General features: G+C 41.6%; 1 protein-coding gene across 3 annotated transcripts; it reads right to left on the minus strand.

Annotated features, from left to right (window-relative positions):
- Positions 1 to 16,175: 16,175 nt before the first annotated feature.
- Positions 16,176 to 116,318, minus strand: UBE2H (ubiquitin conjugating enzyme E2 H). Of its 3 annotated transcripts, XM_068972326.1 has the most exons (7): positions 116,229 to 116,318; positions 60,606 to 60,682; positions 59,761 to 59,835; positions 42,331 to 42,370; positions 40,982 to 41,034; positions 24,656 to 24,784; positions 16,176 to 20,444 (listed from the first exon to the last, which is right to left on the minus strand). In XM_068972326.1, exons 1-7 carry the CDS (start codon positions 116,279 to 116,281, stop codon positions 20,320 to 20,322), a joined length of 552 nt encoding a protein of 183 aa, XP_068828427.1. In that variant the 5' UTR covers positions 116,282 to 116,318; the 3' UTR covers positions 16,176 to 20,319. The 3 variants fall into 3 exon arrangements, with proteins under 3 accessions (XP_068828427.1, XP_068828429.1, XP_068828428.1); XM_068972328.1 differs by lacking the exons at positions 60,606 to 60,682; positions 116,229 to 116,318 and adding an exon at positions 68,726 to 68,748; XM_068972327.1 differs by lacking the exons at positions 40,982 to 41,034; positions 42,331 to 42,370.
- Between the last annotated feature and the right edge of the window lie 27,861 nt (positions 116,319 to 144,179).

The raw sequence follows: 144,179 nt of genomic DNA on the forward strand, positions 1-144,179 counted from the left end.
CAAGAATACTGGAGTAGGTTGCCATGCCCTTCTCCGGGGGAGCTTCCTGACCCAGGAATCGAACCTGGGTCTCCTGCATTGCAAGCAGATTCTTTACTGCTGAGCCACTGGGTAACCATGTAAGTACCCTGTCCCTCATCAAACTTTCAGTTCGTGTGTTTATATCAGTAGAGTCACAGATTGATATTTTATTCAATGGATTATAATCTTTTACTTTACTATCATTATTTTGATGTTCATTGTCTTAGATTTGGCCAGTGGGAACCCTTTCAAGAGGTCTTCTGGGTCCTTTTGACACATCCCTATTTTCTTTGAGCACTTCCTTGTTTTTTTGGTGCAAGATGTCTCAGACTCATTTATACATTTCTTAAAAAAAATTTTTTTTTTGGCCGTACTGTGCAGCTTGTGGGATCTTAGTTTCCTGACCAGGGATCAAACCTGTGCCCCCTGAACTGGAAGCATGGAGTCTTGACTACAACCAGGGAAGTCCCATTCGTAACTTGCCCTTGGACTAAAATCAACCATTGCTCCAAGGAGTCCCAGTTCCTTTTAGTGGAAAATGTTACTTAGAATCAGTCTGGGCACTGAGGCTGGCCACTGCTCATCCTAGGAATATTGTAGGCACATTAAAGCTGCAAAATAACCTTTGCTATCACTGTTCTCACTGATCCCATGCCCTCTTAGTGGGGAGTGCTAGGAAATATGTCTACATTTATATTTACCCTTGGATCTATAGATGCAAATATATGTTTACCTAGAACCATATTTCTGCACTGAGGTACACACGACAAAACACCACAAGTCCTCCAACTCCATAGCTTCTCCTAGCTTTCCCTCTTTCCATATTTGTACCTTCTCCTCCAAAAGTGAGAAATCTGGTTCCTGTTAATCTCTTAAAATGTTGACTTATTTGATCAGTTCCTCTGTGCAACCGATCTCAAACTGCAGTCCCTTCTCCCCTACAGGTCCTCTTAGTGGAACAGAAGCTCTGTCCCTAGAGTGGGGTGTCTACTAGTTGGATACAGCACTCTCGTCCACCCTCCTATTCCCCTTGACCTCTGACACTCCACGATGGGCGGGCCTCCATGGGAATGTCTCTCTCACCCTGTTTGGGCTTACCTGACTCAGGGGCTCACCCACACCACAGCGTGCTTACCTCATTCAGCCCACTTCATGGCTTTGGGAATGAATTGTTCAGAAAGGGAAGGAAAAGAAGTAAGAGAAAGAGGAAGAGATTTACCTTAAATTTTTTAAAATTTAATTTAATATATCTGGGAGGTCACTCTATATCCGTTTATGGACGTAGAGACATTTTTCATGCCTTTTATTTTATAACCATTGCAATATGTACATATATCATGGTTTATTCCATTGCTCCTTTGTGGTGGCCAATGTTTCGCCATTACAAATAGTTGTCAGGTCTGTTTCTGAGGCACCTGGGAAGAGTCAAGTCTGGCATTATAGAGGTTCCGTACACTTGGCCCTGTTCTGTAGAACTCACCAGGCGCTCTTTCCAGAACATGTCCCAGATTTCAGAGAAGTCCCCCTCACTAGCCCATCCAGGGCCAAGGATAGAGGCTTGAGCCACCCATTGGACCACAGTCTGGACCTCAGGGAAGCCAAGAACATTTGAGGAGTTCCGGAGACACACTGGGCTTCCCTGGCGGCCCAGCTGGGGCTCTCCACTTTGAAGGTGATCAAGGATCCAATCGGAGCCTCCGTTTCAGGAAGGAATTCCTTTAGCATACACAGAGGAAGGTCACAAGTGCCCCAGCTGTACCCAAATGGCCCTGGGATTTGTTCCATCAGAGGAGCCTCAGGACCCAGGGATCAGCTGAGGAGACAATCTCCAGTCAGCCAGTCTCCCTGCCCTGAGCTCTAAAGGCAACCTTGAAGAATCTTGTGTGTGTAATTCTTGTAAGATATTAAATAAGGCTTTGCCCCCAACCCCCGCCTTCAATTATGCTACTTATTTACGCAACGCTGTTTTGCATGTAGGATGTAAAGGTGCATTTCCTCTTAATTCTTGTTTTCGCAAGTGTCAAATTATGAGTTAGAAATGCTTTATGGTAGGTGCTCCTGCAAAGTGATTGATGGAGAGTGTGTGTGTGTGTGTGTATGTGTGTGTGAATGTCTCGTATTTGCATGGGGCAGAACCAAATGAATGATTTTATGAATGAGATTCTTATCAGGATGACACAAGGCAGCTTCAGGAGATGAGATGCTCGCCTGAGAAGGAAGGAGACAGTATTTGAAGGAGAAGGAATTGGTTAAGAATTTTGAACACACAGGTCCTCCAGCTCCCAGGTGTGGATGGGGAGCTGCCAGAGGGAGATCAGAGAGGCCAGTGTTGATGTTCCAGAAAAGTGAGAAGAGGGATGTGGCTGGTGACTGTCCTGCCAGCCGGGCACGAATTATTCATGGGAAGGCATAGAGCCCAGTGGAAAGAACACTGGGCTATCTATAAGGAGGCTGGTGTGTGACACTGGATGGGTTCTGCTTAGCCTTAAGCAAGTCATTTAAACTCTGAGCTGAAGCATCAGTGGCTGCTCACGTCCCACAGAGCAGGAATCCACCCTCTGCATCTCTCAGGACCAAGTGGGTTACTAGGTACAAAGTGTCTGTGCCTAAAATCCTTTCTGCAACAAGGCAGGGTATAAATGAACAGACCAATAAAACCCAAGGCATTGGGGTGCAGGGTGGACAGTGAGGCCCAGTCCAAGGATCCCAGGAGCAGCTTTCTTTTTTTAATTGTTATTTGTTATTTATTTTGGTCACATGGATTCCATGTGTGATCTTATTTCCCGGACCAGGGATCAAACCCATGCCCCTGCAGTGGAAGTGTGGCACCTTAACTGCTAGACCACCAGGGAAGTCCCTCTGGCAACATCTTGACCCTGGCTCTAGGGGAAGAGAGCTCCCTGGAGTGTGTGGGGGTGCTCTGTGGGACAGAGTGGCCTGTGGGTGCCAGGGTGCCAGGCACCCTGGGAAGAGCTAGGACTGACCAGGGTGGAGGCCCTGGCAGGATCGCAGGTTATTTCCCTTGCAAAATGGAATTCAAATCTCAGGTTGTATCAGTCTAGGGAAAACAGCTGGGCACAGATGTGTCCGGGGAGGCTGTGGGGACAGGTGTGGACACGCTGTCACATGACCACACTGCTCAGGGACTCTACCCTCTTTTTTGCCTGTCTGAGCTCTCAGGACATGGGGGCTGGCTGTTTTCACAGACAAGTCTGGCATTTCCCCAAGGCTGTCTCTGGGGCCAGAGGCCAGGTGAACACAGACTCCTGAACCCCCACCCCGCAGGCTCCCCGGGCCCAGCTGGAGAGGCTGAGACGGCCGCTTGGCCACCAGCACATGCATTAGTAATGGCCACTGATCCTGCTGGCCTCACGCCCTGTTTCCAGAAGGGGACAGTAACTGGAGCCCAGGTGCCCCCTGCTTTCCAGACTCCTCCCTGTGGTGGGGTTATTGGACACCTCTTCTTTTCCTGGTCCTTGATCTCCGCATCAGAGTGGAAAGCAAGTTATTTTTCCTCTGACATCCTGAATGTTCCATATTCACATTGTTGCTTCTTTCAGAGGCTTCTCCAAGATGGAAGAGTTAGGAGGTGACCTGGGAGGCCTCTTAGGGGCACCTCGGCTCGGGTGCAAGTCCTCCCTGGGCTGGACCTCAGTGTCCTCACGTGGACTGTTCAGTGTTCATCTCGGTTCTGAGGCTGGGCTTCCAGGGACCCTGGGACTTGGTTCCTGCCCTAAGGAGGGTCGCAGTGGGTGGTGGAGACACAGCAGGGCCACCGTCAGACCACAGCAGGCTAAGTATGTGTGCCAAAGGGCAGCAGCAGCCCAGCTGTGGGGGCTCCTGAGAGGGCGGCCTAGACCAAGTAGGTCTGGAGGGTGGTAAGATTCAAGGAGAGTGGCGGGGTCCAGGAGGCACTGTTCACACCCCAACTGTCCTCTGGCCCAGGAGGGAGTGAGGAAGCTTTGGGGGCGCTCCTCTCACCCTGGGCCTGCAGAAAGGGCCTCCTCCATTCCCAGGGCTGAAGTTCTGCCCTGCCTTTCCCCCACACCACCCTTCACCCCTACAGCTGCTCGGGGGTGTCCCCAAGGATCCCCAGCTCTGTCCTCGGGCCCGTGGCCTGGCTCTGACAGCTGTCCTTGGGTGGGGGGAGGTTCTGGCCACTCTGAAATGCCTCTTCTAGGAGTCCCGTAGCTCCCCCGTGGGAGAACAGGCATTGCTGTTGTTATTGTTGCTGTTCAGTTGCTAGGTCATGTATGACCTTACCTGAACACATCACACTGGGGGAAAGAACACCTCCAGGAAGGAGGCCATCAGTGAGGGATGGGTAGGCCTGCGTAGGAAGGGGAAACTTTGGGGGAGGGGTGGGCAAGTCGGGGCTCGGGCAGCCCAAAGACTGAGAAAGTGCAGGCAAGCGGGAAGCGGGAGGCGGGGCCAGCCCAGGCTCTGTAGGGGACCAGCTGTGCGACCTTAATGCCACCATGACCCTCGTCAGTCCACCTCTGCTCACCCGCCCATGGCCCAGGGTGTATCTCGAGACTGCTCCAAACAGAGCTGCCTCCACGTGCGGAGGCTGATGTCTGGGTCCACTAGGGCAGAGGCTGGGGGCAGAGACAGGGGTGTCAGGGCGGGATGACCAGAGCGGTCTTTTCTGGTTGGAGCTTTTACAAGATTCCAGAGTTTCAACTGGCTACCCAACACCAGGCTCTGGGGGTCAGAGGCTGCGGCACCTGCCTGGCTTTGCCCCTGTGCCCCACCTTACCTAGAGCTTACCTAAATGCTACCACCCTGGGCCTGGGGGTCCTGGTGGCAGAACTAGAGTGATCAGCAGACGGATGGTGGGGCCTGAGGCCCTGGGCCAAGGTGCGGACACAACCCACCCTCGGAGCTCGGCTCTTGTTGGCCCACCCAGGACACCAGGTGCCTGGGCAGGAGGGATGGTGTCAGAGAGATGATGCCCCAGCCTCGCCAGGCTCAGAGGCCTGGCAGCAGGGGAGGTGGGCTCTCCCTGGAGACTCAGGGCACTCTTGTCCCCAACTTCCCAGGCAGCCCAGAGCAACCTGGATCTGCAGCACCAGCCACGGCCCTGGAAGGGGCACAGTCACGGCTGAGAGGCAGCTGCTGAATAATTCATCAATGCTGGGTATCTTGATTCCTCGTGGGAGGCCAACTGCCAGCCCCTCAGCCCTCCACCTGGGCTTCCCAGAGCTCCTCCACATCCCCGAGGTCTCATCAGCCCCCTCACCAGGTTGAAACCTGTTTCTCCAGCCCTGCTTTCCCCACAGCTGTGACCCTGCCAGAGCCGCCTCTGTTATCTCCCTTTCCTCTGTCCCTGGGGCTCAGACAGGTAAAGAATCTGTCTGCAATGCGGGAAGCCCAGGCTTGATCCCTGGGATGGGACGATCCCCTGGAGAAGTGAATGGCAACCCACTCCAGTATTCTTGCCTGGAGAATTCCATGGACAGAGGAGCCTGGCTGGCTACAGTCCATGGGGTCGCAAAGAGCTGGACACGACTGAACGATTTTCAGTCACTCCCTCCCTCTCCTCTGTCTCACATCATCAAGTCTTTCCAATTCCATCGCAGAACCGCTTTTTATGAGATCCATCTGCTTGGACTCCACTCTGGTCCAAGTCAACACCACCCTGAAAACTCTGACAGCCCCTGGCTGGGCTCCAGCCTGCAGAATGGCACTGTTTGCTCTGCACTCAATTCCTTATATCCTCCCCTGCTTCAGGCGAATTCTGCATTCCCACATTTTAGGATCAAATCCTGCTTCCTACATGTGTTTGCCCCATCCCCAGTGGTCCCACCTGTACCTCCACCCCAGGCCTTTCACCCCTCCTCCAACCCCCTCCTGCCCACCCCCACCCCGCCACACACAGCAGGATCAATAAATGCCTCTCCAGGCCTAAATAAATGCCTCTTCCTCAGCCTGGAACATCGCCCCACCCTTGGCCTCCTCAGCTGTCACTCAGCTCAAAAGATGTAGCTTAAAAAAAAAAAAAAAAGATGTAGCTCAACTCTTCCTCCTCCAAGGAGTCCTCCCTGATTACCATGGCCCAGGCCACCCTAGCTGTGTCTCTGTCACAGCCCCTTCTGCAGGGTTTATAACTGTCCAGTCCTGGGTCTGTCTTTTCCACTAGGGTATGGAGTATATGAGAGTGTTAAAAGTGAAAGTGTCAGCGGCTCAGTCGTGTCTGACTGCAAACCCACAGACTGTAGCTCACCAGGTTCCTCTGTTCATGGAATTCTCCAGGCAAGAATACTGGAGTGGGTTGCCGTGCCCTCCTCCAGGGGATCTTCCTGACCCAGGGATCAAACTTGGGTCTCCTGCATTGCAAGCAGCTTCTTTGCCATCTGAACCACCTGTATATATACTTTTCCTTGTGTGTTTATCAGGTGTCTATCTTTCCTTTCTTTCTTTTTACATATTTTATTTGTTTCTCTGGTTAAGATACATATAAAATATACCATTTAAGCAATTTTGAAGCATTCTATGCAGTAGTATTAAGTACATTCACAAAGTTGTGAAACCATCAGTTTGGTTCAGTTCAGTTGCTCAGTCTTGTCCGACACCAGGCTTGCTTGTCCTTCACCAACTCCTGGAGTTTGCACAAACTCACATCCATCAAGTCGGTGATGCCATCCAGCCGTCTCCTCCTCTGCAATCATTGCCATGATCCATTTCCAGACCTCATGCTCCTCTTGTCAGATGGGCCTCCTCTCCTTATCGAGTCAAGTCAAGGGCCAGTTCATCCCCTTCTCCTCATCCACTCAGCCCTCCCGCACACCTCGGCCTCACGCTTCTTGCCAAAGGAACACACACGGGACAGTTTGTATATCCATCTCCTATATTGGCGTGACTATGTCCAGTGTGGGTGCTCAAATGAATCACAGACTGTTGAGACTGGGGCCTAGGTCTCATATGCCTTCAGTGACTCACAATATCCTCCTAGGTCTCCTATGCCTTCAGTGACCCACCTATCCTCCCTGACCCACAATACAAATCTAGGCACACAGAAAGACCCAGCAAGCCCCAGGCAATGGAAGTGCCTAGCAGGTGTCATGCCTGGAGGGACATCAGAGCATAAGACGTTCTGGGAACTGAGCTAAGCTGTGTGTCCGCAGACCTGTTCGTTACTAATAGAGTGCCAAAGTTTTAGAACCCAAATTTTTAAAATATTAATATCAGTGCTTTTACCTAATAGCAAAACTTTAAAGAAATTTCTTTTTTTTTAATTTATTCATTTATTTGGCTGTCCAGGCCTTAGTTATGGCACACAGGATCTTCAGCTGTGGCATGTGGCATCTAAATCCCTGACCAGGGGTCAAACTCATGATCAAAGCCTTGTATTGAGAGCTCGGTGTCTTAGCTACTGGACATGCAGGGAAGTCCCAGAACTTCAAAGGGACTTCTATTATGAAACATTTATAACCTACTTAAAAGTAGAGAGGGCTTCTCTTGTAGCTCAGCTGGTAAAGAATCCACCTGCAATGTAGGAGACCCAGTTGATTCCTGGGTCAGGAAGATCCCTTGGAGAAAGGATAGGCTACACACTCCAGTATTCTTGGGTTTCCCTGGTGGCTCAGCTGGTAAAGAATCTGCCTGCAATGCGGGAGACCTGGGTTCAATCCCTGGGTTGGGAAGATCCCTTGGAGAACGGAACGACTACCTACTCCAGTATTCTGGCCTGGAGAATTCCACGGACTGTATATCTATGGGGTCACAAAGAGTTGGGCATGACTGAGTGACTTTCTAAAAGTAGAGAGGATGGTCTAATGAATTCCCATGTACCAATCACTCAGCTTAGCTTCAGAAGTTGTTAGCAAAGGGCTAATTATGTTTCATCTACTACATGCCCTCCCAGGGTTATTCTAAAACAAATTTAAAAATCATATTATTTCACCCATAAATTCAATATGTATTTTTAAAAGGTAGGTAGTCTTTGAACAAATATATACACACAATATTAAACAATACATTTCTCACCTATAAAAAATAATACTAATTTCCCAATATGACATCACCAGGTGGTCAATACTGAAATCAGATTAATTATATTCTTTGCAGCCAAAGATGGAGGAGCTCTATACAGTCAGCAAAAACACGACCAGAAGCTGACTGTGGCTCAGATCATGAACTCCTTATTGCCAAATTCAGACTTAAATTGAAGAAAGTAGGGAAAACCACTAAACCAATCAGGTATAACCTAAATCAAATCTCTTATGATTATACAGTGGAAGTGACAAACAGATTCAAAGGATTACATCTGATAGACAAAGTGCCTGAAGAACTATGGGTGGAGGTTTGTAACATTGTACAGGAGGTGGTGATCAAGACAAGCCCCAAGAAAAAAGAAATGTAAAAAGGGAAAATGGTTGTCTGAGTAGGCCTTACAAATAGCTGAGAAAAGAAGAGAAGCTAAAGGCAAAGGAAAAAAAGGAAAGATATGCCCATCTGAATGCAGAGTTCCAAAGAATAGCAAGGAGAGATAAGAAAGTCTTCCTCAGTGACCAATGCAAAGAGAGGAAAACAATAGAGTGGGAAAGACTAGAGATCTCTTCAAGAAAATTAGAGATACCAAGGAAACATTTCATGTAAAGGGCTCAGTAAAGGACAGAAATGGTAGGGACCTAAGGGAAGCAAAAGATATTAAGAAGAGGTGGCAAGAATACACAGAAGAACTATACAAAAAAGATCTTCATGACCCAGATAATCATGATGGTGTGATCACTCACCTAGAGTCAGACATCCTGGAGTGTGAAGTCAAGTGGGCCTTAGGAAGCATCACTATGAACACAAAGCTAGTGGAGGTGATGGGATTCCAGCTGAGCTATTTCAAATCCTAAAAGATGATGCTGTGAAAGTGCTGCACTCAATATGCCAGCAAATTTGGAAAACTCAGCAGTGGTCACAGGACTGGAAAAGGTCAGTTTTCATTCCAATCCCAAAGAAAGACAATGCCAAAGAATGCTCAAACTACCACACAATTGCACTCATCTCATGCTAGTAAAGTAATGCTCAAAATTCTCCAGGCAAGGCTCCAACAGTACGTGAACTGAGAACTTGCAGATGTTCAAGATGGAGTTAGAAAAGGCAGAGGAACCAGAGATCAAATTGCCAACATCCACTGGATCATAGAAAAAGCAAGACAGTTCCAGAAAAACATCTACTTCTGCTTTATTGACTATGCCAAAGCCTTTGACTGTGTGGATCCCAACAAACTGTGGAAAATTCTGAAAGAGATGGGAATACCAGACCACCTTATCTGCCTCCTGAGAAATCTGTATGCAGGTCAAGAAGCAACAGAACCAGACATGGAACAACGGACTGGTTCCAAATTGGGAAAGGAGTACGTCAAGGCTGTATATTGCCACTCTGCTTATTTAACTTATATGCAGAGTACATCATGCGAAATGCTGGTCTGGATGAAGCACAAGCTAGAATCAAGATTGCCAAGAGAAATATCAATAACCTCAGATGTGGAAACAACACCATCCTTATGGCAGAAAGTGAAAAAGAACTAAAGAGCCTCTTGAAGAAAGTGAAAGAGGAGAGTGAAAAAGCTGGCTTAAAACTCAACATTCAGAAAACGAAGATCATGGCATCTGGTCCCATCACTTCATAGACAATAGATGGGGAAACAGTGTCAGACTTTATTTTGGGGGGGCTCCAAAATCACTGCAGAGGGTGATGGCAGCCATGAAATTAAAAGACACTTGCTCCTTGGAAGAAAAGCTGTGACCAACCTAGATAGCATATTAAGAAGCAGAGACATTATTTTGCTGACAAAGGTCCGTTTAGTCAAAGCTATGGTTTTTCCAGTAGTCATGTATGGATGTGAGAGTTGAACCATAAAGAAAGCTGAGTGCCGAAGAATTGATGCTTTTGAACTGTGGTGTTGGAGAAGACTGTTGAGAGTCCCTTGGACTGCAAGGAGACCCAATCAGTCCATCCTAAAGGAAATTAGTCCTGAATATTCTTTGGAAGGACTAATGCTGAAGCTGAAATTCCAATACTTTGGCCACTCATCTGAAAGGACCCTGATGCTGGGAAAGATTGAAGGCAGGAGGAGAAGAAGATGACAGAGGATGAGATGGTTGGATGGCATCACTGATGCGATGGGCATGAGTTTGAGCAAGCTCTGGGAGTTGGTCATGGACAGGGAAGCCTGGCTTGCTGCAGTCCATGGGGTTGCGTAGTGTCAGATACAACTGAGCAGCTGAACTGAACTGAATATGATCACGCATTGTTCAAGTTTTCCCAATTGTCTAATAATTTTTTTTTCTTTAGAAGATTTACTTATATATTTTTGGCTGCAGTGGGTCTCTGTTGCTATGCACGGGCTTTCTCTAGTTGCAGCAGGCAGGGGCTTCTCTTCGTTCTCGTGCACGTGATGCTCACTGCAGTGGCTTCTCTTGCTGCAGAGTACACGTTCTAGTTGCAGCCCGTGGGCTCAGTAGTTGTGGCACTTGGGCTTAGTTGCCTTCAGGCATGCGGGATCTTCTTGGACTAAGGATCAAGCCGGTGTCCCTTGCCTTGCAAGGTGGATTCTTAACCACTGGACCACCAAGGAAGTCCCTAAGATTGTTCAAAGAGTTATCAGCTGGGAGATAAAGACCTTTTTTCCTTCTCTCCTTCCTTCTTCCTACTGCCTAGAACTTGGGATATGATTTCTGGAGCTCCAGCAGCTATCTTGGACTATGAGGTGACATATGAAAAGCGGAAGCCAAAGTGAGGATGACAGAGAAGAGAGGAGGAACCCACTTCACTGTTATTCCTAGTCTTTATTATCGTGTAATTAACATTAGGTTCAGTTGTAAAACATAGAAACAAAACAAAAAATTTTAAAGCAATGGGTTAAATATGATAAAAATTACTTTTCTCTCTTATGTAATGTAAGTCTTGAGACAAGCAGTCCAGGGCTAACACAGTGGTTCCACAAGGTCCCAGAGTATTAGGTATGGATGGCTGTGTAGCTACTTACACCCCAAACTTAGAAGTTTAAAACTACAAACACTGCTTCTGTGTTTCAGTTTCTGAGGGTCAGGAATCTGGGATTCATGAGGCCTGGGCTGCAGTCATTCCTAGCTTGACCGGGTCTGGAGGAGCCTCTGGTTTAGGGCTTCAATTCCCAGCCACATGAGTCTCTCCATAGGGCAGCTCAAAACACCTGAGCGGACTCCCTGCTCCTCCAGAGCAAGAGGCCAAGATGGAAAGATGGAGCAAGACAGGGCACTCAAGGTGGAGGCTGTGGTCTTCCACTTAGTCTCAGAAGCAACATCCTCAAGCCTGTCTTATCCTCCAGCCCCCAGCGCTCCCAGCCCCACCTGCCGCTGCAGCCTGCATCACTGTCCCTCCTTGCCCAGTCCTCTTGCTGCCGGGGAACTCTTCAGGCCCCTGTCCACTGTTCTCTGTCTCCTCTGTACTTTTGTTTTGTGCCTCTGATGGCTGACTTGGCCCCAAGCCACCATTCAGTCTCCTTTCTCCCCATACTGTAAGGCCAGCCAGAGCTCTGAGACACCTCTATCTTTCCCCATATCTATTCCCATCTCCTTAGACACCCCTGGTCACTCCTTACCTGGGCTGCCCTGGGCCTTTCTCTCTTCATACAATCCCCTCCCCATCCAGCCAGGCTGGATCAAATCCTCTCTTCCAGGAAGTCCCCTCTTGGTGGTTTGTGGTTCTTTGGAGAGCTTAATTCCTCCCTGCCCCAAAGGCCAGCTGGGGAGGCCGGGAGCAGCGGAGGGTTTGGAGAGTGGCTGGCACGGTGGTAGTGTAGGTACCTGGCCTTTGGCGCCTCTGTGCTGAATTCCCAGGCTGCTCTGGGGGCTCTTTCCCTAAAGAGACCACGTTTGAAGAGGTTTATATCCCTACCTCTGGGCCCCCACCCACAGCACAGGGTCCTGGCTTCCGCTGGGGCTTCTCTGTTTTCAGCGGGTGCTGCAGAGATGAGGGATGGTTAGATTCAGGTCGCGCGGCCGGGCTTTTGTTAGGGTGGACTTGTTCTGGCCGGGTTGCTGTTGAGGCCGGGTCTCCAAAGTCCCTCAGCTCCTTTCATATCCCAAACCTGGTCATACAGCACCTCCCCCCACCCCCCGCAGATAGAGAATTCTGGGGCCCTGCCTTGACCTTCCAACAAGCCGCTGCTTACTTAACCAGTCTCATCTGTCGCTGGCCACCAGGAGCCACGGCTAAGGCGACAGTCGGGCTGCGAGGCTCTGGCTCCTACTGAGATGGGCAGGGACGGTCCAGGCCAGGGAAGGGGAGCCAGGGAGCGGCCTCTGTGGCACCAACGGGGGACACCGGGGACACCGGAGGGTGGGGAATGCCATATCCCAAGCTCATATTTGGTGACCTCACTGCTTTTCTTCCTGGCAATCGCAGGGCACCGCGGGTCTCCCGGTCCCACCCCGGGCGGCTAGGCGGGCACGGGGTCTGAAGGGCGGGTCCGTCCGGAGCCGAGGCCGCAGCGCAAGGCTCGCGCGCCCTCTAGCGCCGGAGGCGGGGCCCGCTAAAATGGCCAGGGGTGGGCCGCGCCCCTCCGCGCCGGCCTCGGACCCACGCCCCAGGTGGCCCGCGGCAGAGTCCCCAGACTCGAGGAGGAGGGAGGAGCCACTTCCGTCCCCGCCAGGGGACACCTGCGAGCCCCCGGAGTGTAGCCTGGGTGGCGGGCTCCAGCCAGCAGCGCGTGGCCGCGGGTCGGACCTCGACCCCGGCCGCTGCTATGATTCGCCCACAATCCCGCTGCGGGGTCCGCACGATCCCAGAACACTCTCCGCGAGTCTGGGGGTGCGGGTCTGGGTTCTGCGCCCCGTGAAGTCTCTCCTGTGATTTGTTTTCTTGTCCCAAACATTCTTGCTCCACCCCGAGCCGTCCAGGGCTGCGCGGTCCAGTGGGCGGCCAGCCAGCCACTTGTGGCTCTTGAGCCCGTGCTAGATGGTGACTGAGAAACGGAATTTTTCATCTTATTTGATTGTAATTAACTATTTCAAAACCAGCAGGGTACATTCTTCTGTAACCCAGGCAGGACTCTTTTTTTTCAATGTTGCAAATGTAAGCGTCCAGATTGAGATGTGCTGTGTAAAACACCCACTGTATTTCAAAGAGTTAGCATCGCAATAAGAATGCAAAATATCTCATGCATTTTAAAATAGGCATTACACACTGAAATAATATTTTGGATATATCGAGTTAAATAAAACATTACTTTTTTTTTTTAAGAAATGTGGCTGCTAGAAAATTTTAAATTATTGATGTAGATGGTATTCTATTTTTATATTTCTGCTCTAGGTTTCAATCTAAGTTTCCTGACTCCACTGCAGGGCCCAGAGGTTGGGGACACTGCTATCAGTGGAAATGGGGATGTATGTGGGGAAAGGCCCTGATCCTCACGGATCAAACCCACAGGGTCTCTGGACAGGTCAGCTAGCCTCACCGGGTCAACCAGGAGGCATCCTAAAGGAGCCCCAGGTGGCAGGATGAGGCTTGCAGAGACCCAGTCGAGCACAGAAAGAACACTTACTTGTCTATGACCTGAAGATGTAGGTCCAGCACGGGTCATGCCACACACTGTGTGCCCAGGTCTCTTGGCACCTCACAAGGAGTTAGTGCAAAGTGGGGCCAAGGCCTGGGTTGCTTTCTGAGGAGCTTCTAGGGCCAGTGTGAGTGAGGATGGCATGCGGAAGCCCCCCGGGGTCACGGCTCATGGTGGTTCTCTCTGCAAGAGAGCGCTGTGGAAGACCTTCATGGGTCTCTGGTATGTCCTTTTGTTAGCAGCACAGAATTCTTTGGAGGAAATCTGTAGAAGTACATCTTTTAAAGGCTTAGCTTTACTTTAATGTATACTTTTACATGTGCGTTTGCAGGCACCTGACCCACTGTTTACAGAGCTGGGAAGAACTGAACTTGGCCTGAAGCTTCTCAAAGTGAGCTGCTTGCTCAGCGCTGGCTGACCTGGGTGATAGGAACCACGGGAAGGGGAGCTGAGTGAGATCGGAAGGCCAGAACCCACCAGCAGTCCAGCCACCCCTTCCCAGGTTAATCATCAATGACGGGGCGGCCAGAAGGGCTACTTTTTTCTTTGAGGGAGGTCAAGTCTGTTCCTGCCTCCCTAGTCATTTGACACTAGAAGCCAAGTTTGAGCCCCAAAGTGGTCTGAGGAGCCCAGGTTCACAGAAGTGCCCCGACCCTTTTGAAAAATAAGCACCCTTCATTCTATGGGTCTACACACACACCCCACACACAGAGTGAGAGGCGACAGGCTCTGGCTCCTTTTACCATCTAACAAATCCCTAGCATGTGTGACTGCAGTTCCACACAGTTCTGAGCGCACAAACCCTGTAACGTGAGGCACTGGGGGGCAGGCTGGGCCCCGGGTAGATTGTCCGAGGCTCACTGGGGTGTCTGAATCCCTGAGAAGCCTGTGAGCTCCCCCTAAACAAGGCTGCTTGGTCTGTCAAGTGGCTCCCGGGACAGCAGGACCTTGCAGATCCAAGGACTGTGGGAGCCAGACAAATGCCCTTTGCCGTGGCACAAGGTGGGAGCAGAAAACACCAGGGCCCAGGGTCTCAGAAATCTATTCCATGAGGCAGAACAGCCTTTGGAAATAAGAGTTTAAAGTAAGCATAAGGGGCTCTGAGCCCATAACTTTCTGTTCCAGGACAATATACTGCAGAAAACCCACATTCCCTTCTCAGGAAAGGGGCAGTGCCTCAGGCAGGCAGCAAGAGCCCCCTGCCACTCAGGAAGCATCTGGACAGAGGCTGACAGGTAAGTGATGCTGGGTGAGATTACGGTGGGCGGGGGACCTGAGCACTGGACGCACTGAGACTCCCCGTGGGGTTTTTTACAGCAGCTGCCTGTGTGGTTATCACCCTGGTTCACATGACCCTTATTCTTTCAGCTCGAAAATGGGTGCTCTAAACTCCTGAAGGTCTTTAGGTCCCAAACCTCTAACCTCTGGTCTTGAAACCTTGGTGTTTTCTCAGGTCGATACATCTTCTCTCAGGATACTAAGATAGGATATCACTTCAGAGCTCAGATGGAGTTCTGAGTCATAAAGTGTCAGTCGAAGCCTATTAGTTTAGGGACTTGATGTTACAGATGAACCTGAGATCCACGGAGCTCAAGGCCACACAGCTGGTTTCAACAGACGAGATGGGACCAGGACTCACAGCGCTGGTCCAGTTCTTCGGTCCCCTACTACCCTGGCTGAGAAGTTAGCGAGCTGTCAGAGCCTGCTGTCAACTGTTTTGTCTCTGAGCACTGTGGGCAGCCAGGGGAGCTGGAGATGCTTGCTGGCACCAGAGCAGGGTTCCTAGGTGGTCCTGCCCTCCTCTCTGGTAGATAAAAAGCTGTGCCTACAGTCGAATGCACTGGGATGCAGTGAGGAAAAAAAGGAGTGTGGGGGAGGTGAGTAAGGAGAAAACAGTGCGAGAGAGTTCAGGGGACGGGGGCATGTCACCAAAGGAAAGCTCTTCCCTTTGTCTGAAGGGTCTTCGAACTAGTGAGGAAACATCGCCACCTGCTGGCCGATATGGACAAGTGCTTTAGAAAAAGAGTTGAAATGGGCTAACCCAGTGATCAGCTTCCGACCCAACACCCACTGCTTCCTCCCTTCCTTGTTGAGGCAGATGAGCCCTGGCAGGAAGCTGTACTGCCTGTGAACCCCAGGCCAAGGGGGTGCCTTTTGCTCAGGATTAGCTAACAGGGTCTAGAGGTTTGGGTTGAAGATCAACACAGGAGCCACGCCTGCTGAATCACATGGGGTTAGGCCGGGTCCTCCAGCCTACAGGACAGATGGGTTTTTCAAGTTGTTAGTAGAGAAACCACAAAGACAGCCCTGTTTATAGCCAACAGTCACCTGCCAGTCCAGGCGTAGGGACAGGGCTCTGTAGGCATTTTCTACTGCCTACACATGACCCTCCATTCCCAAACTAACCCAGTCATCTGCCTTGTAAGAAATTCTCAGTTAAAAAAAAAAAAAAAGTCAATGTCTGCTGCTCAAAGGAGCCAGATGAACAGGGCGGGTGTTTTTTAAAAAATTGGGATCAGTAATCACAGGGGCTATTACCTTATTGATGAAGCTCCAGCCATTTGCCAAGGTATATACACATTTTATTTAAAAAAAGTTTACAGTTTTCATTATACACAACTATTAAGAGGTTATAGTCAGAAGAGGCATTTGTCCTGTTGACAGAAGTGCCCACTAGATCATCACAATGCAAGGAGAAAGGTGGAAGGGAGGACAGGGGGCAAGGAAAAAATAAGTGATAAAAAGCTTAGATTTCAATTAAGGGCTGGTAAATCCCTTTTATCTCTTCAAGTATCACACAATATGTACCAAATACAATCAGTAAATAACGGCCATTTCTTCCCAAGCCCACAGCCAAGACGATTATTTGCTGACTTAAGAGAGTCCTGGCCCTTCCTCAGCTGAGTGGAGAACCTGCATCCCTTCCCCAATGGGCCTCCACTCCATCCAGTCCCTAATGGAATCTCCAAGGTGTTCAGTGGCCAGAGAAAATGTGAACATGGATTCAGAAGTCCAAAGAAACGCAGGTCTGCGTCCAGTCAGAAATGATTTGATTTCAGTAAGGCCGTGAACCCAGGCAGGAAGTTATGAGATGAATGAAACTCCTAACTTTTGTTAATGGCTTTCACTTTTCTGATTGAGTCCCTAGAACACAGAAGGGTCACATGCCACTTAAAAATCAAACACTAGTTCCCAGAAAGTTGGTGTCTAACACCTTCCCCATGGAGGCTAGCAGAGGCTCTGTCTCTCATGATTCTCAGCCATCCCAACAGGACGCCTAATAAAAAGCAAGTGTCAGGTCAAGGCCAACTAGGGCTTCTGGGAGCCTTGTGAGGGGTAAAGAAAGATTCCCTCGGAGGGAGACACTCTTCTGGAGCTTAGATCAGCCTGTTGGCAATTAGAACCGCTTTTGGAGTGGAAGAAAAATGTTAGGTACTGGAGAGATATATGGCAACTTCTGATAATTATCTCACTAATATGAAACGCTGGTAACCTGCACAGTAACCTCAAGGAGGACGATACAATTGAAGACAAAAACGCATAAATGCCAGTGTCTAGGTTGGCTACCATAAAAAGCAACCCGTGAGGCCCCAGTGCTGGGGAGGTTGGAGGCCAGTGGGCCGTGGTGCAGCCATCTCGTTTGTTGTGTTTGGTAAGAGATGGAGCTCGGTCATTTGAACAGGGGCAAAGAATGCTTTGTGCTGATAAACCACAAGGTAGGATTTCAAAAGTGAGGGGTACTAAAGAAGGGAAGGGAGACTGCTGGAAGCAGCTCTGATCTACCACTACCACCTTTAAAAATACGCAGCCTTTCTGAGGGGCTCTGGATGCTTCTCGAGAGTGTTGCGATGGGACAACGTGGAAAATAGCTTTTGGTGTCATACCACCCTTTGCTCCAGACTCTCAACCATCTGTTATTGGGGGCCTAGAGTCCTCAGAATCACAGCGTGGCCCTCTTCCAGCTTCCTCTCCTACCTCTCTCAGGCACAGAGAAGGGACAAAAGTTAGTGTAAAAAGGGAGTCTGTTCAGCGTACTAAAAGGCAGTTTCCCCGTGGAAAGGAAAAGCTCCACACAGAGCCTAGCACATGCATGGGACCAAGGTTAGCGCCCAGAAAGCACAGGCTTGAACAGAACGTGTGTGTGTGTGGGTGTTCCACGTGATGCGGGCAGCTATTCCAGGAGCTTCTAGTGCTCACAGAGAAGCCTAAAGGCACCGTCACCACACAGACTTGGGTGGGCGCGCACACACACGTGCACACACACACTGCAGCCACACTCATATCAGCTTCTGAACCCCTGCAACCGCCCCCACCGAATCTCCAACTGGGAAATTCTGCACCACCAGAGACTCCTAGCGCTGGTGCTCACGAGTGCAGGTGAGCGGGTGTCTTTTTGTTAGATCAACATGCATTTAAGCTGGGGAGTAGAGCTGTGGCACTGCTCACGAACCTTCCCTAAACTTGCTTCTACTAGTTTTGTTTGTTTGTTTTCTGACAAGATTAAAAGCAATTTTTATCCGGACATTATTTTTTTTTTGAAAGGTAATTAGAACACTATTATTTATACAATATTGAAAAAATACAATTTTTTATTGTTTGAACTCAAATCACCACCCAGCACTTTAAGCCTACCCTAAGTCGCACCTACAGATTACAGTTTTAGCACAAGCAAACTGCTAATTCAGCAGGTAAGCAAGTTAGACAGTGCCAGCAGAGACCCTCCCTCCCCCAAGTAATGAGAAGACAACGTGCTAGATAAGAGTTAAAGTACACCATTACATGTTAAATAGTTCATACTACCCTTCCAACAAGCCACAAATGCTAGAGAGAGAATTCAGTACATGAACTAACCACAGCCCTACTTAACTGCACTTTTAATTTTTTTTTTTTAAAGAAAAACTTTTGCTTCATGCCCGTAATTAACGTAAGTAAATTATTTGCTTTTTATTTAGGAAAATAATCATGCTAAAAGCAGGTTGTACTTTATATAGATTTTCAAAGAAAAGATTGATTGTGCTTTCTGAATAAAAAAGATAGGGTATCTTCCAACCTCAATGACTCATATCTTGTGGAATATAGCACTTCTAAACTAAAAACACACATCAAAAAGAAAGATTAAATTCTCCCAGTAGGACATTCAAAAGTCATCTTTAGAAGATTTTAGGACTGGCTAATTCTGCTATTGTCCTATTGGTTGTGGCAAAAAACAAAAACAAAACTCCACAGAGCTACTGTCTGAAGTTCTCCAAATTCAGCAGGCAACACTCAGATCTGAAAGAAACTCTGCCAGCAACCTGGACACATGGTTAGCTGAGTAAACATTTGATTAGCAGGCATTGAAACTGTCTGATTTCCTTTTAACATATACAGGAGAGAAAATTCTCTTCCTTCAAAACCTGTTCTACATTGTATTTCTGAATCCTTTCCTCCTATTCAGTCTCACTCAGGAAAAAAAAATTCTGTTTTTCCCATGGAGAGTCACTTTGGGTACAAGAACCTTTATTTGTTCCAATTATTACTCATTATAAATTTAGAATGTGTGTTGGGTCTGCAATACCCATTTCCCCTTTCCACAGGCAGATGATGACCGGGCTGCTGTCAAGAGTGCCAGCAGAAGGGAACACACGATCACAACGTGAGTGAGAGGACCCAGGAGGCACAGCCGCCAGCTGGGTCTTCTTCCCGAGTCTAACGGTCCGCTGAGCGGCTGTCCAAGGGGGAGGCCATCTCTTGGAAGGTGAAGATTAAATGTGCAACCTAAGCACGATACACACACACGCACACACACCAAAATTTAAAAAAAAAAACCACCACCACCACCCCGAAACCTTGAAACAAAAACCCCCACGAGCACCCTCAAAGTTAAAGCTCTCAGTCCAGGGCAGCGGTCTCACAGTGGCCAACAGCACGATGAGGGCGGACTCGGCCGGGTGAGAGCAAACCTCTTCCCAGTCACTTTTCTCCTCCTGTCCTGTCCTCTCAAAAAATGGTCTGGAATATAAGTTCTAACCCCAAGAAAAAAGAATCAGATTCAGCAAAACCATTTCCAAAAGGTTCTCCAAAGCAAAAAACAAACAAAACAAAACACTTGTGGCTGCAGGGCCTGGTAAGCAAGAAGGGCAGAAATCTACATATAAAAATGTACTTAAAATCCAAGTCGAAAAAAATCGTTTTAAGTTTCCATACTCCAATGAGCTCCCTGTTTTATACTGTTACTCCACAGAAGTGGGGCCACCTGGGGTGCACAGGAAGGGGCAGCTCTGATCCTGATGTGGCTGGCTCTAAATGCTCCCACAGCAGGCCTTTTCCTCCCCAATTCTTTCCTTTCCGTTTTGAGAAAGCACTATTCTATCTTCACGTCCGAGAGCTGGTTGGTTTTGGTTTGTTTCTTTGGAACCATCAATAAAAGAAGCGACTTTTCCCTGTTATTTTGACTCAGGCCTATCTATCAGAGCGGCTATTCCTTTTGACAGTTCAGGAGCACACAGGCTGACTTGGCCAAATGGACTTATCAATGCATGCATTCGGACCGCATATTGCTACCAAAATGGAATGTGGGAATATGCTATGCACCTCAGGTTGAGAAATGACCAAGAAATCAAGATCTAAAGGGTGATATATAATATATATATATCAATGCTATTATTCATAAAAACCTTGTTTAGTAATAAAAAAAATTGCTTTGTTTAAATATGAATATTATAGTCTGCTTCTCATGGTTAGGAAATAATAGTCTTTCTGAAAAGCAGGTGCTTTTTCTACTACAACTCCATATCCTGGGCCTCGTCTTCCGAAAAGTCAGACATAGAACTCTCCGACGAGCTGTCTCCAGTGCCCTCTTCCTGCTCTTTCAGTGCCTCCTCCGTTGCATATTTCTGGATGTACTCTGCAGGGGGGTGGAGAAGAGAAAACACGGTAAGCGGTGGGCATGTGCTTCAGTGGCCCCCAAAGCTGCCAAGTCCAAGGGAGCCTCACGCTGTCCCTGTGCTGCAGGCGTGGGGGACAGACTGACAAAGACGGCAGTCATTACAGTCACTAGACCATAAGCACAGGGGGAAGCTGCACACGGAGATGTCTCTGGATGTTATGCGTTTTGCCCCCCTTGGTAAGAGAGGCAGAGCTGAACACTTGATTGGCAGGGGAACAGATACCGCACCACCATCCTCAAGTCTCCCGTGGGCATGTATGAGATAGCTGACCACCCCTGGCATTGGCAGCAAGGCTCAGGACAGCTGGCACATATCTGGGCCCCCGTCCTCCAGCCAAGGTGCTCTTCCTCTCTCCTTGCTGTCTACTGATATGGCTGCACTCCTCCAAACTTGATGGACCAGGGAAACGCAAGCCCCACACTTTCTTTTTACTTCCTATATTCATAAACTATTCACCGCTCTCCCCCTCCCCAGACAGAACAGGGCTAATTATGATTTCATAGTCATGTATAAGGAAATCCCCCGTCATTTTTCAGGGTTGCAGTTATGTAATTATAGTCAGCCCAAATCTATTATTTTAGAAGTAGGTTTTAGTCTAAACAGATCCTGCAGTCAGGCTTTGAAGCAGTGGGTGAAAACAGTCTCTCGATCTGCTCAGGAATGAGCTGCTATCTGGGGACACAGAGAGCCTGAGTGTGACTTCACCACCTATTCATTTATTTACCTGAAGATTTACGCTGTTGTAGCCTAGGCTGCATCTGCTGGTTCAAAAAATGTTAAGAACTGCTGAATAAACAAACTTTTCCTAAAAGCTCCAGGTGCAGACAGTTTTCAAGTAAACAGCCTACGCATAGTATGAAAGGACAGGACAGACTCCCACCCAGAAAAACGAATCCTCATGTCCATATGCTGGCTGTTTCCCCTCTGGAGTGGTGGCGATGAGAAGAGAAGGTAAATGGGCCAAGTCTGAATGATTCGGTGCAGGGCCAGGGAAAAGTATTTTTTATATTTTCAAAGGATTGTTTTTAAAAAAAAGGAAAGAAAAGAAAGAAGAGTATATGACAGAGTCCATATGTGACCAAATCTGGGCCTTAACAGAAGTTTGCAGGCTTCTGACTTATACCCCTGCAGATTCACTATCATGAAATTTCATGCTGAACACAGGAATTCAAAAGCCCCTGGCTAGGTAGGAATCTGCCTTAATTCTTAGTGTGAGAGAAACGTTTACTGAAGTCTTAGAAATTTTATTTTTACTCTCTGATGGGCTGGCTACTTTGTTTCTTTGTAGAAAGCAGTTGCTGCATAGTGACACTGCTCTCGGACGCTGTAATTCCACACTATCAGTGCATTCAAGGAGACCATCCTATATTAAGGGCTTACTGGGAGGAGGCTTTTCAGGAGACAGAGAAATGAAGAGCAAGGTCACTGATGAGCAGACGACACACAAAAAAGTAGTTAGGGGGTTAAGTGCCAGGCAAAGGGATGCGGGAGGAAGGGACTGTGGTCCTGGAGAGCCAGGAAGGCAGTATCTGCCCTGAACCTTCCAGCAGCTCCTTGAAGCAGCATAGGAGATGCCACCCCAGGGGAAAGGCGTAGACAGCCCCGCCCCAAGCACTGGGGAGGAGGAAGTGGCTGGGATGTTGAGACACATTCAGATAGAACTACGTTTTTCTTTTAAAAAATCTGAAGCAAAAAAGGCAAAAGGTACAGGTTTGCTACAGTTGGACAGTGGGTACATAGTTAAGTTATTCTGCTTTTCTGCATGGCTGAAAACTCTCCCTGACCAACTAAGGAAGCAGATACAGTTGGGTATCTGAAACTTTAGAAAGCTCCAGTGGTACCCCGTCCTACAGACAGTTCAATATCTACAAGATAAAACAGCACCAACTATGAATCACACGCACGGTAAGAAAGGGTACACTTACCTACACTGACACTGAGGTAGTAAGGGGTGAATTAGCTTCCTAATGGGTAGGTGGAGTGGGGCGGTAAAGGGAGAGACCGAACCGAAGTCTGGGACAGGAAAAGTTCTCAGAAAGGCAAGGGGTAAAAATACCACAGCTGCAGGGAGGAAAATGGGTCTTGAGAAAAACCCAAATGAAGAAGAGAGGAGGTCATGGATTCAGCAGAAGAGGGGAAAAGAAGCTAGACTCCATGAGTTTCAGGGAAGGAACAGAGAAGTTTGAAAATTAAGGGAAATAAACAGCAGGACTCTAAAGGAGTCCACAGGAGCAGATGAAGGCTTTGACACGGGGAGATCTCTGACAGTCTGGGGATGGTGGGGAACCAGGGGGAGAAGGAGGACTAACAATGTTAAGAGGAAGGGGATAAATGGAGAATAAGATCATGCTGGTGGGGGGACTGGGTCTGAGAAATAAGACAGGATCTCCTATTTCCTATAGGAGGAACCAGAAAAGATGGGGATATATATATAAAGGTATATTCATATACCTATAAATATATATATATAGCTTTAAATATATATATATGTATAAAGGTACAGGAGGAAGCTGGGGTGCACTCAGGTCTGGTAGTCATGATCTTCTCAGGTCACTAAGGAACACAAAGTGAAACTAATGTTTTGGATCTAGAGCCCCCTAAGCTGGAGCTCGCTGCTTGAAGATAGAAATGGAGGTTAGGTTCCTGTAGCAGATATGTACTGAAACAGGAAAAGTGCCAGAGGCATGATGACTGTAAGAACTGTAGAAACATGCTCTGCATAGAGATATCTGTGGATTGCAGGCACTAAGTGATTCTTATGTCAAAATAATACAGTCTCGTAACAGAATTTTATCTGGTTGAAAAGGAAATACATGTTTTCTTGAAACATATGTTTCTTTGGCTATGTCAATATTCTGGCTACATAAATTAGACATTAATTGGCAAAGCACTTGAGACTTAGGTAAGTTAATTAGAGTAGATTTATTTGTATTTTATTTCAACACAAAGTACCAAATACCCTAAGCGACTAGGGTAGAATGAGGAAACAAAGGAAAAATACTGTTCAACAAACAGCCCCAGATGACCCCATCTGTCTCATACTTTCACATTTGAGAGTGAAGACCCATGCATTCTGGACTCTCAAATTATTTCTACTGCCATCTCTTGCAAATATACTCGGAGGGGCTGGCCACTTTGCAGAAGCTCCTATTCTGAGCAGCTCTGCAGATGAACAAGTCAAGCTAAAAACTGGGTAAAAACCAATGCCTGCCGTTTGTTAAGAAGAGCCTGTTTTCATGGACTTTGAACGCCTCTCCTTTCTTGTAGAACTTTATGTATCTAGACCTTCCACCATGACAGTTCTCAAACATCTACAGAGGTAAAAGAGTGTGACGAATGCCAGTAACCCTGTGTGTAGCTTTAGCGGCCCTTTCACAACCCCACTTTCATTTTAATGAGATTCGTGTCCCATTCGCATGTACGCCTAAGAACGGGAAAACAGGATTCTAAATCCTAAAGGATGAGCTAACTAGCGCCACATATCTCAGCTTCAACAGCATATTTTCAAGCTTTAATAGAAAAATCCACAGCCCCGAAGCACTGGGACAAATACCTGCAGCACAAGAGAAAAGTACCTTAGATGTAAGCTTCCCCAAATGCAAGCAAGCCAGTATGGGAACAAGAAAAGAGTTCTTGGGTAGTTGGGTAATTTTTATCAACGGGTAAAATGATACAATTAAAAAAAAATCTAATGATGAATTCAATAATTATTCCCCAACTCTCAAAGTTAACTGATGTCCTGAAAGGCCAAGATGATTTCATGTATTTAAAAAATGTGAGATTATGCCTTTCAATTAATACTTTACCCTCAAGTAAACTTTCTAAATTACAAGACAAGAGGAAGCAAGTGAAGGCGAAAGTTCTTTCTGATAGGGGGTCACAGGGATTTCTGGCAGGGTTACGTCTGCTTCTACCCAGCTTCTACCCAACTCGTAAGTCTCCATTTCCTCATCCTTTATTACTTTGCTTTCTCCTCTTTGTTGAAACCTTCAGCTTTCTAAAGGTGTCTCTGGCCCTTGAATCTATAGAGGCTAGTGAGCTCTGCTTCAGCCCAGAGCTGTCCATTTTTAGGCCTAAGAAAAATTATGAGTAACTAAGAAGGGTTTTAAATGATGAACACCTAACAGACTTAAGTTCTTTTGTCTCCAGGCTAAGCTATTTGCCTTACCTTTAATTTTCTGCTTGTATTCTTCCGGTCGATGGAGGTACATAGCTGCAGCGTCACCATTGAGAGGATCTATGGGGTTGGGATAGGCCAACAACTGGGGCAGGAAAGACTCAAATATATTGGTAAGATCTGAAAAACAAACAGAAGTATGTCACATGCGTCAAGTGTGTCAAGTTCACCTAAAATTCATTTGACTTCAGTAGTCAAAGCTTCTTACCTTCCAACGTATTTAACTACATGGATATTTTTCCATAAAACTGTGGTCTATTACATGTGACTTATATTACATATCATTTCAACACCAATTTTAAAATTTAATTTTAATTTGAAGAAACAGATTAAAGGTACACTTGATATTCTCTATGAAAGGCAATTGTCCCAATTCTAATTCACTCCACTCTGTAAACTGTGAATTCAGAAATACTACAAGGTTTATTAAAACTTGTGCCCCAATACTGTATAAACACTCTACATTCTTACAAAGTGAGCAGTTAATTTCTTAGCATTGACATTTTCTATGATTTTGGAAATCCCCATTCTGAAAAGTATTCAAGCACCAGGTCTCATGAGAACCGAATACAATTTTATGGGCCTTGACACTTAATTCAATTCTCCTAACTTCTAATGGAGGTAAATAAAATCAGTTTTTCAATTATTCTGGGCAATGAGGGTAGGAACCTATATGGACCATTTAAAATCATAAACCACTGTAAAACAGATAAGTACCAACTTACTCCTTTTATTAATACTCATTTAAATAAACATTAACTCCCTCCTTGCCAGATTCAACATAAGGTAGTGAGTGTACACAGATGACATCCACATACACACAAAAAAACAACAAAACCCTGCAGTTACCTAGCATTTTATGAAGGAAGTAGGCCTTGAAAACTTAACACAGCCACATAACTTTAGAGATGCTCTAACTTCCATCCTATTTGCTGCTCAGTTAGCAGGCAGTGAACTGTGGAACCTTAGCGCTTCCATCTCTTTGCCCACTCTAAGTTACTCACCATGTTTTATAAAAAAACATTTCTGTTTCTGGAGGGAATGCTGAAGAATAGTAGCATAAGAACTACTTTTCAATTTATTCTGCTCTTTTCATGGATTTTGTTTTAGAGTGGGCACTTTCATGCAGTATTATAAGTGAATGTTTTGTCAAGCCACGTCACTTTAGTGATTCCCAGCCGGGGTGATTTTGCTTCCCTGTGGCCACTTTAGCAAGGTCTGGAGAAATCTTTGGTTGTCACAACTGTGTGGGGGAAGAAGTAGGGGAGGTTGGGGTGCCACTAGCATCTAGTGGACAGAGGCTGGGGATGCTGCTGAAACATCTTACAATACAGTGCACAGGACAGCCCTCCATAATTATCTGGGACCAAAATGTTAACAGTGAAACACCCTGGTCTAGATAAAAGAGGTCAGCAAACTTTCGTAAAGGCCCAGAGCAAACACTAATTTAGGCTTGGTGGGCCATACTTGGTCGGTCACAGCTACTCAACACTCAGCTCTGCCATGTAGCACAAAAGAAGCCATAGATAACTGATAAACAAATGTGTGTGGCTGTGTGCCAATAAACCTTTACATACAAAATCAGGCAGCCAAAGTTTGCTGACCTCTGCTCTAGAAAAATCCTACAAAAAGCAGAGTGTCCTTGTTGCTATAAGGTTAAAAAGCTGAGCACTCAAAAAACTCTATGACATCAAGGATAAACCAGAACAACATTATGTTAAGTGAAATAATTCAGACAAATACTGTATGGTCACACATGTGGAATCTTAAAAAAAAAAGAAGAGGAAGAAACAAATAGCAAACAGACTGCTGGCTGCCAGAGATAGTGGAGTTGAGGCGGGCAAAACGGTGAAGGATGTAAAAGGCATCCATTTTCAGCTATAGAATAAATAACTCCTGAGAATCTAATGTACAGCACGGTGACTACAGTTAATAACTGGACTGCATGTTTGAAAGTTGCTAAGAGAGGAGATCTTAGAAGTTCTCATCACAAGGAAGAAAAATGTTTTCAATTGGTATGTATGGTGGCAGACATTAACTAGGTTTAATGCAGTGATCATTTCTCAACATGTATAAAAACATTAAATGTTGTACATCTGAAATAATGTCATATATCAATTATACTTCAATAAAACAAGAAACAGAAAAACAAAACAAAGCCTATGACTGCTCTGTTCATTAGAACTTTCTGCAATGATGACAATGTTCTGGATCTGCTACTAATATGGAAGCCACTAGAAACGTGGCTACTGAGCACGTGAAATATAGCTGGTTTGACTGTGAGGACTTAGTTTTTCATTTTATTTAATTCTCCTTAATTTAAATAACATGTGGCTAGTAGATCCCATATTGGACAACTCAGGTCTGGAGAGTGATCTATGGAGAATCCCACGATGGCCAAGTGTGTTAGTCGCACAGTTGTGTCCAACTCTTTGCGACCCCATGGACCCAGCCCACCAGGCTCCTCTGTCCATGGAATTCTCCAGGCAAGAATTTTGGAGTGGGTAGTCATTCATCCCCTTCTCCAGGGCACCTTCCCCACCCAGAGATTGAACTTGGGGTCTCCTGCACTGCAGGTGGATTCTTTACCATCTGAGCCACCAGGGAAACCCCTGCACAGTCCTGTTCTCACGTGCAGACACTGATGCAGAGCAGCTTTACCTTCAACCCCAAGTTAGAGACTTGGTGTTACTGATGAGGCTAACTTTCCAAAGAACCACATTACAGTAAAATTCTCACATACCAGAAAACAAATGTGGTATGTTAATCAAAAAAGAAAACAAAAATGACCCTCCAAGATAGCCCCAACCATCCAGCAGGACTTTTCACTGCTGTTTTATTTTTTTTTAAAGGAAGCAGCATATTTAATAAACCAACTGATGGTACGAAATCATTGAAAACTATTTGTAAAGCTAAGGGACAGAGAAAAATGCTTATGTTCTAATACTGAATAGAAAAAGTCTGTAGGATATTATGTTCTCTAGAGTTACAATGATGTACACAGTATGATGCATAAGAATATTTTTAAAGTTATGTCAAATTACAACAGGCTTGTAATTTCTACTTTTCATACTTCAAATAACACTTAACCTTTTTTTTAACTTTTAAAAATAGCCATTTGCCTATAAATATGTACTTTCTACTTTAACTTATGTTTGAAATATTTAATAAAACATGACAAGTCTGAAATAAATTTTCCTCTCTTTATCTTTTAGTAGGTGGGTTATCAAGGCAATGGTAGAAAATGTTAAAGGTAAGCAAATTAAGGGACTTTGTGGGTAGCTCAGCTGGTAAAGAATCCGCCTGCAATGCAGGAGACCCCAATTCGATTCCTGGAATGGGTAGATTCCCTGGAGAATGGATAGGCTACCCACTCCAGTATTCATGGGCTTCCCTGGTGGCTCAGATGGTAAAGAATCTGCCTGCAATGCGGTAGGTTGGGAAGATCCCCTGGACTGGGCTTCCCAGGAGGTGCTCGTGATAAAGAACCCACCTGCCAATGCAGGTAGACATAAGAGATAAGAGTTTGATCCCTGGGTCAGGAAGATCCCCTGGAGGGAGGGCACCCACTCCAGTATTCTTGCCTGGAGAATCCCATTGACAAGAGGAATCAGGCAGGCTGCAGCCCATTGGGTCGTACAGAGTCGGACACAACTGAAGTGACTCAGCACCAAGCAAATTGAGAAAAAAAACAAGGGGTGTGAACCCTGAGTTTCACAGCTTAAACAAGATCCCAGGACAGACAGAGTTACAGTAACACTAACGATAGTGATGGTAATAGTACTGGCAGTAAGAGTGTACACTTACACAGCCCTTACTACAAGCCAGGCCCTGTGAACACCTTACACATACTCTTCGTTTCACTACAGCCAGTGAGGTAGGCACCATTACCATCGCCATTTTACATACAGGGGAAATGAGGCAGAGAGAGGGGTTAGGGGCCATGGGACTGGGTTTCAAACCTGGGCTTTTGCACTATGCTGCTTCTGTTAGTGGATAAAGGAACATTGTTCTCAACCATGATGGCACAAGATCCCTACATCTCTGGATATCCCCCTCCCCGAAGGTTTTCCTTCTCGTATGTTCAAGGCCAACAGGATGGTCTCTAAGCAGAGCATGTTCAGGAGTTTCTTGGTTGAACTGTCAGATGTTTCTTCACGTAGCCCAGCCCCAGGAAGGAGCTAAGGCCATCCCCAGATACACACGCATAGTAAACTGGGGCCTCTCCTGCCACATGAGCATTCCAGGTGCTGCCCCCAGAAGATTGACAGCTGAATGTTCCTATCAAATGGAAAAAAAAAGAACAAAACTTGAAGATTTTACTCTTTGTAAGTTCAAAAGTGTTTCAGGACTTGAGAAATATTGCAGACACCAGGTCTCATAACTAGGTGTTTCATGTGGTCCAGGAAAAAGACTTTATACCCTTCCCCACTACTTTTAAGTTTTTCAAGCTATCAATAGATGGCTTTGCCTATGTATTTGTTCCAAACAAATAAAAGAACCCTCAATTATTGCTTTTTCCCTCTTGTGTTTGTTGTCTTCCTATATTAATATACTTTTGATCCATTTTACAGAGGTGCTGAGTCACGCCTCTAAAGACAGAACAGAAAAGAAAAGTATGCAGCCCAGTTTCGGGGAAGACAGCTGATTCTGGAGGCCAAGATGCTGCGGCCACGGCCACTGCAAAGCAGCGAAGCACTCCTGAGAGTGGCTGACAGAGCGGCTGGCCACTGAGCGGGCCCTCCCCAAAGAAACATCTCTCAAACAGGCAGATGTGCACAGTATCTTCTTTCAAGATAAACATTTTGGCAGAAGAGACATAAACCATAAACCAAGTATCAAATAAAGATACTCATCTTTGGAAAAATCCATCACAATAAAAATTTTTTCCCCTAGAACTGTTAATAATAAAAAAACTTTGATCAGTTCCAAAGTCTTTTAGAAAACACCGACCTTTCACTTTTTGAAAGGGAGACAGCCAGACATGGATCACCCAATCTAGAGATTACAGTCAGCTGGCTCCATTACTGGATACCTTAATTTTTAAAGCAAGTCCCAAGATCCCTGAGAAGTATGGTTTATGATGAGCAAACAGCTTTCCTTTTCCCTTGAACTAAATCAGCACTTAACAAAATGCAGTCCATTAGGACTGAGTCCTCAGCCTGATCTTACAGTATTAATGTTAACAATATTACTACCCTCATAGCTCAGTTCTGTTGTTCAGTCGCTTAGTTGTGTCCGAATCTTGGTGACCCCATGGACTGGAGCACACGAGGCTTCCCTGTCCTTCACTATCTCCAGGAGTTTGCTCAAACTCATGTCTATTAAGTTGATGCAAGAATACTGGAGTGCATAGCCATTCCCTTTTCCAGGGGATGTTCCTGATCCAGGGACTGAACCCAGGTCTCCTATACTGCAGGCAGATTCTTTACCATCTGAATCACCAGGGAAGCCATATAGCTCAGTTTAGGCATATACACTAATGGTTCATATCCATATTTAATTATGAGAAAGAGAGTTCTAGAAAAACATTCTACTTCTGCTTCATTGACTACACCAAAGCCTTTGACTGTGTGGATCACAACAAACTGTGGAAAATTCTTCAGGAGATGGGAATACCAGACCACCTGACCGGCCTCCTGAGAAATCTGTATGCAGGTCAGGAAGCAACAGTTAAAACTGGACATGGAACAACAGACTGGTTCCAAATAGGGAAAGGAGTACGTCAAGGTTGTATATTGTCACCCCGCTTATTTAACTTATATGCAGAGTATATCATGAGAAATGCCAGGCTGGATGAAGCACAAGCTGGAATCAAGATTGCTGGGAGGAAATATCAATAACCTCAGATATGCAGATGACATCACCCTTGTGGCAGAAAGTGAAAAAGAACTAAAGAGCCTCTTGAAAGTGAGAGAGAGAAAAACAGCTGGCTTAAAACTCAACATTCAGAAAACTAAGATCATGGCATCTGGTCCCATCACTTCACGGCAAATAGATGGAACAATGGAAACAGTAACAGACTTTATTTTCTTGGATCCAAAATCACTGTAGATGGTTACTGCAGCCATGAAATTAAAAGATGCTTGCTCCTTGGAAGAAAAGCTATGACCAACCTAGACAGTATATTAAAAAGCAGAAACATTACTTTGGCCACAAAGGTCCATCTAGTCAAAGCTATGGTTTTTCCAGTAGTCATGTATGGTTGTGAGAGTTGGACAATAAAAAAAGCTGAGCGCTGAAGAATTGATGCTTTTGAACTGTGGTGTTGGAGAGACTCTTGAGAGTCCCTTGGACCGCATAGAGATCAAACCAGTCCATCCTAAAGGAGATCAGTCCTGAATATTCATTGGAAGGACTGATGCTGAAGCTGAAGCTTCAATACTTTAGCCACCTGATGCGAAGAACTGACTCATTGGAAAAGACCTTGATGCTGGGAAAGATTGAAGGCGGGAGGAGAAGGGGATGACAGAGGATGAGATGGTTGGAGTGCATCACCGACTTGAAGCACAGACTTGAGTTTGAGCAAGCTCCCTGGGAGTTGGGATGAACAGGGAAGCCTGGCGTGCTGCAGTCCATGGGGTCAAAAAGAGTCAGACATGACTGAGTGACTGAACTGAATTATTAAAGACACTCAAATCATACTGATCTCTTACCAAAAGCAGCAGTTACCCAACTCGGTCTAGAGCAATGGTTCTTCAGCGAGTCTAGGTCCTGGATGTTCATCCATTAGAATTACCCATGGAGTTTTTCCTATGTACCCTAGGGATTCTGATTTAGGATTGGTTGGCATCAGCATGCGTGTGATATGTGTACAGAAATGCACCACCTACCCTACCCACAACGACCAAATGAGAAGAGTTATGTGCTGGTGGGTTCTTTAGCTCAAGAAAATGTTTAGGTCTTGGCAGCTAAGCTGCTGCAGAGGCTCTAATTTAGGGGCACTCCCTGACCCTTTCATCATTTTTTTTCTCCTGCACACTACTATCACCATCACTTCCTCCAAGTGGAAGCATTCCAAACTATAAGTAGGAAAGGCAGGTCTCTTCCTCTCTGCATCTCAATTTCTTCATCTACAAAAAGAGAAGTATAATACCACAATTCCTTACAAGAAATATACATCTCTAGAAATGATTGTAAAATAGTCTTTGAACTGAACCAAAATATTTAGACTAAAATATTAATACAAATATGCCATCTTCTCAGAAGAAATTTCAGTTACCTGCATCCCTCAAGTGATACGTATTAAAAATTAAAATGAATCACACGCAATGTACCAATTCTTAAAGTAAAACCACCCTACTCCAGGTGACTCACTAAAAGATGGGTACGTGGCTTAAGGGAGACGACACATAGGAGAGGATGAATCACGTTATCTCATGTTTTATTCTTGGCTGTTTATGAACCAGTGGCCGTAAGTTATTTCTTCTTCCTCTATTTCCTTTGAACATTAAAATGGAAACTTTTGTAAAGCACGCTGCTATCTTCAGGTTAAAACCTTGTGGACGCCAAAGCTTGACATGGTCAGCCCCACCAGGAACCACAACCACCACCACCAAGCAGGCAGTCCTCTTAGAGACCTAAACGTCATAATCTTTGTTTTTCATATTTAACATCCAAAATGCTGTGACTCAGAAAATACCACCACTGTCCAGCACAGTCATGGACAGGTACCACCAACCGTAAGAGCCCTCCTCCATTCTCCAATGCCACCTCTTATGCCCGCTTTTCTCACCATCCTTCAGATGCCCAAGGCCCTGGGTTCCTTCTTATTAAAGCTAAACAAACAACATACAGAAAAACTTGTTTGGAAAGACATCAGCCACCTGCACAGCAATGTGAATTCTATGGTCTTTGTATTAATATAAAGAGTATATTTTACACTCTTATTCCAGGAAGTTCATCATCTCACAATTTTAAAGAAAATATGTCTATGATGATAACTATCAAACCAGTCTTTTACATTTCTGGTCTTAAACTTGACATGGCCTACAATTATTTCCCTGAATATTCCTTTCTCCTAACACCTACACTGACTGCTCTAAACCTCTGGAAGGACCTTGGTTAGGCTTTCCTCCTCTATTCCATGTACTCAATCAATTTTCCAGACTCACTATTTACCTTAGTGAAATGCCTTTAGTTCCTCTTCTATTTCCCCTGGCATGTAACTATATCAAATCCAATATATCTTTCTGGCCACACCACACAGTTTCGGGATCTTAATTCCCTTATCAGGGATTGAACCTGGGCCATGGCAGTGAAAGAGCCAAGTCCTAACCTCTAGACCCCCAGGGAAGTCTCCCAGTCTATCTTTTTAGACCTGCATCAGGACAATCATCTCTGGCTTCAAGCTGCCAGTCTCCAAACGCTAGTCTTTGGAACCAGAGAACATGTCCTTAATACAATCACTCAGGTTATTTCCCATCAAGAGCAAGTTCCTCTTGTTTTTCCTACAGTACTTTGTATTCCAGAAGCATGTTATCCAAACAAACTTATATTTTACTGACTGTCTCCCTCCAAAGAGAAGAACCCTTGGCTTCCCAAGCTGAGAGTCACTGAGTTAGCCACAACTCCCTAACATGTTTAACTGTTTTGTAATTCAATAGGAAGCAGGGCTAAAAGAAGAGTAAAAAAGGAAAAGTACTCCTTACAATCAGAGAGGTAAAAAGATGGGCAAAAGTCACAGGGAGTAGATTCTGGTGGCTTAGGACTCTTGACTCTGTGACCTCCTCTTTCCATGGCTTTAGGCCATTATAGTTGAAGCTGATGGCTAAATAAGTTGAGATCACTGGGGAATTAAAGCTATATTATCCTTGATTTAGCATTCCCTGGTGGCTCAGACAGTAAAAGCGTCTGCCTACGATGAGGGAGACCCGGGTTTGATCCCTGGGTCGGGAAGATCCCCTGGAGAAGGAAATAGCAACCCACTGCAGTACTCTTGCCTGGAGAATCCCATGGACAGAGGAGCCTGGTGGGCTACAGTTCAGGGGGTCGCAAAGAGTCGGACACGACGGAGCAACTTCACTTTCTTTCACTTTCTATCCTTGATTTGCCAGAAAAAATCAGCAGCTGACCTTTTAAAACCCAATGATTGACTCTGCTCATCTTATGAAGAATTAATTCAACATATTGCTAAGTAAGCTATGGATTTACAGTTTTATGTTCAAAATAAAGCCAACCATAAAATTTCATTTTGCTTACTCAAGTTTTTTTTTTTGGGGGGGTAGGCGGGTGGTATCTGTATGTATAAAAACACACTAACATACATGTAGTCAATGTTTGTAAGATTGAAACAGGGCAAATACAATTTCCAGGTTTCCTCAGGTTATTTAATAATTTGGGGTTAATTAATAGATCTTTACTTTTCTACTCTTGTCAGCTCCTAAGAAGCTGTACTATAAATGATGGATTTGACTTTTTTTAAACTTTAATTTTCTTCTGCTTACAGTCTGTGAATACTAAAGCCAATCAGGAGGCATGCCCTCAGATAGGTAGGAGGACTTGAAAAGAGAAGTGTCTTTGAGATGAAATATTCTCTAACTAACACGAACCTAACTTAATGTGGAAAGCCTATTTCTATAGCTGTTTGAGGGCACACATGTGGCAAACTGAAGCAGATTACTACGAAGACCTGCTGTGGTACCGTGATACAGAACCAGCTGGCCACAGGGTTTGTATTTAGTTTACCAAATGCTAACATGCTTTAATGAATTAATATATCCGGCACACCAAAATGCTAGATGACATACTCAAAAATGTATCCAATCACTTTACTGAGAGGGTCTTCTGTGTGGATAAAATATAAGAAAGGTCTGAACTCATTAGATTTATGCGTGTTCTCGTGTTAGACCATGAAAATGAAAGTCGCTCAGTCATGTCCAAGTCTTTGCAACCCCATGGACTGCAGCCCACCAGGCTCCTCTGTCCATGGAATTCTCCAGGCCACAATACTGGAGTGGGTAGCTGTTCCCTTCTCCTGGGAATCTTCCCAAACCGGGGTCTCCAGCACTGCAGGCAGATTCTTTACCAGCTAAGCTACCAGGGAAGCCCATGTTAGTCCATGGGGATATTTTAAAGACAGAAAAGCAACTCTTCCCTCCTCACACTTTCTACACAGAATTAGTAGGAATTAGTAAGAATTAGTAAACACTTGAAGAATTTTTGCAATATTCATGATATACTTAATCTCACTATTGAAAGCATTACACTTTTAAGTATTCCAAGCTAAAAACAAGTATTCCTGTCATATGTGGGAAAGAGCAATGTCAAAGACATAGGGTGCTAATTAAAACCTGGAGGAATACCAGATACATTCTGCCAAGTGTCAGATCTCCAGGTCACCGATCAAAGGTGTAGTTTTATAACATGGAATGTTTTAAAGCATTCTGCCATCTTAGAAAATCATCTTTCATCCACTGCCTAATTGCATCCACCTCCCAATAATGTCTTTAAACTGCAGAGATCTGCAGAATGAAATGAATGCTACTACACAGATCAGAAGAAATAAAAGAGACCCTCGTACAATAAAAACATTTCCCTTGTTGTCATATCAATCTCGAAACACTTTCCACCTTACCTAGGTGTTCTTTAGAGGTCATTCATCCTAGTTTAAACCTGGCATGACCCTGCTTACCTTAAAAGACTGCAAGCTAAAACATGGTAATAGGATTTGTTATTAGCCTTCTAGAAATGAGGGCAGTTAATGTATAATTAGCTAGTTGGATTGCAGAAGGCAATGGCAACCCACTCCAGTACTCTTGCCTAGAAAATCCCATGGATGGATGAGCCTGGTAGGCTGCAGTCCATGGGGTCACTAAGAGTATGGCACGACTGAACGACTTCACTTTCACTTTTCACTTTCATGCATTGGAGAAGGAAATGGCAACCCACTCCTGTGTTCTTGCCTGGAGCATCCCAGGGACAGAGGAGCCTAGTGGGCTGCCATCTATGGGGTCACACAGAGTCGGACATGACTGAAGCGACTTAGCAGCAGCAGCTAGTTGGATATACTTAAAGTCATACTAAAACTCATTTTTAAATTACTAGGCAATAATTTAGTTTGTCTTTAATGTCGGAAAAGAACAAGATAACTTCATGAAATTATAAGATAAGTGGCCATGGATGGGGAAACATTTTACCTAGACACAGTGATCACAAGCAAACAAAGAGAAACCAAATCTACAAAGTCACAATCACTTTCTTTGCAGTTATAGCCCCAAAGAAAGAAGAACATGGCTGTGGCTGTATTTTAGGACCATAGCCTGGTTCATGTCCCACGAACCACAAAGCCTGGACTACTCCATGGTTCTAATGCTGACCGTCCGCGAATGAACGTGGTGTTTTTAATGAATTTCTGCTAAGTTGTTCAACCCAAGAAGGCCCCATTTTTCTGTGCATAGCTAATTAAATTCTTGGGCCACAGGCCAACACCAAATCTAAATATCTACAAGCAAACAAAGGAGGTGGATCATGAAGCTAGCACTGTAGAAACCATCAAATCCCAAACTCCAGCATATTTCTTTTTTGTCTGTTGCAGGTGACATCTCTCCCTTAGTCCGAGAAACTAAACTGTTCTACCTGGCCTCAGTCTAGGAGGCTCATCATGAAATCCAGCTGCTCCAAAAGCAGGATGACATTTGTGATTCCAACATGGATCAATACTGAGCTCTCAAGCCTGTTCAAACAGTAGTTGTTGGCGAGTCAATCATCCATGCAGACAGATAAATGTATCTCTTATCTCTACAACTACACTAAAATGTCTAGAAATAAACCAAGCAAAACTCTAAAGCAGCCTAAAGCATTATTGTAAGATACAGTTACCCTCAGGTACAATCTGAGTTGTTTGGAAAGATTCACAGACTACTTGATTGAAAACAGGGGTGTAATAACAATGTATGTCCAATATGCAAAGGCTTATATTCGCTTAGCAGCTTAAAGTCATTAAGTTATAGCACAGTTCTATCAAGTAAATTTATAACTTAAAATTTTTCTAAATGTCTAGTGAAAGAAGCATTGTTTCTTCTGCCTAATTCTAATCTCGGTCCCCGAAATACTCCTTTCATTGTAGTCAACTTCATTTGTCTGTTATTGACTTTCCAAATGACCCCAGGGGAAGTAATTTCCCAAATGTTGATTTTTCTCACCAGCAAAATAAGAGGAGTATCCAGTCCATTGGCTAGCAACCCTAAGGGTGAGAATAAAATTATAAACTGCCCAATTTTATAAGAAAACTATCTTCTACATTACTTGTTCACACTTAATCCACAAATAAGTAATTTATCAAGTCAGTCAAAAAATGAGTAAAAGGAAGGCTAGAGACTGAAACATAATTTGCGAGGGTCAGGTACGCACGGCCCAGAAGAGTGAGAGAGAAACTCAAGTTGTATAATGCAGTGAAGGTACCTGACCTTCCAGGAGTGTGGGATGAAAATACAATGATGGATAAAATATATTTTGGAGTAAAAAGGAAGACTGGAAAACAGAAGAAGAGCTAAGAAAGCTATCTATGGCTTAGTGAACTTTCCTTTCACCAGTCTTTAAAATTACAGTTGTTTTTGAAACTGAAATCCAGATTCCCTTGGCTGAATTGTAAGTTTCCCAAGCTTTTATCACTGCTAGCCTGCAAGAGCAGAAAGGGATGTAAAAAAAGGATGCTATCATACAGGAAGCCAAAATGAAATCAATCTTGTGACAGCATCTGCTACTTTCCTTTTGATGTTGCAAACAGTGACAACAATAACTCCAAACTCAACAGTAACTTCATATTGATGACAAGCAGCATCTTTATAAAATTAACCATATTACCCACTATAATTCGTTCTCTGGTAAGGTACATAAAATTTAAAATTACTAGGTGATTCAACTACAATTATACCAATTTTGAGCTTCTGAATGAACAAACTGCATGTAAACTTAGTAAAGGAAAAGCAGGAGGAGAACAGAGGCAGTACATCAAATGGGCTGCCAGAAATCAATTTTCTTTTGCAGGGTTGCATGTGGTAGTTAACGGTGGTAGAGGAATGAAGGACTAAATTTGCTACAAACATAAACACTGTTTATTATCAGGTAATGATGAGTATAAATCTGAAATTTCAACTAGGAACTGCCATTACAAAAAAAGTATGTATACATTTTGCAGAGTACATACCCGAGGCAAAGTTAATTGCAGGAAATTTTACAAGTACCTCCCTGCTCCTTACCATATTTTATAGTAGAGGTGCTGAAAGAAGTTTTGGTTACCAAGCTAAGCCTTTTGCTTTTCAGTTGAATATCCACGTTAACTTGCCAACATTCTCCTATTAATTGAACTAGAATAAGAATCACAACAGGAGACTCAGTGATTCAGAATTTACCGATTATGAACTAACCTTCGGCCAGAGGGTTTAGCAGTTTGTAATAAAAATTCAGTTCAGATCTCAAGATCAGATAAGTCTAAAAGAAACCTCAAGGTCACCTGAACCAATCCTTTCTACCAGTACTTTTATTATTAAATATATAAATTGTAGTTACCTGCTCCTAATAAGACTTTTCATAGAAGAAATGCTGAATTTTCTTGAGGAATAGTTTGGATTTGAGCAAAATGTCAAAACAATTCTCCCGTGATGAGTATCATTTTGACTGTACTCTAAAAATATTTTCTTCCTGGTTTCCTACACTTACCTATGTGTTCGTGTTCTTGTATTATGGAACACTTAAAGGTAACTCATACACATGTAATTGGGAAATCTAAATTTGCTTTGATCAATGTGGTTTAATTCTTGTTACTAAGTGCTTTGCAAAGTAATATAAGAACATATTCTAAAATTTTATAGATGTGATGAAACCTTAGTCATATTGGCCTTATGCTTGAAAGTCTATTATTAACCTCATATATTATGACTGTTGGTGGGAATCTAACATGGTACTATTTTGGAAAATAGTTCCTCAGATGGTTAAACAAAGTTACTATATCACCCTAGGTACACACCCAAGAGAAAGGAAAACATGTCCACAGAGACTATGGGTGGACAAATATTTATAGAGGCATTATTCATAATAGCTAAAGGGCATAAACAACTAAAATGTCTATCATCTGATAAATAAAAATGGTATCTGTGCTGTGGAATATTACTTGGCCATAAAAAGGAATGAAATACTGATACATGCTACAATATACATGAATCCTGAAAACAGTGCAAGAAGTGAAAAAGCCAGTCACAAAACACCACCTATTATATTAATATAATTCCATTTATAAGAAATGTCCAGAATAGGCAAATTCATACCAACAACAAGTAGGTTAATTGTTGCCTAGGGCTGGGGGAGGGGCTGGGAGATGAGGGGGTGATAGCTAAAGGGTACAGGACTGCCTTTTGAAGTGATGGAAATATTTTATGATAAAAATGCGGCAGTGGTGTAGTGAATAATTGTGAATATACTAAAAACTATCAAATTATACACTTTAAATGTGTGTATTTTACGTATGTGAGTTAAAGTTCAATAAAACAGTCATTTAAAAAAATCTGTTCTGAGATGTGAGAGGCTTGAGAATCAGCGAACCTCTTCCCCAAAGCTTCTCTGGTCAACAGTAAAAGAATTAGTCAAACTGAAGTCCAATTTACTTTACTGTAATTGGAACCAGCTTGCAATATTTAGTCATGTACATTTCTAAAATGTGAATGCAGTGTAAGACAACACATCATTACATCAGATATTCCAGGCAGCCTGCCACGGGACATTTTTACCAAAAAAACCATCTTGAAGGGAATTCATTTAATAAACCTCAGAGTATATGTTCTTTCCTGTTGCCTCATCTCCTTATAAGCTGCCATTTCCCCAAACTCTCATGTTAAACAGTACTGGGCATGGTTAAGTCACTTACTAATTCAACAAATATTTGAACCCTTACTGTACACGAGGTACTGCCTTAGGCACTTGTACCTATGTGCCTACACACACGAGACAAAGTCCCTGGTCTTGTGGAGCTTACAATCTGATAGGACAAGATGAACAATAAACAAATTTTAGGGTTTTTAAAATAGAGGGTGCTGCACTATGGAGGGATGTTATTTTAGATGAAGTGGCCAGGAAAGGAGGCTTCTCTAAGGGAGCATGTTTGAGATGAGAAAAGAAGGTGCCAACTACACAGAGATCAGGGAGGACAACTCCAGGCAGAGGAAATTATTTCTGAAAGAATTGGGAGGAGGGAAAAAGAAGGATTAACTGTGCTGCTGATGACCAACCTCTGTGGTTCTTATCACCAGGTCAATGCAAGGTGACTCGCAGATGGAGGCTGGAATAAGGGGTCTTGTGTACCTTCAGACCACCAGCAGGTCTCATAATAAGAGGCAGCCGTCTCTGCTTAACCCCTGCCTGATGTGATCTTTCCCTCTCTGCACCTCTCAGCAACTGTTTGCTGTCTGGACCATTCATTCTTATAAACACACTGGTGTGAGGCACTGTGCTAGGCATGCCAGGACTTAAAAGACCAATCGGACGGGTGCCCTGCCAGCCCTTAGGGTAGCAAATAATCCAGTAGCACAGACAATGTAGGGACAGACAACAAACATTAAGTAGAAAGCAAAAGCCACCGCCCCCCCCCCCCCCCCTGAAAAAAGAGCTGTAAAATTGAGCCATGTCCAGAGATTACTTCCAGCTGGAGCATCAGGGGATGCTGATGAAGTGGGGGCATGAGAACAGGGAGACTCTGGGAAGCCTGAGAATTTGGACATGTGGGGAGAACACACAGACTGATTTGTTGTATCCCTAATTAGCTTTAAGTATATTTTAAAATATTTTTAGCTCCCCAACCAAGTTACAAGCTCAGGGAAATAAGACCTGATACTCTCTCTCTGTGACCTCAATTTACGTGCAGATTCACTGTGAGCGATGTCAGTTTCAGCAATGAAGGTAAGGCTAAATGATTCTTTGCTTCATAACAAAGTTTTGATTTTTGAAACAGATGATCTCCCAAACCTCCTAATTACATCATTTCATTTCAAAGGGACATTCCTAAGAATTTTTCCAAAACTAAAAGGCATTACAGATAAACATGTATACAATGTGGTTCAGAATAAGACATATATGTTTCTGTTTGTATTTGTGAGTATCAGTATACCTTCATTTCAGAATCTTAAAGACTATTTCAAACTTTCACTGCTAAACCAAGTCTGTACTCATGAGAAAATATGTTTTTTCACTGATTAAACTTTCCCACCAGGCCTTCAAAATCCCTTCACATTCCCAACAAAACATCTTAAACCAGAGAAGAAAATCCAAACAACATTTTTTTAGGCATTGTCTCAACATCTCTAAAAAATATTCCATGGCCAAACTCACCATAGAGAGCTGTCCAAGTTTGATTAATTACATCTAGACACACAGTTCCTGACCTGAAACAGATGGAAAGAATGGCATTTAAAAAAAAATCAGGAAGTTAGTTGCATGTATCAGACAATTTTATCATCAGAAATATTTTTAATAGCTCATTGGGAAAAAAAACTCCAAAGAATCCCAACTGGTAAAAACACGATGAGGAGCGGAATATACACAAAGTCTTAAGCGTCTCTGCAGACTGAAAGGGAAAACCAGTAACTATACAATGGAGAAACCAAACAACACCATAACCAGGTGATGAGAATTAACACTGTAATCAGGGTAGACAGACTTGTGTGCCTCCAAATGGAATACCCTGAGGAGGATACAATCTTATCTTTCTGTTTTCTGGTCTTAAGAGCATACTCTGAACCTAATAAGGGAAAATCAGACAATCCCAAATTGAGGGATAGTCTATGACATAACTGGTCTTTATTCTTCCAAAATGTCAATTCTGTACAAATCTGAGGAATGGTTTCAGATGGAACTACTTTAAAGAAACATGAAAACTAAATGTAGTAGATGATACTAGACTGGATCCTTTAATGAATGAAAAAAGTGCTAAAAAGTACATTACCAGATATGGCAGTAGATGAAAAAGTACTGCATTAATATTCATATTCCTGAATCTTATGACTATACTGCAGTTACACAAGAGACATCCTTATTAGGATGACTGACAGTTTTAAAAGACAATGGGGCATGATACAGACACACACACACACATATACATACAACCTCTCAGAGTTCAGAATACCTCATATGTACACACATGTGTGTATACATGTAATATCAAAATTTAATGGAAGGAAGGAAGGAAGGAAAAACTGTGGAACAAACAGTATTCTAAATTGCCCTGAAGTACAAAATAGGAGGCACTTTTAGCACATTTTAAAATACCACTAAGAAAATTTTGGAAAGAAAGGGGTAATTGTGATTGATTAATTGTTTGCTTTACTCTCAAGAACTGAGAAATACTTCAGGGCTGAAAATAATACACTCTGTACACTGAAGACCAATCTCTGGACTGTGTCTGTACAAAGAGACGGAGGTGTGGAACAGCACAAATGTTAGCTGGATATCAAGGGAAATGAAGGTCTCGTTCATGACAATGGGAAAACCCAAGTAGTTCAATAGCAGACTTTGAACTAAGCGGTTTAGAATTTCGTATTCTTGGATTCTGTAGTGTCATTGACCTTTCTTACCGTCCTATCTGTTGATAAAATCCAAAAAGATAATTGAGACTTTTTACAATACATAAACTCTAATCAAGAGCAGTTGCTGCTAAGATTTAAACATTTTAAAATACTTACGCTTCATCAATGTTGGGATGGAAAATTTTATTCATGAATCCTGTAAAAAGAGATGTTAATTAGCAGCACAAAGTATCCAGAGAACAATTAAAGTATTTCAGTATTGGAAATAATTTCAGTATTAGGATAACTCATTACTTCCAATCTTAGATCTTTGCTTACTGATTAGACTATATTCTCCTGACAGTGTCAATTACTTAAAATATATCAGCGTTCTATTAGTCAAATGGGCAAACTTTGAGAGCAATGAAGCTTCTAATAGTCATTAGATTATTAGAATAATCTAATGAAGCTTCTAATAATCATTAAAAGAATTACTTTCTGAGTTATGATGGTACTTGGCAAGAAAATTTGTAGTATTAAATGGTTTATAACTAGTGCCATGATAAAAGTTAAGAAAGCTACTCTGATTTTCCTCCCCCAAAGTTTTATTGTTCAATTTCTAAATGTGGAGGTTCTGCATTTGAACTTCTCCTTCTGAAGCTCAGTTACTGGCATCATTGTGCTACACTCTGTGCGGAACATGAATGAAGCTGTTGAAACACTGAGGGAGTACCGCTTCCAAACCACAAAGGATTTCATAAAAACAGTGACCAAAATATTTCCTTTAACTTTAGTCTACTCATTCCAGGAAACCCAGTTTTGATTAAAATTGGGGCAACCAAGAAATTGGGCAAGGTGTTTAAAAAAATTCTGTAAGATGGCTATATTTGTCGGGGATTCAAGCTTTCTGATTTATTCCTAGAAAAACAAGTAGGTATAGACTTTTAAACAAACGTATTGGTATTTAACTTCTGAAAAGAAATTATTTTCTAACACAAAACCTGTGATTTCATCAATTTGTATACAAGCAAATGACAGTCTTCTAAAGCAGAGATCCACTGTCAAAGCTGTCATTTTGTCATCTTTACCGCCTAACTTCCTTTTAAGACTTCCTTATTCAGTTCCCTAGTTTCAATAAATTGAAGTTCCTTATTAAGGTGAGCATCACCACATCCCAATCCCACCCTCCCTCACCCCCATAGCTCACATTCACCTCTTTCATTCATTCAAAATATATTTGTTCAACATCTGTGTATCAGGCACTGTGCTTATTTAGGGTACAAAACCAAATAAAGACAGTACACTATTCTTGAGGAGGTCATGAGACAGGAGCAATGGGACAGGAGACACGAAAAATAATTGCAAGATGCACAAAGAGGCGGCAGGGAAGCATGCATGAGGAGAGGAAGGTTTCAGGAAAGAGGCAGACAAGTGGCATCAAAGGAGGATTCTCAAGGATGAGGAGCGACAGAGGTCAGCTCCAAAAATCTAAGAAATTTCTCTAGACTCAGAAAATGAGGATTAGATTGTATGAAGTCCCAGGCATTCCAACCCTTACTTGCTCAAGCCACTCCAAGTACTAATCATGGTTCCGATTTTTGTTCTTTAATCTTTGGTGTTAAAATAGCTTAATGCTTTATCTACCTACTATTAAGAAAGTCCATGCAATCTTTAAATTACTATGATGCAAAAGGATTTGTGCCAATTACTATGCCATATTAATTTTTCATTAAAGATGTCTCAAAGTCTAGATTCACAAGGTATGTGTTTATAAGGAGATTACAGTAAGCCAATGGAAACATTCATGCCTTAATGTTAAGAGAAGAAAAGGCAGGAGAGAAATTCTACCTAAACCTAGAAAAACACTAATACATGTATTCAACAAGACCCGTGAGGATACCTGTTGCTGTGATGTTTATAAAAACCAAGAACTAAGTTCAACCCCATCACCAAGGGGCTGGGGAGATGTTGCACATCCTTGTACTGGGAGTCCTGTACAGCTGAGGTGGTGAACTAGGTCAGTATGTATCAATTAGGACAGAGCCAAGGCTGAGGGGAAACAAAAAAACTGCAGGATGATATATATATGCATCATGACACCATTCAGATAAATGAAAACAAAGCAACACTGCATATTCTCCGTAGTAACAACAACAGAAAACTCTACTGGACCAGCATATACCACATTTACAATAGTGATTATTTTAGTGAGGGTGCAGGGTCAAGGTCATGGTGGGAATGGGGAACAGTGACTAAGGATGAATTTAATTTATAGAATTATACTCCTTTAAAAAAGATGGTGCTTGCTTTGGCAGCACATATACTAAAAAGAGATAATGTGCTTACATATTATTTGCTTTTTTTCTAAAGTGTGCACACAGATAAAAAAGCTGGAAACAAAAATGTACAAATATTAACAGTGCTTCATTCTCAGTGGTGAGGATATTTTCTCCACAAGTTCTAGTGAGGTGGACGCACCCAGAGCTTGTTGCACAGAGTAAGTCAGAAAGAGGAAAACAAATACCATATATTAAGACATATATATGAAATCTAGAAAAGTGGTACTGATGAACCTATTAGTGGGGCAGGGATAGACACACAGACATAGACAACAGACTTGTGGGCAGAGCAGAGGACAGAAGAGGGTGGGACAAACTGCGAGAGTAAAACAGCTAGCTAATGACAAACTAGAGGGTGTGGGGTGGGATGGGGAGTGGGAAGGAGACTCCTGAGGGAGGGGACATATGTACACTTCTGGCTAACTCCTGCTGTTGTATGGCAGAAACCAACACAACACCATAAGCAATTATCTTCCAATTAAAACTAAAAACAAAAAACAAAAAAACAAACAAACCACCTCCACCTCTGTACCAGAATCGGGACCGCAGCAATGCAAATGGGCTAGAAGGAATGAACCTTCAGAAAACGAAATAGAGTATCACCATTTAATTCAGGAACCCCACTCCTGGCTTATACCCAGACAAAACTATTAATTCAAAAAGACACAAGCTCCCCCAGGTTCACAGCAGCACTATTCCCAACAGTCAAGACATGCCGACAACCTAAATGTCCACCGACAGATGAAGCAATAAAGATGCAGTGTATATACAACGGAATACTGCTCAGCCATAAAAAAGAACAAAACAATGCCATATGTAGCAACATGGATGCAACTCGAGATTATCATATTAAGTGAGGTAAGGCAGAAAGAGAAAGACAAATATATACCACATGATATCCCTTATATGTGGAATCCAAAATATGAACAAATGAGTCCATCTATGAAGCAGAAACAGAATCATGGATGTAGAGAGCAAATGGGTGGTTGCCAAAGAGAGGCTGGGCTTAGCAGATGTAAGCTTTTATACACAGGATGGATAGCAAATTATATTCAATATCCTATGATAAGCCACAATGGAAAAGAACATTAAAAAAAGAAAAGATGTATAACTGAATCACTTGGTATAGTAGAAATTAATACCACTTTGTAAATTAACTATATTTCCATAATAAAAAGAATGAAGCTTCAATAATGTGATGTCACAGGGGACCTCAAAAGTATAAGCCAAGGAAACAGCCATGGTGAAACAAGCCTGAAATGTTTATCCAAACTGTCTCTGAAAGAATAAGGTGACTGACTCCTTGTACAAGGTCTGGAGATTACATTTGGCATCAATACACTTTCCACACTGTTTTCAATTAAATCTAGATTTTGGCTTGGTTGAGTCCAAAACTACATAAAAAAGAGAGCCAAAAAGGGCTCAGTAAACATATTCTTTAGTAACAAATGGGTTGGAGCCCAGTCCCCATTGTCCCTGCTGAACCCCATCTAGCTGTGAGGTGGAGAGCAGAACCTGCCTGGAAGGGTCAAAATGCTAATCGGGGCTTGGCTTCTAGTCCCAACTCTGCCTTTTAACTGCAGGCCTTGATCAGGTCACTACATTTCTGTGGGCCTGTTTCTTTACCTGCAAAGAGAGAAAGCTGGACGACATGATCTCCAAACCCCCTACTCTTATTCTGTTTGTAAAAGGATGATCAGTTCTAAAATCTAGGATTTAATAACAATGGCCAGAGCTCTGAGAACAGAGAACTTAAGGAGAAATGGCCAATGGTTAAGTCCATTAAGGAAATTAACTCTGTGAGGGCACATTTTAGGTACAGAAGTATTCTGGAGAATGTAATACAAAGCTGCTAACATGCTAAAATACCACAAAGAGATACAAAAATCTGCTGACTATTCCAAAGTAGGCAGAAATGGAGTTTATAACCTTGCCACTGAGAAACAAGCACAGCCAGACCAATTCTACCAAAAAAACAATTTCCACAGTACAGTCATCTCTTCCTACACCAGTTTTTTTCTATTGTTAGAAAAATTACCCAATGCAAATAAATGGAAAGGGCTATGTGTGTGTGTCTATATATACACACACACACACATTATATATATATACACACGTCCTTTACATTTGTTCTTGGACAAGCTGTGGGAAGAATTTCTGGCAAAGCTATTTACATTCTGGATAATGATGGCAACAGTGGAACTTCTGCACAAGGAGGGGAGGAGACGGATAAAGAATAAGCTAGGAATTCAGGGAAGGAACGTTCTCAGGACTGAGCGTGTTTGCCCTGGCACGTTTTCCTTCCTTTTGGCAAAGCTATCACCACCCTAATGAATTTGTCTGCAACAACAGAATTTTCCCAACACTTGTTTCCATTCGACCAGGAACTATTTTGAAGATATTTTAAGAGAACATGTTTTGAAAACTGCTTTTATGGAAACATGACAAGTGGAAGCAGCAAGTCATTTTTAATCCACATAAGATTTTATTCACTACCAGACATGTTCTAATGGTACATTTCAGTGATTTGTTCAGATAAAATTCAGAACTTGTTCCAATTTTTTGGACAGTTATTCTCTGGTATGGCTCAAGCACTTATAAAAAGGGGGACAACAGGTACAAACATTTAGCTGGACAGCTTACCCCCTCTGTCCTCTATCATTTATCAGAAGGAAATCAGGAGATTTGTAATTCTGGAGGAGGAATCCAAACCATGCTAAGCTGATGCAAAACTACATATCTTAGAAAATAAAAGCACAGATTATTAAAATAGGAAAATATGCCATGCTTTTGCTTGTTTCACTCACTCCAACACTCAACTGCTCTAGAGTAACAAATCTCTTGACCCACAGGCAAATAAGCAGAGAAAGTAAATAATACCATGCCGAGTCATGCTGAAAACTGTTTTTTTGTTTTTGTTTTTTTTAAATTTCAGACTGTTTCTGTATCTAATCCCAGGAGGGGATCTGTACAAAGTGTACACACTTTTGAATAACTGATACTGGATCAATATATAAATAAATAAAGGAGGCAGAAATTAACCATACTTTCCATCTTTGTTCCTTTTATTCGTGGGGATATTTTTAGTGATCAAATTTGTGGATAGAATGAAATACCAAGGGCCAATCACCTATCCAGAAATTGCATCCAGAATAATCTTGAAGAAATGAGAGGTCAAACAAGGTGACTCATGAAACAAGGTAAATCCACCCTAAGGTATAGGTATATGGGTGAAATGCACGAAAGGCAGAAATGAGAACTTTATCCTAGAGAAGAAATGAACCTGGACTTCAGATGGTTGGGGCAGCTGTGGCTGATACAGTTTAATTATAAGCTTATGAATCTCTGTGAGAAAGTATTAAATTACTCTGGTGTTCCATCTTCAGGACAAATACCCATATAAAGTAGACCATTCAGAATAAAAATGATCAATTCTCTATTTTTAAAGTAGATAGAATTATTTTAAATATATTTATTAAAGATTAAATCCTATCTTCCCTAGCAGTGTCTCAGACTATAAATTTTTAAGGGCAATAACTTGGGTCTTCATTCCTAGCGTGCAGGAGGTGACTGGAATTAGGATGCTCCAGCTGCAAAAGGGGGGTGGATGCTGCCAGCTTCACGGCGACAGCTCTGCTGCCAGCTTTGTGCACCAGTGCATCCTCAGATAGATTGTTCATCTTACCTCCGATAGCCAGGCCCAGCCCGTGGCAGCCTGCACCCGGGCAGAAGTCTCTTCCGAGAGCTGAGCCTTTCCTACTCAGGAGAGATGGACCTGGGCCGGTCTCTTCTTGGGTGAGGAACCAAGCAAGGAGCTCACTCACTGCCCTGTGTCATGGGAGCTTCTGCACTGATCTTGTGTGTGTTCAGGAGATCTAAACTCAACAAGGGGTCCTCTTTCCTGTTTCTTCCTTTCTCTCTGACAATAGGAATCTGAGGAATGGGCTGGATGGATAAGAAAAGTTTATTTATAACTAAGAAAAGGTGAAGTGTTATCCTTCAACAGTACAACTCTTCTACCAGCCTAGCAGATTACCAAAACCTACTCTCTGGCAGTTCCGTTTTTTGGAAGATCGCCTTCTCTTGCCTGTCTCCACAGTTTATCTTTCACTCTCCTGGTCACTCATATAACCACACTGACTCAATCAGGCAGGATTTATTTTCACGGTCAGAGACAGAGAAGTAAGAGCAGAACACCCTGGACGTGAAATTTCGAGACTTAATTTCAAGTCTTTGCCACTAACTATACAAAGTTGGGGTTAAAAAATCAGGCTCCAGTCAGGCTGCCTAAGTTCCACTTAGACGTACTGAATCTCTTAGCTTTTCTGTCTCCTTGTTCATAAAGCTGGGTTAAGTAATGGTATCCACACATCACAGGCCTGTCACCAAGATTTAATGAATATATGCAGAGCATGTGACCAGTAACTGGCACACAGTAAGTACTCAGTAATGTTACTATTAGCTGATAGAGTTCAGGCACATAATTTCACATCACTTTCCTCATCCTAAAAAGGAAAATATCTGCCCCAATATAACCTTCTCTTAATCCTTCAGGAATTGTCAAGCGCATTAGAAGGTATTTTGATTATGGGATATTAGTTTTTTTTTTTAATAACCCTATCACACTGGAAATGGAAAATACAGCTACTCTAACATTTATTATTAAAAAGACTGTTCTGATTGCATTGGCATATGGAAAATACACTGGAATGGAAGCTAGAAGGCAGACTCTGCAACTAGTCAGCAGTTCTGTATCTCTGCCTTCCTAGGTCTCATTTTTATCATCTTTCAAATAAGGGAACTGGATGGTATAAAACACCAAAGTTCCTTCTAGGAATATGGTTTTCACCAACCATGGTATTCACAAGAATATGAACAAAATCTTCAACTGCATGAACAAGTTTTTCCAAGGGAACTAAGATATTATTTAGTTTTTAAAGTTTTAAATGAATTTCACTTAACTAAAGAAAAATGAAGCTAAGAATATATGTTTTCATTAGACCACCAGTCCTAAAGGGAAAGTGAATTTTATGCCCAGAAAACGTCAGAATAACTAATCAGCTCTAAAGCTAGAGGTTATCTACTATAGTTAAAGTAGGAGCTAACCTAAACAGTGAGTGAGGTAGGATTTCTATGCAGCAAATGGAAAGACTGTATAATCATAAACTGCCAAAAGTAGAATTAAAACTGACATCAGCCAGCTTCAGGAAGGAAACGGGTGAATCTTCTCACAGAAGCAAGCATGAATAAAAGCAAAGCTACCCCTCAGAGGTGATATGGGGAAGGGAAATGAAACTGACTGCTATTCTCACTCTGGCTTTACAGCAAGATGAAGCTAAGTGGACTTAGCTATTACAAACTGTGAACAACAGGTTTTTCAACGAAAGGGCCAATTTGGCAACTGACTTCTTCCATCACTGAGAACTTCAGCACTTGGCCCCCAAGTTTCTCCCCCATCAACTCCTGTCATTTTTAGTGACATAACTGCCTCTACAGACCATCCTCTTCACCCTAGCCTTTCAGGTATCTCAGCTTCTCCTCAATGATCTTTCCTCAGTTCTATCTCATTCACACTCCCAGGACATGCTTTTGAAATCTGTCATCTCTACAGACGGCTTCACTTTCAAAATCACAAATTCAGACATCCCCTCTCCGATGACAGTCTCCTATCCTTGTCAAAGTGCTTCCCACCCCCATGAACAATTCTTTGGCCTGTGAGCTCTAATCCACTGGCCCTCCCCCTTTTCTGCCTGTGTACGTGCGCTCATGCACACACGCTCAGTCGTCTCCGACTCTTTGCAACCCTATGGATTGTAGCCTTCTTCCCACCTACCACCCTACTTTCACTCCTTCTCCATACTAAGTCTAAGAGCTATCACCATCATCATTCTCTAGCACTCTATTAATTCCCTGCCCTCTCCCCTCCAAAATGCCCATCTGCAACGGAAGGACACCAATCATTCACAATTCTCTATACTTGGACTTGAGGATGCCACTAAATAGGCATTCACTCACTGACTCAAACAATATTCTTCTGCAGAACAGGCAATGCACCAAGTCCTGAGTTGGGGAGATAGATTTTTAGTGAACCATACCCAGGGACTGTCTTCATGGAGTTTATATCTACTGGGTTGGCAGGGAGAAGAGATGTTAAGTAAACAAATGTACCAGTTTTTAAAAATATGCTCTCTAATCTTTTGTGGACTCAACATTCCCTACCATTTTCCTCTCTCCTTTCTGCAGTAGCTTGCTCCCCCATTCTCCAATGATTTGTACATTTTACCAGTATGCTGCAAATCTCTCCTTCCCTTTGGTCCTCCATTTCTCACTTAATAGGACTTAATAGCCTTGTGTATTTTCCATGCGAAAATGGGTGCTAATCAGCAGGACCCCTCATTGTCCCCAACAACCCCCCCCCCATGCTAATTTCTCCTGCCTGAACAGCTTGCTCATATGTCCATGGTCCTCTCAAGTACCAGTTCTATCTTGTCCCTTCCTACAGTGTCGAAGGCACCACTCCTTCACCCTCCTCCTGACCTCAAACATCACCAAGCTTTCCCTCTCTTCTAGACAACTCCCTACAATGAGCATATAAACGTCCTTTGAAATCTCCAAGAAATAGAAAGCAAAGCCTTCCTTTTATCTTCCTCTAGGTATTAGCCTCCTTTGTATGCTCTCCTTAATACAGACAGATTTCTTCAAAGTAACGTGGACCTACACCACAGCTTTTCAACCTTGGCACCTTGATCCAACCCACTAATATCTCTACTATTTCCCCACAACAGCAGTGGTCACTGAACCTGTTTAAAACACTGCAATGATCTTTTCCATTGCATTAAAAATATAACTCAACCCTTTAACCTGGCCTACAAAGCCCTAATAGGGCCTTGCCCTGCCTACCATTTGGACCTTTTCTCATATCTCACTCACCACCCAGGCTTCCAGCCTCATCTCTCTTCCCTGAGCATGCCAGCTAAGTTCCTGCCTTGGTGTCTTTGTCTTCACAGTTTTTCTGCCTAAAATGCTCTTATACCTGACCTTGGAAGATCAGGGCTGGCTTTTTTCCCCTTTTCATTTAAACCCCAGCTTAAATTATTTTGTCAAAGATCCCCTTCCTGAACATCTAATCTAAGACAGCTATCATGATTGTTAATTCTATTACATCAATTCTCTGAATAAACCTATCAAGACATTAAAATTTTTGCTTTATCAGCCCCCCATCTTCATTTACCCCAAAAGGATTTAAGGGTCAAGAGACCAATCTCCTCACTTCTGTGTCCCTAGCATCTAGACTAATGCCCTGCACATAGCTGGTAGCTGATAAATTTGTTGAGCTGATTTGAAGAAATAATATAAGCTGTATCCATTTTACAAGAAAGGAGGTTCCACCTCAGTTGCCAAACATAATCTTTTCAAAATCATATCCCCAAAAATTTCATTTTCAGAACACCAGTAAAAAGAGAGCTTTTAACAATGGCTTATGGTCTCATAGCATTATCTTAACTTTTTTTTAAGAAAACTCTTCTACTGCTACTGCTGCTGCTGCTGCTAAGTCACTTCAGTCGTGTCCGACTCTATGCGACCCCATAGATGGCAGCCCACCAGGCTCCCTCGTCCCTGGGACTCTCCAGGCAAGAACACTAGAGTGGGTTGCCATTTCCTTCGCCAATGCATGAAAGTGAAAAGTGAAAGTGAAGTTGCTCAGTCGTGTCCAACCCTTAGTGACCCCATGGACTGTAGCCTACCAGGCTCCTCTGTCCATGGGATTTTCCAGGCAAGAGAACTAGAGTGGGGTACCACTGCCTTCTCCAAACTCTTCTACTAGAACCTTGTTTCTCTCTACTGGAATTCAAAAAATATAGATCATTACACAGTAGCACTTAACTAGCTATTTTTAAACAGGAACTACATTCAAACCCAAAGTTACAAAAGTAGAGAAGTATATTGGTGATCTTAATGGACTTTAGCTTCCTCAGTCTAAGAATTCATTCTATTTGTGGAAATACAATGGTTCAAATCAGTCTTTGTTAAATGACTGACCCCAAACCTCTCATGAATGACACTCCTCTCTATTCCAAATCCTGGTCCACTTCTGACTAAACATCACTCACTCAAAGTCACTCACACTAGTTCCTGAGGGAGTAACTATACAATGTTCCCAACCAGGAAGACACAAAGGAAAATGGTAAGTATTCTAAGCTCTAGAGTTAGTCATACACCATATTATAGAACTCCATCCCAAAAATACTGTGAGGTAATTTCTGGCCATGGTGAAATAAAAAGTGTATTATGCCAGAAGAGTCTGCTAAATCTGTCAATGAAAAAGGTGAAACCATTTCCCTTAACCACTGGCACAAGTAAAAAGAATATGGTACACTGATCATCAGGATACCTTTTTAATTAAAAACTGGCAGCAGACTGGGAATTTCAGAATGAAGTCTGAGGTTATCTAGTCTAGTTTCCTTTTGGAACAGAATGACCTAAAACCATTCTATTTATGATAGTCTGAACTAGTAAAGGCCACTGGTATGGCTCAAAATAGCATTCTAATTTTTGTTATTGCCCATGACTTTCATTCTGTTTCTATTTACTTAAATGGATTTGACTACCTCCTGCCATATGCTACTGACATCAATTATACTGTGGAATGAGCTTGGTTTTCCCCTAGCCATTCTATCAACACTTGGCAAACCATGATGTGGTCTCTCCAGAATCTTGCTCTCAACCAACCACTCCTTTTACGCAGTCAGCTTTGGTATTATCAAATTACAGTCCAGACACACAGTGCGTATAGCCTGCTCTTGGGAGAAGGTCCTCCTCACTGTTCACATGGAGATACACACGTGTAGTACTTTGCAGTTAGTTTCTAGACTTGTTAGCTGGCTCTTACAACACAGTTTTCCATTTTAAGAAAGTATCAATGGTGACAGAGTTCTTGAGCTTCTCTTAAGGTTACTTACAAAAGATTCTGTAATACTCTATAGTTCTATCTGAAATCAGTAGAATGCATGTCTCTTAATATATTAGCCAGTAGTCATTTAAAAGTAAGGTTCAATGACAACTTTAAAATATTCTCTTGGATGCTATTGTTCAAGTAACATAGGCAGATCTGATGGATACTACTGCAGATCTTGAAGCGACCTTTTCAAGACCTTTAAAGGCTGAAAGCCTTAAATCCAATACTTTATGTCATATTTTATTAAAGACATAATTTTTACCCCTTGGGTTAGAGAGAGAAAGAGAAAGATAAATATTGTATTCTAACACAATCAAAAGGATTTCTGTTATTAATAGCTACAAAGGGGTCTTTTTGGTTCACATGAAGAGAAAAATGGAACAAAGGAGAACAAGTGGAAGAGTCAGACTGAAAAGAGCAGGTAAGAATTGCTCAAAGTAACAGGACAGGAGAAGGGAAAAGGGCAAGGCAAAAAGGAGAAGAGAGGAGTGGAGAATGGTTACATGTAAAGGTGCAAAGACGCTCCAAGATGGAGTAAACCAGACTGTAAGCAGAGAGACAAAGGACACAGTATGTACACTTACACGCTGCTGCTGCTGCTAAGTCACTTCAGTGTGTCACACTTACATGCACAAGTAATTAAAACTGAAGAAAAAAAATTAAGGGGAGTGGTGGGAAACATGGGGGCCAGCAGGCCCTTAGCAAACTGAGAATTCTGACCAAGCACTGCTTGATGGCTTTCTGGAACAACAGATAGGAAAAGCATAGACTCAGACAAAGATGCAGACAGGACATCCGAAAGACACACACTTGCCATAAGTTTCTTAAATACTTACTTTTATAATAAAAGGGAACTTTATAGACTATAGTCTATAGTCCCTATAGACTATTTGGGAATTACAGGAATATGGCTTTAATTCCTGTAACAGCCATGGATAACTATAGCCAAAATTTGGCATTCAAATTTGGTATTTGCTGAGAAAAAAATTATAGTTACACTATTTTATCTTTTTGGGGGGCTGTGCTGTGTGCAACTTGCAGGATCTTAGTTCCCTGACCTGAGCCCCTGGCAGTGAGGGTACCAAGTCCTAACCACTGGACCACCAGAGGATTCCCTCTTGTGTGTTCTTTTGTTAAAGATGGTGTTAACTATTTACAACAGCTAGAACATGGAAGCAACCAGATGTCCATTGACAGATGAATGGATAAAGAAGTTGTGGTACAGATATACAATGGAATATTTCTCAGCCATAAAAAGGAATGCATCTGAGTCCTAATAAAGTGGATGAACCTAGAACCTATTATACAGAGTGAAGTCAGTCAGAAAGAGAAAGATAAATATTGTATTCTAACACATATACGGAATCTAGAAAAAAGGTCCTGAAGAATTCACTTACAGGGCAGCAATGGAGAAACAGACAGAGAATAGACTTATGGACATGGGGAGAGGGGAGGAGAGGGTGAGATGTATGGAAAGAGTAACACGGAAACTTACATTACCATATGTAAAATAGACAGCCAACGGGAATTTGCTGTATGGCTCAGGAAACTCAAACAGGGGCTCTGTATCAACCTAGAGGGGTGGGATGGGGAGGGAGACGGCGGGGGAGGTTCCAAAGGGAGGGAATATATGTATACCTATGGCTGATTCATGTTGAAGTTTGACAGAAGATGACAAAATTCTATAAAGCAATTATCCTTCAATTAAAAAATAAATAAAAAAATAAACATGGTGTTAAAATATTAAAATATGAGTAATGGCTGTAAAACATTTTGTCCATTAGTATGTACTGTAATTCGGACATTCCTGGCAGTATCCAGTGGTTAAGATTCCATGCTTCCACTGCAGGGAGCACAGGTTCTATCCTTTGTTGGGGAACTAAAGGTCCTACATGCTATGTGGCGTAAGAAAGGTGGGGGATAAAAGGAACCAAAATTTAACTACTTTATTTATCAACTGAGTTGTTAGGTTGCTTCCAACTTTTAAGTTTTAAAAATAAGACTGCAATTTACATACTCCTGTGCATTAATCTTAGTGTACATGTCTGAATATTTCCTTATTTTAACTAAAATCATTCAAAGGATATAAAATTTTATCAACATATACTGCTAGGTTGGCTGTATCATAATACCTTTGCCAACAATGTTTAACTTGCCAATTTAGAAAGTCATATATTTTCTTATTTTTTAATCTTTGCATTCTTTGGATTGGATACAAAACTATTTTGTATTCTATGCTAATTGGTCATTTTTCATTTTTAGGAAAAAAATTGCTCTATGTGACCTCTTTATATATGGGATCACTCATCTTTACTTCCCCCCAGGCAGCAACTGCAAGTCTGTTTCCTTAGATGGGTAAAAGCTTCTTCTTAGCTGGGCACATGTGTAATGACCGAAAAGTGAGAATCTAGAGTACGGACTATGACAGTCTCCGCAGCAACTTCTTTGCATAGCACAAAATCCTCATGGACTGGGCATTACTTGGGGTTTTGAAAGAGTATTTATAAAGTCCTTATGTTCACCTTCACCTCTCTGAAGCTTTGTAAAGACTCTATTCTCAAACATGAGATACAATTCGTGTAAACATCTATCTCCTCCATATATTCTCTTCCTCAATTGAGGTGCTGAGTCACACTTCTCCTAAAAAGCAATGAAATGCTGTCACTAGAGCAAATGCAATATTTTAAATACACTGATATTTTTTTCCTCCCAACTGCCTTTTACAGCCTTCCTAAGTATCTGGTGGAATGCCATATATCATATATCCTGAATATTTAATACACTGGTCAATATCAAACATGCACACAGTCCATTTAATTACATTATCTCATTTTCTAGAAGAGGAAATAATTCAGGTAAGTATCATCAGAGTCAAGGAGAACTGGGACCAGAACCATTCTTTCCTGATAATCAGTCCACTGACCAATCAGACCCTCTTAACTACTCGGTGACACACCCAGCAGCATTGCTCTCATTCTAGTTTCTGAATGGGGAGAGAAAAGTCTGGACCTTCAAATAAATCAGAACTTAGAGTTTCAAATATGATTTATATCAAAGCAGTCTCTCTGGAAGACGATGCAAATATTTCAATGATGTTACAACTGATTAAAGGAGTTTTAGAATTTCTTTCTGAAAGAGCCCAAAGGGCCAGTTTAAAAAGTAAATCATAACTCTTAAACTTCAGTCAGTTTCATAATCATGTATCATTAAAGACTTCAACTGATGTTACTTAGTTTTTCAATTCATCTTATTCTCTGGAATTAAATGACCTTTAGCCATTTCAAAAATTTATATCCAGCTTCAAAGCATCAAGACTCGCCATCACTCATGATATTCAAAGGGAATGTAAAATTCCAAAAGATGAGCTTATTAAGATGTTTGGAACAATGATGGCTTTGTAAGAATAAGCTGGTAACTTCCCCAGGAGGCTGTTAATATTCCTTCTCTTTCCAAAGAGGAATTAAGATCTAAGTAAATTAAGGAGTTAATTTACTTACTTAAAGATGAAAATTGTTTTTAAAAGGACTTTTTCAGTTACATGTCAAGCAGTCAGGTAACTATTGAAAACTCCCTTAAACTGTGTTTGGAATTAACAGTTTACCTATAAAAGTACATTGCATATACACTTAAATATTTAGAGAAAAATGTTTTAAAGTACATTTTTATGTACTTTATGTAAATAATAATACCCACTGAGGGACAGGATTATAAGACATTTTAATTTTTCTTTAGTTTTGCTCACCTGGACCTTCTTACACTCCTATGGATAAGGAGGATTTATACAATTAAAAAATATACATAGCAACATTAAACAAAAAAGTATACAGAGATATATATTTTAAAACCCCAAGACCTAATCATCAAAACACTTAATCTAAATTTACACATCTTAATATTTAAGAGATCAAAATTTGGCTCGGAAAGGGTATGCTTGCTTACATACTACCGAGGCAGGGTTTAAAAAGAACAGTGAGGTTGGATTTATCTTATTTCCTCTTCTGTATAGTTCTGCAGCTATCTATTACAATTCAAAAACAAACCCTTGCCTACTCTGCAGGAGCAACTACCTCTCAAAATGTTTAAAGCACATTGCAACAGTAATTACATTGTTGATGACCTGAAAATGGGTCACCCCACACGACTGATTAAAATTCTTACCCAATCTTCCTCTGGAGGAAACAGGACAGCTTGTAAAATATTTCAACTATATCTACTTCCCTAAGAGAAGATGGTACATACACATTTGTAGGTATTATCAAGTTCTAAAAGCACACAGAAAGGGAAAGGAAACATTATCAAGAAGTTAAGTTAGCCTAGTCATTTGTCCTAACCAATTCCATGTTACATCATTAACTTAAGAAAGTACAGAGGCTTCTGTTGCATCATTAGTTAACAAACAATGTTTGAAGTTCAGATAGTTTTACTTTGAAAGTTATGATGAAATAATTGTTACCTGGAAACATGCTAAGATTTGAGAAATGACTACGTTTCTGTAGGATATGTAATTGCACTTTTTGGTTCATTGTTAGTTTCATCAAGCTATTCTGTTTCCTTTCTGACTAGGAATCTAGGTTTAGCAAGCAAATTTTTAGTTCTATAGGTAAATAGTTACTTATGAAATATACCTGAATGAATTTATATGGTTTGGATATTCTGTTTATAAAGGTTTAAAGATTCTATCTACATTCCACCACACAAGGAACTGAGAAACAGCTGCTGTCCCACCTGTGCTAAGGTATTAAGTCAGATACACTCAAGAATTGTCTCAAAGATTCAGCACCTCAGAGCACCCTTCCTATATCACCATCTGATAACTCTACAGTTTGCAGGTTCTTATAGCAATGGGAGATTTCCAATTCAATTATCCATAAAGTATCTCCTCAACTGTTGTTTAGTTGCTGAGTCATGTTTGATTCTTTTGCGACCCCATGGACTACAGCTCGCCAGGCTTCTCTGTCCATGGGATTTTCCAGGTATGAATACTGCTGTGCACTGCCATTTCCTTCTCCAGGGAATCTTCCCGACCCAGGGACTTGAACCTGCGTCTCCTGCATTGGCAGGTAGATTCTTTACCACTGAGCCACCTGGGAGGCAAGCCCATCTTGTTAAATATCAAGTTTAAAACTCAGCTAAGGGCCCTTCAGAGGAAACTATCAGTTTATTCTTAAAACGAACATTAAGAGTTCCCAGGCTATAAAGGAATTATATAGATGCTCTATAGTATTTTTATAGCCTTAAACTGTAAAACATATAAAGTACCTAGATGTTAGGGGGACAAGTCACTGCATTTGATTGGAAATTACTAACATTTTCACATTATTTATCCCGGACAGAAATATGGGGGCTTAGAATTAAAACACAAAACTCGGAATGTCTTTGGTTCACCTCTTTTAAAAAACCCTTTTTCGGGGGCAAGGGAGAAGTGTAAATTCCAAGAGTTTTAAGCATTAGGTCTGACAATTCTGAATAAGTGATTCACTGTGACAGAGAACGCTCTAAACATATTCCAATTTTATTTTCTTCTTCCTTCTTAAAATTGGCCCATTCTTTGTAACATCTAAAAATCATCTACAGAATGAAAATTTTAAAAGCTGGCTTAAGTTAGCTAAGTTACTACCATTCTACAGTCTCAAAATAGTTAAAGGTATCAAGCTCAACCAAAATATACCCCCGCAGCATCTGATGCTAATATCTAAACTGTCACTAAATGCCTTAATGGGGGTGATAAGTTAATATCACCAATTAAGGCAGAAGATGAAGGTGAGGAAAAAATACCCCACAGAAGTTATTTTATGTAACCCTACTGAGATTTGTTTCTATTCTACTTTCTTTAGCCGTTTAGAGGGTTAAAAAGATTTGGAAAGAATGGAAAAAGGTACATAGAGTTGGAGTGAACAAAAGCAAAAGTAGGGTATAAGGAGGATTTTTAAATGACAGAACCAGAATAGGCACTATATAATATTCATTTCAATAATTGGCATTTAAAATGAGATTTAAGATGTTTATTATTTTACTGCTAATAGCCTGAATGGACAGTGGGTCTTAAAATTATTTAATCTGACCCTAAAAGACAGAAAAATCTAGAGTTACAATCATTACAAGCATGCAAAGGATATATTTAAACACCTTTTATCACACTATGGAAGTCCCTCCTTAAAATTACTAAATAACCTAAGCCAAAAAAAGGGGGAAAATTCAGTAGAGCAGATACTTCTGGAATTAATTAACTCCCATAAAATGTAGGCTTGTTTTTTTTTTTTTTCCCCCTCCATTTCAAAATTCTCTAAGGAAAGAAACTGGGTAGTTACATACCTATAGAAGGAGATTTGAAAGGGTATTTATCAGGAAGATCCACTCTAACTTTCCATACTCCGCCTTCATACGGTGCTGAAATAAAAGCAAAAATGTTAAAACATTAGAATTGTCTCCAAATTAGAAAAGAGAATCTGACTGTAAGTTAAACATTAAATTCTAATCTCTTTTGAGAATCTTGCAAATTAACTGCTTCAAAAGTCAGGGAACTCTTGTAACTAGTAGGTACTCTATGTTCAAATGTAATACTTTCCTTAAAAAAAATCTAGAATTAGCATAGATTCATTTTCTCTTTCAAATTTACCTGATTCTTCAAACACTGTTCAATCATTTGGTAAGTAATAGCTTACTATCTCAGTCTATCCTGTGCCTAACCCACCCCTCCCCGAAAACAACAAAAACATTTCTACAAAACCCAGAATTCACAGCTTATGTTTAATACTGTCTCACAGGGCTTCCCTAGTGGCTCAGATGGTAAAGATCCACCTGCAATGCAGGACACCAGGGTTTGATCCCTGGGTTGGGAAGACCCCTGTAGAAGGGAAGGGCTACCCACTCCAGCATTCTTGCCTAGAGAATTCCAAGGACAGAGGAGTCTGGCAGGTTACAGTCCATAAGGTTGCAAAGAGTTGGACATGACTAAGTGACTAAGTCACACTAACACAGAGATAAGAGAAAAAGCATATAGAATATTTATCCTAACAGCAAGATTTCCTTACTGGTTCTAGAATTCAATTAAATTTGCTTTTCAAGAACTATACATATCACCATCTATCTTGATATTCACATTGTCTATTAAGAAATATAAGTAAAATTGAAAAACACATACCAACACATATACTTACTTCCTTGTGGTCCATAAAACTTCACTACAAATTCATTGAGTCCTCCTAGGATAGTAACCTCATGCTTACTCTCAATACTAAGGTGGAAGGTAAAGGAAATTACACAAGCTTTATGTTACCCAGAACTAAAGATGGTACCCCCAAGATATGTCAATGAAAGTGTTACCAACATTTTACAAGAAACCAATAAAATATAAAATATGATAATTCTGGTAGTTTAAAAGGCAATATATACTCCTGTGAAAAGAATATGAATGAACTTTAGATTCAGGGAGATTGGTGCTCAAATCCCAGGACTGCCATTTGGTGGGTTTGAGCCTAGACAAAACAATGTAAACTCACTCCCTGAGCCTTTTGTTCTTGGCAAATCAGGAAAACACCATTTTACAGACCTCTGTGAAGAATAAATGGGTTAAATATGTAAGATGTGTAAGACTGCATTGTGTATGTAAGTAAATGAAAAACAGGAACTTAATTTTAGCTTTTCTCCCCTCTGTTCTCTCCCCACCCCAACCTCTCCCCAATGATCCTTTAACATAAATCCAGTGTTCCCTTTAGTCAAATTCAAGCATTCAGTAAAACACTGATTTTCTTGAACTGGAAATGCGTGCCTAAAATTACAGATTTTCTAAGGAAGTCCTGATAATTTTCTCCTGGCTTAGAGAATAATTGAAATGACTAGTGATACAACTGTGCTGTAAAAGTAGCACTGCCAAATGCAAAAAAACAGCCAAAAAAAAAAAAATATATATATATATACTTTTAAACTTTGTCTGTAGTATTTATTTTCAGCTACTCTTCCTCACTCACACGCCTCTATCCTCCTTAGGCTGGCCTCTAGCTCTGTATGTGTTTAGGGGCTCGAATCACAGAGCGCTGGCACTTCTGGGTTCTCTTCCTCGTCGATTTTGTGTGTCCTGAGACTCATTCTTTTAAGGTGCTAAGATTCAATTACAGAAACCAAAACAACCCATTTCCAGATAGGGCTTCTGGTCTAATTTCTGTTTTGTCTCTGCTTTGTGGTCTAACCCAATAATGACTTTAGTGATAAAAATTTTAGGTGGTGGGGGCTTTGGAGAACTCTCAAATCCCACTGGAACATTAAAAAAAAAAACCCACCATAAGAAGATATGACAGACTGGCCTCATCTTTCTCAATCAGAAGTACAAATTACATTTTAATTATGTATACTATTATACAAAAAGAAAAATGCCAAATAAAATTTAAGTGATCTCTTAAATAGAGAAAAACGTTATTTTTTAAGGCTTGAAATTTGACTCTCCAAATCCTCTGTCCTGTAGGTCACAGAACAGAGGTCAGGTGTATTTTTGGCAAAGTCCTTGCTTAAGAGTAACTAGAGATATTAAGTAAGATAATGTAGTCTATTCGATCTCATTCTTTTCTAAACAAAAACTACTTTTAATAACATGCATATTGAAAGGATTCAAATAGCAACCACATTGGAAAATTGGCTTCATTTCTCTTGGTCAGATGACACATGAATATAAGTTTTGGTGTACTAACTCCTTCCTGGCCAGTCACACTCTGACACCCCTCTACAAACATTCCAAAGCTAATGCTAATGTAGTAAGTTAAAGTAAGTGCTTGTTTTAAAACAAAAACAACTCAAAAAGCTCCCTTGCATTAGTGAAAGAAAAAGTCAAATCTAGTTACAATAAACAAAATTAAATACAAACAATTAAGTTCTCAAAGAAAACAAAAAAAAAATTTTGAAGATAAAAAAGGTTTAAGAATGACACCAAAGGCAGAAACCACACAGGGAAAAATTAGCAGATGCAAGCACACATACACATTTAAAACTTCTTCATTATAAAAAACAAAGGAGAAGGCACAAACTAGGAAGAAAAGGCCAGAACAGCAAAGTTAAGAAAACTGAAATTAAGCTATAAAAAGCCCAACTCATTAGTTTAAAAATGAGATATTTTCCATTATTAATCGATAGAGATGAAGGAGCTAGATAAAACCCAGTGTTCAGTGGAGTATAAATTAGCATTCCTGAGACCAAATTTAAGCACTATACTCTAAAGATGAATTTACTCTTTCACTCAAATTTCACTTCTTTGAAGTTATTTTAAAAAATAAACAAAACACAACACTGCTGGCAGGAGTGTGATACAGTTTCGACCACTTGAACACTGTTGGCACGGTAAGCTGCACACACATATGCCCTATATCCATCAGCACTATTGCTAGTAGACAGGAAGAGCTATGTTCACCAAAATACATGTTTAAGAATGTGCATAAAAGGCCTCCCTGGTGGCTTAGTCAAAGGTAGAGAATCTGCCTGTCAATGCAGGAGACAGAGGTCCCATCTCTGGTGCAGAAGATCCCACATGCCTCAGGGCAACGAAGCCCAGGCACCAAGATCATCGAGCCTGTGCTCTAGAGCCTAGGAACCAAAGCTACTGAAGCCCGAGTGTCCCGGAGCCTGTGCTCAGCAACAGTGAGAAGCCCTTGCCCTGCAATAGGAGAGGAGCCCCCACTTGCCACAACTAGAGAAAAGCCTGTGAGGCAGGAAATACCCAGCCCAGCCAATAAATTCAAAAAATTTAAAAAACAGTGTTCATGGGGGGTTCAGGATGGGGAACATGTGTATACCTGTGGCAGTCATGTTGATGCATGGCAAAACCAATACAATATTGTAAAGTAATTAACCTCCAATTAAAATAAACAAATATATATATATATATATATATATATAAAGAATGTTCATATAGCACTATTTATAATATCCAAAAGTTAGGTCACAACCCAAAAGTTCATCAACAATAAAAAGAATAAATTATGGTACAGCTGGGCTTCTCTGGTGGCTCAGTGGGAGAGAATCTGCCTGTGAATGAAGGAGACATGTGTTCGATCTCTGGGTCAGGAAGATCCCCTGGAGAAGGAAACAGCAACCCACTCCAGTATTCGTGCCTGGGAAATCCCCAGGGACGGAGGAGCCTGGTGGCTTACAGTCCATGGGGTCCCAAAGGAATCAGATACGACTTAGCGACTAAACAACAATTGTACAGTCACCCAACAGAGTATTACGTAACAATAAAAAATGAACCTGGAACTTCCCTGGTGGTCCAGTGGCTAAGACTCTATACTTCCAATGTAGGGGGTGAGGGGTTGATCCCTGCTGGGGGAACTAAGATCCCACATGCCCAACAGTATAGTCAGAAAAAAACAAAAACAACAACCACCACCACTACAAGTAAACAGATGAACTCTCACAGACATTACAGTTAAGTAAAAGCCAGATACCAAAGAGCACATACAGTATGATTCCATTTACACACAGTTCAAACAGGTTAAATGAATCAAGATGCTGGAAATTAGGACAGTTACCCTCTAGTGGGGACTGTGGTCATTGTAAAGGGGTTTGAAAGGGACTTCCAGAGTGCGGATTACACGTTTACACTTCCATTTTATCAGTGAGCTACAAAAATGATTTGTGCACTTTCTGTATACCTATTAAAAAGTTTACTAAAAGTAAGACTATCTGATGCATGTATAATTTTTTTTACCATAAATTTTAAAAATGAAAATAATTTGAGTATTTTGAGTATTTTTTTGTCTTGGATTTTTCTTTTGGCCATGCCACGTGGCTTGTGGGATCTCAGTTCCCCAACCAGGGATCGAACCCAGGCCTTCAGCAGTGAAAGCAGAGTTCTAACCAATGGACTGCCAGGGAAGTCCATAATTTAAGTATTTATCACTAGGAAACTGGTTGAAAGAATTATAAGCCATTTATACAACAGGCTGTTATTAGTGTCCATTAGTGTATACTAGTGCCTTCTCACCATCTAGAGCTCCTCTAATATATGTTTCTGTTTAATTGGGAGGTATCCAGAAGTAGTCAAGATGAATATACTGTAGTGCCACATAAGATATCTCAGATATTCAACTCAAAAAACTGCAAGGATAATAATGGAGTAAGGTAGGGGATTAAACGAGTTTAACAAAAGTCAAACTAATTTTACAATATAAAATTCTATAGAAGCAGCATTCCCTATCAGACCTAATTTGCTATGAATGACATTCATCTATAGCAATTAGTTAATTAATCATTTAAAAGTATAAGTTATCTATATGAATGTCCCCTCTAGAAAAGTGAAGATATCTTTTCTATCCTTTAGGTGGATGCAGTAAATGTGAGTTCCTTTCATTTTGTGATCTGTCTGGGATTAGTCCATGCTTTTATCTATTTTCCAAAGAAGATTCTCCTTTCGAAAACGTCATGTTAAAATGAGATTAGAAATTAATGCTCCAAATCTCCTCTTTCCCAGGATCCCGGGTATAACCCAACATTCCAGATACACTGGGTCTGTCTTTAATTATATTTATACTGTAAATTAAAGAGTTCTTATAGTCCACTTCATATGAAAAGCTAAAAGTAAACTGAAAGAAACCTTTAAACACTTCTACAAAGTTGGTAAAATGAAGAAGCTGTGCTAAATTTATGCTGCCTTGCAATGGTACAGATACTAAATCAGATGGAAAAAAAAAATTTAAGTTTAGTTGAAAGAAAAACACTGCATTAAAAATAAGTCATTCCATCACCATGAATGAATGACTTGCCCCAAAAAACTATAAAATTACTTGACTACTGTTACCATGTGTATTTACGGTACAGGCCATGAGTTTCTTTCTGCTCTCTGCTGTAAAGTCAAGGGCGAGGAAGGCAAATGAGAAGGCAGGTTACAATGACAAAAATAATGATCTATTTTGGATATGTGCTGGTCAGACTAGTAGCCTGGCGGGAACTCACTAGAAGATTCCTTCATTACTGTCTCACTTTCAAAGTCTGAAAATATAAGACACCCTTCAGATACTGTTCTGGTAAAAATAAGTTAAATCCATAAAACTCGCATTTTACTCACTTCTAAGTTATTTGTAAAATACTGCTTTTTACTTACTTAGTGTTTCACTATTAAGGAATATCAGCATTTTCAGTAGAATAATGATCAACATTCCCAGGAACCCAAGTTCATTTCACTTTTAAAATGCCAGCCACCCACCACTGTATTTTCCTTGAATGGCACTATGATTACACAATCTAATATTTAAAGGTTAATGCCAAACTGTCAAGAGACAACTGACATTCTTGGCAAAACGTGTCTATTGGGATTTTAGAAATGATTTCTATGTAGTTCTGGGATGTTCCAGAAAGCGAGTCAAGGGCCAAGTCTGTTAAACAGGTCAAGGATTCAGACAGCATGGTTTCCTAAATTTTATTAAGATAAAAGATGGTGACCTCCCTGAGTTGCATCCATGGCAGTAAGTGACCAGGATAAAGAATGGGCTTCTTCTGTGAAGAGGGTAAAAGCTATCTGCATGGCTTTCTATCTACATGTTCAGATCAGTCTGCTTCCAACTCTCCTTGCGATTAACTACATTACGAAAGTTGAAGAAACTAGGCAACTTTCTCTACCTAGCTTTCTTGATAAAAATATGGTATGTCTATTAATCCAGTAAGGTTCAAAAATAACAAAGATAATACTTTGGGGGTTATGTTTACAAAGAATCCTTCTCCTTTAGAGATATAAACTGAAATATTTATTAAAATGTATGTGTAGGATTTACTTCAAAATAACTCATTTAGGAGAGAGAGGTACAGAAGGACGGACACTGACCTTGAGTCAATAATTACTGAATCTGATGATGAGTACATGGGGGTTCATTATGCGTTCTCTCTCGTTTGAAATTTTGTTGTAAGTTCTGAAAAGTTAATGTAGTCAGTTATCAGAACTTTAGTATTTAACAAGCACAATTTAGAAGAACTTGGCTACTGTAGCTCTCTTAAGGGCTTACAAAATAATTCAACATTTTCCTGAGGTCCAATATTTAGTTTGAGGAAGAAAAAAATTAGCAAATGATCAGGTCCAGTGGTAGTCCAGGTCCCTGGTAGCCCAGTGGTTAGGCTTCCATGCTTCCATTGCAGGGAGCACAGGCTGGATCCCAGGTCAAGGAACTAAGATCCTGAGTGCCGTGTGGTGTGGCCCAAAAACAAAAAATTTAGCAAGTGATCTAGTACTTAAGAAAAGAAGGACTTCATATTGAAAGAGAAAAATACTGTGCCAAGATAGACAAATTCTAGAAGAATCAAATTTAAGTGGATTCAAAAGGATGTCTAAGAAAAAGCTAACTGCAATGAAGGAAGATGAGCATGGCTTTTGCATATTCATGACAAATAGCCTCTGGGCAAAATAATTACAGACATGGCTTTGCTTAAATTATAAGAAAAAAACTGGTCATGTGTAATATCAAAGGCTCCTTGTTGAGATGAAAGTTTAAGTTTTTTTAAAAAGTTTTTTAATGTTTGTGTTCTTTGTATTAAGAGGAAGGGAGACTTCTATTCAAAGGAGAAATAATAAAAATAGCAGAAATAAAAGCTACTGAGAACAAGCATAGGGCAAAAAAGATGAAAGGTAGTAAGAGGGAAATATACACACACAATGTATAATACAGTGTGTAATACAATGTCAAGAGGAATCACCAAAACAATATATTTGTGCCTTATCTCTTGAGCTCAGCAGTTTTATTCCTTGTATTTCCCACCCCCCATGAAATATTTATGCTTTCTACATGACTTAATAGAAATCTATAAGCTGGGCTACGGGGAGTATAATGTTAGCATCTATTAAATTCACAAAGACCACAGGCTTAAATTTCTACTGAAAGTTATGCTACACATTTCCCACACACATACTACAAGGCAAACAAAAACCACTCTGAAACTGAATCTGCCTTCAAGAAGCTTAAATTTTAGCAAAAGAACGTAAGATCTGTATAAGTAAATGCAAAAAAAGTTTGCATAAAGTGTATTAGAGTTTAGAGTAGAAAGAGTGCAGCTAGTAGAGAGAGAGAGAGAGATGGTTTGCTATGGAAAAGCAGGACTGCTGCTATACAGTACTACAAAATACAATGATGCCCTTTAAGAAATATACTTCTTTCCTGAAATAGAAATTTCCCATACTCTTAGGCTGAAGAGATTGGCATGTTCTTTTCCTAGTTTCTCTTCCTTCTCTAGCCACGTTTGAGAACTGTCACTGGGCTACCATTCCTTAAGATGGATCTATGGTAGGTTACAAAAATCAGAACCAAAGTTCATGAAATTTTTTTTTAAAAACAGGGTAAGTAATTCTAAGTAGGACATTCTCTAATACATGATTTTTAGCTGTATGTTTTCAGGTTTAAAGCAAGCCAAACAACTCTGGAGGGAAGCGTGTGCTCAGTTGTGTCTGACTCTTTACAACCCCACGGACTGGAGCCCACCAGGCTCCTCAGCCCATGGGATTTTACAGGCAAGAACACTGGAGTGGGTTGCCATTCCTTTCTCCAGGAGATCTTCTCAATTCAAGGACTGAACCCACATCTCTTGTGTCTCCTGCATTGACAGGTGGGTTGTTTACCATTAGTGCTACTTGGGAAGTCCAATGTGTGGTATCAGAGGGGACATGGCTTATTTTAAAATAGTCTCTTCAGGGAATTCCCTGGCAGCCCAGCGGTTAGGTCTCAGTGTTTCCTGTGCAGGGGACACAAGTTTGATCCCCTGGTTGGGGAACTAAGATCCTACAAGGCACATGGTACAGCCAAAATTAAAAAAAATAAAATAAAAACACCTTCTTCAAAGTAAATATGCATTGTCTGGAAGTAAGTAGAGCAAAAAATTTGACAACTTACTATGATATACTGAACACTGAAAGCCTCATTATCTAAGTGGTAGAAAGTAGCATGCATGATTTCTTAAATTTAACAAAGACAGTCCAAAAATTAAGTTAAAAACCAAGCATGTTCATTACCACCCAGCAGTCTATAAATTACACTATCCTTTGGAGTTTTTCTGTGTGTCGGTAATTTTTACTTCTCAAGTTTATGCTTTTACTTAAAGCTTCCATGTCAGACACCAAAGCAAACACTGGCAAGACCTAAGTAAATGTTATTTTTTTTAATGGGAAAATCATTATAACTTAGCTCTTCCCTAGAAGCATTATTCTGCTACTCAGCTCAGTTCAGTCGCTTAGTCATGTCCGACTCTTTGCGAACCCATGAAGTGCAGCACGCCAGGCCTCCCTGTCCATCACCAACTCCCGGAGTTCACTCAGACTCACGTTCATCGAGTCAGTGATGCCATCCAGCCATCTCATCCTCGGTTGTCCCCTTCTCCTCCTGCCCCCGATCCCTCCCAGCATCAGAGTCTTTTCCAATGAGTCAACTCTTCTCATGAAGTGGCCAAAGTACTGGAGTTTCAGCTTTAGCATCATTCCTTCCAAAGAACACCCAGGACTGATCTCCTTTAGAATGGACTAGGTTCCCAAACAATAAAGAAAAAAACTCAAAAGAAAAATTAAGAGTCATATGTTATGGAAAATAATTTTTTTGAGGAGGGTTTTAGAAAAAGGAAGTGCATCAGAAAGACACCTAAGAAATCTAAACCCCACTCCAACTCCACAAAATTTTTTATACAGCAGATTTACAAAGTCAAATAGTCAGAGATGACCCAGATGCAGAAGTGAGAGAAAGCAAAGGGAAATATGGAAAAACAATGATACCATCTTGAGACTAATAAAATACAGTCAAAACAGAAATAAGATTTACATTTTCTAAAAAGCTTTAAAAACTAGAAACTTTTCTAAAAAATGCAAATTCAGGTTAACCACCTAAAAATATTTAGAAGGCTACTGATAAAATTGCAACAGCACTTTAATATACAAATTTTGATGCTTTGCTTTTTTATGGTAACAACACATTGTTCATTATTAACTAAAAATGTATAAATCCATGTACACAAAATAATAATGTATTACCTAATAGTATATTACTCTTAAATAACTCACAAAATTTTTCGTAGTTTGGTTTGTTACAGCTTGATTCACAGCATGTTAAAAATAAATCACTGTCCTTGTGTGATAATGTTCTTACGGTTATTTAAGAAAATATTAGTATTTTTAAGAGGGGCCTACTGATAGATGCAGGTAACAATGTCTGGGATTTGCCCTAAAATATTTCAGAAAGAAGAGAAACAGCTGTGGGAGAAAATACTGATAATTAACAAAATTTCAATTTGGGTAACGGGCATTCATTAAACCTTTAGTTTTGTGTACACCTGAACATCTTAATGAAATTATTTCTTTTAATATCCAATACTTACCATTTTTTTAAAATCAGAAGACTATATATATATTTAACTACACTCTACTTCTGCAAAAAGGGGACACTCACTGTCAAAGAACTAAATCAGCTGGTCAAATGTCCAATTTAAATCTGCAAACTTGGAATACACCTTTGAACTGCAGAGAAAAAAGTAAAAGACTGGCAAGATTCTCAAGTCACAGAACATTCCTGTGACATCAAGTCCACAATGAAATCAAAACCAATGATCTAGATAAATTGGAAAAAAAAAAAAATCTGGGAAAAATTTTAGAGATAGGGCACATTGAAAGATTGCTATTGTTGTAGTTTAGTCACTAAGTTGTATCTGAATCTTTGACCCCATGGACTGTAGCCTGGCAGACTCCTCTGTCTATGGGATTTCCCAGCCAAGAATACTAGAGTGGGTTGCCATTTCCTTCTCCAGGGGATCTTCCCGACCCAAGGATTGAATCCACATCTTCTGCTTGGCAGGCACTGAAAGATACCAGCAGTTAATTGCAATCTCCAGTTCTCCTGTCCTCAGTATGGAGGTGCATGAAACCATGCTCCCCACGCCACGGAAGCAAACAGAAAGAACCCTGTCATTCCAAAGGCATACTACCTAATCACAGCAGGCCAGAAAAGAAACATGGGAATCTCGGCCTGACAGATGACAGCAGTACCTGAAAATGTCAGGGTCACAGGCAATGTATGATTTCCCCAGAGATGATCAAGAAACATGAGTGGTCATCTGCAAAATCTTAATGGAAACATCTATTTAAAACACACTCTACCCTCTTTTCTGCGATGCACGCTACTTCACCAAGCCATCCACAGTGCAGGGCAATGCACATCATGAAGCAACTTCTCAGTGAGAAGCTAATACGGATTTACGGCATATCTATGCAGTGTATTTGTATTCATATTTCCAGCATTCTTCTCTTCTCAGAAAATCCTTGACAACCTACTTCCTCTGTTGGTTTTAAATGTAGCAGAGCAGTTTTTACCCTAACACCTGACATATAGCTACAATGCCAATCAATGAAAATAAAATTATGTGTTTGATAATCAAGGCATATTCATTCACAGTAAGCAGTTACATTTTAAAGGAAATATTTTCTCTGCACTCTACAAGTGACATATAGTATATTACAACTGCAAAGTGATGTGCAAAAATTAATAAATACTGAGCAGTGGTACCCATTCAGGAGATGAAGATTATGGTCAAGTGAAAAACAACGGATCACAGAAATGAGAAGGAGAAGATCTTAGGTATCAATGTACAGTCAGTCATCCTCTTAAAAAGAAAAAAAGAACAGTCAACACATCTTGAGGTCATGGAGCCACAGATGGAAAGACCTAGATGTGCAACCCAGGCCATGGCTCTTCTTCCTTCCCTCTCGGCACTGGCTAATTACGGGCTTGTGTCTCTGGAGACCAGTTTTCCCCCATCATAATTTTATGACTTCAATAATCTCAAGGAAAATTTCTTAAGGCAAGCTCTTTAAAATGAAAACAAATGCCTGTAAACCCAGATGAAAGAGGGGAAGATAACTGGCTTGCTCTTACAAATCACTGCTCCACAGCCCTGGTCTCAGGGCCTCCTCACCCCATGGTTCTTTCCCAGATCATGAATGACCAATACCTGCCATTCCCTTTACTTCACCACATTCACTGGGCAAAGAGGGTGTCAAGTGTTAACAACAACCTTGATTTCATAAAAATTGTAAGTTGGAAGTGAGCAGCACAGACTCAGGCTTTTTAAAGCAATATATGAACAAAGGAATAAGTAACAGGTTCAAGACCATTGTCAAAATTTTACACTGAAAAGGCAGAACTACAGATAAATACACTGGACAGGACACTAAATTAAAGCGCAATCCACCATGTAGAGAACTCTGCATTCCAAAACAAATGAATGTGCCTTCATTCAGTGGAGCCCAGCCTCCATTACCCATTTGGAAGACTTATGAGAGGTAATAGCTCTGTGGGAAATTTAATAAAGGCCTGGATAAAGTATGGGGGAAGAAAAGGATTAAAAAGTAATCTAAAGTGATATAGAAAATAACATTGTCTTCTCGACTGAAATTCTGCTTAAAAACTATAGTATATAAAAGGGTATTGAGTAGGCAAATGTCCTATGTGATATGATCAAGTAGCTGTTACAAGCTGCCTTCATTTATTACCTTTATACATAATTAAAATGAAAAAAACTTGGATAAAAAATTTCAACAGAAACTGGACTGTTGCTTTAAAAAAAAGTCCTTACTGAAAAAAAGCAAAAGAAACTTTAAAATGGTTGTGGGGGTGGGTTGGGGGGAACAGCTTTTAGAGAAAAAACCTACCATAAGAAAATAACCCCAATATGATTGAACAGTAGAAAACCCTGGAAAGTCAAGAGATGTGAGGTGAAACTGAACTGTAAACTAGGTATGCAATGTGATACAACCACAAGGGAGGCTGCAGCTATTTAAAGCAGCATATAAGTAACAGGTGACAGAGCTGAGAAAGGAAGCTTTCCTCCCATGCTAGTGAGCTTGCTAGCTTGAGACCAACAGAAATGGTTAGTGAATAGTAAGAAATGGGTTGTTGGGTACAGTGAAGAGACATGGGAATGATAAGTAAGTGATATGGAAGCTAGCTTAATAATAATTTAAACAGAAGTTTGACGTTTAAATATATACAAACAGTAAATAGAATAAAGGCTGTATTGCTATGAGTTATTGCTAGGAAATTTTAAAAAATCAAGGTTCTCACAAGGATTACTTCCTGAATAATTAAACAATGTGGAAAAAAATAAAGTTATTTAGCAAAACAAGAAAAAATAAACCCAGACATACACAACAGTGGGTGTATATATAGTAAGAAAACCTGGTACTGAAAAGGTGACAAAACTATTAGGTTTCCCGCTCCCATGTTTATACCACGGGGACAAGGAAGATTGATAGGCTCAGATGCCACTGAGCGAGACAGTTTTCTGGGCCCACAATCATAGAGCAGAGTGCAGCTCTGAGAACACCTTACGGTATGACTAAATAATCTCTTACAGTGGAGTACTGAGTTTTAGGCTTTTAAAAAATTGTCTTTTAAAATGTGACGGGGGCATAAAGCAGCGTTCCCATTCCTCTCTCTAATCCCACTTGCCCAGATATTACTACTGTTTATATTAATGCTTATATTAATGTGTGTATATACACACATTAACATCATCATGTACACCCAGACACACAGGTGTAAACTCTTCTGTAAACACCTTTCTTTGGGTTATTCACAGAGAACATCTTTATTAATACATATAGACCTAAGGTCCCTTAGAAAAATGCCTGTGAAATATCCCTGTACTATAAATTAAATAACTAAGCATCCATTAGTGAACAGTAGGTTGTTGCTAGTATTTTGCTATTGCAATGTTATAATGAACATCTCAGTACATGAATCTTGCTGTACTTTTGATGGTGCCTAAATGTCCTTCAAGAAAGGTTGCATACAATCATTTTATAACACTGTCATATGAGCCAACCTGTTTTCCTGATACTCTCACCAGAATTGGCACTCAAGCTTTTAAAGTGAAACAAAGTTAATCTTTAAAACTATCCCAACTGCCATCTCGCTTCAAACTGGCCAGTGCTCTTTCTCTGTGCGGCCCTGGCTGGGTCACCCAGAGGAAAAGGATCCCACCATGTTGGACAAAAAAAGCTGAAAACAAGGCAAGTTTAGTCTGACATCATCACTCAGTTAAACGACTGGAGTAGTATCTTACTTATTTCTGTAAATACTTAAATCATTTATATTTTCACTTATCCCCTCAAGTAGAATGTTAACTTCTTATTTCTTGGGTGCTTCTGATATTTTAAATAGCTCCCCTTAGACCAAACTACTTTTGCTGTTACAGCATACAAAATAATGAATTCTCACAAAAGAATTACAGAACTGAATTCCTCAACAACAGATATTCAACATTTAAAGAACTGTTAGTCTCCAACTTACTAAAAGACACAGTTTACCCCTGACTACAGAAAACAAAAGAAAGATCTCGTAATAATGGGCATATAAATATTATTCACTGCTAAGCCAAATTATCAATAACCTCAGATATGCAGGTGACACCACCCTTATGGCAAAAAAGTGAAGAACTAAAGAGCCTCTTGATGAAAGTGAAAGAGGAGAGTGAAAAAGTTGGCTTAAAGCTCAACATTCAGAAAACTAAGATCACGGCATCTGGTCCCATCACTTCATGGCAAATAGATGGGGAAACAGTGGAAACAGTGTCAGACTTTACTTTTTGGGGCTCCAAAATCACTGCAGTTGGTGACTCCAGCCATGAAATTAAAAGCAGCTTACCCTTTGGAAGGAAAGTTATGACCAACCTAGATAGCATATTAAAAAGCAGAGACATTACTTTCCCAACCAAGGTCCATCTAGTCAAGGCTATGGTTTTTCCAGTAGTCATGTATGGATGTGAGAGTTGGACTATAAAGAAAGCTGAGCACCAAAGAATTGTTGCTTTTGTTGGAGAAGACTCTTGAGAGTCCCTTGGACTGCAAGGAGATCCAACCAGTCCATCCTAAAGGAGATCAGTCTTGGGTGTTCATTGGAAGGACTGATGTTGAAGCTGAAACTCCAATACTTTGGCCACCTGATGCGAAGAAGCTGACTCATTTGAAAAGACCCTGATGCTGGGAAAGATTGAGGGCAGGAGGAGAAGGGGACGACAGAAGATGAGATGGTTGGATGGCATCACCGACTCGATGGACATGGGTTTGGGTGGACTCCAGGAGTTGGTTAATGACAGGGAGGCCTGGTGTGCTGAGGTTCATGGGGCTGCAAACAGTCGGACATGACTGAGCGACTGAACTGAATTGAAGCCACACAGTAAAGATTTTTCCTTTTCAGGATTTTTTTTTTTTCCCAAAGAAATAATCACCACCCTAAAAAAACTAAGCAAACAAAGAAATAAATGTATCTAACATTATTTGTCCTTCAACTGTGACAGATTGTCTCTTGATGCTTAAACCCATCAAGATGAGTATCTGAGTATCTGCATTTGAATGTCTTCCCTCAAAAACTTACCTTCCCCACTCTTCAGGCTTGATCAGGTGGCATATGTTCCCCAAGTATACGCTGGCCAAGAGAGCCAAGGAAGGTGACTCATGAATATTCCAGCTGACAGAAAGGAAGCCGCCCAGGGATCAATACTTGACTACTCTGCTGAGTGTAATGAACAATTTTTCTGTTAAAACCACTACGATCACTTTAACAGCAAGAGACAATATCCAGCATCGGCATTACTCAGACAGTAAAATCAAGGGCTGCATAGGCACGGGCTGGAGACTGACAGAATTCGTACCAATCCCTGCCACTCAGTTTCACCACATCCCTGGGTTGCAGAGTTCCGGTTCCCCAAAGGAATAGGGCTCTTTTCCAGGAATAGAGATCTCACAATAATACTGTCTGGAATTCTAGTGGTTAGAGAGTGGGCTCATTAGTGTGAATCTCGAGATGCCACATGGGTCTTGGGCAGGCCACTTAACCTCTCCATGCCTTCATTTCCCTCAATGCACAAAGGAGGCAACAGCAAATATATTGTAGGATTAAGGTTAAGGCTCAGTATTTCCTATTATCATGAATACTTCCAAGACAGTAACCTCAGATTTAACAAGGTACATCTATTCATCTAATCTACCTTAGTTATTAACCTACAAAGCTGAAATTACAGCTCTTCAATCTTGAGAAGAGTTAAGCACATAATGACTTTTTACCTTTAATATGCCTAGGTCCTTAATAATATTGATGTTAGCAATTGCTAATGAGGGGATAATTAACCTATAATTTGTTCCAAAGATAGCATTCAGCCCAATTTCTATGCTGGTGCAGCCCCTCCCCAATTTAAGAAATTGCTACTTCGCCTTCAGTCACAAATATTAACAGCTAGCCCTTTCAACACTTAACAATGCCCTAAGCACCATTCTAAGCCTTTTGTACTGACTTACAACCCTCACAACAGCCCAGGGAGACACGCTGTTATTACAAAGACAGGCCAAGTTACCCTCTCAGGCTACGCAGCCAGCAAGTTGTAGAGCTGGGGCTGAAACCCAGGCAGCCTAGTTCAAGTCAGTACCCTTAGCCACTCAACACTGTCTATATAGACCAGAGCTTTGGGAGAAGGGTGGAATATGCTCCGTCTTGTCTTGATTTAGGAAGATTAACTCCAGCGAGGCTGCAGAGCTGTCTGGGAGCCAGTGATGGGAAGGCCAGCTGGGATCTGATCAGCAAGAACAGGGAGGAGCTGACAGGGAGCAGGAAGACAGAGAGGAAGCCAGTTTCTAAGAGATTACTAAGAGCTGAATGAACTTTATGACAAATTATATGTGAGGGAAGAGAAGACTTGGTGCTGAAATAGTAGGTGGACCAGCAGAAAATAATGATGGTCAGTAACACTAAGTGAAAATTTCTCAATGATACAGAAGGCTAAACTGGCTGTATTACAGGTTCCTAGGGAGATAAATTTAGGCATAAAAAGGAACTTCTTATGAGTGTCTGGCCAACTGTAAGCTATGTTTCACACATAAGACTGAAATTCTCAGTTCTCTTCCAATCATTATTTGTGAAAATTATCTTTCCAGAAAAGAATACACAAAAAGAACATCTAGAATCACAAGTTCTAACAAATAATGATGGATCCAGTTGCAAACAAATCTTAACCTGTGTGAATCACCGTATCAACCGTTGTCTTATTTTACTCATCTGAACCCATAATATAACCGACACATTCATGCCCTACTCTGCCTCCCTTTCGAGCTATGCTGGTCTTTCATTTCCCTGCAATACAAGCTCTTGCCCTTCTCAGCGCCTCTGCAATGGCTGCTTCTGGCTAGCCTTGCCTTCCCTGTTTCTACAGATAGCTTGCTTCTTCTTATCCTTTATGTTGTGTCTTAAATGCCACTCCCTCACTAATCTTTCTCATCACTTGGAGTATATACCCCAACAGACCCCCAACTATTCTTTACTTCAGCCTAAGGTCTGTCTCCTTCTAGGTCTTACTATAGTACTATTTTGTCTAATCTCATTCTCCCTAACCTCCAGAAAATGTAAGTTCCAAGATGGCAGGGAACCTAGTATCTGACTTATTCTTTGTCTGGAGTATGGTGGGTGCTCAATAAACACTGGTTAAAGTAAATAAAGTGAGTGCCAGGCACCATGGCTACAGAGTGGGATATGCTCTCAGAGAGCTCAAGTTCTTGTGGGGAAATAGGCAACCAACTGCCAAGCAGTGAAATAAGTGAGTGTTATGCTAAGGGTTACCCAGAAGTGCTACAGAGGAGTATAGAGGATGCTCTAAAGTCAGGAGGGTGGGGAATGGAGAGGGTGTTTTCAGGAGGTAATGATGCCAGCTGAACCCTAGGGGAGATGGGCCTTTTCTCTTGGCAGCTACAATGAAGTTTTCTCTCAACGTAAGAAATAAGAAGGCCCTCAAAGTTCAACTCAAGATCAACACATAATGGCTAATGAGAGAGAGGCACAAGCCATCTGAAACAGAAAGCCTGGTTTGCTGCAAACAAGATTCAAGCAGAGCCAGAAAGAACGTACTTATATATGTAAAGAAACATTCAGTGACTTCCCTGGGGGTCCGGTGGCTAAAACTCCTCACTCCCAATGCTGGGGGGCCCAGTTCAACCACTGGTCTAGGAACTAGATCTCTCACATGCTGCAACTAAGACCCAGCAAGGCCAAATAAATAAGTAAATATTTTTTTAAAAAAGAAAGAAAGAAACAAGGTATTTAACAACAAGGGTCTGCTCTGCAAGCACTGAAGAACAATGGAAAAGGGAAAGGCTGGCAGGGGCCACTGAACTAAGTGGGCAGGAGAGGAGGACCTTTTGCTCACGGATGAGTTTTTTGGTCACAAAGGATCTCCCTGTTTGTTATGAGACGGACGGTAGCATCATTTGATCATGACAAGCCATTAAATACTTGATTCATCGCATCACTTTTGTTCTGATTCCTTCTCAGATAACATTCTAATTATGGTATGGGCTTCTAGCTATGTCTAGGAGAGAATACACTGAAAATTATATACTAGCTTTCCAATTTCAGACTCACGAGTTTGGTTAGTCTGAGGCCAGGGAAATGGATCTGCTCTTAGTTCACCCCCCAATTAAAAACTCTCCCAACAAAGCATGAGGTTAGCCTATCTTCAAACAGAGTTAAGGAAAAGGATTTAAGGAAAATGTTTGAGGTGGATCTGACTGATAGGGAAGGTGAGGGAAAAGGGACATGCCAAGGATGAGTCCAAGGTTTTAGGCTTCAGTTATAAGACTTACAGACGATGTACCACTGAGGACATGTTGAATCTGTAGTCTCTGAAGGGTAGGTAACTGGAGATGTCCAGTAGGCATTTGGCTATCCAAGACTGGAACTCCAGAGACACGAAATTTTTTAAATTTGGAGACATCTGTATTTGAGCAATCATAGATGAAAGCACCCAAGAAAGGCATGCCAACTACCAAAAGATGAGGAACCTGAATACATCCATTATTTAAAGGATGGAAGAAAAGATATCTGCAAGGTAGGCTGTGAAACGGAGAAAGGCACCTATAATTGTCCTAAATATTTGTTAGGTTATCTTTCAATGTCAGATTTCAACAAGCACATCTGCAATTTTTTTTTTTTTTAAAACAGAGAAAGGAAAACAAATTGCTTATAGTAAAGTCGCTAAAAAAGACACAAAAGTTCTTTCAGAATACCATAATATGGCTTCCTGAACAGGAAGGAAATCAATGAGATACACCCTACTGACTTCTTACTAGGACTTGAGAAAGTGAAATAAGGCTGGTTGAAAGGAACAAAGGCTTTTCTTTTGGGACCTACTTTAAATGTTTAAGTCTTGCCAAGAGTTCAAAGTCCATGATGCTAACCACCTTTGGATGAATGTGTGAGGCAGAGATAAAAGTGCCAATGTGCATCTTAATGACTAACACTGGTTTGGAGAAACTTGACTGTCCATTTATACATTTTTTTTCACTGTGACAATCAAACTTTCATCCCCTAAGAGATCTGTAATACAGCACAGTACTACTCACCCCAGCAGTGTCACTGAGCTGGTGACTGATTTTGAAGAGCCACTGAAAATTTTACTGTCAACAAGAACAATTTATTGTCTTTTTTTTTTTTTAAGCAAAGCCATGTGCTTAAATTTGAGCTGTACAACATTTTCTACCCTATTGCAGTTAACAAGTTTGCTAGACAAGACCAAATTACTTCATAAAAAACCTGAGATTTCAATATAGACTACAGAGTTAAAAGGCCGAACAGCAGTACACTCAGTCAGATGAGGGCATAATTACTCAAGACCTGATTGTGTAAGAAGAAAATGGGGACTAAGCCAGATTTACGGAAAGGCAAGACAGTCAAGAAAAGAGGCAAAGTGAAGTTACAGCAGTGCTACAAGCAGAGTACAGATATAAGCAACAGGATGGATGCAGGAACTGTGCCAGGAATCAGCTGAACAGGTTTTGTTTGGTTCTGGTTTTTTTTTTGAATAAGAGATTCATGTAGTTGAGCCGTAATAACCAAGGCTGGAGAAGCCACCGAGCGGCAAGACAGCTGAGCACAAGGCCATGGAGTTCTGTCCTTCATCCTATGGACAGTATATGGCCAGTGGTTTTATGCACAGATGGGTGGTGGATGCAGAGCAAGATTTTTGGAAAAATCAGGGTGGTGGATGCAAAGCAAGATTTTTGGAAAAATCAATCTGGCAACAGCATGCAGAAGAGGCAGAAGGTAACAAGACTGTGGTGTGTTATACATTATGGCAACCCACTCCAGAACTCTTGCTTGAAAAATTCCATGGACTGAGGAGCCTGGTAGGCTACAGTCCACAGGGTCACAAAGAGTCGGACACGACTGAGCGAATTCACCAGCTCGCTAGCTATACATTTGTCAAAACTCACCAAATCTACACTTTAAATTGCCAAATTTTATTGTATTTATTAATACATTATACATCCCCAATGCTAATTTTTGGAAAGCAAAGGACAATCGCCAAGTCAGGAATGAGACAAGCATTAAAAGTACAGGCTGTAAAACTCCAAACGTTTAGTGACTGAGGTGAATTCAGCAGTGTGCTGAAGCCTGCTGATCACATGCATCTCTTCCCAAGTTCAGTGACCTCCCATCTGTAGTCTAAAATCAGGCATGGTGGAGTACTTAGACCTCAAAAATCAGTAACTGCTACAAATAAGGGCTTTATCCCCCCATGGGTGGTTGTTCAGCATTCACCAGCACACCACTGTGTCAATTCTACACAAGGTCTCGTATGAATATGGCGCTAAATGAAGAGTCCCTCGACACTTTTGTCTAATTCAAAATAATCACATTGTTCTGAAGCACCATTTCTTAATCTTACCATCGACAGATGGTTACCAAAAAAGTGTTAAGATTTTAAGAGCCTAACATTTATTTAGTTCCAAGAACTAAAGCATGCCTATGAGTAAGACAGAAACCTTTGTCTGCATCTCTCAATCAAGGTTTTATAGCTATTATGTGGTTCCCCTGGGACTAACACCAATTGATGATGATAATACACAAAAAATTCCAGCATTCACTCCAATATAGTAGAGGCTAATTGCATGGGTCTATTATTGGAATATGCTTTCCAAGTTCAAACTAGTTGCATTTCAATAGAGTTCAGAGGGTTTTCTGGGGAAACCCTACTGTGAAAAGATGAACTTTGTCTTAACAACTTTAGTTTCAAAAACTATTCACTTATAGATGCCTATTTCACATCTCTGAAGCAAAATGGCTCATTTGTTATGTAGATTACTGAGCAGTCACTTAGGAATAAAGAGATTTTTTTCTTTAGAGGCTCCAGCTAACTATCTGCATAGACTCACATTCAAAATGAGCAAAGTGTACTCTAAATATGACAGCAAATAATTGTTTGAACCTTTCTGATTTAACTGCAGAAAGTACAAACATGCACCTCCTTCCTATTTTCCAACCCACCTTCCAGGGGCCAACCTGGAGTTCCTCCCAAGAAAGGCTGCCTTTCTATAGAGCCCCTAGTGAAAGTGAAAGTCGTTCAGTCGTGTCTGACTCTTTGCAACCCCATGGACTATACAGTCCATGGTATTCTCCAGGCCGGAATATTGGAGTGGGTAGCCTTTCCCTTCTTCAGGGGATCTTCCCAACCCAGGTCTCCCAAATTGCAGACGGATTCTTTACCAGCTGAGCCACAAGGGAAGCCCAAGAATACTGGAGTGGGTAGCCGATCCCTTCTCCGGCAGATCTTCCCGACCCAGGAATCAAACTGGGGTCTCCTGCATTGCAGGCAGATTCTTTACCAACTGAGCAATAAGGGAAGCCCCATAGAGCCCCTAGGTCACCTGCAAAGCTAAGCAATCAGGGTCCACAAAGAGGTGGGGTACAACAAAGAACAAAGGATGATGTTCACCACAGCAGGCAAGCCCTTAGCGAACAGACAAGTTTTGTTTCAAAAGTTCTTTAGTTCATTACTTAAAACTCAGAATGTTAATGTCTCACAAATAAAAGCCAATTAAACTCATCTTTATTTTCTTGGGCTCCAAAATCACTGCAGATGGTGACTGCAGCCATGAAATCGAAAAGATGCTTGCTCCTTGGAAGAAAAGCTATGACCAATCTAGACAGCATATTAAAAAGCAGCGACGTTATTTTGCCAACAAAGGTCCATTCAGTCAAAGCTATGGTTTTTCTAGTAGTCATGTACAGATGTGAGCGCTGGACTATAAAGAAAGCTGAGCATTAAAGAATTGATGCTTTTTTTGTTTATTTTTTGTTTTTATCTTTATTTTTAAAATTATTTACTTTACAATATTGTATTGGTTTTGCCATACATTGACTTGAATCCGCCATGGGTGTACATGTGTTACCCCCTCCTGAACCCCACTCCCTCCTCCCTCCCCTTCCCATCCCTCTGGGTCATCCCAGTGCACCAGCCCCGAGCACCTGTATCATGCATCGAACTGAACTGGCGATTCGTTTCACATATGATAATTCACATGTTTCAGTGCCATTCTCCCAAATCATCCCACCCTTGCCCTCTCCCACAGAGTCCAAAAGATTGTTCACTATATCTCTGTCTTGCATACAAGGTTATCGTTACCTTCTTTCTAAATTCCATATATATGCGTTAGTATACTGTGGGGTGTTTTTCTTTCTGGCTTACTTCACTCCATGTAATAGGCTCCAGTTTCATCCACCTCATTAGAACTGATTCAAATGTATTCTTTTTAATGGCTGAGTAATATTCCATTGTGTATATGTACCACAGCTTTCTTATCCATTCGTCTGCTGATGGACATCTAGGTTGCTTCCATGTCCTGGCTATTATAAACAGTGCTGTGATGAACACTGGGGTACATGTGTCTCTTTCGATTCTGGCTTCCTCAATGTGTATGCCCAGCAGTGGGATTGCTGGGTCATATGGCAGTTCTATTTCCAGTTTTTTAAGGAATCTCCACACTGCTCTCCATAGTGGCTGTACTAGTTTGCATTCCCACCAACAGTGTAAAGAGGGTTCCCTTTTCTCCATACAACAATTGATGCTTTTGAACTGTGGTGTTGGAGAAGACTCTTGAGAGTCTCATGGACTGCAAGGAGATCCAACCAGTCCATCTTAAAGGAAACCAGTCCTGAATATTCATTGAAAGGACTGATGCTGAAGCTGAAATTCTAATACTCTAGCCACCTGATGCAAAGAACTGACTCATTGGAAAAGACCCTGATGCTGGGAAAGATTGAAGGTGGGAGGAGAAGGAGACAATAGAGGATGAGATGGATGGATGGCATCACTGACTTGATGGACATGAGTGAGTAAGCTCCGGGAGACGATGATGGACAGGGAAGCCTGGCATGCTACAGTCCATGGGGTCACAAAGAGTCAGACACAACTGAGCGACTGAACTGAGCTGAAACTCATCTCTGAAGTATATTATTTTACTTCAAATTGTTAATCCTCATCTATACCAACATTTCTATTAGAAAGTACACATGCATCCATACTAAGATGCTAACATCATTATTTGAACCTCACTGTATCTAGAGCCCCTCTCTCAGAAGGGAAGTAGGATATAGAATCATCATCATGAAGAACTCTGAAATGGAAGGAGCAGGGAGAAAACATCAGGTGGGAGAAATAACAATTACCAGGATACTACCATCCCCTGCCCCTACTGATAACTGGGTGGGGACAGTGGGTGGCAGGAATTCATCAGAGTGTGCCCACACTCCTTGAAGCTCCACTGCTCTAGGGAGTGAGCTGCCAGGCCATGAAGAGCATACAAGGGGATGGTTCTAAGCCCCAGGCCTGTTCACTGAGCATTCTTTGTACCACAGACCCTAGCCAAAACTTTCCTTTTGACACTCTCCTTAGGCTTTTAATTCCCTTAGAAGAGTAGAAATAAAAACTCCCCAAAAAAGGAAAGAAAAACATACATGTGTCCCTACCTCTTTATTAATGAACATTTACCATTCTTCAAAATGTCCAAGCCCAGGTGTACCAGGTACAGTTCTAGCAGTGGGGGACAAAGGTATAAAAGATTCAGGATCTACTCTCCAAGGAGCAGCGTGAAAGAGGTGGGAGTTGGATATACAAGCACAAACTGATTATAAAGTGGTAACTGCTTGACTGAGGAGAACACAAAGGGTGCTATTAAAATAATGCAGAAGGCAGGAAAGCATCTAAGGCAAATACGGAGATGGGGCATTTGAGGACGAGGCAAGACTTGAGGAGTGCAAATTGACAGCAAAGGACTTCTTAGTAAAGATATAAGAATTCATACACTGGATCATTTTTGAGAGAATATCAAGGAAAAAAATCCTGGGGAAAAAAAAAGATTAGTCATTACAATAAAAATTCAAAGAAAAAGAAAGAATAAACAAAGTTAGCCAAAAGAAGAGAAAGGAACTACATAGATAAGCTAGGAACTGTCCTCTCCAAAGGCTGGTGTCCTGCCAAGTGGGTGCAGCACTGCACCTCAGACTCTCACAGGAGACAGGCAATGCCTCTCTACTGAAATGACCTTTACACCAAGGGCAGGCTTTAGACCACAGGGACTGAAGAACCACCGAGGCTTTTTAAGCAGGAAGTGGTATGATCAGATGTAATACTAGAAACAGGATCTAGCAGCAAAATGAAAGGCAGACCGGAAGGAGACAGAGGCTAGACACAGGGAGCCCTGAAGTGGGGTGATTTGCCATAGTCCAGGGAGATGATGGGAGGCTGAATACAGCAGTGGTGGTACAGATGGGGAGAAGCGAGGGAGTAAAGATTTCAAGGGGGGCAGAATAAACAGGATGAGGGAGGAGTTAAGGGAACATTCCGGTTTCCCACTTGGAAACAGATGACTGACCACACATAAAAAGACTACAGTCTGACTTTGAAGAATACAGTGCTAAAATCAGTACCAGAAATGTTAAGGGGCTTGTTGGGATAGTTGTTCTTGGAGAGAAGTTGGAAGGCAGGCAGCTATGCTAATCTAGAGTTTGGGAAACAATTCAGCTGCAGGTGTGTGCGCGCATGTGCATGGATTTCCCAGGGAAGAACACTGGAGTGGGTTGCCACTTTCTTCCTTAGGGTATCTTCCCAACCCAGGGATCGAACCCATGTCTCCTGCACTGGTATATTCTGTACTGCTGAGCCACCAGAGAAGCCCAATGTGTGTGTATATATGAATCATTTTATGGTAAGGAAAGTTATGTGAAAAGAAGAATGAGGATCAAGCCCACGGGCAAACCAACCTTTAAAAAATTTACATCAACCTTCAAAGAGAGATGTAGGACCAACACAGGGCTTTAAAATGAGACTGAACCAAGCATTTTTGTTTAGTCCAGGTGTCCACAAACCATGAACCATCATCTGTTACTACAAATATAATTTGACTCTACCATGCCAAGCCTATCCACTTATAAATAGCTGATGGCGGCTTCTGTGCTGCAACAGCAGAGTTGAGCAGAGTTGCAAAAAAAGACTGTATGGCTGACAAAGCCTAAAATATTTACTATTTGATTCTTTACAGAGTATTTACTATTTGGCCCATCCCTGTTTTAGTTAATAGCCCTTCAGCAAGAGTCCATCCCTACTTCCTACCTCAGTTTCTCCATTTGAAAAAAGTACATTATGTTTTCAAATGCAGCAAAAACTTCAAAAGCTCATGGAAGTTGTTAATATCAAAGCCTTTCATCAACTAACGTATTTTCAGTTAAAATCAAGGTTTTAAAGTATATAAAAATTTACAACACATAATTTAAGAACACAGTATTTAAACTACAAAGCAATTTACTGATTCCCATGACTACAAAATAAACGGAATCCCAAACTGTACCTTAAATCCAATTCAGGAGGTTACAGCACAGTCTACTCCAGAAAGCATTCACCGCTACAAAAACCTCTGGTAACAGAAGAGACGGTAACAGAAGCAGAATAAAACACCCCCCTCTCCGTCACCACTGCCATCATTTCCAGAACACCTTTCACGTTCAGTCATTATGCTGAGCACTCAGTGCCTGTTTGTCTCTCATTTCAGTGCTACGGTGATGGTACCCATCCATCTTACAGATGAGGAAACTCAGCCTGAGGAATGTTAAAAGCCTTATCTCAGTCACCTAGTGGACAGTGGGTGGAACCGGTAACTAGTGCAGCCACAATCAGAACCAGGTCTGACCTCAGAGGCTCTGGACTTTTCCTAAAATCCATTCTTTTTAGTTTGTTACCCACACCAAGGGAGATAAAATCTGTAAAGGGACAAACGGAACCTGGAAACAACCAGGAACACATACCTATCTGCTTCTCTTACTCTCTTGAAACTCAAAGATCTTAGAACCCAGGTTGGTATCACAGGCATAAGAAGGTGAAATGTATCGATTGCTCTAAGGGGCTATGGCCTTGGAACGACAACCAGGTACGCTTGTTGCCAGAAGACAACGTACTCTGAGTTCCAAACTACCATCTCACAAATGAACTTTTTAAGCAACTCTCTGTGTAAACTGAGGGCAGCCAACACAAGAAATAAAAAGATCTCAGTAAATCAGATATTATAATGTACTCTAAGAAGTAATACAATACACTTAATGGAAAGAACATGGGTGTTCCCTTTAAACTGGTTTGAAATCTTGTTTCAACACCAGCCTCATGACAGTAAACTACTTATCTTTTCTGAGTCCACTCCCTCAGGGAAATAAGACCATCTATTTCTCCATGTGGTCTGGGGTAATACGGTACTATAGAATTGAGTTACTGGGTTTATCATCCAGCTCTGCAACTTAACTTGGCATAAGCGGTACAGTCGCTAAGTCATGTCCGACTCTTTTGAGACCCCATGGACTATAGCCCACCAGGCTCCTCTGTCCGTGGGATTCTCCAGGCAAGAACCCTGGAGTGGGTGCCATTTCCTTCTCCAGAGGATCAAACCTGCATCTACCGCACTGCACGTAGATTCTTCACCACTGAGCCACCAGGGAAGCCTGTAGCCTAAACCTCAGGTTTCTCAGCTGTGTAACAGGAAAAATGACAATAGGATTTCCTTCTGGGGGTTATTTTGAGGACTAAGATATCAAAAGTGCCAAAGGCACAATGCCTGACATGTAGTAAACACTCAAAAAAAAAAAAAAAACCAAAAACCAAAAACCCACATTTTATCACTTTAAGTTACCAAATGACAAGTCAGCTTCCAACCCTCCTAAAACAGATCTCTAAGGGAGGCAACATCTTTTCCTGAGGATATGACATTAACTTTTATAGCTTTAAAGGAGTCATAGAAAAAACACTGTCACCCCACCCTCTCCCCTCCCCCCCCCAAAAAAAAACAAACGATGGCTTGGCTTCATTTTGTTCAATGTCGAGAAGTTTTCTTCATCTCTTGCCTCAAACCTTAAAATAAATATTAAATAATACTACTGGTGCTTTCAGGAGGGCAACGCCCTTAACCTTTAAACAGAACAAGACTCTCTTCCCCCCACATATGGTTTTCAGAGCACCAGGAAGAAACAGTGGAAAGGCATCTGTTAGAAGCAGAACTTTAACTCTTTGTAAAACAGTCTGCGTGCACCTGTGGCCAGAGCAGAAGCACAGGATGAGTGGGCCACGAGCCCTGCCCAGAACTCCCCCAACCCTAACACGCAGTACCCTTTAAGCCCCACCCATCTCAAAAGCCATAAAAATACTGAGTTCCACAGATTTTTCTTTCAATCATTAGCTCAAGATACAGAAACAGATCAAAGGAACTGCAAAGATAATCTATAATTTTAAAAAATTCCTTGTCCTTTACCAGTCTTGTAAGGCCATCCAGCTAAAATATGTCTTTCACACCAAGTTCAATTATTAATGACAAGACAAGAAATCCATAAAGCATTCTGACTCTCAGAAGGCTTTCTCAGATGCACTTTACATTTTCAAATGGCTTACAGTGCTGCACCTGTTCATTTTTCTTCAAATGACTTCTGCTTTTTTTTTTTAAGGACTCTCATACTCTAAACATAAAGTTTCAATGGGCACTATAACTGGCTTAACATAGTAATCCTCTGCCATTAAATATATCCAATTCCAAATGGACCTAAGAAAAATGGGAAAACAGTCTTCAGATACAGCACTGGCTTTATCTAACACAGAAATCAACAAGATCAGCCTTTACAGCTCTCAACAGATTTGGTTTATATTTCTCAGCCATTTTCTACAGAATATGCACAGTGATTAAGTCCTGGGCTTTCCTCTCATTCTTCCAAAACCATTTACCTGTGCTCAAGTTCTAACAGAATTTTTTAAAAAGAGAAATCCTCCCCCAAAATCAAACCCAGGACCAGAGCCATCATGTCCAGCACTAAGCAAATAGTCTAGTTCAGATTATTAACCTGACTTTTGTTTTGAAAACTACAGGGAAGTAGCTTTTCTGTTTTAGATTTCATTCCTGGGGAAATGGAAATAGATGCAAGATTTCAAGGTTATACAGTACACACAGGGAACATCCTGTCCACTTGCCTAACATACTCCTAGCATGCTTACAGTTAATGGCCAAACCATCTGCAAAAGTCTCCTTTGCTCAGTCTCACATGTTGCCCACAAATTCAAGATTACACTGTTTCATTTTGTTTATTTTAGAACAGTCACCTTGTATCCAACTGATCCAGCCTACTTCTGCTGCCAAGGTGTTAACATGTATTATACTTGCTAAAGGCAGTAAGTAATACGACAGGCCCAGCTCCCATCTTGAGGACCCTCACACCCTTCTCTTCCCTCACCTATTGAACTGTGTGTATTTGTGTGTGTGTGTGTGCACGCGCATGTGTTACAGGCTGGGTGGGTGATAGGAGGATGAGGCTGAGAGAATCAACACTGTGGGGGGGGGGGGTTGAGATGAAAGACACAGGCAGGAAAACTGGGCAACACAAACTTCTGTCTAGTTCTTTTAATACCAGGTATGATTCCTTCAATTAGAGCTCTCCCTGGATTAAGTCCTAAACTAATAAAAAGCCTTTTTTAGAGATCTCACGGAGGAAAATCGGTATTTTTAGGGTATCAAGTAGCTAGGAAAAACAACGAAGACTTTGCACGGCGAAGTTTAGAAAAGTTATTTTAGGTATCTACTTGCATATGATTTTCCTAAATTAAAAATAACATCTATGCAGTAGTCAGTGTTGACCCAGCATCTCAAAGAACATACCTCTACTTAAAACAAACGCAAGTGTGACATTTATTATGAGTGCTAACTGTTCTGTGCTAGATTTTTAACATTTATTCTTTTAAGGCATGGAGAATTTCAAAATACATTTGGTGTCTCCAACCTGGTCTCTAAAATTGTCCTATTTAAATTAGGTGCTGGCAGGCCTCAACTTTCACGCCTTAAAGCAAGACAAATGCTCCTATGAAAAAGAACTGGCAGCTGAGGGATGCCAAAAGCAGATAGGACCTCAGAAAGACCTCTCATATCATTTATACACACACAGAGTCGATTGACAGAAAACACTCAAGCTTTCTTAAGGAAGTTCTTTCAACTACACTCGTATTTGCTATGAAGCAGCGAAAGAGATGAAGACTGAAAATATCACCATGAAAGACTGTCCAGAACCACAAATTCCTAAAGTCACCAATTCTATGCAAACCTATACCCATTTGACGATAGAAAAAAAATACCATGAAGACCGTTTGCTGTCACACTTAAAACCAAGCACTGTGGATGAGAGCAAATGCATCACATGCAAGGCTACAAATAATTCTATTTTGGAAAGCAAATGACCAATTCCAGTTCGGAGGAGAAATATCGCTTTCTATCATCTGTTTCAAAAGGCAGTAATAAATAAAGAGCCAAGCTAATGAGCCTGAAACTGAAATTAAAAACAAAAACTAGATTAACTTTTAAAATACAAAAAATTCATTTTTAGACTGAAAAAAAAAAACAACTCCTGCTTAATACCCTGCTTAAAATTTTCACTGAGGCCTGTGAATGCAGGCAGTGCTCAGTTCCTTCAGCCTGCCCACATGTCCACAGCTTCTCTCCCTCGGCCACCCAATCCTGGGACTCTCCACAGTCATGAACACTCAGTTAATTCTTTGAATGATTGGTTTTACACCTCTATGTCTTTGCCTAGTTCCCTCCTCTCCACCTGGAATGTCCTTCAACTTTTATGTTTTGTCTGAAAATGCCTGCTCATCTTTCAAGACCAAGGTCAAACTTCTTCAAGACCATGCAAACTGTTGTACTGCAACAACAGTACCCAGTGGGCTGCATGCTGCTCCTTCCTCTGTGCGCCTCTGCCACTCGTAGGCTGGCAAAGTTCACCTCTCTCTACTAGAACAGAGAAGCCATGTCTCTTCTTTTGGTAGCATCTCTACTGCTTTGCAAAGGGTCTGACAGAAAAGGCACTCAAAATATTTGATTAGAAAACAGGCTGAGAAAACCCTGGGATACCATTTCACATCCAGTAGACTGGCAAATGTTAGACAGCTAGACAAATGCTGGTGTGGGTATGAATAAACAGGAAGTCTCACAGGCTGCTGCAAATGTCAAGTTTGGTACAACCACTTCCAAGAGCAATTTTTTCATGTCTATCAAAGCTGAAGATGTGCACCATTAAGAGCAGCAATTCTGCTTCAAGTTATATACACTGAGCCATTATGTGTCAAATATAGAGTCTGATTAGCACTTTTTAAGAGAGGTGTCTCAAGGGTTTATGAGTAATCACTTTTTCAGGGTAAATATTATTATTACAAAAGTAAAGTTTCTGTTTTATATATATGTATACATATATACATTTTATTTATATACATGCTGCATCTCACTGTAAAATACATTTCTTATTGTGTTTGATAAACAAAAAAGCCTGATAAACAGTGCCCTAGAGAAACGTATGTGGTCAAAAAGATTTTCACGAATGTTCTTTACAGCACTATATACAGTGGTGAAAAACTGGAAATAACCTAAATGTACATTAACAAAATGGATAAGTAAAATATGGTAAATGCATGCAACTTTTACAAATGAGTTACCAGAGACCAAAGATGCATGTCTCTCCCTTACCACTGACTGCAACAGCAGTAAAAGTACCGACCATGAGAATGATGGTTTGTAATAAATATTATAATGGAAAAAAAATGAGTTACAAATGAAGTAGATCTACTCCTGTTAAAATCAAATCTCAAAAGTAGTAAGTACTGATATCATTTAAACATGCAAGATAATGCTACATATTTATGGACATATACATGTATTAGAAAGTCTTTTAAAATGATTGGAAAGATAATTCAAGAAAGTTGCTACCTCTACTTCATGAAGAGAGAGAGGGAAGTGAAATCCAGGAGGATTCCAAGGGGGAGTGAAAGTAATCAGATCTTATTTCTTTTTTAAAAATAGATTTTCTGGGGAATTACCTGGCAGTCCAATGGTTAGGACTCTGTGCTTCCAATGCAAGGGCACAAGTTCAATCCCTGGTCAGGGAAACTAAGAACCCGCAAGTTATCAATCAATCAACCTTCTGAAGCAGTAAGGCAAAATGTTAAGACCAGACAAAACTGGGTAACAGATTCTCTTTTACTGTCATTCTCTTATTCCTCATATCTGTTGTGGTGCTCAAAAAATTTCATCATTTCAAAAACATTCTTAAATGAGCAAAGAAATAGAATACATCAAAAGGAAAAAAAAAGGCAATCTTGTAAATGTCCTGGTGTTTACAGCTTCAAATCAATACACATTCCACATTTTTCCTTAAATTTGAATGCTTACAGATCAGACACTGCGGTAAGCCTTAAGTACACCATCTCACTTAACTGATTCAATGGCCTCTGTGGCAGTCACTGTTATTTTTTATTAGGATGACTGCATCACTGGCTCTGGTCTTTAATCTTGAGGGTCCAACTGTACTTACCATTCCACATTTTCTGAGGGCAGAAAATGGATTAATCTATTTTTTAAAGATTTTAATATATATTCAAATCAAAAGGGTTCCTTCTGCTCAACTTTCAGTTAATTCAAAATCATACACAACTGAAAATTTACTAAAATGTACCCTACCTTTGCAGCTTTTTGTAAAAAATAAATATATGTACAATGAATGAATGCTAATCTAGGCTCCATTTGGTTGCTTTGCTTTAAAAAATCAATTCAATGAATATAGGTACATGTCAAGTTCATTCTATGTAAATTGCTAAATGGTTAGAAGATAAGCAGCTATAACAGCTAATTTAAATTCTAATTTAAATGCTGAATTTATAAATTATTATAATGTGTGAAAAGTATTTTCCTTACTAGGATAGCATTGATTTTAAAGTAATCTTTTGGTACTTTGTCTTTTTAATACTGTTAAATTATTTAAAGAAAAAATAAAATATGCTTTCTTACTGTGAAAATGAATAAACAGTCTCATCACTTGAATATTTCCTCCATGGAAGTTACATGATTTAAGTGCAATTATTGTTAAAATTATTTGATGTGATAATGGTTCGATGGTTATATAGGAAAAGTCCTGACTCTTTAAAGATGTATGTTAAAAGTAGTTAAGCTAAAATGCCATTATTTTTGCAACGTAGAAATGATTCAACCAAATATATATAATTACATGCTGCTCCCATTGCTGCTAAGTTGCTTCAGTCGTGATCGACTTTGTGCAGACCCCATAGTCACAGCCCACCAGGCGCCCCCGTCCTCGGGATTCTCCAGGCAAGAACACTGGAATGGGTTGCCATTTCCTACTCCAATAATTACATATATATGAATATATTTTTATAAAATGTTATATATCTATATTAAATATATAATTATATATTTATTAGTTATAAATATATAATTAAGCAAATATGGCAAAACACTTAATTTGAGTCTAGTGGGAAGGTATACAGAATTTATTTATATTCTTCCCACCCTTGTTTATCTGAGATTTTTTCATAGTAAACTACAATGAAAAATTTCCAGTCAATATCTGCTGTGCAAACTTAATACTGCCAACATCATGCAATTCTATCTGAATTACCCTTATCAATTAACAACCAGAATATAATGAAGTTTTACCTGCTTTTATAGTTTTATTCATAAAAATGTATAGCTGAAAGAAAAAAAATCTACAATGTAGCCAAATTCAAGGCATACCAGTATATTTTAACCGGTAAGTATTATTGACAACCTAGAATTGGTTCCATAGTATTATCAGTCATACTTTAAGGCAGCATGGACAAGCTTAGACTCTGTTTATGTGATTAGAAGTTCTATAGCAATTTAGAAAAATCATAAAACTGACAACCAATTTTCTTAATCACAACATTTCCAATAAGCCAAAATTTGGTAAAAGGATCTATAATTTAATACCTTGGTTTCATCTATCAGTGAAAATATCCCTTAAAGCAATTACAGGTATCTGAGTTGATGTATATTAGATAGGACTGGTTCTAAAACATGGCTGCATTCTCAAATATTGTTCATAATGCCAAGGATCAGAGAATAAAAATGAAAGAAATTTACTGATTGAAATTACATTTATTTCAAGAAATTCTAACACAGGCCTTCTCCCATCTACTATACCATACTGCCTCTCAAAACATACTCTACACAAAAAACAAAACTGAAACAAGACATGAGGTAACCACAAGCTTCTCTCTCCTAAAACATACGATGAGACATACTCAACCCCTGGACAAAATCAGAGTGTATTCTTAACTTGGCTGCTCCCCATTATCAATGAAGGACCATAACATCTTGCCTCAGTTTCATCATCTACAATAATGCTAATAGCTGCTTCATTCAGAGAGTTGGTCAAAATTTGACCTAAACATGGTAAACAAAGCACTTGTATTCTCAGGTAAATAGGTGATGAGTTAACACTGAAAACAGTCTGAATAATAATTACACTTTCATAATACTTCAACTAATTCCAAGGATCCATTTTTAGAAATGAAAGAGCATTTAACAGGCTTTTCCTACACAAACTTAACATTAATGCAGGTTTCTAAATATGAAGCAACATTTTACTACCATATTTCAGAGTCAGAAATGAAGATGTCAGGGTTTCCTACTTCATACTTCTAAAAGCCCTAGTAAAAATTTATACCAAGAAAGTACTAAACTGCAAAAACGTACTTATTTTTGCTACCCATATATGCAAAAATAGTAAGATTCAAAATAAGATTTTAAATTTATGCTATAAAGCTATTTTCAACTCTTTAGTCCCTAGAAGGCAATGCCAGGTATACATATGGCTGTGAAGGTCTTTCACTTCCTTTACATATATATACATACATACATACACAATTAAGAGTTATATACAAAATGCCTTCAGAGAAAATAAAAATATTCAAGTTGCAAAGACTCAAAATACCTAAGCCAACTCCTTATTTGATAGGTGAGGAAACAGATATACCCCAGAAGAACACGAAAGGTACATTTCACAGCAAGAAGCAGCAGAGCCAAGGGCAAAAACCTTTCAGGGGGTCCTCCTTCACAATAACGCGCTGCCTCTCCTCCACCAACCTCCCATGACCAAACTCCCAAATTAGGTCCTCTGAGTTAAAGTTTGAAGATACTAGCTAAATTATAAATGAAAAGTGCCAAGTGAACAGTTTTCCTTCTCCTTTAATGCCCAAGTAAATAATTTATCATACAATCCCAGTCCCCCAACAAAGCAGAACCTAGAAGACATGGAATAAGGGTTAAAAGATCAATTTTTGTGAGCCAAAATTCAAGGCATGGAAAACCAAGCCTAAAATGATAATGCTCTCAAATATGTATGAAAGAAAAAAAAAAAAAAAACTTAGCATTCACTGTGGCAAACACTGATGGTTTCCCAACCCAATACCTATTTCTCCCCTTCTTTCTTATTAATAAAATTTTGACTTTATTAAGGGTAGTCAAAAAGCAATGTTTCCAAGCCTCCCTTGCAGCTAAGGTTGGTCAGTTGACATTTCGTGCCTGGGATGTAAGAAGTGCAATTTGTAGGAAAGGATGCTCAGAAAATCTCCTTAGAAGTCGAGGGAAGGGGAAGGGCTGTCTTAGCTAGTTCATATCCCTTTCACCTTACTCACCCCTTTCTTCCTGCTCTTGCATGAAACATTAATGTGATGATAGGAAAGACCCCTTAAGGAAGTGAGCCACACACAAAGACGGTTGGGGAAAAAAAACAGAAGGAAGCTGGGTCCTTGCCAACATCAATCCTGTCCTTATCTGCCAACCTGCTAACTCTATGTTACAGACACATTATTTCAGATCTTTTACTAGTGTGCATGCGTGCAACATCACTTTAGTCATGTCTGACTCTGTGCAACCCTAGGCAATGTAGCCTACCAGGCTCCTCTGTACATGGGGTTCTCCAGGCAAGAATACTGGAGTGGGTTACCATGCGCTTCTCCAGGGAATCTTCCAGATTCAGGGATCGAACCTGCATCTCTCATGTCTCCTGCACTGGCAGGCGGGTTCTTTACCACTAGTGCCACCTTAGCCAACTACAATTCCTGAGTTAACTAAGCAAATACATAGTAAACGCATTTACAAACATTATTTCAAATAATCCTTCACGCAATTCTACAATGTGGTATTTTTTTCATTTTTTGGATAAGCAAACCAAATGCAGATGCAAATCCAAGTATGTCACTGAAACTTACAGTCATCCCACTGTAATTTTTCAAAAGTAGTACATATCTGGAAAAGTATATGCATTTCAAAACATTACCTTAATCATTCTCATGTAACATGCCATAAAATCCATGCATTCCCTTCTACTAACACCATTAAAATCCTGCCAATTCATGATCAGATTTCAACAACCTATGTGTGCAAATTCTTTTTACCAACAGTCCTTCTTTGGTTGACTAAGGATGAGAGATCATACCTCTAGCAAATATCAGGTGTGCCCTACTGGTTCCATAGTGTCCATTAAATGATAAAAAGGTAAAAAAAAACTCAGCCTATTCCCCTTATAGCAACTCATATACTCCTGATCACACACACTGTGCTCTAATATACATATATTTACAGTGACAAATGTACAGCCTCTGGTCCTTTCATCAACCTAAGCCACCAACCACCTCCATCGCCACAGGCGCCTTTTTGCTTATTTACCTCTGGTGTCTATGACATTCAGCTTCCTCCTTCTCTAACAGACTTAACTCCTCACTTTTCCAGGCTCTAACTCTCTTTTTAAACTTATTTTTAAGGATACCTATTTCTACAATATCTTTATATCTTCATATCATGGTCCTATTCATTATTTATAGACATAGAATTAAACAGAGGCACTGGAGAAGAAAATGGCAACCTACTCCAGTATTCTTGCCTGAGAAAGCCCTTGGACAGAAGAGTCTGGCAGGCTGCAGTCCACGGGGTCGCAGAGTCAGACACAACTTAGCAACGAAACCACCACAAACAGAAGCACAAGGTTAATAATAGAACCTAGTAATTTATCTTTTACTAGAATTATTTAAGAGAACAGCAAATGCTCTAAAGATGAAGAAACAAGCATCTGTACCTCGTAGGTCCTCATGAAATCATGCAGAATACACAGTAACAGTCTTCAGACTTAGAGTAACAGATGCTAGGGCTTCCCTTGTGGTCCAGTGGTGGCTAAGAAACTGCCTTGCAACGCAGGGGACACTGGTTCAATCCCTGGTCCAGGAAAATCCCACATGCCGAGGAGCAACTAAGTCCATGCGCCATAACTACTGAAGCCCACGCTCTAGAGCCTGTGCTCTGCAACAAAAGAAGCCACAGAAATGAGAAGTCTGTGCATGGCAACCAGAGAGTAGCCTTTGCTCATAGCAACTAGAGAAAGCCCAAGCAGCAACAAAGACCCAGCATAGCCAATAAATAAATAAATATGTAGATTAAAAAAAAAAAAAAAAAACAGATGCCAAAAGTAAACTTGTAAATCTCAAGCTTCAGTAAATAGATTAAAATTTTTTAATTAAAAGAAAAAATTTTAAAAAAGAACCTTAATTCTGCTACTCTCCTTCATTCATTTTCTAAGAACTACACAATAAAACCTTCCAAAGCCTGCTTTACAACAGGAATGGAAATAACTCAATACTCACCACTGTGGGTCAACATTATGATTAAATTGAAAAACAAAAAGCTTTAAATATAAAAAACAAAATTAACATCATGTCTTACATTTTATTTTAAAAGCCTGAATTCCAGGATTATAGTCTTCCTGCTTGGAATAAAGATACTTGCTTTGCGAATGGAATATTCTGACAATGGACCCATTGTCAACTGCCCATAGTCAACTCATTGCCTGATAAAAACATTTAATGCATCATACCCTGAAGCCCAAGAAGTAAGCTGCTATCCAATGTATTTTCTCATCTCCACACAAGCACTACCTTATTTCATGACATCTATGACACGCCAAGAAAGAAAAGAGCTGACAAACTGACTCACAACCAATTCTAAGACATCTCAAAGATGTTAAGGGGAAAAAAATGCCTTAGAATCTATGAAATATGGTGTAAACCTGGCATTCTTTACTAATATAAAAACACTTGCCATCTTCACACACCTATTTTCCTTCTTGGGTAAATGTGTATTTACATGGCTTACTGTATAATTCAATTCAATCTGATTCAAATATGTTATTAAAGAACCTACTATTTTGCCAATGCTATGCTAGGTACAAATAAAGCGCATCCTAGGCTTTATAATAACATGACAACTTCTCTATTGACACACGTTTGTTAGAGCAGCAGTGGTCTTAGAACCCTTTTCACTTATAAAATTGATGATCCTGGACTTCACTGGTGGTTCAGTGTCAAGAATCTGCCTGCCAAAGCAGGGGATACAAGTTTGATCCCTGGTCCCAGAAAATTTCACATGCCACAAAGCAACTAAGCCTGTGTGCCACAACTACTGAGCCTGCCTGATGCAAATACTAACGTCTGTGCACCCCAGAGCCCATGCCCTGCAACAAGAGAAGCTACCACAAGGAGAAGCCCATGTAACGCAACTCGAAAAAGCCTGTGTACAGCAACAAAGACTCAGCACAGGCAAGGAATTGAAAAAACTGAATTATACAGTAAACCATGTAGATACACATTTACCCAAGAAGGAAAAGAGGTGTGTGAAGATTAAAAAAAAACTTCTCATTTCTGTGGCTTCTCTTGTTGCAGAGCACAGGCTCTAGAGCGTGGGCTTCAGTAGTTATGGCACATGGACTTAGTTGCCCAAAGAGCTTTTTTGGTATATATATCTATTGACATTTATCATTGAAAAATGTTTAAACATTAATTCATTTAAAAGTACTAATAAATCTTATCCATGTTAACATATCATGTTTATGGAAAAAAATTTCAAAAAAAACAATTTAGCAAATCTCTTTAATGTCTGGCTTAATAGAAGTGAGCTGGATTCTCAAATTTGCTTCTGCATTCAACCTGGTACAATATGTTTCAAATGTAGTTAGGAGAAGAAGAGTAGTTTAACAGATTTTTCAGAAAATTCTGAACATTCCTCTAGTATTACGTCGAAACTTAACAAGTGGTAGATTCCTAAAGGCTACCTGCAATGTGGAATCTGAAATACTACAAATGAAATGTTCATAGTTACATTAAAATTCACTGCTCTACCTTGTATTTTAAACAAGTCTTTTACCCAACACATGACTTTCTATCATGCACTGGCCATTTAGAAAATACTGGTTTACTGACTTCTATAAATCTTCCCAACACTGACACATTTCATCACACAACAACAAAAAAATCACGTTACTATCACTACTGATCTCATCAGAAATGTCTAAATATTAGACAACTGTCAAGCATGTGGTGCAGATACAAGTTTTTCCAAATTCTGATATTCACTTTAAAGCTTATATTATTATCACTGGCAACATACATTATTAGTTTTGCTTAAAGTGATGGGCTCACTTTGTTCCTGAGAAAACATCTGCCACACATCCAAGTCTGAATAACCAGTTTGTCAGCCAGTCACACTTTCAAGTTCAAATGGTGTTCCATTAAAAAAAAAAAAAAAAAAAGCAGCTAGTTTGGCTGGCAAGTCACCTATGTGCTTTTTCTGGAAACCACCACCATACTTTCAGTATGCAGGAAAAGTGCTCCCCATTTTAACACACAGAATATAGTAAGGAGACAGGTACTTTAGAGTTAAAATTCTGAGTAACTGTCAAAATTTCAAGTACCTGTCTTGATAAGTTACTCCTTATCAAGAGCATGTTCAAGTGAAATTGCCTTTTTTTTAAAACTGTAGATGTACGGTGGCAAAAAATATGACAACCACTAATACGGTTTTGGTGTGCTATGCGTTCAATGGTGTATTTTGTGGCAGGGTTGGGGGCCGGTGGCGTGTGGCCTCCAAGATCTTAGTTTCTCCACCAGGGACTGAATCTGCGCCCCACCTGATCGCTAAAGAAGTCCCAAGGCTTTCATAGTTTAATCTAATATTGGTTTTGGCCTTGTATCATCAGTACAAAACATCACTACTGAAAAAAAAACAGAAAAAGGCAAAAAAATTAATTAATGTAACTATGAAACAAGTTTTCACTTTATCATCTCCCTGAAAGTATCTTGGGGATCCCCAGGGGCCTGCAGGCAACTCTGGAACCTCTGTGTTAGAGAATTCAAATGACTGAAGAACTTACCAAAAAACTAAGGAGCAAAAATATGTTCTTCCCTAAGAGACTGTGCGTGCACACAGAAAGAAAAAAAGTATACTCATGTGTATATACAGTTTAAACATATCATTAAAGTTTTGCATTTGTAAAATGAGATTTTAAATATCTCACTATAACAAAGACATGGAAGCAAACACCCAGTGACAGATGAATGGATAAAGAAGATATGGCATACATAATACAATGCTGCTGCTGCTGCTGCTGCTGCTGCTAAGTCGCTTCAGTCGTGTCCGACTCAGAGACGGCAGCCCACCAGGCTCCCCCGTCCACGGGATTTTCCAGGCAAGAGTACTGGAGTGGGGTGCCATTGCCTTCTCCAATACACTACTACTCAGCCACAAAAAAGAATGGAATGACATTTGCAACGACATGGCTGGACCTAGGGATCATCATACAAAAGAAGAATGATCCTAATACATGTACTCATGCGTGATATCACCTAATAGGTGGAATCTAAAACATGACACAAACGAACTTACTTCCAAAACAGAAACAGACTCACAGACACAGAGAACAAGGTTACCAAAGGGGAAAGGGTGTGAGAGAGGGACAAATTAGAGGAGTCTGGGATTAGCAGATACAAACTGCCATATCAATATATAGTATGGGTAAACAACAAGGTTCTATGTAGAGCATGGAAAACTATATTCAGTATCTTGGGATAAACCATAATGGAAAAGAATATGAAAAACTACACATACACATATATGTAACTGAATCACTCTGCTGTATAACAGAAACTAACACAACATTTTAAATCAACTATACTTCAGTAAAAAGTATCCTTTTAAAATCCAACTATTACAAAGTATTCCTTCCATGATTCTGCCTAACTAAAAATAAGCCACGTATAACTTTTACAGCATGCATGAGCTGTTAAAGCACTTCTTAAAATCTTCTCTTTCCTCACAGAGTATGGGTAAAAGGTAAAAGTAAATACAAAATAAAAGTCCTCAACGAAATCCTGAACAGACCAAAAAGTTCACAGGATCAAATATTAAGACAGTAAAAGTCATCTCTAGAACTACTAATTTGTAAGGGAGAACTTGAAACAGTTAATAAAGTATAAACTAAGAGTACTAATAAGCTAAATGATATGATGAGTTTAAGGTATTCAATTTTACAAATGGAATAACCCAAGTTTCAGCTGTTTCTTTTCCCAATCTTAAAAATTTCCTTTGATCTTAAATAAAACCAGCAATCAAAGAATCTTTAAAAAGAACTCCCCTGAAAATGCCATTTAATAAACTAAAGTATTACCATTTGGGACAATTTCACCACAAATACATATTATATGTGGAAAAATGAACACTGCACAGAAATGGCAGATGGCAGCTGCACATAAAAGGACTTCAGTCCTCATCAGGTAAAGGAGATCTGCCTCTCTCCTGTGAGATTTCCATATTGTTTCTATATAGAAACAATGTTTAGTCTAAAACTGATCTAACCAAGGGCTTGGTGGAAACCTGTGGCATACTATTTATTAGAATTCATTGAACAGGTGTTTCCTGAGCACCTACTTCATATGCAAAGCTGAATATGTGCTAGAAGGGACGAAAGCATGAGAAACTCTCAGGCTCCAGACCTGTCACTAGAAGGACTTAACGCTATCATCTCAGCACTCTCAACCAATCCGTGCAGCTCATAAAAAGTGGGTCATAACATCTCAATGCAAGGCTTCTAACAGACTAAATGTGAAATATATTAGAATGAGAAGTAGCACATTATAAAACAAATATCAGGGGATAAGAAAGGTAGAACTGAGGATAGAACAGGGCAGCTGTATAAAATTCAGCTACTTGTCACTTAAGAGTTTTTTGTTGTTTTTTTAAGTACAAAAGCAAATCTGGAAAAACAATTAAGAGTTATTATTAGCTCTGGTCACAAAAAAAATGGCTCACCAAGGTGAACGGATAAACTGTGGTACATCTAGACAACAGATTATTATTCACCTTTAAAAAGAAATGGTTATTGGACCAAAAAAAGACACGAAGGAAACTTAAATGCAAATTGTTAAGTGAAATAAGCCAATCTGAAAAGCCTACCTACTGTATGACTCTGGAAAAGATAAAACTAAGACTGTAAAATAGATTAGGACTTGCCAGGGGCTGGGATAGGGAAGAGTGAACAGGAAGAGCACAGAGAATTTTTAGGACAGTGCAAATACTCTGTATGATACCACAGTGACAGATACATGTTGTTATACACATGTCCAAACCCACAGATGTACAACACTGAGTGCACCCTAGTATAAACTTTGGACTCTGGGTGATAATGATGTGTCAGTGTAGGCGAATCAACTGTAACAAATGCCCCACTCTGGAAGGGGATACTGGATAAGAGGGGAGGCTGTTTATGAGTGGGGCAAGGGGATACAGGAAATCTTTGTCCCTTCCCTTCAATTTTGCTGTGAACCTAAAACTGCTCTAAAAAAATATTCTTGGGAATTCCCTGCTGGTCCAGTGGTTAGGACTCTGCACCTTCACTGCCAAGGGTGAGGGTTCAATTCCTGGTCAGGAAACTAAGATCCCACAAGCCACTCAGCATGACCAAAATGAATGAGTAAACAAACAAACTTTAAAAAAAAAAGCCTTCCAAGGTACTCAAACTTAAGAAAGTGAGCAAAGATAAAAGGAGTACAAAAGAAAGAACCAGCTGAACATCTGCCCAGAGTCATCAAACCAGTAAGATGTCACTAAGTGCTACACCACTGACTCTCAGCACTGACATGACAAGCAGGTGCTGGCGTTAAGGTCAAAGGTCTAAAAATGCACCGCCAGAGTTACTAAAACAATAAACAGCTGGCTACAAACACTTCTGACTTACATACCAAAAACCCAGGTGTCCTCATGAGTTGAAAACATAAATTCTGACTATTCTCTACAGTCTTAAAATAATTTATTACCACTACAAATATTATAATATTTATAACTAGCAAGATATTTACCATTAACATTCAGTTTCTACCGTTCTTCCTCACTATCTTCAAGGAAGCCTCTGAGAGCTAAATACTTTAGCTTAACTTTTGAGCCTAGAAATCAAATGGGTTGGTCAAATTTTAATATATCATTATTACTTTTTCAGAAGTCACCTACCCAATAACCTCAACTATAAATATATTCTGCTCAAGAAAACAATGTATTGTAAATACTTTAAGACTTTTATCATATGAAAATCAGTGTTATTCCTAAGAAGAAAGGAGAAAACAGCAACAACAGCAAAAAAAGAAAAACAGTCAAAATAAAATACACCAAAAACTGTCGAAGTAAACAAGTTCTCTTAATTAAAGAAGAACTGCTTGGAAAATTCTCAAGAAGTTCTATGCAGTTTATCTTTCCATAATAATTGAATTTCTAGGTTAAAACTGCCAACTATAATTATATCAAAGTTTTCATTGAAACTACAAATAGAACTGCCAAAAACAAAATGTTTCAATGGGTCAAAATAAGGACGCTTTGCTAGAATTCACAGCTAATAATATATTTTTTTCTGTTATAAGTTAACTATATAACTAGTTAATAACAGAAAGATACAGAATGTAATAACATTTTATCACTATCTCACACCCAAGTTCTCTTTCTGATCTAAACCTCAAGATGATAGAATTTCTTGAGCTATAAGGTTTTTAACTAACACCTTTGCAACTCATCCTAAGTTTATCTTCATTTCCACATGTTATTCTAGATCTAAAAACAGCCAAATGCTGAAAGATAAATTTGCCATGCAAATTGCTAAATAACCAAACCCACTAAATCTGTGTGCTCCAAGATCACATTCTCATATATCTACATCCCATTTTACTTTTTTAAAAAGACAGTACCATTGACACTCCACTCAAGAGTAAGTTCTGTACAAAATCCACTAATAACTAAGATTAATGCACTACTGTGTTACAATCAGCAGTCAAAAACAATTACTCCCTCTGGGAGGTGAAGCCTACCTCCTCTGGCCTCCTTGACAGTCAGCTAACACTTGGTAAAGAATCCGCCTGCAATGCAGGAGACCCTGGTTCAATTCCTGGGTCGGGAAGACCAGCTGGAGAAGGGATAGGCTACCCGCTCCAGTATTCCTGGGCTTCCCTTGTGGCTCAGCTGGTAAAGAATCAACCTGCAATGCAGGAGACCTGAGTTCGATCCCTGGGTTGGGAAGATCCCCTGGAGAAGGGAAAGACTGCCCACTCTAGTATTCTGGCCTGGAGATTTCCATGGATTGCATACTCCATGGGGTCACAAGACACGGCTGAGCAACTTTCACTTTCACACTTGGTGACTAGCTTCTGAAGGATAGAACACAGAAGGGAAAAACAGTAACTTCACAGTGGAGAAACTTGGCAAGTGCAACCTAAGCCAAGTGGATCAAAGTTAACATCACCAGTGAGGCCACGAGGACATAGGCACTCCCCCCATACACACCCTACTTGTGATAAAAAGGGCACTTCACCTCTGCAGTATTCTTTCCAAAACCCACAAGAAGTTTGGCTAAATTTTAATACCTCACTATTATGAGGTCTAATCATGAGGGGGAAAAAATCAGATAGACTGGAATTGAGCACTCCAAAAACTGCCTGACCAGTGCTTCAAAACAGTCAGGGTCATGCAAAACAAAGAGAAACTGTCACAGACCAGAGAAGGCTAAGGAGACATGACCACTAATACGGAAAACCTGCAACAGAAAAAAACATGTTCATGGAAAAACTGGTGAAATCTGAATAAAGCCTGGAGTTTATAGTAACATACCAATATTGATTTCTTAGTTTTGAAACACGTACCTCAGTAGCATAAATAACAGGGGTAACGAGAACTAGGTGGGGCATAAGAACTCTCTGATCTTTGCAACTTCTCTGTAAATCTAAAATTATGTTTATCTTTAAAAATAAAAGCTATCAAAACATTAAGGCAAATCAGTAGAAAATAAGAAGGGCAGCTTACATCCCAAGCCTTCCGTTAAAATCACCCCAACTTTTAAAAAATTAAGCATCTAAAGTGTTTGTACATCCTTGACCGTCTTAAGACTAATAATTAAAATCACCTTAACACAAAGCAAAACTGAATCACTACAGACATTCAGTTTAAATATCAATAAAAATGCTGGCAACTAAATTTTCTTCAACAGATATATCTTCAATACCTGGAGAGTATTAAGACATAAAGGTGTCTAAGCACTATTATTTCCACTTCATGATTTTGCAGAATGCAAGGTATTTCAGTAATGCATTTGTGGCATTATAACAGAAATATCTCTATGTCAAAATTTAAACTATGATCTGAAAAAAAAAAAAGGACAAAGGTAAAAAAATATTTAGATGCTTAAATACTGAACTGTCTCAAACTCTTATGGGATCCTATTGTGGCTGGGCATATTCTTTTACTCAATTATACCCACATTGCCTAAGTTTACCTTTTAAAACATGAAATATAATTCAGGTAATTAAATACATAAAATTTTGAAAGGAACAGCATGCTGCCATTTTATCTGGATAAAAGCTTCCATAAATCAGGTACTTTTTTTATAAGGCTTACTTTCTTCTAAAATTATTGACAGGGCACATACAATTCAGACATCTCAAGAATACCAGATACAATGCCATCTCATCTACTGTTGTAAAGAGATATCAGAACATTTACATTAAAACCTATTTAAGTCAATTTTTTCTTTATGATATTATTCATAAATAGGATTAACTGAGGCATTGGGCTATATACTGCTTTAAATCTATTTTTCATGTAATAAATGTGACTATAAGTAGCAAAACTGATTTTATAAGTCACAGATGAAAAGCAGATTCCTTATATCAACAATGGCTTCTATTTTTTCTATCAATAACAAAAACAAAGTTGCCAGAGTTTACTCTCCAAATATGAAGTAGTACATCCAAGCATTAGTATTTCTCAAAGTGTTACCTAAGGCCACAAATGATATTGCCTAAAAAGAATACAATTATTACTTTCAACTTTCAATTACAAGGAGCCCTCATATTTAAAAAGGGCTTTGTAATACTATTATCTGCATTCCAAGTTTACTCAAAGTAGAAAAACAGGTTAAAATATCTATGAAAGTGTAACATCTACTAAAATTTAACTTCAAATAATAAAATGCCATCAGAACTTCATCAGAGCTGACAAAACACTCTAAGAATGACATTTGAGAACTAAAACAGCCAGAACTGATAGACTAAAATTGTTATATTTTACCCAATTCGTTCAAATAATAAGCCCCAATTTAAAAGCATAAATCAAACACTAATTTTTGATTCTATAAAAAAGATTTCTATTTCCTATTAAGCAGAAAGATAAGACATGTATCTGTCAATTAAGATAATCCAGTTCAAAGGCTCAAGCACACAGATCAGATCAACCCCCAAAATGGAGAAAAAGCACAAGTAGATATGGTATTTTGTTAGTCATTCTTTGAGTTACAAGATGCAAAGGGGGGAACCCCCTGGAGGTTCAGTGGTTAGGATTCCATGCTTTCACTGCATGGGGCCTGGGTTTGATCCCTGGTTGGGGAACTAAGGTCCTGCATGTCTGTGTGGTGTGGCCAAAAGAGAAAAAATGTAAAAGGGCTAAAATTTAATCCTGGGAGTAAGCTCCCAAAGGGCAGGAGACTCCCATTTACCTTGCCTGAAGAGCACAGGAGGATGCTGAGAGAAAGACCTCTGGACTCCATACCTTGAGGACTTAAAGAAAATAGAGATGAAGATCTTTAAAGTGTAAGAACTCAAGATTCAGGTGCCAAGTTCCACCATGTCTCACTTCACTGAACAGAGTTAGGGCAAATCTAAGGCACAGCCTATTTTTATCTTTGGAGAATGGGTATCAAAGTTGTAAACTACTACTATATGTTTTTAGCATAAGTAAGTTCAAGTTTGATAAATAAATGCCAAATTGCACAAAGTGAAATAGGCCAAGCATATTCTGATTTTCCAACTTCTAGAAAAAAGAATCTGACTTTACTTCTACTTTTAATTAAGGAAATACCTTCTCTCCAAAGGTTTATTTGTGTACTTTCCTGCCAGTAAATTCAACTCTCTTGTCTGATTTCTAGAAATTAAGTCACAGTATAAGAGAGGCACACTAATAGAAAACAGACATACAGAATGAAATATATGAAAAGAATTTAGTCTTTTTGAGTCACCAATAGTCTGTTAACATATTATAAAACTCTTGGCTAAAACTCAAAAAAGGAAAAGCCACATTAATTACTCAAAGATTGATAGAATCTGTCTATTCTACTTTAAGAGCCTGTAGAAAGAAAGAAGCAAGTAAATGTTCACAAGAAGGTGAATGACTCAATACAGGTATACTCAAATATACGTCTTTGATAATCAAAGACAGCATTCAAGGGTGGCCTTTCTTCACTACCAGAAGAAATGGGCAGCAATCCAGGTAATTAGACTAAAGAACACACTTAAAGGTCTACTTCCTCTCCTCCTTCCATTCATAAAATAAACCTGACTTAAAAGAAAAGTATTTTGTTTTTTAATTTCTGAGGATACAAATGAATAGAAACGCAAAATACAGGGTTTGTTTTTTTCTTATTATCAAGATGGGGGCTCTGGTGAACTGAATGAATGAATTGGTAAAATCAACAGATGCTAATAATGCCAAAATAGAGTTGTCAAGATCAGTGATTCTGTTATCAAATACACATTATGCTCTACATTTTAATATACTTACTTAAATATACTCAGAAGCAACATTGAGATGGGTCACCAAATTAAGATAAACAGTTAAAACACCACAAGCATTTAAAATGCATTTCCCTTCTGGGTTTATCCATTTCATGTAAGTTTGTAATAAAGACCCAAAATGTACAAGAAATTCATGGGATGATTTCAATTGTAGGAGCCTTAATCTGCATTAACAATGTGCCCAAGTTCCAAATCCCACTTGTAGGACTCTCAAGGTGACCATTTGTTAGTGAAAAAACCAAATTCAGTCTCTTTCCTTTGGAATGAAATAAAAACTATGACCTAGTTTCAAGCTTTGTTGCCAAGGAGACTTATTAACTTATTTACAGATTTAGATTAATAGATTAGCAAAAGGGTACTAAACATTCAGTGTCCGTAAAACCATAAAACAATGTATCTTACTATATTATACCTGCTGCTGCTGCTGCTGCTAAGTCGCTTCAGTAGTGTCAAACTCTGTGCGACCCCAGAGACGGCAGCCCATCAGGCTCCTCCGTCCCTGGGATTCTCCAGGCAAGAGTACTGTAGTGGGTTGCCATTTCCTTCTCCAATGCATGAAACTGGAAAGTGAAAGGGAAGTCGCTCAGTCATGTCCGACTCTTAGCGACCCCATGGACTGCAGCCCACCAGGCTCCTCCGTCCATGGGATTTTCCAGGCGAGAGTACTGGAGTGGATATTATACCTAGTGATCTCTTATGAACACAGTTCTAACCAAGTCAACTTCTACAGACAGACACTACAATGGAGATGTTTACTCAAATCTTTGAATTAATCAATCCTACAAAACTATCTAAACAAAAGAAAGTCAACTGATTAAAAAGCAAAATTCAGATAACCAAAGTTATACTGAACCATCTGAATGAAACAACTAAATCTATATTCACTAAGCTGAGTAGTAACCCAAACGCTTCTGAAGTAACATGAACCAGGCACACACTGTATCTAATTTTCTGTTTATATTACTAATCAACTAAGATTTTATCATCCAAGAAGCCTTGAAAAGCATGCATGATAAAAACATAATACACAGAAAAAGAAACATTTTGCCTAATACTAAAACCAAAATGCACAATTTACAATATTAATAACAATTTCTCATATAGGCAGTATCTCTTACTCTGATACATAATGCCTTCTTAAAAGTGGTTTACAAGTTGGAAACCAGGAAGTTGAACAAAAGCCATTCCATTTCCTATCAATTAAATAATATTCTGAATCCCTAAATATGGTTCCTCCAAGTGCAACAGCCCAGGTATCTTCTGAGAGCCCAAAGACAGACCCACCAGTCATGCCTGTCCTGACAAAGTGCAGCCGAGCCTTTCCACATCACATGGCTTTCCTACGCCTTCCTGGCTGCTCTGCTGGACAGGTCAAATGATCAGTAAGCACCTATTCAAACCACCCACTTGATGCCCTTGATGCCTAAAAGGCAGGGTTAAAGCAGAAAGGATCCTTCACCCCTCATGAGCATGTAACTGCCCCGTGGGACTTCCCACCACCTGGGTCTTAAGGATTTGGGTTCTGTCGGGCATGGGCAAGTGCCACCACAAGCACCAGCCTGCGAACAACCTGCCAGCTTCCCAAGGATCCGATGAGGTACAGAGAAGAAATAATAACCATAGCACCCCCATAAAAATACAACAATTCTTCTTATACCCCACCTGAGAATTACCAACAGCCTATCAAAAGTATACACTGACTTGCCTGTGTTTCCAAAGATTTCTACACTGCATGTAAATTACACTTTGGCAATCTGGAAATAATACTAACACATATGCTCAGAGCACCATCCTCATGTTTGAGGACTGAACCAAAGTCCACCCAGTGAATAAACTGTCACTGACTCCAACATAAAACAGGTTGTCTTTATTTTTGTTAGCCAAGCTAAAAATTCCAGCTGTCAGTAGCTAAGATGTTAATTTTTTGAGCAACATGCATATAAACTAGTATACATTCAAATGTTTGTAATGTATAAAAATGTGATAGTAAAGCAACATCTGATTTATTATTATAGCAATGTCTATTAATTATCAAATCACAAAGCAAAACAAAAAACCCCACTATTTTGCTAAATATTAACTTTTTAAAAAAAGATTCCAGGAAAACATATTTAGGGATACCCTCTTAGAATCTGTTACCAGTTCTGCCACTGGGTTCCTGTTGTTTCTTTTTATCTGAGTTTAGTCCATAGCAAGGGGCTTCCCAGGTGGCGCTAGTGGTAAAGAATCCACTTGCCAATGCAGGAGATGCGGGTTGGATCCCTGGGTCGGATCCCTGGCTCAAGAAGGTCTCCTGGAGTAGGAAATGGTAACCCACTCCAGTATTCTTGCCTGGAAAAGTTCATGGACAGAGAAGCCTGGTGGGCTACAGTCCATGCAGCCACAAAGAGTCGGACGCCACTGAGCGACTAAACGCATACACAGTCCATATGACGATTTAGACCTTAACAGAGTCCTACGTAATCATTTGTAAACTGGAGGTGCTAAGTAAAACTAATGTTAAAAAAATTATTATCAATACTTTACAAAAAGCAAGAAAAAGGTACCATCAACAAAGAGGGTGTTTACCATCTCACAAAAATAGTCTTATTAGCAAATGCAAAAATAAAATTTATTTGTAACCATATTTCTTGAAGTACCATTTCAAAGGGCCACAAAACAAAAATATTTCACAACGAAAATTTAACTAACTTTGAATGGGGGAAAGGGAAGGGCAGCCACAGAACTAGCTTTGACAGAGTTAGGTTAGAAATCAGTGTTTATGCTTATGTTATTTAATAGGACTCCTTTAAAACACACAACTGAAACAAGAGTTCAATGCCACAACCATCCTCATTTAACTTTTTAAATTCAAGCAACCTATTATAAAGTTAAATCTGTATCGACCACATGATCCAGCTATTCCACTCCAATATATTTACCCAAAAGAAAAGGAAGCATATGTCCATAGCAGCTTTACTTGTAATAACCCCAAACAGAAAACAACCCAAATGTCCACAAAGGGGTGAACGCATAAACAAATTATGGTACAGCCATACAATGAAATACTACTCAGTGGTTTAAAAAAAAAAAAAAAAAAGAACTACATGATAACATGGGAGGCTCTAAAAAATATGAAGAAAGAATTCACACAGAAAAGAATATACAGTATATGATTCCATTCATATAAAATTCTAGAAAATGCAAAATAATCTACAGTGACAAGAGAAACTTTGGGAAAATAAGTATGTTCACTCTCTTGACTGTGGCAATAGGCCTCATGAGTGACACTTATGTGAAAACCTACCAAATCTATCACTTTAAACATGTATAGTTCTTTTATGTCAATTATACCTCAATAAAAAACAAAAGGAAAAATAATCAAGTCACTAACACTCTAAAGCTCTTACCAATCAGACAGCTGATGAATATATTATGTGCAACCTACCAACTCAGAGAAGGCACTTTGAGAAGTACAAAACTATCCCTAATGTAAGAATCACTATTTTTAAACACACACAAAAAAACATGAAAGTTTAAACAAAGAGATCAGAACTCATTTTTCATTGCTATGCCAGGCTGGCTGCTTCAGTGCTGAAATGACACCAACTAAGACACAATATAACAAAGTGAGAATCCACTGAGTGCGGGTCCCCAAGATTTTTAATTAAATATTTTAATTCAAAAGCTTACCTTCTCTGATCTAGAATATCATTTCTAGAAAAGAGAAATAATCCAAAAATGTAAGAAAAGCCTTATGCATGTTAACTTCAATCTTATTTATCACAGGAAAAAGGCAAAGAATTAAATCAGTGGCACAGGCATGCTTTAAGTCATGGTTTAGCTCTTGTAATAGCTTATTACATGAGCTATTATATCTGATATTTATAAATAGGAAAAACAGCTGCAAAAATATTAAGCAAAAACACGGCACGTACAATATGATCAACAGATTGAAAATAATACATCTTGGGTCGTGGGGAAGCACTGATAAGAAAAAACTACATCATGTTAACATTTCAGGACAATGGTTCTCAAACTGTGGTTGCTAGACAGAACAGCATCACCATCATCTGGGAACTTCTCAAAAATGCACGTTCACAGGCCCCACTCTAGATTGAGTGAATCACACTATTTCAGGGGTGGGACCCATTTTAACAAACCCTCCAAGTAGGCTTCCCCCATGGCTCAGTTGGTAAAGAATCTGCCTACAGTGCAGGAGACCTGGGTTTGATTCCTGCGTCAGGAAGATCCCCTGGAGAAGGAAATGGCAACACACTCATTTTCTTGCCTGGAGAATCCCATGAACAGAGGAAACTGGCAGGCTACAATCCATGAGGTCGCAAGTCTCGGACACGACCTAGCGACTACACCACCACCACCACCAAGTAGTTAAGATCACACTGAAGCTTGAGAACCAGTATTTAAAGGATAGGCTTATGGGAGATGGTTTTCTTTCCCTTTTTGTAACCTATACTTTCCTCAATTATCTTACTACTGGTATAATCCAATTAAAGTTTTTTCATTTAAGTATTTTACTAAAATGTACACTGCAGGTCTACAGTTAAAAAGCTCTTTCACTATAAGCACTTTCGCAGGTCTGAATCATATGCCAAAAAATCCAGTGATTCTTGGAACCATTAAAATCTGGTAAGATTGAAACAAGATACTAAATTACATATAATTATATATCTATAATATATGTAGATATGTACAGGTCAAGGTGCTGGGGAAACTGCACAATACTAGAAAACCAACAAATCCAGGTTCCTTTAACACACACACGAAAACAGATAAGGGATTTTTACAGGCCACATCTGCAAAGATTGTTTTCCCCTAAAAGCTGAATTTTTAGGCTTGTGTGTAATTTACTAGAACTGCAGTGCAGGAATCAGATGTTCTGAAGCTGTGAATGCTTACTCATGTAGGTTCCTGCTTAACCAAAATAACTGCCAGTATGTTATATTTGTCACCAAAATCTAGGCAGAGAAGACAAATTCAGAACACTGAGAGTTGCCAACGCTTTAACTTTTAGCTTGAAGACCATAAAACTGTTCCACCTTCCATCTTTTCATCTCACTAAAACAGAGATCACAGGAAATAAAAGGCAAACCACACTTTCCCAATGACACTGGAGTTAGTTAAAAGATAATAGAACCGTCTACACTTTTAGCACAAATAAAAGAGCAACAAAAACTACTAACTTAGGGATAGACTACAGATCAACAGCAAAACATCCAAGTTGAAGGCAAATGACTACACATTTTAATATTTTTCAGTTTTTAACATCAATCTTTTAAATAACAGAAGAGAGATTCCCATATATCCCATCACATAAAATTCACTTTAAACTTTCTATTCCTTGAAAAGTCAATTCTGAAAGTAGATGTGAGTTATTTAAAAAAAAAAAAAGGTAATACATACAGTCCTCACTTGCTATAACACAACACGTACTTTGATTTTTTTTGTTTTAGTTACATAAGCACACACCAAATTTTTCACTACGAAACACCCAGCATCTAGCCCTAAGCCTGGCACGAGAAGGGTGCAGAAATGACTGAGGGGATGAACCTGTTACTGAAAGCTTCTGAAACCCTAAGGCAGACAACTAGGATTCTATAAGATTCACTAATGCTGATAACGAATTTAGCATAAGACACTGGCCCGTTCTGATCACTGGTCTTAAAGCTTTTATAAGGGAAGCTTACCTTTCTACTATACTTTCGAATCCCTGCAGAAGTCAGTTAAATACATTTAAAGTGGTGGCTATCTGGTTTCAAGCTACCACAACTCCCTCTGAAAAAGGGACTCTTTGAAAACTCTTGGTATTATAAAATTAAGTTCCAAAATTTCACACCAATAACAAACACAGTGCTTGCCAAGTTCTCGTTAGCATCAGATCCACTTTTCTGATTTAACCCTGAATAATTCTTATACTCTTAACAGGTCAGGTTTTCCTCTCCTCTTTTTACCCCTTGAAAATACACTTGTTCCTATGACACCACTCACGAGGCCTCCCCAGCCCCAACTTCTTTTGTATATAAACACACTGGTCACACATTCCCATCAGCTGTTTGGTAGCTCCGCCCCTCCTCCTTTTCCGGGTAGTAACAGAGCAGCCAATAAGCTGTGAGGAGCTGTGCCTACGGCCTTTTGCCTGCATAGGCTTTTCCAAAACAAGCAGTTCCAGCCTTCAGCAGGGGCCACTGGTTCACAGATAAAAGGATCACCAGGCTGTGCAACAGGGTGAGACGAGTAACCCCCACCAACAAGGAAACCCGTGTAATCTGAGCTTGTTTGTTCCTCCACCCAGGAGAACTTAAACCGATATTCCTTTAGGGCAAATCACGCTTTAAGGTCACCAGAGTCCCAGTTCTCAGACAAACTAAATAATCAGCCGGTTTGAGATAGAAACCTCAAAGCTTGCCAGGCTGAGAACAGCACAGTATCACCCACCCACCTCACTTTGCAAAACAAATGGCAACACTATTATTCAACCACAATTCCACAGGATTTGGGCTTTTTGCAAGTTTTTTGATTGGGACACATTCCTACAGGGCCCAAGTCCTGTACATCAGTTTCTAGGCTCCTGGAGAGGTTTGCACAACCCTCAGCAAAGGATCAGAAGAGAAACAATGAATGAGTCAGAGTTTCAGAACATAATCGCCCAGCAGACTATTAAGTGCATTGGTGCAAAACACTCACTCCCTCCATAACTTGGAAGTCAGCTCTCCTCCATACCAACCCGTCACAAAAGAAATATCACCGACTTCAAACAACAACCAGAGACAGTGTCTCTGAAAGGACCTAACGAGGTGCTGGAAGGCAGTGGCCAATTAGTTACACATCCTCTTCTTTCCCTACCCCCACGCACTACTTTCCTACTATATAGATTCCCTGCCAGGCTGTAAATCCTGGTGGCATAATTACGCTCAGGAGACATCCAAAAATGGGCTGAAACAGGAGATTTCAACAAAACCAGCTATCAGCCTACACACCAAAGAAATCAAGGGGGCACTGAGGGGCAAAAAGCAAGTACATTCCTCCAGACCTTTCCTACTTCCTCCACACCATCTTTCATTTTCAACCCTCGACTGTTTCACACAATTGTATTCATTTTAGCAGTGTCCTGGCAAATATACCTTGCTTAAATTTCATGGTAAATATACCTTGCTCAAAAACTGTTGTCTCCATTTGGGCCTACTAATGTGAATTCAACAGAGAAACGAGGCCACAAAATCTCTCACACACCCACCCCAACACACATGCACAACAAAAGGAAATACAAAAAATTTAACTCAGACCAGAAAATAACAAACATGAAACAAAGATAACCTCTGGCTTTTAAATCCCGAGACTGTTGTCCTCCTATCTCAGACATGGACAATTTTAAAGCGCCTCTGCTTTCTTTTGTCAGAAAGGAGGAAGGTGGGGAAAGAACAGAAGGCCAATGCATCTTTGCCTTTCTTCATCTTCTACTAAAAATAAGCTATGAAATAAGCCACTTAGGGGAAGAAAAAAAAAGAAAGACACCCTGCTGTTCTTTGTCTGTTTTCTTCCCCCTCTCCACCCCCCACACCCCGACTCCTAAATACGGTAATCATTCTAGATGCCACAACTACTAAATGAACAAAAGGCACTGTATGGAAAAGGCATCAGGTCAAGTAAGGCCTCACCCTCTTTATCCTCAGCCTTCTAAAAAAATATATGTAAGTATATAATTTGAGAATCTGACATTGATCAAAGACAGCTGGAATTCTCTCTCACCCCCATCCCAATTAAACATTAGGTAGAAATTTGCATTAGGTGTGACAGTAAGTCTCAATTCAAGATAAAAATAACTCAAGATTCTGCCACCATGTCATTTCCTAGTTTCTAAACAAAAATAAAACCCGAAACTGCTTTGTGTAAAATGTACACACAGCCATAGTTACAAGTTTTCCTGCCACCTTATGAAAAGCCAACATTACTGGTATTATTCACACATTTACAAAACTCAATCACAGCCACAAACAGCTCATAAAGAGTCAATTTCACTTGTGCCTAAACATATATTTGGTACATAATATATACTTTATTACTTGCTCCTCTAATTCCCACTCCCACCTCCCCCAAATTCTAAACTTCTAACCCTAAACTGAGACGTTCATGTACTGTTCCTAATTTCTAATCAAGTTTTCCTGAGTGAAAAGAAAAACATCTTATTCCTGAAAAGATTATGGTGTGGGGGGGGGGGGGCAGAGAAGAATCACTTGCCCAGGCAACTTCCCTTCCATCCCCCACTTCTAAACCAAATGAAAAAAACTACTTTTTTAAAACTTCAGCGAATTCTTTAAGTGAGTGTTCAACAATAATCATCGATCTCTACAAACTGGTAAAACATCCAATCAAAAACAGTAACAATAAAAGGAAGAAAGAAGGAATTCACCTGAAGAATCTAGCCAAACAACTTGAGTTATATAAACAAAACCCAGCAACAGGGGGAAATGGTGGGGGGATGGGGGTGAAGGAGAAACAGAAGCAGGAGACAGGACTTTTTAAACTGCGTTTCACACACTACCACTCTCCAGCCCCGGGTTCCCCCTCTCCCCAGGGATTCAGTCTTTCGGAACCCTGGGCTCCTCTCTCTCATCACTCTCTAAATTACCCCTCAAAAAATGTCTCGATTTGTCACAGGAACCTTCGCGAATTTCTCTAGCTGGTCATGAAATAATCGGTCTGGACTCCAACCAAAACCACTGCCTTGAAGGACTCTTATCAGTTAGAGCTTTCCCACTGCTACCTCCAAAGTACATAAAGTTGGGGTGGGGGGAGTAGGAAAATAAAGGGTGTCACTTGGCAAGAACAGGGCAGTTATTATGAGCACCTTATTCTCATACAGGGAGTTTGCTTAACTGGCTCGTGCAGGGGCTATTTGGTCAAGGAGATCCTCTTTTTCTCCTTCCCCCTAAGCTGTCATAGCCACAATATGGAGGGTGGCTTGCTGGAGGGCCTGGGGGTCCTCACCACATACTATGGGTGGGATAGGCTTTGTCGGTAGGAAGAAAAGAGTGAGGTTCTTCTAAGGACCAGAAAGCTTAATAGGGGTAGCTGATCTAAAATATTCAGAGCTCTTTAATACAAGAGGGGGGCACTGAGCAGACTACTCTCTTCCTAATATAGAAAGGAATTAGGGATAAAGGAGGTCACTTGAGTTACCCCAGTTCAAGAAGCACTGTGAGAGGAGGGAATGGAGGCATCTCAAGAAAAGGAGAAAGGCTTCGCTCTAGGGAATTTCTATCTCGAATCCCCAAATTCAGAGCGAGCAAACAGGAAAAAGAAGGTGGGCTTGGTGGTGAAGAGAGAGGGCTGGTACTGCAAAAAAAAAAAAGAAAAAAGGCCCATTTGGGAGTCCAAATGTCGTGGAGAAAAGTCACGGGGGCTGAAGGTGCGGAAAGAGCGTGAACAACGCACATTTCGGGGTGCTGCAGATAAAGGGGGAGCTGAGAAGGATCTCGGCTCCTGGGAGGTGCCAAAGAGCCTCCGTAGGCACTGGGAGGAGGGAGGGGTGGGAGGAAGCCTTGGACAGTGGGCTGGAGTGCCCCTGGGCCCCTGATTAGGTTTCAGGGGGTGCCCCGGGCATCCCCATATCGTCCCCCACGTAGAACCCGAATTCCCCACCCCCCGCCCCGCTCCACGAAGGATACAGCTTGACCACGTCCGTGTCCATCCGCCTCTTGCCCGGACTAGGGGATGACATGGTGTCGCCGCTGCCTCCCCGTCGCCTGCGCCGCCGCCGCCTCTCGCCCTTCCTCAGCCCGCCTGTCACGGGCCCCGGGCCCCGGCTCTGAGGAGCCCGCGGCCGCGCCGGCTCCTCGATGGAGGTGGCAACACCCCCGCGGTCCTGTCTGGTCCCGTCAGCCGCCCCGCCGCCGCCGCCGCCCCCCGCACGGGGGGGAACACCGGGCACTGTCCGGCCGAGTGGGGGTGGGGACCCCGCGGCGCACGGCTCGGGCTGCCCCTCTCCGGCTGTGGGTCCCGCCGCGGCCCGGACCTGGCGCTCCTCTGCGCCGCGCGTCGCTCCCTCCTGCCTGCTCTAGCTCTCTCGCCTGCTCGCCCGCTCACCCTCTCGCCGGCTCCCAAGCTGCCTCCACGACAAGCGGACGACTCCTGCTCAATCGGCCTCTCTACCCGAGCCTCGCTCTGGGCGCCGTGACGTCACCTCTGTGACGTCATTGGAGGGGCGGGCCCAGCTGGCGAAAGGGGTGGGGTGCCGCGGCCGCGGCGTGGGTTTAGCAGGGGATTCTGGGAGTTGTAGTTCCTCTTTTTCCTGCCCGTCCAGCTTTCTGCCCCCTCCCCCAACTCCCTCACACTTAATCGCTCAACTGTCAGCGTCGTTGTCATCATCAAAAACGATAATGATTAAATAATGGCAGTATCATCATATTCATGTGTTTTAGGGTAATGAACCTCCTTCCCACATACACTGTTAAAAAGTCTGTTTATTTGATTTAAGGAAGCCAAGGTGGAAATTAACCCAGACAGTTACCAAAATCTAGAAATTCCTAAACCAGCAGGTCCCTTGCCCTCTGCTCCCACCTTGAAAGGAGAGAATAGCCAGGCTTCTTCAAGCTTGCAAATCAAGGTTTGCTATCCTTCATATGTATAGGGTCATTTTTTCAAGGATTAGAATTGAGACAGCATGATGGCAATTTAGTTGTAACATCTTTACACAGTTATGTGGTGATTTCACAAAGTGAATGACTGAAAGAAGCAGAAGTACCCCAAATATGCTGCTGTTTAGGACAAAGTTTGTTCTGCCTTCCAAACGTCTAGAGCAGGCCTATAACTTCATCATTCAGTAAGCATTTATTGATCACCCATTGTGTGGTAATCACTGCTGGACATGAGGATATCATGGTGAACTAAGAAAGACTTTAAATTTACACAGCCCTCCCAATGTGGTCTAGATCTAGACTGTCAGCATCACCTGGGAACTTGTTAGAAATGCAGGCTAGAGCTTCACCTCAGACCTACTGAATTAGAATCTGCAGTTTAACAAGGTCCCCCAGTGATTCCTTTGTTCACTAAAGTTTGAGAGACACTGCTCTACAAGGCACTCCAAAAGAAGTGATGTGGAATCCAGGAGTCAACCAGGCAAAGAGGGCAGGAAGGAGTGTTCCAGGCAGCTCCTGTATTTACATCACATTTTCACTGCCATCTATTTTCAAAATTTTTATCTATTCCCTTGTCCCCATGAATACACTTGTAGTCTGTCAAACCACGTGCTGTGAGTTGGGTCCCCTTATGTAATCTCCTATGCATGCACACACACATAAACACACACACACACACACACACACACACGTGAACCTGGAGCAGCAGCAATCACCTACAATTGAATGTTGTTTGCGCCTATTATTTCATCCCCCAAAAGACCCGTTATTGTTGCGTGTGTGTGTTAATTATACATAACACAAAATTTGCCATTTTAACCATTTTAAAATGTAAAATTCAGTGGTATTAACTACATTCACAGTGTTCTACAATCATCATTACTACTTATTTCCAGAACTTTTTCATCACTCTAAACAGAAACTCTGTACCCATCAAACAATCATTTCTTATTTCTCACTCTCCGCAGTTCCTGGTCACCTCTATTCTGTCTGACAAATACAGGCTATTTTAACTGCTTCTAAAAGGGCTGTATTGCTCTTTCCTATTGCACATAGCAGTTCTGTCAGAAGGAACACGTGTTTGAATGACCAGATTTCTAACCCCCTTTATTTGACCACTGTGTTAAAGGGAGATAAGGCCAGAGCAGGGAATCATTCATGACTGTCTCCTTTAGGCTCTCCAGGCTCCCGTTGCTGCTCCCTCTCCTCCCCCGCCTGGCTCCCTGTTCCCCTTCACCTGAGTGATTCCCAAGCTTTGGTGTGCTTCAGAATCACCTGGGGAGCTTGTTAAGCTCACAAATGTCCAGAGCCCACCCATGGGGATTCTGATTCCAAAGGTCTGGGATGGGGCTTGGACATCCAAGTCTTTAACAGTCTCCCCAGATGATGCTGATGCAGGCCAAAGTTTGAGAATCACTGCTGGAAGATTCCAATAGGCATCAGCACTATCAAAACACCTGCCTGACCCCTCTAGGTGGGTCCTGTGCTTCCATAATGTCCTATGTAAATAAGGATGTTTCCTTCCCCACCTGAGAGCAAGTTAGCAAGCTTATAGAGGACCCGAAGGTATTTTTTCCTAAGAGCTGGTCAAGGTTGGAACATTGAGCATAGGGTGGATCTAGACATTTTCCTTGATGCTTTAATCTTCACAGATGTTATGCTGCTGTGATCTAAGTACTAAGCAAAAATCATCAGGGGAGTGATTAGAGAGGCTTGCTCTGGATCACTCTAGGGAAGGTGGGGCTGCTCTACCTAAAAATGCGTTTAGCCTCTGAGCAATCCTTGAAAAGGAATCACCCTTCCTAGTAAGCATCTTAGCTCTGGGTTACTTAGGACAAACCTGCCCCTCCCTAGACAATAATTATGCCTCAGTTAATTGCTTATATCCTCCCTGAGCCTCAGTTTTCTCATCTGTAAAATGTGGCTCATAATGCCCTACCCACTTGAGTGGGTTGGTGGAATCAATGGAAAAGATTAATGTGAAAGCCCCTTGTAAACTATAAATTGCTTTTCATGATTATAAGTGTGACGATATTACTAGTGCTATTATTAATATCAGTCCCCCATTGCCCCACTCCTTATATGCTGTAAGTCATATAAGAAGAAAAGCATCCACTTTCAGGGGGTATTTTTAATTTTATTAATATTTATTTATTTATTTGGTCATGCATGGCATGCAGGATCTTAGTTCCCCAACCAGTGATCAAAACTGTGGCCCCTACAGTGGAAGCATGGAGTTCTAACCACTGAGTCGCCAGGGAATTCTCTTTTCTGGTATTTTTTTTAAGGATGTCATAGGGTCCATCTTTGAGGCGAAGGTATGTTCACATTTTTACTGAGTTTCTCTCTGGGCATTTTGCCCTCTGCTCCTTTATGAATCCACCGCCCCCTTTCCGACTTCTCCATTCCCTCCTCTTTCTGGAGCTTCAGAGGGCTTCTGAACCCGCCCTTGACCAGGTAGGTTCAAAAGGCGGCTCCACAGTGGTGCCCAGTGACAGCCCTGGTTTGACATCGTTTTGGCTTCTGGACCTGGAGCTCCGCTCGAGCAGAGTAAGTTTGTGCTCACCTTCCCCCCAAGGTTTCAGCTATTCGGAATGTCAATAATTTACTCTAAAACAACACCAGGGCCTGGGAGTGTCTGTTTATATGTGTGCACTCACGCCAGTACGCTAGAATGAGCCGTGTTCTTCCTTATCAGGGACAACCAGTGGCGCTATGAGGGCACAGCTGTTTAGCCCTGACTGACTCGCCAGTGTTGCAATCTGGGAAATGTATTCAGGCCTGTTTATCTCTCCCCAGGGCAGGGCCAAGCTTGACCAGAGGAGCCTCTGATCTAAGTGGCAGCTTCTCAAAGGCAAGAAAACAAGTTTGCAGAGAATATACTGCTTTGAGCAAGACATTCAGACAGAGTAAGATGAACCCATCATTCGGTGGAATGTGTAAAAGAGCCTAGCCCAGAAGCTTCTCTATCTCGGAAGGTCCCTACTAACACAATGGCCCTAAAACTAAAGTGAATTTATCACTGTCCCCACCAGATGTCAAAGTCCCCCAGTAAGGCCTTTTGATTCTGTTTGACCATTTCTGTTGAGAAATCGTCTCATTTTTAGTCTGGAGCTCTTCGTATCAGAGATCACAGATCCAGAGCCCTCAAGAGGGCAATAATATCAGCAGTTTTCTTGCTGCCAGGAAATAAAAGCTTAAAACTCATTTCAAGTCTCCTCCGTGTAACCCTGTTACAACTTGTCCCCTCAGAAGCAGTCAGTAGGGCTCGAATAGCCAGCAGTGGCCAGGATGGAAAGATTGCATCTCCTATACTGCTGTCATTCCCTTGGGATTCTCTGCATACTCCCTCTGACAGCAGGCCCCCTAGGGAAACACCAGCACCCCCTCAACCTGCACTGAACAAGCATGATTCAATGAGAATGTGGAACTTGGAGACAGATACCTTGATGTAATTTGGGCAAGAAACCTAATATTTATGTCCCAGTTTACTCATCTGTAAAATGGGATGATAGCACCTGCATTACCCTTGCCTGAATCAAACAGAAGAGATGCTGTAATCTCTAAAGATCTAGCCTTGGATAAGATATTACCATGTCCCTCTTACACACACACACACACACACACACACACACACACACACACACACACACACAAGCACCCCATAGTGCCAAGGCTCAAGGAGAGAGCGAGGTTGGAAATTACTCACACCTACATTATTCATTGAGGCCAGTTCCCTGTTTGGAACCCTTGTTTTGCCAGTCATGGCTTTGTGTGTTTCTTTTGCTGCTTCCTCATCTCTCCGATCTGGAAATGCTAGAGGCCCCTGGCCTGTTCCCCAGGCCTCTGGGGAGCAGAGGCCTCTGTTCTCCTTTGTCTACGTTTAATCCCTATGTGACCTCATCCAGTCTCAGAGCTGTAACTGCCCTCTGTGCTCTGACTCCCTAGTGTACATTTCTGATTGGGACCTCGCTCCTGAACTCCAGACATGTATATATGGCTGCCTGTTCAACATCTTTTCATGTCCAAAAATAAACTGCTGATACCTGCCCCACCACTTCCTCACATAGTTTTTCCTTTCTCAGTAAATGGCCATTATTAAGTTGGATACATGAAATGGTCACTTTTTAAGGCCAAGAACAATCAAAATATCAGCAACTTCATTTGGTTCAACTAAATACATCCTTCCAGCTGCTGAGGTCAAAGGCCATGGACTTTACAATCCTTGACACTTCCTTCTAATACTGAAACCTCATCCTTGCTAGAATTGCTTCCCAACAGGTCTCCTCTCTTTAACCACTGAATTCACACAGATAGAAGCCAGTGATCCTTTAAAACCCTAAACCAGATACCCACTGTTCAAAATCCTCTGAGGACTTCCCATTTAACTCCATGCTAAAGCCAAAACCATTGCAGGCTTCCCATGACATATAGGAGCTGCTCCTGCCTTCTTCCCTCACTCACACTTTTCTAGCCATACTGGCCTTCTAGCTGTTCCTCAGACATACCAAGTATGCTCCTGTCTCAGGGCCTTTGCAGTTGCCACTTTTGGTCTAAAACATTCTACATTTAGTTTAAAAACTTGGCTTCCTCCCTTCTCTCATTCTGGGCGTTGCAGAGATGTCACCTTCTCAGTAGAGTCTTCTCTGGGCATCCTATTTAAAATTGCAGTTCCAGCTCTACCCCAGCGTCTCCTCTTCCCCTTCCCTGTTTTGTTTTCTCCCTAGGACTTAGCACTATCTCATATATACATTACACACTGTCTATTACTTAGTTGTGTTTGTCTTCTCCCTCCACCAGAATGTAAGCTGCAAGAAGGCAGGGATTTTGTCTGTTTCATTCACTGCAATTCATGCAATGCCTAGAACTGCATGTGGCACACAGTGTTCAAATATCATATAAATAAAAGGAAGAAAGGACGACTCTAGCTAAAAAAGCAACCAAAAATAAGCAGCTTAAAGCAGTTCTTCGGATGCTCACAAAGTTACTCCTTCCTAATGCTCTCTACAGAGTAGCAGGAAACCCTGTATGTTGAGTACCTTCTCTGTGCCAGGCACTGTGCCAAGGTGTGTTACAACCTAACACCTGAAAGGACAGATGTGATTTTGCCTATTTTATGGATGAAGAACCTCGAGTTCAAAGAAGGTAAGTAATTGGCCCACAGTGACATAGCCAGTAAATGTCAGCACCAGGATTCAGATCAGCTGGGCAACCCTGTTTTTTAACTCACATGAAAATCTTCATTTGCTGACTTTGATGAACTCCTTATTCTGAAGGCCCAACCCCGATTCCACTTCCTCCATGACCATGAAGCCTTCCAGGCCATTCTAAGCCCAACTAATGTTTCCCTGTAAAGGAAGAGTCTGTGACTCCGGTCCAGAGTTCCCCATCTCAGCAGACGGCACCACCATTTGGCCAGAGGCTCAGACTGTCCTTGGAGTCTCCCTTACCTGCTTTTTCCTTCATTCCCACACCCATCAGCAAACTCCATAAGAACTCGCCTTCTGGGACATACTTGGCAAAACTAAGTCCTTTGCCCTGTGCCATCACCTAATCTGAGATGCCATGATGTGAAGTGAAGTGAAGTCGCTCAATCGTGTCCAACTCTTTGCAACCCCACAGACTGTAGCCTACCAGGTTCCTCCATCCATGGGATTTTCCAAGCAAGAATACTGGAGTGGGTTGCTATTTCCTTCTCCAGGAGATCTTCCCGACCCAGGGATTGAACCCAGGTCTCCCACATTGTAGACAGATGCTTTACCATCTGAGCCATCAGGGAAGCTCTGCAATAAATCCTACTTATCAGCCTCTCTGCTTCCTCTCTTGTTCCTTCTGACCACCACACTCACCACCCAGGAGCCAGAGAGATGTTTTAAAATATAACTTGACGCAAGGCACTCCTCACTCACGGTTCATTAGTTCAGTTCAGTTCAGTCGCTCAGTCGTGTCCGACTCTTTGTGACCCCATGAATCAAAGCATGCCAGGCCTCCCTGTCCATCACCAACTCCCAGAGTTCACTCAGACTCACATCCATCGAGTTGGTGATGCCATCCAGCCATCTCATCCTCTGTTGTCCCCTTCTCCTCCTGCCCCCAATCCCTCTCAGCATCAGAGTCTTTTCCAATGAGTCAACTCTTCACATGAGGTTCATTAGTAGGTCATCCTTACATGTAGACTAAAATCTCAATTCTGTGATGCTATAAATCTGGATTTAGGCTACCTTTTCAACCTCATTTCCTGCCTTGATGACACGCCCTCAGCCTCTCTCAGTGCTTGTGTCCAGGGTCACACCAAGCCTGTTTCCACATCGGGGCCTCTGAGCTGGCTGTTCCTTTTTGCTGGCATGCCCTTTCCTGGATCCTTGTGGCCAACTCCCTCCTTCCTGCATTTAGTCGATGTCTGTCTTCAGAGAGGCCTTCTCTGACCCCCTTTTGTAAAAACATATACCCCTGGAATTTCCCTGCTGGTCCAGGGATTAAGACTCTATGCTCCCAGTGCAGGAGGCATGGGTTCTGGGCGTGCAGGTTCTATCCATCCCTAGTCAGGGAACTATAACAGATCCCACATGGCCTGCATGCCTCAAGGAAGGCCTGGTGCAATTAAGACATGGCACAGCCAAATACATAAAAAATAAATTTAGAAAAGATACACCCCTAACTTTTTATCTCACCTTGCTTCAGGTTTTTTGCTTTGTAATTATTTTAGATTTTTATTTTGGAAAAGTTCAAATACGCTGAAAATATGAGAAAACACAACAATGACCACCCAAGTACCCACCATCCAAATTTAACAACTGTTAACATTTTGCCATATTTGTTTTACTTGCATGTAGAAGGCAATGGCACCCCACTCCAGTACTCTTGACTGGAGAATCCCATGGATGGAGGAGCCTGGTGGGCTGCAGTCCATGGGGTCACTAAGAGTCAGACACGACTGAGCGACTTCATTTTCACTTTTCACTTTCATGCATTGAAGAAGGAAATGGCAGCCCACTCCAGTGTTCTTGCCTGGAGAACCCCAAGGACGGGGGAGCCTGGTGGGCTGCCGTCTATGGAGTTGCACAGAGTTGGACACAACTGAAGTGACTTAGCAGCAGCAGCAGCACCAGCAGCAGCAGCACCAGCAGCAGGCATGTATGTATATGTACATTTTTTGGCTAAACTTTTTGAAAATAATCTTCAGACACCATGACACTTCAGCCCTGCATACATCAGCATGCATACCTTGCAAACAAGGACATTTTCCTTTATAACCATATCATTATCACACATAAGAAAATAAGCAACTAGTCTCTGTTGTTGTTGTTCAGTCACCCAGTCATATACAGTTCTTTGCAACCCATAGACTGCAGCACGCCAGGCCTCCCTGTCCCTCACCATCTCCCAGAGTTTGCCCAAGTTCATGTCCATCGCATTGGTGATGCCATCCAAACATCTCATCCTCTGATATCGCCTTCTCCTTCTGCCCTCAATCTTTCCCAGCATCAGAGATGTCTAATGAGTCATCTGTTAGCATCAGATGACCAAAATACTGGATCTTTATCTTCAGCATCAGTCCTTCCAGTGAATATTCAGGATTGATCTCCCTTAAGATTGACTAGTTTGATCTCCTTGCTGTCCGAGGGACTTTCAGGAGTCTTCTCCAGCACCACGGTTCAAAGGCATCAATTCTTTGGTGTTCTACCTTACTTACAGTCCAGGTCTCACAACCATACATGATCATATATGGACCTTTGTCGGCAGAATGATGTCGCTACTTTTCAACACACTGAAAGGTTTGTCATCACTTTCCTGCCAAGAAGCAACGTCTTCTGATTTCATGGCTGCAGTCACTGCCCACAGTGATTTTCAGTACAGTTCAGTTCAGTCGCTGATTCGTGTCCGACTCTTTGTGACCCCATGGACTGCAGCACACCAGGCCTCCCTGTCCATCACCAGCTCCTGGAGTTTACTCAAACTCGTGTCCATTGAATCAGTGACGCCATCCAACCACCTCATCCTCTGTCGGCCCGTTCTCCTCCTGCCTTCAATCTTTCCCAGCATCAGGGTCTTTTCAGATGAATCAGTTCTTCGCATGAGGTGGCCAAAGTATTGGAGTTTCAGCTTCAACATCAGTCCTTCCAGTGAATATTCAGGAATGATTTCCTTTAGGATGGACTGGTTGGACCTTCTTGCAGTCCAAGGGACTCTCAAGAGCCTTCTCCAACACCACAGTTTAAGACCATCAGTTCTTCAGCAGACAGCTTTCTTTATAGTCCAACTCTCACATCCATACATGACCACTGGAAAAACCATAGCCTTGACTAGACAGACCTTTGTTGGCAAAGTAATGTCTCTGCTTTTTAATATGCTGTCTAGCAACAACTTTTCTTCCAAGGAGCAAGTGTCTTTTAATTTCATGGATGCAGTCACTCTCTTGAAGTGATTTTGGAGACCCCCCAAAATAATGTCTGTCACTGTTTCCACTGTTTCCCCATCTATTTGCCATGAAGTGATGGGACCAGATGCCATGATCTTGCTTTTCTGAATGTTGAGTTTTTTTGGGGGGGCGGGGGGCTGGTTCTCAGCAGCCCGGCAGCCAGCAGCCCCGTCTGGCCCACCCCGCGATAGGCTCCACGGGGATGTGCAGCAGCGAAGGACCGCCCGGCCCTGAATGTTGAGTTTTAAACCAACTTTTTCACTCTCCTTTTTCACTTTCATCAAGAGGCTCTTTAGTTCTTCTTCACTTTTTGCATAAGAGTGATATCATCTGCATATCTGAGGTTATTGATATTTCTCCTGGCAATCTTCATTCCAGCTTGTGCAGTGATTTTAGAGCCCAAGAAGAGGAAACCTGTCATTGTGTCCACCTTTTCCCCTTCTATTTGCCATGCAGTAGTGGGGCCGGATGCCTTGATTTCAGTTTATTTTAGTACTCTTAAGCCGGCTCTTTCACTTTACTCCTTCACCCTCATCAAGAGGCTCTTTAGTTCCTCTTTGCTTTCTGCCATTAGAGTGGTATCATCTGCATATCTGAGTATCTGAGATTGTTGATGTTTCTCCCACCTATCTTGATTCCAGCTTGTAACTCTTTGAGCTTGGCATTTCTCATGGTGTGCTAAGGGTATAGGTTAAACAATCAAGGTTACAGCAGACAGCCCTGTTGTACTGGTTTCTCAATCTTAAACCAATCATGTGTTCCATACAGAGTTCTAACTGTTGCTTTGACCCGCATACAGGTTTTTCAGGAGAAGGGTAAGATGGTCTGGTATTCCCATCTCTCTAAGAGTTTTCCACAGTTTGTCATGATCCACACAGTCAAAGGCTTTATTGTAGTCAATGAAACAGAGATAGATGTTTTTCTGAAATTCCCTTGTTTCTCTCTAATCCAGAGAATGTCGACAATTTGAACTTTAACTCCTCTTCCTTTTCTAAGCCCAGCTAGGACATCTGGAAGTTGTTGGTTCACATAATGCTGAAGCCTAACATGCAATATTTTAAACATGACCTTTCTAGGATGTGGAGATGAGTGCAGCTTCGATGGTTAGCACATTCTTTGGTACTACCGTTCTTGGGAATTGGGATGAAGATTGACCTTTTCCAGTCCTGTGACCACTGCTGGGCCTTCCAGATTTGCTGACATATTGAGTGCAACACCTTGATGGCATCATCCTTTAGAGATTTGAAATTTCTTCGCATCCGCTAGCTTTATTAACAGCAGTACTTCTTAAGGCCCACTTGACTTCACACCCCAGAGTATCTGGCTCTGGGTGACTAACCACACTATCATAGTAATCTGGTTCATTAAGATCTTTTTTATACAGTTCTTCTGTGTATCCTTTCCATCTCTTCTTGATCTTTTCAGCGTCTACTAGGTCTCTACCATTTTTATCCTTTATTGTGCCCATTTTGGGGTGGAATCCTCCCTTGATGTTTCTGATTTTCCTAAACAGATCTCTAGTCTTTCCTCTTTTGTTATTTTCTTCTATTATTAAGCACTGTTCACTAAAGAAGGCCTTTTTGTCTCTCCTAGCTATTCTTTGGAACTCTGCATTTAATGTGATGTACCTTTCTCTCTCTCCCTTGCTTTTGGTTCTCTTCTTTCTTCCACTATTTATAAAGCCTCCTCAGATAACCACTTTGCCTTCTTGCTTTTCCTTTTCTTTGGGATGCTTTTATTCACTGCCTCTAATATCGTCTAATTTTCAGTTCATAATCAGATGTTCCTAACTGTTCCTTCTATGGCTTTTTTTTTTTTTTTTGAGCCAGAATCCATTGAAGAGTCACATGATGTATTTTGATTTCATATCTCTTTAGTCAGAGGACATTTGGGGAATTATATTTATATTTATAGTTCTTGGGGGATTTCCATGGTGGTCCAATGGTTAAGACTCCACACTTCCCACTGCAGGGGGTACAGGTATGATCTCTAGTCAGCGAAATAAGATCCAACATGCAGCATAACATGGCCAAAGAATAGAAAAAAATTTTTTTAATAAGTAAAATAAAAATAGTTATTTGGGTTTCAACCCTCCTACATCTGTTCTCTCACCCCTACAGCTATCACTATGCTATATACACAGAGGCAGTCAATAAATAATTGATAAGGACTAATTGAAAAGTCCTACTCTTTCATATAAATCTTGTCCATGAATGTTTATAAGCACCATTATTCTTAATGGTAGAAACAACCCAAATGTCAATCAACTGATGAATGAATAAGTAAAATGGTATAACCATACAATGGGATATTATTCAGCAGTGAAGAGAAATGAAATACTAACTCACCCTGGTTGAGCCTCAAAGATATGATGCAAAGAGAAATAAGCCAGTCACAAAAACATTGTAAAATTTATTTTATATCAGATGTCAGAATAGAACTATGTACAGAGACGGAAAGTAGATTGATAGTTGCCTAGCATTTGGGGAAATAGGAAGAATGGGGGGAATGACCACTGATGGGAAGAGGTGTCTTTTCAAGGTGATAAAAATGTTCTAAAAATATGGTGATGATTGTAAAACTCTGTAAATATACTAAACAACATTGAATTTCACACTTTGAGTGGATGGTATGGTATGTGACTTACACCTCAACAAAGATATTACTATAAAAAAAAAAAGCAAAACCCTACTCTTCCTTGTTGCTCTGGGTTACAGCAGAAACAACTGTTGACCGAACATCCTCTTCCCTCCTCTCTCAACTTCTCCTATCCTCTCTGTTCTCTGCTTTACTTAAAGAGCCACAACTTTTCTCTTCACTGAATGTCCTACTTTGCCCTCTCTGGGGCAGAACTCCCCATTTTTATCCCCACCAAATGTGGGGCTTACCCTTTCCTCCAGTGTGTGGGGCTGTGGGAGGCACAGGTCCCCTGCAAGGGCACGCACAGCTGCCCATCTGAGACCATCTGCTGGAATCACAGGCAGCTGGCCAGGTTCCGTGTGTGCCCAGCACTTCTAACCTGTGGGTGTCACACGGTTGGCATAGCTACTTGTTTCTGGTGCAGCTTCCCTACTGCACTGTGAGCAGGAGTTGTCTTATTCCTCTTTATATGTTTTGTGCCTAAAACAGACATTTGCACTTAAAAGGCAGGACGTGTGGAGACAAGGCTTCCACACCCAGTGCCCTGACCTGGCTGTCTGGGAAGGGAGGAAGAGGCTCTGGTTCTGAGGTGTGTGTGTGTGTCTGTGTATGTGTGCGTGTGCGTGTGCTCAGTCACTCAGTCACGTCGGACTCTTTGCAACCTCATGGGCTGTAGCCTGCCAGGCTCTGCTGTACATGGAATTTTCCAGGCAAGAATACCAGAGTGGGTTGCCATTTTCTCCTCCAGGGGATCTTCCCAACCCAGGGATCAAACCCACATCTCCTATGTCTCCCGCATTGGCAGGTAGATTCTTTACCACTGCGCCACCTGGGAAGCCCTGCCCTGAGGCAGATGGTTTCAGAAACTGAGGTTCTGAATTCCAGTCCCAGCTGTCACAGGGCACCTTGGGAATTCATCTGCTGGACCCTGATAGACTAGAGGGAAATGGCCTAGTACCAGGAAGGTTACACATACTTTGAATCAGGACCTTTAAAATTTTAAGTCTGAAAGGACTTAACCAAATTTTTCTTATTCCTCTCAATGCCAGCCAAGTCTCTTTTGCTATACAATAGGAGAAATGGAATTGTCTTAGGGAAAAGTGAGATGTGAGAATCTGCTGAGTTGATCAGAGAAAAAGCAAAAAGTGAGAAAATAGAACTCCTGGTTCCTTCTCCTTCCTAAATTTTCCTCCTCTGACTTTCTCCCAATGTCTCAAGAGGCAGTTTGGTTTTCCCGAGGCACTCTGGTTGCTTGGGTCTTATTCCAGTGGTCATGTGGCAAAGGGGTGCCCTCAGCTGGCTGGCCCATAAAGGCAGATGGTGGTGTGTGGGGGTGGGTGCAGGGATAGAGGTGAGGGGAATGTTACCAAATTTTATGATGATAGCTTTAATTCAATCAACACTTTTCTTGGTTAAAAATGATCATATTGAAATATGTACATATATCAAATCACTATGTTTTACATCTGAAGTGAATATAATCTTATGTCAATTATAATTGAGTTTTTTTAAACAGTACACATGGATATATGCATACATAAAGTAATAAAAAGATGTGCCTCAAAATATTTTTTAATTTCAAAGTTTTGTACTTCAAAGGACATATCAAGACAGCAGAAGGAGAATCCAGAGAGTGGAGAAAGAATTTGCAAACACATATCTGACAAAATCTATGTAAATGCCTTTCTTAAATTTTGCATAAGGGTGGAATTGGTGGTGGCTGTGGTTTAATCAGTAGGTCATAACTGACTCTTGGTGGCCCCATGGACTGTAAACCACCAGGCTCCTCTGTCCATGGGATTTCCCAGGCAAGAATATTGGAGTGGGTTGGTGTTTCCTTCTCAAGGGAATCTTGCCAACCCAGATACTGAAACTGGGTCTCATGTCTCCTGCATTGCAGGCCGATTCTTTACTGACTGAGTTACCATGGAATTCCAGCTGAGTCATCTAAAAGCCTAAAAGATAATGCTGTGAAAGTGCTGCATTCAATATGTCAGCAAATTTGGAAAACTCAGCCGTGGCCACAGGACTGGAAAAGGTCAGTTTTCACCCCAATCCCAAAGAAGGGCAATGCCAAAGAATGTTTAAACTACTGCACAATTGTGCTCACTTCACATGCTAGTAAGGTAATGCTCAAAATCCTTCAAACTAGGCTTCACCAATATGTGAACCAAGAATTTCCAGTTGTACTAGCTGGGCTTAGAAAAGGCAGAGGAACCAGGGATCAAATTGCCAGCATTCATTGGATCATAGAGAAAGTAAAGGAATTCCAGAAAAGCATCTACCTCTGTTTCATTGACTACATTAAAGCCTTTGACTGTGTGGATCACAACAAACTAGAAAATTCTTAAAAAGGTGGGAATACCAGATCACTTTACCTGTCTCCTAAGAGACCTGGAATATGTCAATATGTCAGCAAATTTGGAAAACTCAGCAGTGGCCACAGGACGGGAAAAGGTCAGTTTTCATTCCAATCCCGAAGAAAGGCAATGCCAAAGAAAAGCTCAAACTACCACACAACTGCACTTACCTCACACGCTAATAAAGTAATGCTCAAGATTCTCCAAGCCAGGCTTCAACAGCATGTGAACCATGAACTTCCTGATGTTCGAGCTGGTTTTAGAAAAGGCAGAGGAACCAGAGACCAAATTGTCAATGTCCGTTGGATCATCAAAAAAGTAAGAGAATTCCAAAAAAACATCTACTTCTGCTTTATTGAGTATGCCAAAGCCTTTGACTGTGTGGATCACAACAAACTGTGGAAAATTCTTCAAGAGATGGGAATATCAGATCACCTGACCTGCCTCTTGAGAAATCTGTATGCAGGTCAGGAAGCAACAGTTAGGACTGGACATGGAACAACAGACTGGTTCCAAATAGGAAAATGAGTTCGTCAAGGCTGTATATTGTCACCCTGCTTAGTTAACTTTTATGCAGAGTACATCATGAGAAGCACTGGACTGGATGAAGCACAAGCTGGAATGAAGATTGCCAGGGGAAATATCAATAACCTCAGATATGCAGATGATATCACCCTTATGGCAGAAAGTGAAGAACTAAAGAGCCTCTTGATGAGGGTGAAAGAGGAGAGTGAAGAAAGCTGGCTTAAAACTCAACATTCAGAAATGTAAGATCATGGTATTTGGTCCTATCACTTCATGGCAAATAGATGGGGAAACAGTGGAAATAGTGACAGACTTTATTTTGGGGGGCTCCGAAATCACTGCAGAGGGTGACTGCAGCCATGAAATTAAAAGACACTTGCTCCTAGGAAGAAAAGTTATGACCAACTTGGATAGCATATTGAAAAGCAGAGACATTACTTTGCCAACAAATATCCGTCTAGTCAAGGCTATGGTTTTTCCAGTGGTCATGTATGGATGTAAGAGTTGGACAATAAAGAAAGCTGAACACTGAAGAATTGATGGTTTAGAACTGTGGTGTTGGAGAAGACTCTTAAGAGTCCCTTGGACTGCAAGGAGATCCAACCAGTCCATCCTAAAGGAAATCAGTCCTGAATATTCCTTGGAAGGACTGATGCTGAAGCTGGAACCCCAGTACTTTGGCCACCTGATGCGAAGAACTGGCTCATTTTAAAGACCCTGATGCTGGGAAAGATTGAAGGTGGGAGGAGAGGGGACGACAGAGGGTGAGATGGTTGAAGGGCATCACCAACTCAATGAACATGAGTTTGGGTAAACTCTAGGAGTTGGTGATGGATGGGGAGGCCTTGCGTGCTGCAGTCCATGGGGAAACAAAGAGTCAGAGATGACTGAGTGACTGAACTGAACTGAACTGAAGAAACCTGTATGCGAGTCAAGAAGCAACACTTAGAACCAGAAATGGAAAAACAGACTGGTTCAAAATTGGGAAAGGAGTATGTCAAGGCTGTATATTGCCACCCTGCTTATTTAACATATATGCAGATTACATCATGTGAAATGCCACCCTGGATGAATCACAAGCTGGAATCAAGATTTCCAGGAGAAATATCAACAACCTCAGATATGCAGATGATACCATTCTGATGGCAGAAATTGAAAAGGAACTAAAGACCCTCTTGATGAGGGTGGAAGAGGAGAGTGAAGAAAGCTGGCTTAAAACTCAACATTCAAAAACCAAAGATCATGGCATCTGGTCCCATCACTTCATAGCAAATAGAAGGGGGAAAAGTGGAAGCAGTGACAGATTTTATTTTCTTGAGCTCCAAAATCACTGCAGATGGTGATTGCAGCCTTGAAATTAAAAGACACTTGCTCCTCGGAAGGAAAGCTGTGACAAACCTAGACAGCATATTAAAAAGCAGAGAAACCACTTTGCCTACAAAGTCTCATACAGTCAAAGCTATGGTTTTTCCAGTAGTTGCGTACACATGTGAGAGTTGGACCATGAAGAAGGCTGAGCACCAAAGAATTGATGATTTTGAATTGTAGTGCTGGAGAAGACTCTTGAGAGTCCCTTAGACTGCAAGGAGATCAAACCAGTCAATCCTAAAGGAAATTAACTGTGAATATTCATTGGAAGGACTGATGCTGAAGCTGAAGTTCCAATACTTTGGCCACTTGATACGAAGAGCCAACTCACTGGAAAAGACCTGATGCTGGAAAATATTGAAGACAAAAGGAAAAAAGGGCAGCAGAGGATGAGATGGTTAGGTAGCAACACTAACTAAATGGATGTGATTTTGAGCATAGTCCAGGAGATAGTAGAGGACAGAAGAGCCTAGTGTGGTGCAGTCCATGGGGCTGCAAAGAATCGGACATGACTTAGCAACTGAACAACAACAGCAAACACTTCTCACCCACTTGGATGGCTATAATAAAGAAGACAGACAATAAGTGTTGGTGAGAATATGTAGAAATTAGAAGATAGCCAGTAGGAAAGTAAAATGGTGCAACCACTTGGAAAACAGTCTGGCAGTTCCTCAAAAAATTAAACATGTAGTTTATGTATGACCCAGCAGATCCATTTTTAGGTATGTACCCAAGAGAAATTAAAACACAAAATGCTTGCAGGAGATATAAGAGACAAAGTTTTGATCCCTGGGTTGAGATGATTCTCTGGAGCCTGCCAGGCTCCTCGTCCGTGGAACTCTTCAGACAAGAATACCGGAGTGGGTTGCCATGCCCGCCTCCAGGGGATCTTCCTGACCCAGGGATCAAAACTGTGTCTCTTATGTCTCCTGCATTGGCAGGTGGTTCTTTACCACTGCACCACCTGGGAAGCCCATGATGGACTATTAATTAGGCATTAAATGTACTGAAGTTCTGATACATGCCACAACATGCATGAACACTGAAAACAGACTCAATAAAGAAGCCAGTCACAACAGGCCACATACTGTATGATTCTACTCACATGAAACGTCCAAAATAGGCAAATTCACAAAGAAAGTCAATTAGTGATTTCCTGGGGGGAATGGGAAATAGAAAGAGATGGCTGATGGGTATGGGATTTCTTTTGGGGTTAATGATAATGTTCTAAAATTAATTGTGTTGCTGGTTGCACAATCTTGTGAATGATCTAAAACAACTGAACTGTATATTTTACAAGAATTAATTTTAAACTATGAGAATTCTATCTAAAAAAACAATAAACCATACACAGCTTGAAATAAATAAGTAACTTAAAATGATGCTGTACCCATATGTAAAATAGATAGCGAATGGGTAGTTGGGAAGCCCAGGTGGCTCAGATGGTAAACAATCTGCCTGCCAATTCAAGAGATACAAGTTTGATCCCTGGGTCAGGAAGATCCTCTGGAGAAGGAAATGGCACCTCACTCCAGTATTTTTGCCTGGAGAATCCCATGGACAGAGGAGCCTGGTGGGCTACAGTCCATGGGGTTGCAAAGAGTTGGAATGACTGGACAACTAAACTCAGTGAGAAGTTGCTGTATAACAGGAGGAGCTCCACCCCGTGGTCTGTAACAACCTAGAGGGATGGGATGGTGGAGGGGAAGAGGAAGGTTCAAGAGAGAGGGGGACATATGTATAGTTCTGGCAGATTCACACTACTCTATGGCAGAAACCAACACAGCATCTGTAAAGCAATGGTCCTCTAAAAAAAATCATCACATCCTGATGACACAATAAAGCAGATTCTCCTTCCACTTTAAAAAAAAATGATGCCATACCAATGCCAAGTTCTCGGCTACCTGGTCAAGCAGTTGGATCCCGGTCCAGGCTCCTGTGTTGTTGTGGGCTCAAATGTGCAAGGTTCTGGGGCCTTGCAGACAGTTGCATCATTTCATCATGAGGAGAGAGCACAGCTTTTTGTTTCAGCCAGTGCTTAACGAAGTTGCCGTCAAAAGACATCTGACTGCCCAGAGCATCAGGGGCCTGAAAGAATTCACAATCAGGGGCCCAAAACGAATTTTCCTAAGGGACTGTCTGGACCCAGTTTAGATACCTTCCCAGACTGACTAAGCCCCACCTTTTTTTTTTCCCTTCAGTCTCATCTTGCCCTGCCTTGCAGCCAGAGAAGTGCTGGCTTCTTTCTGTGGCCCTGCAGTCACAGCTGCTGTCTTGTCAGGTGTGACCTCAGCCGCCCCGAAGGAGCCAGGGGACGGCATCCAAGTCCAACCCAGCTGGCCACCGGGACCTCTGGCTGCCCAGCTGCTGCTCGGAGGGCTTATACCACCCAGATGAGGGGAGTTAACAGCCAGGGGGTAAACTTGGACCAGAAAAGGAGAGGAGACTAGGAGGGGTTGGCCATTGGTCGCCCCGCTTCTTTCTCCCCAAATGACTCTTCCAATCCCTGAGCCATCCTAAGTGAGGGAGTGAGCCGCTCAGTATATTTTCTTGTGAGGCCGCTGCCAGTTTGATAACGCATGACCTTGTGTTTGCTTCCCCTCCTTTCCGGCCTCACCTCTCTTTCTCACTCTTGCTGCTCAGGGCTGACAACCTCTGCACTGAAACATTAACCCTTCGGCTCTGCCCAAGCTTTGTTTTCCAGGAAGCCAAGCCACACTAAGCATGTACTTGAGGGTAAAGGGTTTATAAACGCTCAAAGGGCTCTTTGGGCTGTTTTCATCACCCTGCATTCCTATCCTGCCCCATTAAATAGAAACTTCTGCTGGTTTCTCTGAGAGGGAATGGTATTGGAAAAATAACTTGAATTCTCAAGACCTCCCGCACTCCATGGGGTAAGCAGCCAGTCCTGGCAGGAAGGATGGGGGGTTGTTTGCCCTGTGGTGATCCAGCTGCTTGGCTGAAGACTTGTGTGGGTAAGCTTAAATCTGAGTGGAAAAAGTAGGAAGCCCGTTTGAATGGAGGGATTAGCCACATTTTTCCAATCTAGCTTTATCAGAAAAAAAGTTATATTTTCATTTCAATTTTTCACATTCCTAAGATTTGTTCTCTTTTGGTTCAGAACCAGTAGTGGTTAAAAGGATATTGCTATGGATATTACAATAATGATGATAAGCCCTTAGTTCTCCCCCCAGGTTAGAACAAACATCTAGACCACCAGGGCTCTCCCAACATAGTCCAGGCATAGCCTACAGGTGGGAGCTTCAGCATCCTATTAAAATGTCCTTATTTTCTTTTGGGCATAAATTGAAAATGTGTGCCCAGGTGGCGCAGCAGTGAAGAATTTGCCTGCCAATGCAAGAGACTCAGGAGACTTGGGTTTGATCCCAAGATTGGGAAGAGTCCCCTGGAGTAGGAAATGGTAATCCATTCCAGTATCCTTCTCTGGAGAATCTCACGGGCAGAGGAGCCTGGTGGGCTACAGTTCATGGAGTTGCAAAGAGTCGGACACAACTGAGCACACATAGACCCAATACTTAAGACATATAGTTTAGGTCATTGTGTCTCTGACAGACGTGTCTTCCATTTATTAATTCTAGGGATTCTATTTTTTAGTGGCCAGGCTCCAAGTGTTAGACTGGGGGTTCCCAATAGTGTGCCAAGATGTGGTTTACAGGCATGTAGAGGAGATGAACCCATGCAACCCTGGAGCAGCTGGCTCCTGGTGACAGCTTCCAGCCTTACACAATCAATTTATCCTTCCTGTCATATGAATATTAAAGTTTACCGTGACATGTGCTGTGACGCAGAAAAATCTGGCCAGCGCTGAGATAAATCACACTTCCATAGGGGCTATTTTGCCTTTCCTGAAGTGGCCTGCTAATTGAAAATATTTGGGTATTATTGATATATAAGAAGCAGGTCAGAGGAATAGTTGCTGAATGAATCAGAGAGGCAGGGACACAAAATGAAGACAACCTATGTCTTCCTATGATCCCCTCTGGGGAAACAAACCCGATAAACCTGCACAGAGAGGTGATTTGGAAAAGGGTGATGGAGTGGGGTGGGTAGAACTGGAGGACTTGCAGAAGGAAGGAGGGAAGGCTGTCTGGAGTTTCCCCCTCAAGCCTTTCCACTCCAGCCCTAAGAGATCTCTCTTCCCTTCCTTCTTTATTTGCATCTCTGGACACAAATAGAGGCTCTGGCTCCACCTCCCTTGAAGTTAATGGTAGACTTTCTGGTCCCCTGAGGCCAGCGTCTTTTCCCTCCTACCTCTAAGTAGATTATCCCGGTTTCCCCAGGAGGCTCTGGTGCTCACCTTTCTCCTCCTCCTCCCGTCAGAGGTTGGCTGTGCCTTTGTTTGCAGCCCTGTTCATCCCTGGGCTGCTTGAATTTTGAACTCCTGAAAAGAAAACCTGCTGGTATTCATTGGCACTGATTAAAGACAGGAAACACTCCTGCACTGTGGAAGGATCCCAGAATGTGCTGCATTGTCTAAAGTGCCTCCTCGCCCAGGATTTTCCACCAGCACATAAACAGGGGATAAAGCTCCCTCATCCAGTACCCAGGAGCTTCTGAAACACACTGAAGGTCTCAGCATCACCAGCCTGGCCTCTTCCACTGAGAAGGCTGGTTACTGGTTTACCAATGCTTACCATGTGGGTGAAATTATTAGTCACTCAGTCGTGTCCGACACTTTGTGACCCCATGGACTGCAGCCTGCCAGGCTCCTCTGCCCATGGAATTCTCCAGGTAAGAATACTGAAGTGGGTAGCCATTCCTTTTTCCAGGGGATCTTCCTGATCCAGGGATGAAACCGAGGTCTCCTGCGTTGCAGGCAGATCCCCTGGAGAAAGGGATGGCTACCCATTCCAGTATCCTTACCTGGAGAATTCCATGGACAAGAGGAACCTAGCGGGCTTCGTGGGGTCGCAAAGAGTTGGACACAACAGAGCAACTAACATTTTCTCCAGTTGGGTACAACAGTTCGCCCAGCCCAGACTCAGCTAGAATTTATCTAACATACTTGATACTTCCCTTGTTTCATTCCTGATTTCTAGGTTTTACCTCAAACTCGCAAATGTTCCTTTCTCACCTTGAAAAGGAGGAAAATGAACACAGTCAGCAGCTGCTGGGATTGCTTGTCTTTAGTGTAAGGAAGTGAAGTAAAGTGAAAGTCGCTCCGTCGTTCCAATTCTTTGGTACCCCATGGACTGTACAGTCCATGGAATTCTCCAGGAGAGAATACTGGAGTGGGTAGCCTTTCCCTTCTCCAGGGGATCTTCCCAACCCAGGGATCAAACCCAGGTCTCGCATATTGCAAGCAAATTCTTTACCGGCTGAGCCACAAAGGTGCTAGGCAAAGTCCCCAGAGCAGTCTCTGCCTCTCCCACCCCAGACACTTCATTGCCCAGCCCCAGCTGCCCTGCCCCCTCCCCTTCCCCTGCTCTCCCTCTCCCCCTCCCCTCCTCTACCTCTCCCCCTCCCCTTCCCTCTCCCCCTCCCCTTCCCTCTCCCCCTCCCCTTCCCCTCCCCTCCTCTCCCTCTCCCCCTCCCCTTCCCTCTCCCCCTCCCCTTCCCTCTCCCCCTCCCCTTCCCTCTCCCCCTCCCCTTCCCCTCCCCTCCTCTCCCTCTCCTCCTCCCCTTCCCTCTCCCCCTCCCCTTCCCTCTCCCCCTCCCCTTCCCCTCCCCTCCTCTCCCTCTCCCCCTCCCCTTCCCTCTCCCCCTCCCCTTCCCTCTCCCCCTCCCCTTCCCTCTCCCCCTCCCCTTCCCCTCCCCTCCTCTCCCTCTCCCCCTCCCCTTCCCTCTCCCCCTCCCCTTCCCTCTCCCCCTCCCCTTCCCTCTCCCCCTCCCCTTCCCTCTCCCCCTCCCCTTCCCCTCCCCTCCTCTCCCTCTCCTCCTCCCCTTCCCTCTCCCCCTCCCCTTCCCTCTCCCCCTCCCCTTCCCCTCCCCTCCTCTCCCTCTCCCCCTCCCCTTCCCCTCCCCTCCTCTCCCTCTCCCCCTCCCCTTCCCTCTCCCCCTCCCCTTCCCTCTCCCCTTCCTTCCCTTTCTTCCCCTCCCCGCTCCTCTCCCTTCCCTCTCCCCCTCCCTCTCCCACTGCCCCTCCATCTCCTCCCCTCCCCCCTCCCCGTCCCTCTCCCCCTCCTCTTCCTCCCTCCCTCTCCTCCTCCCCCCACCAGTGGGGTGTGGAGTCACTTGCTCTCCTTCCTCAGAAGATAGCCAAGCCCTGGGTAGTGGCTGTTTTCCAGGAGTGCCAGGAGGCCCCTCAAAACTTACTAAATCAAATACTCACCCCCACCTTGCAGGCCCTTCGTTCCTCAAATGGAAACAAAGTGAAGAGGGAGGCAGCAGGAAAACAGAGGAAAAACTTAGAATTCCAAATTCAACTACAGCTGCTTATAGGCCTGAAATTATTCTTTTTCACTGGTAATAACCCTTTTCTGATTTTAAAAGTGATTTCCTCCCCGTGGGCAAAGCTTAGAACACGTGGGGGAAAAAAATAGCAGTCATCTGTAATCTCACTTCCCAGAGCAAACTTCCTTAATATTTGCCATATTTTCATTTCTATGTTCACATATTTTTACATAGTTGAAGTATATTGTATATAAGAATTTGTATCAGTTTTTTTTTTTCACTTACTAGTTCATGACTCCTTCCCTGGTAGCTCAGACGGTAAAGTGTCTGTCTACAATGTGAGAGACCTGGGTTCGATCCCTGGGTTGGGAAGATTCTCTGGAGAAGGAAATGGCAACCCACTCCAGTACTCTTGCCTTGAAAATCCCATGGACGGAGGAGCTTGGTGCAGGCTACTATCCATGGGGTCGCAAAGAGTCGGGCACGACTGAGTGACTTCAGTTCGTTCATGACTACCTGCTCCAGTTGTTTTTAGCTGTTGCAAACTATTCCATCATGTGGATGCATTTAACTGTTGAGAGATTCCTGGGCACTTGTATGCTTTGTTATTGTTGTTATTATTACAACAAGGAGATCAAGGAGATCAAACCAGTTAATCCTAAGGGAAGTCAACCCTGAATATTCATTGGAAGCACTGATGCTGAAGCTGCAATACTTTAGCCACCTGATGTGAAGAGCCAACTCATTGGAAAAGACCCTGATGCTGGGAAAGATGGAGGACAGGAGGAGAAGGGGTCAACAGAGGATGAGATAGTTGGATGGCATCACTGACTCAATGGATGAGGGTTTGAGCAAACTCTAGGAGATGTTTGGGAAGATAGACAGGGAAGCCTGGTATGCTGCAGTTCATGGGGTCACAAACAGTTGGATACGACTTAGCCACTGAACAACAGCAACAACAAACTGTAATTAACACTGCATGCTTATGCATGCAACTAATTTTTAAGACTTTCTCAAGTTACATTTTAAATAAAGTAGAGCCCCTGGGCAAAACTCTGTGTTTGTGTGTGTTAGTTGCTCAGTAGTATCCAGCTTTTTGTGATTCCGTGGGCTGCAGCCCGATAGGCTCCTCTGTCCATGGGATTTCCCAGGCAAGAACACTGGAGTGGGCTGCCATTCCCTTCTCCAGGGGATCTTCTCAACCCAGGGATCAGACTTGGATCTCCTGCATCACAGGCAGATTCTTTACCATCTAAGCCACCAGGGAGAGTCTTGATTTTCAGAAATAAAGTGGCTGCTTTACAGCCACCGGCAATAACATTTATACCAATAATTGACATCCGCCTCCATCCCAAATGAGCTTAATTTTGTTCATGAACAATTCGCCTCTCTGGGGTGTTGAGAGAAGAAAGGAGATATCCTGTGAGATCTTCAGAATGTTGCATTTGAGCTGAATCTGTCTTTGGTCATAGTTGGAGAAAGCAGCTGGTGGCAAGTGGCCAGTACCAGGAGACTAGAATTATTTGGGGAATGTCAGAGTTCATGACTGTCTTTGTGGAATTAATTAACTGATGTCCAGCTCTCTCACAGTACAGGAAGCTCCATGAGGGTGTAACCAGATCTCTCTTACAATCTATTCTTGGTGCCCAGCAGAGTCATTGGCCTTTATAATCATGTGCTCAATAATTAGTTGTTAACTGATGCTTAGATGGAGTCCTTCACCTTCTTTTTTATTTCATCAGGCCCTTTTCCCCAGTTCTCTCAGGAGGCCACTGCTCAGGTTTACACGGAGAATTTTCCTCAACTTCCTTACCATCTAAGGAAGCCTTTGGGGATTTCTGTAGCAGAGAGGGGAGTCATTCAATCCACCAATGACTCCCCATCCTCTTCATTTCCCCACTCTGCTCCGTGCACTCCTTGTTGGATTCTTTTTGTTTTTTAAGATTTTTTTTTGATAGGGACAATTTTTAAAGCCTTTATTGAATTTGTTACAATACTGCATTTGTTTCATGCTTTGGATTTTTGGCCAAAAGGCATGTCTAGCTCCCCGACCAAGGACTGAACTTGCACCCATTGGAAAGTGAAGCCTCAACCACTGGACCAGCAGAGAAATCCCCTTCATTAGATTCTGTGTGTGGCAGATACACATTGTCCCCACCGGGCACGGGTTTCCCACGGGCCCCTTTCTGCAAGGGCCTTCTACTTCCCCCAGCTGGTGCTCTGGTGCTTCCCCCCCCAACCACCTACCTGGTGTCACCCAGGTACAACAACCTCACGTCTAACCTGAGTGCAGCTGCTTTAGCATCGCTTTAGCGTCTACCAGATCAGTAATTAAGTCAAGGAAAAGAGAAAAGAGTCTATAAATGTGTTTGGTATGACTTATTTTGGAGAAATAACCAACTTGTTTATTGGTTACTAGATACCTTACTCTCTCAAACCAGCTGGGTTTTGATTGGTATCCCTTGAGCTCTCACACACAAATCACTGGAATTAAATTTCTCTCACTGAGGGATAACAGTTTGCCTGTTATTGAGATAACTAAGTGCCTTCTGGAGCCCTTCTCTGTTTCCAGGGGGAGGGTGGAGGTCTTGAGTCACGGGTGCCAAGAAGAGTGTGCCAAGGAGCCCTCCTTAGGCTGCATACCTTCTGGAACGAAAACTCTGCTTGCTGTGGTCATTTGGGCTTATTATGTTCTTTTTCAACACAGGTGGAAACATTTCATCCCATGGCACCTTGGTTTCTGGGGCACTGCTTATTCAACTGTTCATTATTAATATTTGTTCTGTTTTATTAACACCCTGAAGCCAAGGTTTTGATGGAGCAAGTCCAAAACAAAGCACAACAAAAACAAAACAACCGCCCCCCCAACACACTTACACAAACACACGAACAAACGAAAAACTTGCCCAAGCACATGAATGGCCGTCCAGTGCTTTCCTCAGATGAAACTGTTCTCAAGTTTTGCTAAATAATTTGCTAAATTATTGACACTGGCTATTAACTGCCTGGAATTAGGAAGGTCAAGTCTATTGACTGACCATGGAACTGATGTTCACAAGCTGGCAAAGACTTGGCCACATATGATATAAAATTCCTATACAAACATTCTGTCTCAGACAAACTTGCTCCCCAGTCTAGGAGACAAGCTGCTGTCAAGCTCTGAAAAGCAGTTGTTCTCTGTCAGTAAAAGAGAATGCCAAATAGACCTTGATGTTTAAGGCTTGTAACATGGCTAGTGAGTATAAGATCGCACTGAGTTCTGAATTCCACAGGCAATTCATTTGTTCACCCAACATTTATTTATTAAGCACTCATCTTGGGAATAGAAAGATTTGGGGTATCTGTCCTCAAGATAGTTATAAAACTATTTTTAGGGAGACTGAAACACATAATTACAATACAAGTGAGCCTTCTTTTTCTTGTTTTCTTTTCTTTTTGGTTTGGATGAGGTGTAAATGTGCAACATTTGAAGCAGAGTAATCTCTTAAGAATTGGATTTTGCTTCTGTGGATGCCCTAGAAGAAAATGGAAGACATTTCCCCCTTTCAGGATGGTAAGCAGGCCTCTATTCAGATTCCTTGGTGGCTCAGTGGTAAAAAATCTGCCTGTGATGCAGAAGATGCAGGGGACGCAGGTTCGATCCCTGGATTGGGAAGATCCCCTGGAGGAAGAAATGGCAACCACTCCAGTATTCTTGCCTGGGAAATCCCATGGACAGAGGAGCCCACAAACTAGAGCCTGTGGGGTCCCCAAGAGTCAGACACAATTGAGCACATATGCAATCTGTTCAGATTCCTGAGAAATCTTTACCTCCAGAAGGTGACCATAGAAAGTGGTGAGGGTCATTTGTGTGTAATCCCCTATGAGTGAAATTAGATTTCTTTGTCTGAGAAAAGGGTGGAGGTTCAGGGAGTAGGAAAGCGGCAGCAGCCAGACCCCAGGAGAGCCTCAGTTCAGTTCAGTTCAGTCTGTCAGTTGTGTCTGACTCTTTTTGACCCCATGGACTGCAGCACGCCAAGCTTCCCTGTTCATCACCAACTCCCGGAGCTTACTCAAATTCATGTCCATCGAGTTGGAGATACCATCCAACAATCTCATCCTATGTTGTTCCCTTCCCCTCCTGCTTTCAATCTTTCTCAGCATTAGCGTCGTTTCCAATGACTCAGTTCTTCTTATCCAGTGGCCAAAGAGTTTCAGCTTCAACATCAGTCCTTCCAATGAATATTCAGAACTGATTTCCTTTAGGATGGACTGGTTGGATCTTGTAATCCAAGGGACTCTCAAGAGTCTTCTCCAACACCACAGTTCAAAAGCATCAATTCTTTGACACTCAGCTTTCTTTATAGTCCTAATCTCACATCCATATATGACTACTGGGAAAACCATAGTCTTGACTAGACGGACCTTTGTTGGCAAAGTAATGTCTCTGCTTTTGAATATGCTGTCTAGATTTGTCATAGCTTTTCTTCTAAGGAGCAAGTGTCTTTTAATTTCATGGCTGCAATCACCATCTTCAGTGATTTTGGAGCCCAAGAAAATAAACTCTCACTGTTTCCACTGTTTCCCCACCTATTTGCCATGAAGTGATGGGACTGGATGCCATGATCTTCGTTTTCTGAATGTTGAGCTTTAAGCCAACTTTTTCACTCTCCTCTTTCACTTTCATCGAGAGGCTCTTTAGTTCTTCTTTGCTTTCTGCCATAAGGGTGATGTCATCTGCATATCTGAGGTTGCTAATATTTCTAACGGCAATCTTCATTCCAGCTTGTGTTTCATCCAGCCCGGCATTTCGCATGATGTACTCTGCATATAAGTTAAAAAAGCAGGGTGACAATACACAGCCTTGACATACTCCTTTCCCTATTTGGAACCAGTCTGTTGTTCCATGTCCAGTTCTAATGTTGCTTCCTGACCTGCCTACAGATTTCTTGGGAGGCAGGTAAAATGGTCTGGTATTCCCATCTCTAAGAATTTTCCAGTTTGTCGTCATTCACACAGTCAAAGGCTTTGGTGTAGTCAACAAAGCAGAATGTTGACTGCATTCTCTCTGGATACTCCTCTGGAACTCTCATGCTTTTTCAATGATCCAACAGATGTTGGCAATTCGATCTCTGGTTCCTCTGCCTTTTATAAACCCAGCTTGAACATCTGGAATTTCATGGTTCACATACTGTTAAAGCCTGGCTTGGAGAATTTTGAGCATTACTTTGCTATCATGTGAGATGAATGCAATTGTGAGGTAGTTTGAACATTCTTTGGCATTGCCGTTCTTTGGGATTGGAATGAAAACCGACCTTTTCCAGTCCTGTGACCACT

This window comes from Capricornis sumatraensis, chromosome 5, assembly GCF_032405125.1.
Source record: "Capricornis sumatraensis isolate serow.1 chromosome 5, serow.2, whole genome shotgun sequence".
Classification (NCBI taxonomy): Eukaryota; Metazoa; Chordata; class Mammalia; order Artiodactyla; family Bovidae; genus Capricornis; species Capricornis sumatraensis.

Bases quoted from the DNA above. Each gene is read 5' to 3' on its own strand.
- UBE2H (XM_068972326.1), bottom strand. From the start codon at position 116,281: ATGTCATCCCCTAGTCCGGGCAAGAGGCGGATGGACACGGACGTGGTC. The intron at 60,683-116,228 runs GTATCCTTCGTG...CTTCCACCTTAG, and splicing joins GACACGGACGTGGTCAAGCT to TATTGAGAGTAAGCATGAGG. The intron at 42,371-59,760 runs GTATGTAACTAC...CTCTTTTTACAG, and splicing joins TTTCAAATCTCCTTCTATAG to GATTCATGAATAAAATTTTC.